This window comes from Myxocyprinus asiaticus, chromosome 28 (assembly GCF_019703515.2).
Source record: "Myxocyprinus asiaticus isolate MX2 ecotype Aquarium Trade chromosome 28, UBuf_Myxa_2, whole genome shotgun sequence".
In the NCBI taxonomy this organism is placed as follows: domain Eukaryota; kingdom Metazoa; phylum Chordata; class Actinopteri; order Cypriniformes; family Catostomidae; genus Myxocyprinus; species Myxocyprinus asiaticus.
In genome coordinates, this window is record NC_059371.1 from 37,508,305 (window position 1) to 37,652,483 (window position 144,179).

The 144,179-nt window shown below is 39.9% G+C and overlaps 2 protein-coding genes across 2 annotated transcripts; both read right to left on the minus strand.

Moving 5' to 3' along the window:
* Positions 1-43,097: 43,097 nt before the first annotated feature.
* LOC127418766 (protein-glutamine gamma-glutamyltransferase 2-like) lies at positions 43,098-57,805 on the minus strand. Its single transcript, XM_051659567.1, has 13 exons — positions 57,691-57,805; positions 55,741-55,920; positions 54,807-55,034; positions 54,171-54,289; positions 52,487-52,615; positions 51,573-51,750; positions 49,918-50,047; positions 49,332-49,435; positions 49,006-49,248; positions 47,556-47,831; positions 46,637-46,797; positions 44,009-44,145; positions 43,098-43,254 (listed from the first exon to the last, which is right to left on the minus strand). The coding sequence occupies exons 1-13, from the start codon at positions 57,698-57,700 to the stop codon at positions 43,107-43,109; spliced, it is 2,043 nt and encodes a 680-aa protein (XP_051515527.1). The 5' UTR covers positions 57,701-57,805; the 3' UTR covers positions 43,098-43,106.
* A 5,018-nt stretch (positions 57,806-62,823) lies between these two features.
* Positions 62,824-101,466, minus strand: LOC127418730 (pleckstrin homology domain-containing family G member 4B-like). The gene is given in 23 exon segments (XM_051659470.1): positions 62,824-64,783; positions 67,022-67,198; positions 67,312-67,428; positions 67,584-67,761; positions 68,096-68,266; positions 69,244-69,468; positions 70,455-70,538; positions 70,644-70,893; positions 74,400-75,214; positions 77,214-77,405; positions 77,576-77,698; positions 77,852-77,990; positions 78,768-78,919; positions 79,082-79,180; positions 79,895-80,011; positions 80,194-80,280; positions 80,440-80,533; positions 80,935-81,058; positions 81,514-81,699; positions 83,839-84,914; positions 84,916-85,118; positions 86,270-86,467; positions 101,451-101,466. Coding segments are annotated over 23 exon segments (5,304 nt in total). The 5' UTR covers positions 101,454-101,466; the 3' UTR covers positions 62,824-64,289.
* Positions 101,467-144,179: the final 42,713 nt, after the last annotated feature.

The following is a 144,179-nucleotide window of genomic DNA, read 5'->3' on the forward strand; positions in this document are numbered from 1 at the left end:
CATGGACGGTTTGAGTTGAGCGATGGACACCAGTTGGTGCTGTCATGCACAGGGTTAATGTGCAGGCTTTTCTTTTTTCTGTTTGTTTGGTTCGGAGTTTGATTGTTGCACGTGGTCTTTATAATTTTATTTTTGACACACAATCTGTTTTTCTAATATGTCAAATGTTAATGAGTGGAGTGGGTTGGGGCACCCCATAAAAAGGAGGAAGGTTATTTATTTTCTTAAACTTAAGAAATATGATATAGTGTTTCTTCAAGAAGCGCATCTTTCCCTGCAGGAAGCTGAAACATTTTGGAAGATATGGGGTGGACATGTTTTCTTTAGTGCTGGCTCAAGTAAGAGCAGGGGAGTCATTACATGAATATGTAAGCATCTACAATTCAAATGTCTCAAAACAGATTAAAGATAAATTAGGAAGAGTCAAAATTGTTTAGCAGAAATTCAGGGGCAAAGGTTGATTTTGGCTAATATTTATGCACCTAACGCTGATGAACAGGGCTTTTTTATAGATCTTGAAGGGATGTTGCAAGCCGCTGGCACCCCTAATGATATAATATTGGGAGGAGACTTTAATATTTTCATGGACTCCCCTAGAGCAACACTGATGCTTCACAGGATGTGTAAAAATCTTGGTCTTATAGATATTTGAAGACTTTTGAACCCATCTGGTAGGGACTATACATTCTTTTCATCAGTCCATAAGATTTATTCTAGAATAGTTTTATATAAGTTCGTCATTTCACCTGTTGTTGATTGCTCAATTGAAAACATCTTAGTCTCAAATCACGCCCTGGTGAGTTTAGAGGTGTGCCACATACGGGGAAAAAGAAATCATATAGTTGCCGTTTTAATGTATCCCTTTTGCAAAATCCTGAATTCCAACAAATGTTAAAGGCTGAAATCAATGTTTATATGGAGACCAACTGGCCCTCAGTATCCTCTGTGGGCATGGCTTGAGAGGCACTTAAGGTGGTTCTTAGGGGTCGGATCATACAGTATGCCTCATTCACCAAAAAATCCAAAGCACGAGAACTCGTTGAGTTGGAAGGGAATATTAAAAGTGCCGAGGCAGAGCTGAAGCACCAAATGTCTTCTGATGGCCTCAGAGAATTGACCAAATTGAAATACAGATATAATACTATTTTGTAACGGAAGGCGGAGTTTTGGCTATTCAGGGCAAGACAGTCATATTTTGAGTCAGGGGACAAAGCAGGGAAGCTTTTGGCTAGATATATAAAGCAGAGAGTGTATTTTTATACCATTCCCTCAGTAAAATCTGCTTTTGGTAAAATATTTACCACGGCCATTGATATTAATAATGCTTTTAAAGAATTCTATCTTGATCTCTATAGTTCCATGTCTTCGTCTACTGCTGAAGATATTAGAAACTTTGTGGAACCATTAGAACTCCCTAAACTGATGACTGAGCAAAATAATTTTCTTGATTCTGAAATAACCTTGAAAGAGCTTGGCGAGGTAATTAAGGCCTTGCCTACAGGCAAGGCCCCGGGGCCAGACGGCTTTGCCGCAGAATTTTTTAGATCTTATGCTACAGAATTGGCTCCACTTTTGTTAGTTTATACGGAATCATTAAAGAATGGAAAGCTCCCACCAACCATGACACAAGCCTGGATCAGTTTGATTCTTAAAAAGGACAAAGATCCAAGTGAGTGTAAGAGTTATCGTCCAATTTCCCTGATCCAACTAAATGTAAATTCAGGCTAACCGATTAAGTTTGACATCTCCTATACATATAGATCAGGCGGGGGTTATTCGGGGCCGTAGCTCTTCTGATAACATTAGGTGTTTCATCAATATCATGTGGTCAGTGGCGAATGATCAGACTCCAGTCGCTGCCATTTCACGTGACGCCGAAAAGCCATTTGATATGGTAGAATTGAATTCTTTAAGATTTTGGAAATATATGGGTTTGGGAATACTTTTATTGGGTGGATTAAGTTACTTTATAGACACCCGGTAGCGGCAGTACAAATAAATGGATTAATTTCAGATTATTTTACTCTGGTTAAGGGCACCCGGCAGGGTTGCCCTCTTTCCCCATTATTGTTCTGTCTTGCCCTGGTACCATTAGCAGCCGCGATAAGAAAGGAAGATGATTTTCCAGGGGTGGTGGCGGGAGGTATGGTGCATAAGCTTTTGCTCTACGCAGAATATATTTTATTATTCGTCTCTGACCCCACTAGATCTATGCCTTGCCTCGACAGAATTATTAATTCCTTTAAGTTCTCAGGATACAGAGACAATTGGTCTAAATCCGAAGCTTTGGCTCTAACAGCGTACTGCCCAGTGACAGCTTTTCAGCCGGGCGTCTTCCAGTGGCCCAAACAGGGCATTAACTATTTGGGCATTTTATTCCCAGCAAATTTGTCTGATTTAGTTAGTTAATTTTGACCCCTTAATAAAAAAGGTTTGAGTGATGTTGGCAGGTGGGCTTAATTACATTTATCTATGATTGGGAAGGTTCATGTTATTAAAATGAATTGTATTCCAAAATTCAACTACCTGTTACAATCTCTCCCTGTAGATGTCCCCCTCACAGCATAGTCACAGCATTCACAGCATAGTGAAGTCCTTCATTTGGAATGGTAAGCGTCCCAGATTACATTTCAATAAGTTACATAAGCCGATTGACAAAGGTGGGCTAGGCCTACCCAAGATTTTGTTTTATTATTATGCATTCGGTCTCAGACATTTGGCTCATTGGTCACTTCCACCTGAGAGCCCCTCCCTGCTTTTGTATTGAACAGGAAATTCTTGCCCCTATTTCGACATTGCAAAGCCTATCAAACTAATTGGAGAAGTTATCTCAGTTCTCACATTTGCGCTCGGTATGGACAAAAGTGTCCAGAGTGTTTAATTTGGACATTTATTTAAATGTTGCCTTGAGCATATGGATGAACCCAAACTTATGAATTAAGTCCCCTTTCTGCTAGTCAGAGTGGATTGTAAGGGAGGTTAATACGCTCAGTGACCTATATGAGAGTGGAGTTTTGGTATCCTTTGAAAATTTGGTTAAACATTTTGGGATCCCCAAATCTAAGTTCTTTAGGTATTTACAGTTGCACCATCTGCTCTGTACTATTTTAGGGAGAAGCATACACTCCCCTAAAGCGGCAGATACTCTGGGAGTGGTGATTACTGCTTTTGGAAAAGGTCATGAGGCGTCAGTGTATTATTCCCTGCTAATTCAGAGTCTGGGGGACAGAGCTTTAACTTCTATCAAGAGATTATGGGAGAAAGATTTAAACTTGGTATTGGAGGAGGGAGTGTGGGCTAGGATTCTAAAAAAAATGTCAAGTCTGTAACTAGAGATGAAAGGGTGCGCCTTATGCAATTCAAGATTTCATATAGATTCTGTTGGACCCCTTCTAGATTGTATAGGCTTGGTCTTAAAGACACAACCACCTGCTGGCGATACCAATCAGACGATGGAGACACAACACATGTTTTTTTGGAATGTGTTAAGATCCAAAAATGTTGGTTGAAGGTTCAGAGTTTTTTGTATGAAAAACTGGGTACATCGGGGTTTTTTTGCCCCAGACTCTGTATTTTAGGCGATGGGGTGGTCATCAAAATAGGGGATAAACACATAAAAAATTGGGTTCTGACCAGTGTGATGACAAGCAGACAGATTGTTTTAAGGGGATGGAAGTCAACTGGAGCGCCCTCATTTTGGGAGTGGTGCACGGAGATGGGGAGGGTGGCTGCTTTTGAGGAGGTGTCATATAGAAGGCTGGGGATCTGGGATTCATTTGATGGGAAATGGGGCAGTTACTTGTATATTTGTATACATTTGTATATGAGTTTTTCAGGGACTCTCGGGGAGGGGCTGTGGAGAGAGAGGCGTAGTTTTAGATGTGTATGATTATATTCTTTTTATTATTATTATTACTTTTTTGTGTGTGTGTGTACTTAGGTGTGACCACGGGGATGTACAGTGGGGGTCGGGGGGGGGTTGGTGATTGGGGAGGGCTAATAGAGGGAGTTAAATGGTGATTCAATGTATATTTGTTTTGTTTTTCTTTGTCAACTATTTGAATCAATATAAAATGTTAGAGAGAAAAATAAACCATGACCTAGATAGTTTAACACAAATCTCATAAATTTGGTTTCATAAGATGGCTACGACAGTGATTGTCACGGACTTGTTGTTCCACACTATTTTGAGAGTTTGGACATGAACTTTATGACCACCTGCTGGTGGAATTTCCAAACTGCAAATGCAGGAACTGAGTTTAAACTTTGAGCTAATATGTGGTTTTGAAACATCTTAGCGCAATGACCTGTTTCTCAGGAATATAGCAAATTGTACATTGCGCCACTCTTCATTACCATACAATACGCCCACAGTTTGCACACATACACCCATAGATAGCACAAACACTCCCACCCATGCCCACTTGTGCTTTGCTCTGGCACAAAAATTGCACTTAGAATTAGTGCTCACAAAAATCGGATTGGACATTGCGCAAAGTTGTAACGCGTAGCACTGCGCTCCCAATTAGCCCCTGGTCACTAAAATATAGCACTTCTTTGAGGCCAAAAGTGTTGGAGTGATGAGTTTTCAAATAGACATAATTTAATATTTAAACCTCAAAAAGCAGAAATTATAACAGCCAAAAAAAAAAATTTTTTTTTTTTTTTTTTTTGGGTGGTGGTAAAGTCTAGTAGACAGTACTGAGTAACATTTCTATTAAAAGTAGGATGTTACATTATTCTGTTACTCCAAATAAAATAAATAATTATGTCCCATGGTTGCTTTGTATAAAAAAAATAATATTACTTTGCATTATTTTTTTATTCTGTCAGTTGGCTCTCTCTTTCCAGAATGGTAACACAGCTTGGCTTGCAGGTGTTTTTTTTTTTTTTTTTTTTTTACTATTTTAAATTCAACTAAATTTTTTAAAACAACTATACCCCTGTCTTTTTCTTCAGTTAATTTATCATAATGTTAGTATTTAAATGTTCAAATAGAAGACTTTGGCTCGTTATGTCACCATGTTTCACACTGACAGCAAGCGATCGGCACAACACAAAACTACAAATTACAGTATATTCAACAAAATCTACAATGCAAGCGTGCAATGTCACACGGGCAAAAATGTGGCAAGGCAGATTCAAACTCACATCACCCACATGAGCTCCATGGCTCAATGTGCCAGTGAATGTGCTAACGGTAACTACCAGTAAGTCTACCATTACAAATGTCCCTCGAGTTAATAGGTACTTGATCATTTGCAGAGCTCTTGCTTTGAGGTTAAAGAAATGAAAGCATATTCACATACCTGCGACAGTGAGGAGTCTTAATCCAGTTACAGGATGTGGAATTCGGCTGGTAGTAGTGATTAGGATACATATCACTACTTCTTCAGCAAGCTACCATAAAGCTGTGGCAAGACTGCACAGACCTTGCTCTTTTTTTTTCTTTTGTGATAAAAACAAAAACATTCAAAGGTTTTTGTTAAAAGATTTAGCATTAGAAGTATGTAGGGTTTCAAACCCATTTGCATGCCTGTTATAAGAATTTAAAGTTAGAACAACCTGAACCACAAAAAATTCTTGCTGGTCCTTGTCATTGCCATTTCACCTTCCTCATTTGTAAGATCTGATGCCTCAAGATAGCTTCAGGCACAACAGAATGACTTTTGATTTATGAATTTACTTTCAGCATGTTGTTGCTAAGCAATGAAGATGTCATGAGAGAAGATGAGATGAGAGATGAGAAAAGAGGAGATAGAGTCAAGATGATAGAAAATGAAATGAGACAAGAGTCAAAAAGAAAAGACATGGTGAGACAAGAGGAGAGGAGTATTAGATAGAAGAGCCGAGTTAAGGGGATCGTAGACAAGGTGATACTAAAGGAGATGAGAAGAGAAATATGAGAAGAGACAAGACAAAAGGGGAAGAGAGGAGAAATGGAGTCAATATGAAAGGAGCGGAGACAAAAGTAGATGAGATAATAGGAAACAAGGTGAGGCAAGAGAAAGATGAGACAATAGTAGAGGAGACAAGTTGAGGAGCATAGATGAGATGAGAGAAGACGAGACAAGAGATGAAAGTAGTCAAGATGAGAGGAGACGATATTAGAAGAGTTGATGAGTAGTGAAGAAACAAAGAGACAAGATGAGAGTAGCATTGAGACAAAAGGAGATGAGATAAGAGATGAGGTGAGAGAAGATGAGAAAAGTGTAAAGGAGACAGTAATAGAGAAGATTTGAGGAGTGTAGAAAATGAGATGAGAATAGAAATGAAACAAGAGGAGATGGTATAAGAAAATGGAAACATGGCTATTGACATAAAGTAAAGAATTTAACATATGCAATATATCAGTATATTGCAAAAACAATTTTGCACGAAGCAGTGTTTCTATCCCATGTGTTCAAGAGAATACAAGTCACTTCCGGGGAAATTGTAGCCACTGTGACTCCTTTATTACATTTAATAAAGTACTTCAATGATGGATAAAAGTACTTCAAATTCCAAACAGTGGTAGCTCATGTTATTTCACATGCAAGTTCATGACATTAAAAGGAAATTCCTTTAAAATGAATCGCCCCACATAACAGGCTTAATTGTGATTAAAATTGTAAACTGAATATAAAATAAAACATACACTTTCACATGTGGTTGTGTATAAATAGGCTATATAGTGGCACCCCACCGCCCAGTCCCAGATTCACACACACACACACAAAAAAACCTGCTCACCTTAATTATAACACGATGGATAAATGACTAAGTAGGTAAAAGATTGTAACAGGTTTTGTACAGAGATATTTTTAATGACTTTGTGTTGTCTCTTGGAGTTTTGAGCACAGAGGCATATCATTACGCCCACAGCATGAAGATAGGATCTTGTTGATTTATGAAGTGCCCTTGTTTTAAAATCTACCCCCGTGCTTCCAGTTATGACATTCCCTGAAAACTTTGAAATACTCAAACATTGGCAACTCTATAACCTTTAAGTCCACTTCGCTAGCTAATTACACTGTGACATCAACACATCTATTTAAAACACTTGACCGGAAGTTCAAAGACAAATTTTTCAAAATGGCAGCGTACTAGTTTCTCTGGCACATAAGATATGCAAGACTAATAGCAGTAATAAACGCCCACTAGTGACTTCACAGTACAGAGACCAGCGACACCAAGGGATAAATTCACCGCATGTGTGAACGGGCAGCGATCCATCAAATTAATGTTTGTGCTGCTGTTAAAATAAAGACTAGTTAAAAAGAAAATTCTCTTTAAAAATAAAGGTTACAGTGAGGCACTTACAATGTAAGTGAATGTGGCCATTTTTTGGAGTTTAAACAGAAATGTGAAGCTTATAAGAGCACTTGTCATAAAAAATAAAAAAAAAAATAATAAAAAAAATCATTTAGTCATTTTAGGGTTTGTTGACATTACATCATCATGGTAACAAAGTTGTAAAATTGGCCATAACTTTACACAAGGTTAAGTGATTTTTAATCAAACTAAAATCAGGTTTACACATATCCTTAATGTCCTGTATCTGTACTTTTGAAATAGTGAGTATTTTAACGTTAAAAAATTGCCCCCCTCCCATTTAACTTCCATTGTAAATGCCTCGATGGAACCAAGATTTTTGCTTTTTTAAAGGGACAAGTCAAAATAAATTGTGGTAATCAATTATAGCACAAATGCTGTAGATTGAGCTTAACTTGTAGTGAACCTGGAATATTCCCAAGTAAATTTATAGAGATTTTATAAGGACAAGATGTTTCGATCAAGAAAAACTCTACGTGCATTCCATTTGTAAGTGACATCCCTATGCCCTATTTCCTTCTAAGACTTCACCATGTGAGAGCTAAGGTTCAGAATTGCCATTAAAGTCAGTTTTTATTTAGATAAGTGTTGAAACAACCCTGTGGCTTGGATACCACAGTTGTACTCCCTTCAAAATTGAGCAGAGTTTTAAATGAATTCGACTGAATGGTTCAATGACTCACTCAGTCACTTGTCGCCATCTGCTGTCGCCAAAGAGACCTCTACATAAATACCGGCATTTTAAAAAGGTTTCACAAGCATTTTATTTTTTAAAAGTGAAAATCATAAACACTTTAGATGCACAGGCTGTATTTGTATGTCTATAATATACACACAGCCTGTGCTTTGAGTTTCAAAGTTTTGGTCAGCACTTGCATTGTATGGACCTACAGAGCTGAAATGCAAAAAAAAAAAAAAAAAAAACCTTTGCGTTTAGCAGAAGAAAGTCACATCTAGGATGGCATGAGGGCGAGAAAATGCAAATTTTCATTTTTGGGTGAACTATACCTTCAAATGGTCTAGTGCTTACAAAAACAGTTTTAAAAGGATACTCTTGAGAAATGGTGTCCAAATGCATCTTCAATCATACAGTTAAGCGGAAATCTATTGTGTATTTAAACAAGTCAAAATATTTTTTCCTTTCAAAAAATGGGGCCAGGCTTGTGGGTTAAGCCCTTAGTAACAAGACTAGAAACCAACACCTTAGACTTATGGTAACCCTGCTTGAAAACAAAGGTGCTTTTCCAGTCAAGAGGCCAAAAAGAGCAGTTACACTTATTTTAATATAGCACAGAGGCATAACGTCTGAGTGACCAATGGAAAAGAGATTGAATACACGCAAGAACCATTATTCCATCTTTAATGAGTACATTTTTACATACTAGAAAGGTGACAAACATGTTCTTAAAGTTTTTTGATGTCACAAGTGGGCAAGCCCAGCCACTGGCCATTTGGTCCATATTTGGCCTTTGTTGAGCCAGTCATAAAATCGCCATTTACGCAGCTAAAGGTCACAAACTCACTGATTTCGTACGGTGGTGTCCCACTTGTCATCACTGCATTTTCCACCTTAGGTTCAGGACAGATCACTGATAGAAAAACCAGAGAATCAGTTACACATTAAAGCACTTCACACAGCTTTTTCCATACTTTAACAGTTCTTCCATTCAGAGGTCATGTAAAAATGCTAACTTTAGTTTTAGCATTTAAAATTTAGGAACTCATGCAAGCCAGTTATTTGCCATCTTATGACTTTAAGACAAATAGGTTTCTGTTACAGCATAATTTTTTGTAAAGCTGCTTTGAAACAGTGTTGTGAAAAGCACTATACAAATATAGAAACGTCACTTTTTCAGAACACTGCATTTTAAAGAATTTTGTAAAAATCCAAATAACTTTGCAGATCTTTATTGTATTGTAAAGGGTTTAAACATTGTTTTCCATGCTTGTTCAATGAACATGCACCTGTGAATTGCAAGTGCCTTGGTGTAAGAGTGGGGTAACATCTCACAAAAAGAACTGGCATATCTGGTGCCGTCCATGAGGAGATGCACTGCAGTACTTCATGCAGCTGGTGGCCACACCAGATACTGACTGTTACTTTTGATTTGGATTGCAATTACCAAAACACAGCAAGAACCTAGTTGAACAATGTTGGCATGGTATCTACACTAAAGAAAAGTTTAATTTGAGGCACTTTGTAGCAAGTAAAACCACATTCGCACACAATGGTCTTCACAGTTACATCCGTGAAATCATTAGTATTGTACCTTGTTTTAAGAGATTGTGTTGATTTTAGCATAAAATAGGGGACAACTCACCCTCACGTGTCAGGCTCGTCCCACTCCAGCCATTATCCTGACACACACGAAGACTGCTACCTTTCAAAATATATCTGCACAAGAAAATGTCAATTAACTAAATGCATAGAAACTACAGAAAATGTATTATTGGCCTAGTTAAGAGAAGTTAGAAAAACCTGGAACAAAAACACTTCAAAAAGATGTTCATTTGAAAATAAAAATGATTAAAGTAAATGTTCATCTGCATATTAATTTGGAGGGGTGGTCCGGAGTTCAGATACAGTGAAAAGTGAAAACTGGTCTAGGATCAGCTACCTTAGTAAACTCGGCTCACTCAGACACTGCAATTTCAAAACAAAAATGCGAATCCATGTACAAGACAGAAATGTAAAATAAGGTTTACCATACCCTTCATTACACACAGCAATGGCAGATTCACCCAAGTATAGTCCTAGTTGGGAATATTGTCCGTTCTGTATGGGGCTCAGTGGACTGCACTTTTTCTCTAGGAGATATGGATATGAAAAGTATTTTAAAATGAGGAGAAAGACAGACCCCTCGCATTTCATGTTCAAGGTGTCCAGCATACCTCTGAGTGGTTTGAAGGGGCTGACTGCACGCCACCGGTGAAGGGGTGACAGAGACGGAAACGCTATTCAAAATTATGAAAATTCTTTCCCTCCTTTTATTTAACACATGTCCATAAAAATGCATTCAAATACATATACAACTTCAGGAATGCAGACCATAAATCTTCTCACCGTTCCAGTTTGACTGTGTAAGAGCTCAGTGGAAGCCAATCAAAACTGCTCATTATCATACTGTAGCTCGGTCACTGCACCCCCTTTCACAGGAGATTTTGAATGGTCCTGGAATTAATTTGTATTAGCAGAGTGACAATATGACCAATCAAATGCATCACTTTCACCTTGCTGTTAAGGTGCAGATTGCTGACGCTTAAAACCCAAGGAGAAGGGGTTATATTTCCCAGCTACAGGCAGAGCAAGCAGTCTTAAGTCCGTGGATGATTTACAGGGAAGAATCTGAAGTGATGTTTTCTTCAAACAAAGGATAAATTCACAACTTTCCTGCACAAATCGTAATTCATTGCCATGTCAAAGAAATGCTGCCATGTCAATGGCCTCCATTAAGTGCAGCTTCCAAAAAACAAGCTAAGGTAAGGTTAGGATTGGGGTTAGAATACACCCTACAATAAATGAGTCAGTCATCTCATTCATGAACAGTCTGCTGACTGGCTGAAAGAGGAGCTGCATGCCATTCGTTCAGTTAATCAATCTCGTTCAACAAAAAGAACCTAAGGATTGAAGGGGTACACCGTTTATGCACTGCACCCCACTGATCTTCACAGTCCCCCCCGTCAACTGAGCCAGGCAGGGGACCACAAATACCCTCACAGGTAGGAAGACCAGGCATCCAGTAACCACCTCCGCAGGTGAGTTTCTGGTCCATTCAGTTTGTATCCACTAGAGCAGATAAACAACCACTTTAGAGGATGCCTGACCATTGGAGATGGAAATGGCTGGGCATTTCACTGAGGAACCAAAAAATAAAAAAATAAATATAAAATTACTTCACATTCAAGCTTTGAAAGTCCACACATGCTGCATTCATCCTGGTTTTCTTTTACCATAATCACTGCAGACTTGATATCTGGGCCCAGTTTCTGATCATTCAATACCCATTAACGTGTATATACACTGTATGGGCGGGCAGACAGTGACATGTTAATGTATCTTGTCATTTTAATCATGGTTAAAATTGATACAGGTTAATTTGCAACGTCCCAATTAAATTTAACTGCAAGAATCTAGTTAAAAACCTTGAAACTCGTTTCCGCATGGTGCTTGGCAGCAAGTATTGAAGACCGAACGTGAACGGTCATTCCAAGTGAAATTGGGGCTGCACACAAACTTGAAAATATGGAGAAATTCCATCTTCAAGACTAATCCTCACAAAAAAAATATGTAGCACTTGAATAACTCAGGGTTATTGAAGACAAATGGTAAAACATGCAGACAGAAATCATATAGAATGGTACAACATCCTACAAATGTGAAAATGTTCCAGTAGTGAGTGCAACATTTTAGCCGTGGTTCATTTAAAGGGAGAATCGAGAGATTCAACATATCGCACCATGCTTTTGTTTAATAACCATCAGTGTAGTAAACTTTTAAGTTGTCAAGCAATGCTCTACATGAGCATGAGTGGAGTACAAACTCAAAGCATTTCCACAAAAAAAAACCCAACATGGCAGAGGATAGAATGAAATGGCTACTGCAAAATATTCAAGGACCATGCTTGGATGGCTAATTATAATGCCATTATCTTCAGCAAGCTGACTAACACTACAGCTGAGGAATAGTTAATCAACTATAGATTTACCGTTCATCTCTGCTTGCGAAAAATAAAACTCCAAGCCATTGTTACTAGTTATAAAGAGAACTTTTCAACTTAGTAAAGGCAGCTGGGGTAAATCCTTTGAACGATTTAAGTCAGATGCTGATCAGTGGCGTAAGAATGTAGTCCAGTGCACAAGCGCTTTTTGTGACAGTCCTTACATATTTTCCCTCTTTTACTTGTTCAATGAACTCTTGCATGAAAGAAATTTCACACTAGCAATCTTGCTGTATGTCCCCATTTCAGTCCTATGTCGGGTGCTGGATCACAGATGTGCCGTGTAGGGACATACAGCACTATTGCTCATGATATTGCTTTAACATTAGCCAACATTTAAATTAGAAGCCTTATTTGTGTGTGTTCCAATTCTGTCAGTTGGGAGACCACAATATAACAATTACTGTACTTAATTCTTTAGCTGGTCGAGAGTAGGACAAGGTATCACACAGGACATGTTGATGCAGTGCAGATGGCAGTCTGAACTTGTGAATGTATTCACTATGCTCACAAAAGTTAAGGTTTTCGTAATTCAAGAACAAAGTGACATTTGAGTTTGCAGGTTAGTGGATGAAACAACTGCAAAAACAGAACGATAAGGGTGATGTTTCAAAAACACATGTAACAATTTGTAAGCTATATGAAAAGAATATATATATATATACACACACACACACACACACACACACACACACACACACACACACACTTAACAATATACAGAATCATCTAGTGATGACAGTAAATAATCTATATCCATCAATAACGATTTGTTGAATTTAAATGGAAAACTATGCAAGTTGCGCTCTGTGGTGCTGCAGAGTTGAGCAGTTAACCAGACATAAAATTTCTCAATGCTGACCCGTTGTTTACAAACACACCAGTGGAGCCCTTTGTCTGGGCAGCCCGGCTAAGAAAAAAAAATAAAGGAAAAGGGGAAACAGAGCTGGCATTCTCATCAGTGTAAGACGTCATGCAAATCGACCCCTGCTACCCAGTATTCTACTGGCAAATGAGCTGAGAGCACGGATCTCTTTCCAACGAGACGAGGGACTGCTGCATTATCTGCCTTATGGAAACTTGGATGTCTGCGGAGATTCCAGATTCAGCCATTGAACCCGCGGGGTTCTCCTTGCACCAAGCGGACAGAGCGAAAGACCTCTCAGGTAAAAGCAGAGGTTGTGGTGTATGTTTTATGATCAACAAATCCTGGTGTGATCAGAGGAACGTGCATTCTATCAAGTCTTTCTGCTCTCCTGATCTGGAATTGCTTCCATGTCGACCATTCTGGCTACCGAGGGAATTCACAGCGGTCATTATCACTACTGTGTACATCCCGCCACAAGCCGACACAGACCAGGCACTCAAGGAACTGCATGGGATTATAAGCAAGCAGGAAACCGCGCAACCCGAGGCCGCGTTCATTGTGACCGGGGACTTTAATAAAGCCAGTTTCAAATCAGTCGCTCCAAAATACCACCAACACATTAGTTTCAACACACGAGGGGACCGGGTTTTGGACCATTGCTACTCTCCCTCCCAGGATGGCTACAAATCCCTCCCCCACCCACCATTTGGCAAATCGGACCACTCTTCCATTCTGCTTCTGCCCGCTTACAGGCAGAAACTGAAACAGGAAGCACCCATCCTCAGAATGATCCAGTGCTGGTCAGACCAATCAGACTCTACGCTACAAGACTGTTTTGATCACACGGACTGGGAGATGTTCCGGTCCGCCTCTGATGACGACAGCTTTACGCTGATAGCATAACGAGTTTCATCTGAAAGTGCATAGAGGACGTCGTTCCGACTAGAATACGGATCTACCCGAACCAGAAACCTTGGATTAATAGCGATGTTCGCGTGGCACTTGATGCGCGGACCTCCGCTTTTAATTCCGGGAATGCGGAGGAGCATAAACAAGCCAGTTATGCCCTCCGAAAAACTCATCAGAACAGTAAAACGTCAGTACAAGAACAAGACTGAAGGACCGTTCAACACCAACTCTAGAAGCATGTGGCAGGGAATTAATATCACAGACTTTAAAGGGAATAAAAACTCAGTGAACACCGCTGCCTCTCTCCCAGATGCGCTAAATACATTTTATGCTCGTTTCGAGGGAAATAACACCGCCCTCGCGGAGAGAGCGCTCGCGGCCGAAGCTACAGAGGTTAGTTCACTCTCAGTCTCTGTAGCGGATGAAACCTAATCCTTCCGACAGTTGAATATCCGCAAAGCCGCAGGTCCAGACGGCATTCTGGGCCGCGTCAGAGCGTGCGCGAACCAACTGGCTGGTATTTTTAACGGACATTTTCAACCTTTCCCTCTCTTTGTCTGTAGTCCCCACATGCTTTAAAACATCCACCTTTGTGCCTGTTCCAAAGCAATCCAAAATCACTTGCTTAAATGTCTGGCGTCCTGTTGCTCTGACCATCATCAGCAAATGCTCCGAGACTAATCAGAGATTACATCTGCTCTGTGCTGCCTCCATCACTAGACCCATTGCAGTTTGCTTACCGCAACAATCGCTCCACTGATGATGCCATTGCATCTACATTACACACTGCTCTCTCCCTCCTGAAAAAAAAAAAAAAAAAAAAAACTTATGTGAGAATGCGGTTTGTAGACTACAGCTCAGCATTCAACACCATAGTGCCCTCCAAGCTTGATGAGAAACTCCGGGCTCTGGGCTTAAACGGCTCGCTCTGCAGCTGGATACTGGACTTCCTGTTAAGCAGACGCCAGGTGGTTAGAATAGGCAGCAACATCTCATCACTGACCCTCAGCACTGGAGCCTCGCAGGGCTGTGTTCTCAGCCCACTCCTGTATTCCCTGTACACATGACTGTGTGGTAACACACAGCTCCAATGCCATCATTAAGTTTGCGGATGATACGACGGTGGTAGGTCTGATCACTGACAATGATGAAACAGCCTACAGAGAGATGGTGCACACTCTGACACACTGGTGTCAGGAGCACAACCTCTCCCTCAACGTCAGTAAGACAAAGGAGCTTGTGGTGGACTTCAGGAGATGAGAAAGAACAGTCCCATCACCATCAATGGAGCACCAGTGGAGAGAGAGTCAGCAGCTTCAAGTTCCTGTGTGTCCACATCACCGAGGAACTCACATGGTCCATCCACACTGAAGCCGTTGTGAAAGCTCATCAGCGCCTCTTCTTCCCGAGACGGCTGAGGAAGTTTGGAATGAACCGCCACATCCTCACACGGTTCTACACCTGCTCTGTAGAGAGCATCCTGACTGGCTGCATCTCCGTCTGGTACGGCAATAGTACCGCCCACAACCGCAAAGCACTGCAAAGGGTGGTGCGAACTGATAATCGTAGAATTGGTTAAACAATCCTACCAACAAACTCAGTGACATCCCTACTTGGGACTGGGAGATATTACTCAAACTATGACCTTTAGCCTCTGCTAAAATATTAAATACATCTTAATGCATTAGCTCTGAAATAAGTGATCTCATCCCACCCAGCATCCTTACTCACAGAACTTTCTCCCCGTCTCAGAAGAATTTGTGGTCACCTACCTTGCTCACAGGTGGGAAGACCAGGCATCCAGGAACCATTTGCTCCACAGGTGACTCTCTCTGGTCCTTTCAGTTTGAATCCAGTAGAGTGATCTGAACCACCATGTTAAACACAACCACATTAGAGGATGCCTGATCATTGGCGATGGAAATGGCTGGACATTCCACTGAGGAAAAAGACAGAGATATATATATTTCACACACTCTATCTCCTTTGTCCACACCAAAAAGGTTTACCACAATTTAAAAAAACAATTTCACTAAACACATGATACATTTAGCACAAGTCTATTAAAATGCAAAGATTAATTCTCCATTTACCACTGTGCATAAAGCACCACCAAAAATCAAACCATCTCAAAAGATAGTCTTTCATAGATTTGCAAAAAAGGATGAATCAAGTCTTACCCTTGATCTTACAAGCCTTGAGAAAAGTTACATCATTATCTGAATAGTGCTCCATTTTGTTCCTTCTAAGGTTTATAGCCATGTCCAAAATAGTTAATCAGTGGACATTCCTTTTGGTTCTGTACATAGACCACGAATGATTCTGCATTAAGACATCATTAAATGACTTAAACATTCAAACACTGAAAATTTGGCATTGCATAAATGCATGAAACACGGTCTCCCTTTGTATACAAAAAGGACAATCTTGTGACCCGTGGATTTAAAATGGAGGCATTAACTGCTACTATGCCATGCAGGATTCTCCACTGTAGATCCCTAAACTTTTTGGTTAACAGTGGTTTGTATATAGCTCTCCACTCTGGCCGAACATCTTGGTTTAATCCCAAGACACTACACCAGGGTGAGTCAACCTGCAGATCCAACTTTTCTTTCTTCAGCACCTTTACACAATATCTATGGCAAACTGATGTATTCACCAAATTCAGATTAATAAGGTCATGTCACTATACTCCAAGAAAGCACTGGAAACATCTCCAAAATTAGGGATTAAAGCTTTGGAAGTGGATCAGCCACATTAGGGATTGTTCTCCCATCACTATACTCTCAATTTTATGTTCCATCGCTGCGAGGGCTGATCTCCAGCGATCCACCAATTGACCCGTCACACACATAGATCGCAGTCCTGTGTGTTGCCATGTCAGCAGCATAGGAGAAATCTTATCCAAACAACTCAGCCATGTGGCGTAGTGTTACTCAAGATTTACATATCTGGTGAGTGCAGGAGTAACTCCACTAGTAATGTCCAGCTGCACCACATTAATCAGAGGCTCCCCCAACTGGTGGATGATCAATGATGCTGCCAGGTTGTTAATAAGGTGCCCCTATAAAAGACAGTTGTAACACCAACTATTTCCAATACTCAAATGTGCACTTATGCCAGCAGAGCACCGCCACCTGGCTCCCTTCCTGCGGTTCGCGTTCGAGGGTCAGGCGTATCAGTACTAAGTCCTCCCTTTCGGCCTGTCCCATCTCCTCACGTCTTTACAAATATCGCAGAGGCTGCCCTTGCCCCGTTAAGGGAGGTGGGCATTCTCAACCATCTCGACGACTGGCTAATCTTAGCTCACTCTCGAGACGTGTTATGCGCACACAGGAACCTGGTGCTCTCACACCTCAGCCGACTAAGGCTTTGGGTCAACTGGGAAAAGAGCAAGATCAGAGCGGTTCAGAGCATCTCTTTTCTCAGTTTGGAGTTGGACTCAGTCTCCTTGATGGCGCACCTTACGAACGAGCGCGCCCAGTCAGTGCTGGCCTGTTTGAAGGCGTTCAAACAGAAAACAGCGTTTCCACTGAAACTTTTTCAGAGGCTCCTGGGGCATATGACATCCTCGGCGGTGGCCACCCCTCTCGGGTTGATGCATATGAGGCCACTTCAGCACTGGTTCCAGACTCGAGTCCCGAGATGGGCATGGTGCCACGGGACACACCGCGTGGCCATTACGTCAGTCTGTCACATTATGTCGGTCTTCTCAGCACTTGGACCGACCTCTCGTTTCTACAAGCAGGTGTTCCCCTAGAACTGGTCTCCAGGCACGTCGTGGTCATGACAGACACCTCCAAAACGGGCTGGGGTGCTGTTTGCAATGGGCACGCAGCCGCCGGCTTCTGGACAGGTCCGCGACTGCGTTGGCACATCAACTGCCTTGAGTTACTGGCAATTCTGCCTGCCCTGCCGAGGTTCCGGCCGTTGATCCAGGGCAAGCACGTGCTAGTTCGGATGGACAGCACAGCAGCGGTAGCATATGTCAACCGCCAAGGCAGTCTGCGCTCTTGCTGTATGTCACAACTCGCCCGCCATCTCCTCCTCCGGAGTCGGCAGCACCTCAAGTCGCTGCGAGCCACTCACATCCCAGGCAACCTCAACACTACAGCAGACGCGCTGTCATGGCAGGTTTCCCTCAGGGGAGAGTGGAGACTCCACCCTCAGGTGGTCCAGCTGATTGAGTCAATTCGGTCAGGCACAGGTGGACCTGTTCGCCTCCCAAGAGTCCTCCCACTGCCCACTCTGGTACGCCCTGACTGAGGCACCCCTCGGCATAAATGCGGTGGCACACAGCTGGCCCCCTGGCATTCATAAGTATGCGTTTCCCCCAGTGAGCCTGCTTGCACAGACCCTGTGCAAAGTCAGGGAGGACGAGGAGCAGGTCATCCTGGTAGCACCCTACTGGCCCACCCAGACATGGTTCTCGGACCTCACGCTCCTCGCGACAGCTCCCCCCTAGCGAATTCCCCCGAGGAAGGACCTTCTTTCTCAGGGACGGGGCTCCCTCTGGCACCCACGCCCAGACCTCTGGAATCTCCATGTCTGGTCCCTGGACAGGACATGGAAGACCTAAGTGGTAGACACGATCACTCAGGCTAGGGTCCCCTCCACAAGGCACCTGTATGCCTTTAAGTGGCGTCTATTCCCTAAGTGGTGTTCTTCTCGACACGAAGACCCCCAGAGATGCGCAGTCGGATCAGTGCTTTCCTTCCTGCAGGAGAGGCTGGAAGGGAGGCTGTCCCCTTCCACCTTGAAGGTGTACGTTGCTGCCATAGCAGCACACCACGACGCAGTTGACGGTAAGTCCTTAGGGAAGCACGACCTGATCATCAGGTTCCTAAGAGGCACCAGGAGGCTGAATCCCTCCAGACCGCGCCTCGTTCCCTCATGGGATCTCTCCATAGTTCTTCAGGGTCTACAGAGAGCCCCCTTTGAGCCTTTGCAGTCAGCCGAGCTTAAGGCACTCTCCTTGAAGACTGCCCTCCTGACTGCGCTCACTTCCATCAAGAGGGTAGGTGACCTGCAAGCGTTCTCTGTCAGCGAAACGTGCCTGGAGTTCGGTCCGGGCTATTCTCACGTGATCCTGAGACCCCGACCGGGCTATGTGCCCAAGGTTCCCACCACCCTTTTTAGGGACCAGGTGGTGAACCTGCAAGCGCTGACCCGGGAGGAGGCAGACCAAGCCCTGTCGTTGCTGTGTCCGGTGTGCGCTTTAAGCATCTATTTGGATCACACACATAACTTTAGAGTCTCTGAGCAGCTCTTTGTCTGCTTTGGTGCACAGCGGAAAGTAAGTGCTGTCTCCAAGCAGAGGATCGCCCACTGGCTCGTTGACGCCATAACCATGGCATATCTCGCCCAAAACATGCCGCCCCCAGTAGGGCTATGAGCCCATTCTACCCGTGGTGTAGTGGCTTCTTGGGCCTTGGCCAGAGTTGCCTCTCTAACAGACATTTGCAGAGCAGCGGGCTGGGCAACACCCAACACCTGTGCAAGGTTATACAACCTCCGGGTGGAACCGGTTTTGTCCCAGGTAGTGGCATGCAACAAGCGGATAAGCCCGGGATAGCCGGCCGGGTGTATCGCTTGCACATGGCGCCTTCCACCTCCCTTTGAGCTGAAGATGTGCACCGTTAATTCCCAGTAGGTGTTCAAAAAATTGTGTTCCCTGGTTGACTTCCTCCGAGCCCTGTGGCAGTCGAGTTTTCGGAGAGACTCACTGCCGGCCCAGTACACGCGCTAACTAAGAGCCCTGTTCTGGGGTAGGTGCTCCACATGTGGTGGTTCCCTGTAAGGCTAAACCCCATGCGATCTATATCTTCCGCTAGTTCGTTTCCCTGCTGGCAAACTGCGTCTTCCTTGGGCAGAGCCCCTCTGCCCCAGTCTCTATGTTGTAGTAACTCCTCCCCATTGGGCAGGATCTACCTTGAAGGCTCCCCACATGGTTGGAAAGACCATGTGACGTATTTTTCCACTTAAATATCCCCCCCTCTCTTGGGGCGAGGTGTGGTCACAAAAAGAGGCCACGACTGGGTTAAGCCTGTCTCTATCTTTGGGTAGTCGACTTGTCCCCAAAAAGGGCTGTTCGACACGCATAACTGTGTCGGGGGAGGTTACGTGTCAACCTGGTGTGCTGGCTATGAGACACACAGCAAGTCTGCCCACCACACACCGCCAGTTCACGTAACACCGTTCAGCCTTGTGGCGTTTTGTATAGGGACCCCTATTGTCACTACATCGACACCAACGTCGAGTGAGTGACAGATAGGGAACGTCATGGTTACTGGTGTAACCTCCGTTCCCCGATGGAGGGAACAAGACATTGGTCCCTCCTGCCACAACGCTGAACTACCCGCTGAAATGGCCGGACCTTATATCGGCTCCTCAGCGTAAAACCTGAATGAGTGGTTGCATACCAGCTCCTTTTATACCCGTATGTCCGGGGGAGTGGCATGCAAATACCACTCGCCAATTTTCATTGGCCTTTTATCAAAGACCAGAGGTGTCTCGGGCTCACAAGAGTGACCCCTAGTGTCACTACATCGACACAACATCTCATTCCCTCCATCAGGGAACCGAGGTTACACCAGTAACCATGACGTTTTGTTTGGGTAGACCCTTAAAAGAAAGGGTCATCCTATGTCTGCTCCCCCACATATTCACTTTTATACAATTCAGCATAAAATTTGGTTACCTGTTGGCCAATGTCAGTTGGCTGGCCGCAGTGCTCCTGACTCCATTCGTAAAAGCATGAATAAATCTTTGCCCATTTTTTGATCAAAGCTTTAAAAAAAAAAAAAAAAAAAAAAAAAAAAAGACAGACCTTGAGCATCCATTCGACACATTTTGAACACGAGAGCAGATCTACGCACCTTGTACTTTATAAAGCAGATCAGCCAAAACAACCTTTTCTTTGATCATGATTTCCTGTTGTATCCACAATTCTGGAGCCCTTGGCTTGACAAAGGCTTCACTGACAGCACATTGGACCAGACTGTGGTCCTACAACCCAACAGGACTAATCAAAAGATTCAAAAAAGCACTAAGGTGGTGCTTGAAAAAGTAAAAACAGTCAAGCCTTGCCAAGGAGATGTCCCTTTAATTCACCCATGTATACGGTCTTTGGTTCCGATGTAGATTTCTCCAAATGTCACAACTCGTGTCTAAATCAGCTCTAGACGACGCTTCCGAGAGGCAGCATGTGGCTCAATATGATTCCTATCGATTCGATCCACAGCACAATTAAAATCCCCACCAAAATTAAAGATTCATTGCTACATCTGTTTACAGTATTCAAAATAATAATAAAAAATAAAAAAAACTCTAAAGCTAGAGTTGATGCGTACATACAAATAAATACAAACACTTAATTTTCTAAATGCATTCACTTTTAAAAGCCTACCTTTAACAACTTATATTTCATAGGATCTTGGGATAAAGTCCTAGAGAAGAGACACACCTGCACTAACCAAAGTGTTATGGCTTAGTATATAGCCCACCCATCCCATTCCCTCAGCAGTCTTACAATCACTGGGATTTTCTTGCACAAAGAAAACATCAATATGCTTTTGATTCGCTAGTTCATAGAATTCAGCACATTTCTTAATTTCTCTGGCCCCATTTAAATGTAGCAATTTTAAAGTTGTCCATAAAAAGATGAAGAGACCAGAAAATGAACGGAAAGTATAATTTAGTCCATCTCACTTTCATCTTCATGTCATCATTCGTCAACCAGTAGATTTCCTGTTCATTAAAACCTACTTTGCCCATTCTTTGGCAAATTGACAGGGGTCAGAAGAGTAATCCTCCACCCGTACCCCTTTCATGAATTTAGTGGATTGGAGGCATAATCTGATTTAATTGAGAATACAAAGTTTACGTTTTCTTTTTGTGAACACTCAGACATACTTGAGTCCGAGGAATCACCTTCAATGGCAAAAACAAATTTGCTTTTCATGCGTTTCTATAACAATTGCTTGTTTCTTAGTTCTATGGTTGCTGCGTTTTTCTTTTAGCTTGTGGAACTTTTGAAGAAGGTATCTTCCATTTCACTACCGTTTTTCTCACTAGAAACCTGCATGTTGCCATTCTGCTCCGTAAATATGGAGGATTCAATTAAATCACTGGACACTGAAAAGTTAGACAGCCATGGTAGGTTCTGCCACTGATGGCCCCACAGTTTCGGTTTCTGCAAACTCAGATGCAACCGGTTCTTTTATTACAGTTTCAGAGCACTGAGTTGAGTCTGTTGCAGAGATTTTTGTTCAAGGGTTTCCATCAGTCTTCCTCGAAGAACTTATGTCAGAAGTCTGAAGGTATATGTGGCCACCTACCTTGCCCACAGGTGGGAAGCCCAGGCATCCAGGAACCATTTGCTCCACAGGTGACTCTCTCTGGTCCTTTCAGTTTGAATCCAGTAGAGCAAATTATCTGAACCACAGTGTTAAACACAACCACATTAGAGGATGCCTGACCATCAGCAATGGAAATTGTTGGACATTCCACTGGGGAGAGAGAGACACACAGACAAAAAGACAGAAGTTTGGTTTTGATAATGTAAAATTAAAAACGCCAGCCAGCCAGCCACACACACATACACACCTTCCATTTAAGAAAGGTTAGTTTGAAGAAACTCATCTTTCCCCGCAGGAAGCTGAAAAACTTGGGAAGATATGGGGTGGACATGTTTTCTTTAGTGCTGGCTCGAGTAAGAGCAGGGGAGTCATTACACTGATAAGTAAACATCTACAATTTAAATGTCTCAAACAGATTAAAGATAAATTAGGAAGTTTTTACGGTTTTAGAAGAAATTCAGGGGCAAAAGTTGATTTCACACCCTGGAGAGGCATTTGTGGTCACCTACCTTGCCCACAAGTGGGAAAACCAGGCATCCAGGAACCATTTGCTCCACAGGTGACTCTCTCTGGTCCTTTCAGTTTGAATCCAGTACAGCAAGCGATTTGAACCACCATGTTAAACATAACCACATTAGAGGATGCCTGACCATTGGCAATGGAAATGGCTGGACATTTCACTGAGAAACAAGTCAAATACATAAAAGCATGTGAACATTCAGAATTACTCCATTTGTTACATGCTTAACTGACAGTTTTTACACCAGGATCCCAAAGTTTACTTGCAGCTATGCTTCTGCCATGCAGAGCAGTATAACGACGGTGTTACACAACCATTGGTGGGGCTGCCTGGACACTAGGAAGTTAATGGATGGAAATTTCACTGAAGAGCAAGAGCGACTATTACCAAAGATTAAAATGTTTGTCTCATGAAAAATTTGTATATGCGGGGTGGTGTTTTTGTATGCCTGCATGGATTAAACGGGGGGGGGGGGGGGACAAAAAAAAAACATTTACATACTGAATGAAAATATGCAGAAGGCCACTAAGGTCTACTTCAAATGCAATGAAACTTTCAAATGTAAATGGAGCAAAATCAAGTCATCAACCAGCTTAAGCACGTTCACATTTTAAATGCCTTTTTAAAAACCTTTTAGGACCGATACATCACATGACCCAGTACCACACAGTTTTCCTTTACGTGACAATGTAGCCATTTTTGCTTGCCCCAATAAAACATGAACTTCCTTTCGACTGCTTAGGCCCATAAATGAAACACATAGGTGAAAGCCTCCCCCAGGGTCTGGCAGCGCTCCTCTATTTTTTTGAAACAACGGTAGTAGTCTAGCACAATTTAAAAATAAATGAAACAGTTTCCTGTATCCCACAGAAAGGACATCCCTCCCCCACCTGCAAATCAAGGTTTGTAGACATTATACCATGCCCAATGGGGGGTTTGCACAAGGTCTTCCAGCTACCTTTGGGGGAAGTGCCTAATCCAAACACCTCCTGCAATTTGGACTCCTTTTCATTCACAAGCACATGGTGTAGGATCTTCACACAGAATGTGGCCACATTTTTATGCCAAAATCTCAATTTTATAATTTTAACAAATGCATTTTAAGACTAAATAACTATACTTTTGAAAGGTGGCAGAAATACAAAAAAAAAAGCCACATCTATACATTAAATACTTGGTGGTATCGTCTCATTCGTTATTATAACTTTAAAACACTCATGCATATCGTAAACTACATATTGTATAAAACAACCAGTCAAGCAATTCGATCAAGATTCAGGTACATCTTACTGTGGATTCATTAGCAGTGTTGCAGCATTATGTATGAGTGTGTCCAGCATTCTTCCTCACTGAAGAAATTTCGCTGTCAGAAATCTGAAGGTTTTGTGGTCACCTACCTGGCTCACAGGTGGGAACATTTGGTGTCCAGGAGCCATCTTCTCCACAGCGGAGTTGCGGTGCTCCATTCAGTTTGAATCCAGGAGAGCAGGTGATCTGAACAGTGTCAAACACAACAGCTGGTGGGAGTACCTGACCATTGGTGATGACAATGACTGGACATTTCACCACTGAAAGGGAGAGAAAGACACAGAAAAAGAGAAAGGCTTAACTTCACATTCAAACTTTCAGAGTTGCAGTGCTTTTGAGAGCACATCAAGTACACACGGACGTGTTATATATTTTTATTTATCAACATGCCAATTTTGTGGGACAGTAGGGTATTTACATAACATTTTTCTTAAAGAGCTCCCACTCACTGTGGTGAAGCTGCAAGGCAACTTTATTCATGCAAATTATTTCAAACAATTGCGATAGAAGCCTCCAATGCATCAAAAAGACACTTGGCGTTGGTCAAAAAGACTTCCAAAACGGCTTTTAAAAAAAGTCTTTAAACTCAGCGCTAAATTACCACACAACCCTGTTGTATGCGTGTGTTACATTATAATACGACCAGTAATTATCACGAGTGGAACACACTTTGAATTCTGACAGGTAAAAATTAAAATATTAGCGCCTCAAAAGGCTCACGTCCCCATATAAAATGGTTCGCCCGCAACCAAACAGGGCTTAAAACATTTAAGCACAAGAAATGAAACAAAACATTTAGGATATTGGAAATTGACAATTCAGAGGTCTTCAAAATACTGTCACACTGCTCTAGTCTGTCGGCCATCAGAGAACGGTGCAAGTTAAGGAAACTTCATTTTTGAAAATCTCAATAAAATGTAATCAATTTTTAATTGGGGAGTTGAGCTACTTCCATGTTCAAATTATAAAGGCTCTTTTGGATCACAAAATATCAAAAGGAATAATCTGACTGCTTATGACAATATATTTTATGCTTGTGAATAAGTACATATTTTTTTTTTTCTCCCAATTTGGAATGCCCAATTCCCAATGTGCTTTAAGTCCTTGTGGTAGCGTAATGATTTGCCTCAGTCTGGGTGGCAGAGGACGAATCCCAGTTGCCTCCGCGTCTGAGACAGTCAACCCACGCATCTTATCATGTGGCTTGTTGAGCGCGTTGCCATGGAGACATTGAGTGTGGAGGCTTCACGCCATCCACCGCAGCAACCACGCCCAACTCACCACGCACCCCACAGAGAACGAACCACATTATAATGACACCACGAGGAGGTTACCCCATGTGACTCTACCCTCCCTAGCAACCGGACCAACTGGGTTGCTTAGGAGACCTGGCTGGAGTCACTCAGCACACCCTGGTATTCAAACTAGCGAACTCCAGGGGTGGTAGCCAGCGTATTTTACCACTGAGCTACCCAGGCCCCCGAATAAGTGCAGTTTTAATTTAATTGTGATTTCAGGCTGGTGATGCCAGGCCGATGTCTCCTTAAAATAATCAGTACTCATTTCCTTTGACGCAGGAGCGATTATTGGGCCTGCTGATTTTAGCATGATGCAAGGATAAACTCACCTCGCATATCGGGTTTATCCCACTCCAGTCTTCATCCTGACACACACAGACACGGTTACCTCTCAAAATATATCTGGAGAGAAGAAAAATACAAAAAGAATGCATAAAAACAGAATATTTTAAGGAAACATTGGTCTGCTTTGAAAAACCATTTAATACAGAAACACCTGGAACCAACATTAAAAGGTACATTTAGGCCCAGGTAAAAGCTTATTCTGGCCACAAGTAATTTAGAGAATCAAATATTCATCTGTGTCATAAATTAAGAAACACTCCTGCGATTAGTAATAAAAGGCAGAGGCTATGCGCACTAAGAGCGATAGATACTATTTGCACCCCAGAGCAAATGGTGGCAAATGGGCCTGCTTTTTTCACCCCTAGTTAAATACAAACATAGTATAGGGGCATCACTACAGTGCATTTGTGCTGATTTAGAGTCCCACAGAAACCCTACACCAATCCTTACCCCTAAACCTGACCCTAACCTTCCCTTGCAAAAAAATAACCATGGTCTTACTACAGTAACAATAGTATCATGGTATTTTGTACAGGAGGAAAAATGAACTTTTATTACATTTCTTTATAAGTAGAATTGGAGTACAGAAACAGGATGGAGAAAGTTGGAATCGAACCTGGGTCTGTCCGCACAAAACAACACATCCATACAGTCATTACACAAAACACCTTTGCAACAACATTTGAGGGAGCAGTTTGTGTGGCAGGTGCAATTTACAGCTACTGCAAATTAGTCACTCCGTAAATAAGACTGGTCTAGGAACTGCCTTTGTCAAGATCACTCTTAAAATACAGTGAGAGAAAAAGAATGTGCAAGTCTAAATGCAAATTCAAAATGCAGGTTTACCATACCCTGTATTACAATCAACAGTGGCTTTATCACCATAGGATTGTCCCTCATGGGTGCATCGTCCATTTGGTATGTTGTTCAACAGCTTGCACTTTCTCTGAGAGAACAGACATAATTTGTTATAAATTGCAGTTTGAACAGTCGGTTGTAGAAAATGTTCCATGCCATGTGAACTTCAATATATGATGTGATTTGATACAAAGACAGGTCTTACTTTGACACTTCATTTCCACATGTGTCCAGTGTCCTTTCTGACAGCACGATGTTGGACTGCCACCCATGTACACATGACCAGGAGCACATTTATATTCCACATTCTGCCCGTCGTCAAATACTGATGTGGAAAAATATTTGTCCTCCAGCTGCATGCCCGGATAATTTTCTGGCTTAACGCACTGTTTAGGTGTAAGCCGACATCTTGCAGAAACTGTCAAATGGATAAAGAGTTTCAAAGCACAGCTCAACACTGAAATTACTTAGAGGTCCATAAAATGAAAGGACTGAATTGAAACTCCTAATTTAATCCAATTGCCTTATACAGCATTTGTATAACTGAACTTTAACCCTAAACCTTCCAGATATAGCTCCTGGGACAAGTGTTTGGCTTGATTTATTTTACAGCACTTTCAAATTTGTAATCTGTGACCAAATCCACAAGGTTACGAACACCATTACTAACCAACAAAGTGTGCAGACAACAATATCAATATAGCCTTCCAAATATAAGCCATCTTCACAAAGCTGTAAAAGCTCCAGTCTGGTCAAAAACAAGCCCAGAGTCACTACACACCTCCTATAAGTATTATATAGTACACTATGATATCATCTAAACCTGTATCTCCAATCAATTAATTTTCCAATCATGATAAAGCTAAACACTCTGCGCATGCGCAATGAAGTTTATTTCGCTCTGTGGCGGTTGAAAGAGGCGGGAACAAAAGAGCGTACATTTCCTACATGCCTACGTTTATCAAAAGAGGTCATTAAAGTGATGCCAATTTTTTTTAAAGAAATTGTTAAATTACACAGTAATTTGATTAAAAACTGTGGAGACTGTGAATCTGAATCAAAGCAAACGATTATTACAGTCACTTGAAAAGAGAAACTTTTTTTTTTTTTTTTTTTTTTTTTTAAATAGCGATTACACATCTAATAACAATAGGGTAAGTGAACAGAGCTGTTTATAAGGTCTCATAACAAACTCATTTTGATGCTGTGAACTGTTTATTAACGATCGTTTTTAATATTACTTGAATAATACATAAATTAATTAACGTTCATTTATTTGCTTTAATTTACCTTGGAGCAAATGTAGGTGAAGGCTGACACAGTTTAATCTAAAACATGCTCTTCTCCAGATTTATTTAAAGATTATTTTAAAAAAATGAAAGAAAGAAAAAGACTGCGGGTGTCCTCTCTGGGTAACTCTGTCACTATTACAAATGACCCAGCAACGTTTTTATTTATTTATTTTATATATATATATATATATATATATATATATATATATATATATATATATATATATATATATATACATCTCCTGTATATATATATATATATATATAATTAGGCACTTGCAACACATTACTTCCGTGGATATTCCGTTTCATAGCAACCAAAGCGTCTCAGCTGAAAAAACGCGGCTACTACAAAGCGCTCTCAAGCGGGCATTTTCAGAAGAGCGCCTGGCATTTTCACCTGGCAAAAAATGCTTTGGCGGACACACGGCCTAAGGCGGGGCTTAGCTAAGGGTCTCTTAAGCGCAACCAGAAACATAGCAGAAATGGGCCACTTCTATTTAAATGAATGGGAGAAAACCAAGGAGCACCGCGCCCAACGGTCAACGGATTTAGAAAGGAACTCCCGCCTTACAGGTAAAAGAGCCAATCACCTTTTAGATACAGACATCGCCTGTCAATCAACTCGAGAACGTGCATGCGCATTAGCTATACAAGCTGGGAAAATTGCGTTTTTTAGCGTACTATGAGGTAAAGAAGCACAATTTATTATGTTTTTATTTTTTATTTTTTTACTGCTGATTTAAAATATGCTTTTTTTTTTTTCATGTTCACAACTGTGTTTATTAGAAGTCCTATAATATAACAGATTATAGAAGTCCTATAATATAACATAGAACATATTGGAACCTGTGACTTTTGCCCCAAATACAGAAGATTAGATAACATCTTGACTTGAATGCCCTCTAAATGTTCTACCCTTCCCAGAATGAAATTTGTGTGGAATTTCTTAGCAGAGCTAAGAAACCTGTCATACTGTTAGGCAGTCAGGCAACCTTACCCCCAACACCTGTGGACGATATCAAGTAATTTTCAGCTTTTCTTCCTTGTCTTATTGTGTAGCAGACTCTTTAGATAGTTAATGGAGCAATTCATGGATCACCCCTTCTGAGGTTTGAACCCATGGGTTCAACGTTTTGGTCACCAGTCCTGATCCCTAAATTAAACAAGTAATATTGGATTTAAACCCTGACATGAATACATGCTGTACCAGTCAAAAGGTTTACATGCCTACTCATTCTTTATTATTACTATTACATTTTTTTGTAATTAAATTTTTTTTATTGATTAAAAAACAAAACACAACAGAGAAAAACACAACACATACACACCGAATCAACATTTAACATTTAACCCCCACTAATATCCCTCCCCAATCACCAACCCCACCCTAACCCCCAACGAACACCCCTGTGGTCACAAAAAATAATACACACACACACACACACACACACAAAAAAAAAAAACTAAATTAAATACACAATAAATATCCATAATTAAACTAGACCTTTCTCTCCCCATCCCTTCCCCAAGAGTCCCCCAAAACTGATAAATAATTACCCCATTTTCTGACAAACAAGTCCCCAAACCCCAGCCTTCTACTTGCCACCTCCTCGAAAGCTGCCACCCTTCCCATCTCCACACACCACTCCAGAAATGATAGCGCTCCGTCCGACTTCCAACCCCTTAAAATAATTTGTCTGCCAATCATAATACTGGTCAGAACCTGATTTTTTATATGTTTGTCCCCCAAATTTATGACCGCCCCATCGCTCAAAATACAAAGTATGGGGCAAAGTAAAATTTGAGTGCCCAAAATATCACACAAACAACTCTGAACCTTCAACCAAAAATCTTGGATCTTAACACCCCCAAAAGACATGGGTTGTGTCGCCAACTTCTGATTGGCATCGCCAGCAGTTGGGTGTGTCTTTAAGACCAAACCTATACAATCTAGAGGTGGTCCAATAAAATCTATGTAAAAATCTTGAATTGCATAAGGCAAACCCTTTGCAGACTTGACATTTAATAATAAAATATCATTTGTGTAAAGCAAAAGCTTATGCGCCATTCCTCCCACCACCACCCCTGTTAAATCATCTTCCCTTCTTATCGTGGCTGCTAATGGTTCCAGGGCAAGACAGAACAATAATGGGGAAAGAGGGCAACTCTGCCGAGTGCCCCTATCCACAGTAAAATAATCCAAAATTTATCAATTTGTTTGTACCGCCGCTACCGGGTGTCTATAAAGTAACTTAATCCATCCAATAAAAGTATTCCCGAACCCGTATATTTCCAAAATCTTAAAAAGATAATTCCATTTTACCATATCAAATGCCTTTTCAGCATCAAGTGAGATGGCCGCGACCAGAGTCTGATCATTCGCCAATGATCACATAATACTGATGAAACACCTAATGTTATCAGAAGAGCTGCAGCCCCGAATAAACCCCACCTGATCTATATGTATAAGGGATGTCATAACTTTACTTAATCGGTGAGCCAGAATTTTTGACAATATTTTTACGTCTAGCTGGACCAGGGAAATTACACGGTAACTCTTACACTCGCTTGGATCTTTGTCCTTTTTAAGGATCAGACTGATCCGGGTTTGTGTCATGGATGGCAGAAGCTTTCCATTCTTTAATGATTCCGTATAAACTTCTAACAAAAGTGGAGCCAATTCTGTAGCATGAGATCTAAAAAAATCAGCAGCAAAACCATTTGGCCCCGGAGCCTTACCTGTAGGCAAGGCCTTAATTTCCTCGCCAAGCTCCTCCAAGTTTATCTCAGAATCAAGAGAATTTTTTTGCTCAGTTGTCAGTTTAGGGAGTTCTATTGGTTCCACGAAGTTCTTAATATCTTCATCAGTAGTCGAAGACGTGGAACCATAAAGATCAAGATAAATTTCTTTAAAAGCATTATTAATATCAATGGCCAAGGTAAATATTTCCTCACCAGCAGATTTCACTGAGGGAATGGTAGAAAAAGACTCGCTCTGCTTTATGTATCTAGCAAAAAGCTTCCCTGCTTTGTCTCCCGACTCAGAGTATGACTGTCTTGCCCTGAATAGCCAAAACTCCACCTTCCGTGACAAAATATTATTATATCTGTATTTCAATTGGGTAAATTCTTTGAGGCCATCAGTCGACATTCAGCGCTTTAGCTCTGCCTCAGCACTTTTAATATTCCCTTCCAACTCCACGAGTTGTCATGCTTTGGATTTTTTGGTGAATGATGCATATTGTATGATCCGGCCCCTAAGAACCGACTTAAGTGCCTCCCAAGCCACGCCCACAGAGGATACTGAGGACCAGTTGGTCTCCATATAAACATTAATTTCAGCTTTTAACATTTGTTGAAATTCAGGATTTTGCAAAAGGATACATTAAAGCACCAACTATATGATTTCTTTTTCTCCGTATGTGGCAACACCTCTAAACTCACCAGGGCTTGATCTGAGACTAAGATGTTTCCAACTGAGCAATCAACAACAGATGAAATGAGGGACTCAGATATAAAAAAATCTATTCTAGAATAAATCTTATGGACTGATGAAAAAAATGTATAGTCATATACAAAAATGTATATAATGTATAGTTCAAAAGTCGCTAAGTATCTGCAAGACCAAGATTTTTACACATCCTGTAAAGCGTCAATGTTGCTCTAGGGGGCTTACACACTTTTGCTTCACTATGATCAAGGATTGAGTCCATCAATAAATTAAAGTCTCCTCCCAAGATTATATCATGAGGGGTGCCAGCGGCTTCCAACATCCCTTCAAGATCTATAAAAAAGCTCTGGTCATCAGCGTTAAGTGCGTATATATTAGTCATAGTAATCAACCTTTGCCCCTGATTTTCTGCTAAAACAATAATGACTCTTTCTAATTTATCTTTAATCTGTTTAAGACATTTGAATTGTAGATGTTTACTTATCAATGTAATGACTCCCCTGCTCTTACTTGAGCTAGCACTAAAGAAAACATGTCCACCCCATATCTTCCCAAATTTTCCAGCTTCCTGCTGGGAAAGATGCGTTTCTTGAAGAAACACTTCGTATTTCTTGAAGGAACACATCGTATTTCGTCCGTTTAAGAAAATAAATAACCTTCCTTCTGTTTATATGGTGCCCCAACCCATTCATATTCCACATGGAGAGATAATTCACTCATATTAACATTTGACATATTAGAAAAAATAGATTATGTGTCAAAAACAATATTATAAAAAGACCACATTCCAACATTAGTCGAACAATCAAACCCCAAATTTCCCCCTGAACCAAACAAACAGAAAAAAGAAAAACGTGTGATAAATGAGTGCAACAAAAGACCCAATCACTCCAGTGCCCAATGTTTTTATGAAGGACAGTGCTTGCTGTGGGTATGTAAATTCTCTACGGCCATTCTTAGCATCTGTTCTCAGTTTGGCCAGTTCAGGAATTCCAACAATTCGGACGTTGTTTCATCAATTACGATTCTCCAAATCCTCCAGTTCTTCCCAAATGCGCTGCAAGTCTGTCTTGGTCGCTGGTGGGTTAGCAGCTAATTCCCTCTCCAATTACTCCAGATAATCGATCCGTTTCTTGACGTCCGACAATCTTGTAACCAACTCAGGGAATTTTGTCTCCATGGAAGTGATCGATTGACCTATTACAGCCAGATCCTCCAAGTCTGTGACGACCTTCGCCAGCATTGCAGACATGCTCGCCAGTTGCCGCTGAATTTCTCCCACTGCACCCTCCAAATTGAGTCCCTGGTCTGCGGCTCTGTCTGGGGTATCAGCTTGAGCACGTAAGTGTCTTTTAATATCTCCAGAGCCCGAAGATTTTGAATTCTTTGACATTTTGTCTTCATAAAACAGTTAAGAATCAGGGTGTATCGAATCTCACTGGTTTATGACATAAAAAAGTATTAAAAACTAGCAAAGTGTGCAGAGCTCACCGTTCCCATGTCCAACCCTCGTATGGCATCATGCAACTACTCTTAAAATATGCTTTTTGATCGTAATCTTGATCAACCATTTTTTAGATTTCAGTGTTCCCCCATTCAAGTAAATAGGCGCTGCACTTGCATGACTGGAAATAGTCTCCTGGGATCATTCCAAAGATGGCCAACAGTGTACTGACTTCGTAGAAAGACTTGGTCTCAAGTGACTGAATTTGAGGTCTAATATTGTTAACCATACACACACACACACACACACACAAATCAACTGGTCCTTCATTTATTTAAAAAAGAGCAAAACGGCAATTACAGAAAGGCATACAACTACAAAGGAAGTGAATGGGGCCAGTCAATAAACATTAAAATACACATCATTTCAAAAGTATAGCCACAGGATGTAAACATTACATGTATTACCATGATTTTAGTGTAATAAAATCACTTACTATCTGTATCATTGAAAAGTTATATCCAATATTACAACTTCATTGCCATAATGACCTTATAGGTCATAAGTGATTTAATAATTTAAAAAGTGATAAAATAATTTAAACAAGACATTTTATCAAACTAGAGTTATGTAAACATGTATAATGTTTACGTTTTGTGGCTATACTTTTGTGTATTTAAATGTTTATTGACTGGCCCCATTCACTTCCATTGAAAGTGCCTCAATGAAACTGCAATTTGTCAATAAATGTCAAAAATATTTTCTGTCTAATCCAGTGGTTCTCAGCATTTTTGACTCCAAGGCCCCCCACTGTCCAGGTCACAGTAATTCACCATTCTTTTCTGTGGACTCTTATTTTTATATGGTTTTTGTGTCATCCTTTGTTTCCCCTGGACTACACTTCCCATAATGCACTGCCCTAATCACTGCCGTCTGTTCCCGAACTTCCTCACCTGTCCTCCATTTCCTCATTTGCAGCTTTTGTATAAATATCCTCTAGTTTTGTCCATTCCTTGTCAGTTGTTGTATTGTTATGTTGTTTTGTTAAAGTGTTACATTGTAAGTGTTTGTTTCACTCCAGCGATTGTCATTAAAATATTTACTCCTGTGTCTCCTCTCTTCCTCTCCACTAACCCAGCGTTACAGAAGAACTGACCTACAAACAGACTGAGCACCCTTCACCTGAATCATGCAATTTACTTGTTTATTTATGGATTTATTCAAACAAGACCTTTCTCTCCCTGAATATACTGTCAAGTTCTGTCAACTCACCACTTCCACCTCTATCTCAGACACCTACCTCTGTGCCATTTATGGAATGGGCTTGAACATTCATCATCCCACAGCTCTTCCTCAAATGGAGAACCTTCCCTTTTCATAATACGTTTGAACCACCCTAGCCATACGTCATCTCTTGCTCTTGTCATCCCCCAAGACAAACCCTGTCTCCATGCCTTCCATGGCCCCTGTCACCAAGGTAACTCCACTCCTTACTTTTCCCCCTTACACTGTGAATTATGGTGGGAACCCTGGGCCACAACCCGCTCCTGCCACGGTTAACAAGCCAGTGCCCATGCCTGCCACGGTTAATGAGCCAGAACCAATGCCTGTAGACTTGACCATCCCAGAGCCAATGCCTGTAGACTCGACCATCCCAGAGCCAATGCCTGTAGCCTCGACTGTCCCTTGACCACACTCCCTGCTGGCCAGAAGAGGAGCAGAAGGAAAAGGACACCTCTCCAGTCACTGCCCATATTCATGACCACAGAGGTCGTTCCCCTGTCTCTGCCAGTGCTCACAACCATGGAGGTCATTCCCCAGTCTCTGCCAATATTCACGACCATGGAGGTCATTCCCCAGTCAATTCCTGTGCTCTCGACCGCAGAGGTTGATCCCCAGTCTCTGCCTGTACTCCCTACCACAAGAGTCACTTCCCAGTCATCCATGGCTCTTAGCCACAAGCCTTCCACAGACTCTTCCCTCGATCCTCCCAAGACTCCACCTTCCACGGCCTCGTTCCTCGAACCTTCCATGGCCTCGAGCCTTCCACGGCTCTGGCCTTCCCGGTTCTGCCTCCCATGGCTCCGCCTTCCTTGGCTCCACCTTCCAGTTCCCTGCTCTGTGGCTACCTCCTGACCCAGTCCCTGTCCTGCAGCCGCCTCCCAGGCCTCCTGACCCAATCCCTGGGGTAATGTCACAGTTATTCACTGTTCTGTTCTGTGGACTCTTATTTTTATATGGTTTTGTGTCACCCATTTTCCCCTGGACTACACTTCCCATAATGCACTGCCCTCATCACTGCATCTGTTCCAGTCTTCCTCACCTGTCCTCCATTTCCTCATTTGCAGCTTTTGTATAAATATCCTCTAGTTTTGTCCATTCCTTGTCAGTTCTTTTATTGTTATGTTGTGTTGTTAAAGTGTTATGTTGTAAGCATTTGTTCCACTCCAGCAATTGTCATTAAAAGATTTAAAGTATTTACTCCTGCGTCTCCTCCACTCCATGACTCAACGTTACAGCCCAAGACAATATTTGAAGGCCCCCTCGCGTGAAACTGTGTGTCTGATTAAAATAATTAATCATGGATAATTATTTTGTGGCATAAATAAAGAAACATTGTGGAGACAGTGTCTATTATTTAAAATAAAACAAGTCTCATTAAAAACTGAAATGCATAAATGTTTGCATGCGTAGTGCAGCATAATCTTTTATTTATTTAAAAAATATGCAGTAAAACATTTATTTAAAATAGTATTATTTTTATTATTAAATAGTATTTTTTTTGTCCACCAAATCAAAATCAGGTGACAAACAAAAACATAAAACAGAAAGAACCGCTTTAGAACCTTATGAATAAAATCATATAAAGACAAACTCATTATTTTGTCATATCATTAAATATCAGTATTTTGTCATATCATTAAATATCAGTATTTTGTCATTTTGTTTAAAAAGATGTATTTTGTTCAGGTCAAATGGAATAACCCTAAGAAAACTGATATTTGTGAATCAAAAATGCATATCTGTAAAAAAAAACAAAAAAACAATTTATGATAAAGTTGTGTACACTCTCATGTATTCAATGTGCAAAGAAAGTTTCACTCATTGATGGATATTATTTAATCAAATTGAATGTTATCATAAACTTTGGGATGTGTCAAGTTCAACTTCAAGTGGCGTTCTGTTGCTGAATGGAAGTTGAATGTAATGCAGAGTCCAAGGGAGATAATAACAACGAGTTTACAGTTAGAATTGTTCAGACATTGTATATAAGGCATAATACTTAATTATTAAATCCAAATTTATACAAAGAAATAAACAGCATATATTTATATCTTGGTAATTGGTGGCTCTTAAACACTGAACAAAACTAAATACCAAAACAGAAGCAATTTTTTTCCTGTTGAAGCTGTGCTCTTCATGGGGGTATTACCCCAACTACTTTAGATGGATGTATAGATGGATGGATGGATAGATTTTGTTCTTTTATTCTTTTGTTACTTACACTGATGAGCCAAAACATTATGAGTACCTGCCTAATATGCTGTTGGTCTTCTGCGTGCCACCAAAACAGCACCAACCCGCCGAGGCATGGACCCCTGAAGGTGTCCTGTGGTATCTGTCAGGTATCTGTTAGCAGCAGATCCTTCAAGTCCTGTAGGTTGCAAGGTCCAGTTATATATATTTTGTCGGAGAAGCAGATCTGTAATTAAATTTATTCATGCAGTTTATTTTCATTCAAGCGTTAGTTTGTGATCACATTAAATTTCAGCTGGTTTATTACAGCTAAAGTTACATATATATATATATATATATATATATATATATATATATATATATATATATATATATATATATATATACAGGGCTTGACATTAAGAATTGGTCATTAAAAAAAAAAAAAAAAAAATTTTTTTTTTCAATTGTGGTGTAAATCTAATTTTTCAGAAGCAATATTCTTATTCAGTCACTTGTTTTCCAGCAAGATGTGATACAGTCATGTCCAACTTACATTAAGAGCCCACAGAAGAGAGATTTAAATGAAATGCAAAGGCAGAATGTTAGCCCCACTCACCATTCACTTTCACTCAACTTTTTTCCATACAGTGAAAGTGAATGGTGACTGAGACTAACATTCTGCCTAACATTACCTTTTGTGGTACAAGGATGAAAGAATAAATGTCACATGTGTTTGTGATACATTAGGTGAGTAAGTTATGACAGTGTTTACATTTAATGGGTCAACTATCCCTTGAAGAGTCCAACAGTTATCTTTTTAAGAGTGCTGCCCTCCGCCCCCTCTAGAACTGTCCCTGCTTCTGATAGTTCTGTGTCTGTTGAAAGATAATCCAGTTCTTGGCTGTGTCTCGTTTGGAAGGCTGCATGCTAGGTAGGACGCGTCCTTTGAAGGTTGCAGTATACCGAGTGTCCTCATTTAAACAAGCCTCGTTTAAATGAGCTGGCCTTCGTAGGACAAACGGAAACGTAACGTAACATGGTTGCTATGACAGCACGCCACTCTTTAACAAGCGGGTCACTCTGGAAGCGAATGTATGAGGTACATTTTAGGAGAGTTATAATGATGTAAAGAGAAAAGAAAATAGATTTTACAGTTGTACTTTTAGTCTAATACTTTATTTTAATTATATATTAATATAATTATACATATTATATACTCTGCACCCATCTACTGAGGTACTTCAACTTGGGAATTAACATTATTTGCGTTTAAACATCATATTTACGGGCAAATTGGCGTCATTTTTTTAGGCATTTCCGTTGAAGCAAAGAATTTTGGGTTGTGAGTGCCCACGAAGGATACACCTCATGCATCCTCAGAATTCCCGTGAAAGAATGTTGGTCGCATTCGAAGACTGCATTCGAAGTGTCCTACTCGCTTTTCTGAAACGAGACAGCCTCGGGAGGACGCAGCCTTCCAAACGAGACACAGCCCTTGTCTCTCTTCTAGTTCATCAGATTTAGCAGGTTGTTCTGCAGGTGCAGGTGTCGGCAACCAACAGCAGGAGTTACCAAATTGGCATTTTTCAAAATCCCTTCCACGTGATTTAGAAAAATGTATGACAAAATAAGAAATATTTAAGATTCCACACAATTTCAGTGCTGAGTGACTCCAGCCAGGTCTCCTAAGCAACCCAGTTGGCCCGGTCGCTAGGGAGGGTAGAGTCACATGGGGTAACCTCCTCGTGATCGTTATAATGTGGTTCGTTCTCGGTGAGGCGTGTGGTGAGTTGAGCGTGGTTGCTGCGGTGGATGGCGTGAAGCCTCCACAAGCGCTATGTCTCCGTGGCAATGCGCTCAACAAGCCACGTGATTAGATGCGTGGGTTGACGATCTCAGATGCGGAGGCAACTGGGATTCGTCCTCCACCACCCGGACTGAGGCGAATCACTATGCGACCACGAGGACTTAAAAGCACATTGGAAATTGGGCATTCCAAATTGGGAGAAAAAGGGGAAAAATCCCCCCCCCAAAAAAAGATTCCACACAATTTCGTGATCACAAATCAAATAAGCAAATTTGTGACTAACTGTGTTAAAGGGACAGTTCACCCAAAAATGAAAATTCTCTCATCATTTACTCACCCTCATGCCATCCCAGATGTGTATGACTTTCTTTCTTCTGCAGAACACAAATGAAGATTTTTAGATGTCAAAAAGGGTGGGAACCCCGACTTTAGCTGTAATAAACCAGCTGAAATTTAATGTGATCACAAACTAAGGCTTGGATGAAAATAAACTGCATGAATAAATTTAATTACAGATCTGCTTCTCCGACAAAATATGGTAAAAATCAATTCTATATCAATGCATTAGGCTATTTCTAATTAACCAATCAGTGACTTGGAAACAATGGATAAATTAACTTTTACCTCTAATATTTTCCAGTTCTCTTTAGTCATTATTGCCGTGAACGAGGAAATGAACTGGGCTGCCCTTTCACTCACAGATCCAGTTTCAGATGAAAAGCGTGTATATGCACATATTCACGAGAGAGTGTGGAATTCTGCCATTGTGCAGGACAGATGACTCTTCCACTGGCCATGTGTTTGAGACCACTGATGTAGAGTGTGGCTTGAACACTAGATGGGGTTATTTGACAGTGGCTATTAATATAATGGGTCGCAGTTTATTTTGTTTTGGAAGACATTGATTAAACCACTGGAGTCATATGGATCACTTTTATGATGCCTTTGTGATATTTGGACCTTCAGAGTTCTGGCCACCATTCACTTGTATTGTGAGGAACTACAGAGCTGAAATATTCTTCTAAAAATCTTAATTTGTGTTCTTCAGAAGAAAAAAAGTCATACTTTTGCAAAGCGTTTGCACAGCCATTGAAAGCCTTTGCACAGTCATTGGCAAGGAAATAAACTCCTTTGACTCCATGTCAAAAAGGTTGCCGACCCCTGTGCAGGCCAGGTAGGTTTCTATACCCTTACAGGTTTTTCACAGAGTCATTATTGTGGAGGATCCAACTGGAAAGTGGACTATGATCACTATAAAGACAAAATAGTGCCTAAATGATTTGCATGTGAAGAGTAAGATTTGTGAAAGCGTATTGTAACTCAAATTGCAAGAGTAAAAAGAAATTACATGCACACAGAACATTTTGTAAAGGTGTAAATCAAGTTGCAAGTGAAAGAAAAAAATATTTGCAATATTTTAATGCTTTGCATAAGTGTAATTCAGGTGTTGTGAATATGTAACTTCATATTAACGCAAAGTACATTTGATCTGTATTCTTCTGATTTTTTTTAGCGCTTACACTTTTGGTACTGTTTTTGTGCCTAAAACATGGCCACAAACATTGCAAACCGGCAATCAGTATTATGCAAGCAAAGAAAGGGTGTCATGAACAGCAAAATGGATTGACTGCAGAAAATGAACTATTGCAATTTTGTAAATGACGTGTTTGTTGCGAAAATATTGTCCAGAAATAGTTTGATAAGCATTGTTCCAACTTCCCCTTTGTTGCGCTCACACTCTTGGCACGACTTTCTCACTCAAAAGAGTTTTGCAAGCATGAGGGGAAGGCGGGTCTGCTTGCTCCTTGTAACCAATAAAATGAGGTTTTCGTTGACCAGTTTACTCTGACCCGTTTAATAATGTTACAGACGGCTTCTTCTTCATATGCTCAAGTTAAGTCAAGTAAAATCCCTAACCCTAATGGCAATATTAGTTATTCATGTTTAGAACTATTAGTGGTTAAAATTAGTAAACTTAAGTGTTGTGTCAATGGTGAAACAAAATGATTTTGTATGAACTGTATGTTTTAGTGTTAAAGTCCTTGAAGTCATCCCGAATGGCTTATGAAGGTTTTAGTTATTGGTTAATTCATTTTCTATGTAGTTCATTTTTTATGTTATTATTATTATTATTATTATAATTATTTAGAGAGTGTTGTCCTTCCTTTGACCAAGTTGATATAGGTATCATTCAGTGAGGAGCATCGCAGTCCGGCTGGAAGCTTATGGCAGGTAATTTTGGTGAACTCCATCCTGAGCCCATGCTTCAGACAGAAGCTCATGAAGAATCCCATGTCTTTGAGTTTGCATCAAATCATCCTCTGTGAAGTCCATCTTAGTAGACTGAAGAGAAGTCTGGCTGGCACATGCTGCAGTTGGTCATCACTCAGCGACACAGTGGGAGTCGGACATCATGCAGAATCAGAGATGGATCTGGCAGGCTCTGGAAACCTCAAGATATAATCCCGAGGTTTAGACAGGGAAAGAATTAGAATAAAATTAGCGTAGATGCCATTCACTATAAAGCAGGGTTAGAGAATAAGAGAAGTGTTTCGATTCTGGCAGACCTAACTAATGCAGGCTCAGCATCGCTCCTCTGGCAGAATGGGATCTCTCCCCTCAAAACTTAAACATAGAAATAAAATGTAATTATATAAAAGTTCAACATCAATACACATTATTTTACTGTGTGTGTAAAGTTTAGCAGACACCATTTATTGATATAAATATGAATTTTAATCTGGTGTTTAAATGTTTCTTCTTGTTGCTGTTTGTTATTTTAATTATCTTTTTAATTAATTTTAAATATCATTGCCATGGCATTTGGATTGATTTTTTTATATGCTTTGAATTGGTTTAAGTGTGTGCAGAACAGCTTGAATGATCTCTCTCTCTCTCTCTCTCTCTCTCTCTCTCTCTCTCTCTCTGTGTGGTTTGCTTTGAGGCCTTCGTCGATCTGCTTGTACAAACTGTTGTAACCAATACATTGAAAATACATAATTTACATTGACAACATAAAATGGTTCAGGCAAATAAATTCTCAATAATAATATACACCCAATTTAAACAAAAATGTGACCATACATTTATGTGTGTCACAAATATCTGTTGGTGACAGATGGGCTGGTGGTGAGTATTTCTGTAACTGCTGATCTCCTGGGATTTTCACTCACAACAGTCTCTAGAATTTACTCCAAATGGTGCCAAAAACAAAAAACATCCAGTGAGCGGCAGTTCTGTGGACGGAAATGCCTTGTTGATGAGAGAGGTCAACAGAGAATGGCCAGACAGGTTCGAACTAACAAAGTCTACGGTAACTCAGATAACAGCTCTGATCAATTGTGGTGAGAAGAATAGCATCTCAGGTGGGGGACCTACACCATACTAGGCAGGTGCTTTTAATGTTGTGGCTGATCGGTGTATGTTTACCTGCCTTGTCACACAAAAGTTTGGGGTTATGCAAGTCAAGCTGCCCATTCATTTGCTTGTGATTGTCCATACTCGCATTTAGATTTAGCAGACACTTTTATGCAAAGTGCCAGTGCATTCAAGGTTAAAAATGTTTCCCTAGGAAACAAACACATGACGTTGGCAATTATGTAAGCAAAAGCAATAGATTTAAAAATATCTTATCCTCCACACTGATGAAAAACAATATGAAAGCCCACATGCTGATGAACAGTATCAGGTATTATTTTGAATTGCATCAGTTCTCTCAATTATGTACCTCATCTTATCAGGATGGACATTCAGTGAAGATCTTCTGTCTCTCCAGAGGAAGTGACACCTGCAATAAAATCAGTTACCTACTCCAAAAGGTGGCAGTGCATGAGCGTTCTTCTTAGATCTGTATGAAGACTAGAGTTTTAATATCTAATGAGTTATGTCAAATGTTCAGATACCTGAATAAAATTTTTTGGCATCTTGTGGGGTTGGGGCAAGACCCACTGTGGCATGGAGGGCATGGTTATGTGTCAGTCTGCAGGAGAGGGAGAGCGGAAAGGCTCGTCACCTGGGTTGTAATCACAGACGGAGGGAGACCTGATAAGGCATGCCAGAGCGTCAGAGTGAGAGAAGAGAGAGAAAAAGAAAACACTGCTTCACTGCCTCCTGGAAACGCCGTCATGAAGTCCTCTGCCAGCTGGATGGCCTCCTCCATCAACGCCGGGCGGTGGCACTGGACCCACTCGGACATTCCTCGGGGAAGCTGGGAGACAGACTGCTCCAGTACCACCAGATCTACGATGTACACTGCGCCGCAGGTTCCCTTGGACAGCAACCATTTCCGGCAGGCATCCTGGAGCTGTTGTGCAAAGGCGAACGGGCAGCCATGCCTTTGAAGTGATCTGAAGTGCTGGCGACTCTGCTCGGGGCTATGACCAACCCGTTGCTGGATGACTTTTCTCAGGTGTTGGTAATCAAGGAGGCTGGCACGGGGAGTTGTTGTGTAAGGGCACTAAGCAGGCTGCCCACTGGTCGGGAGGCCACCTCCATACTTCAACGGTTTTTTCGAATAGATCGAGGAAGGCCTCCAGATCATCGTTTGGCCCCATCTTCAGAGGGGGGGGTGTTGCAGCACCAGCCCCCTCTCTGACGATCAGGCTCTGGAACACCTACTGCTCTCACTCTCCTGCAGACAGACACATGACCACGCCCCCATGCCACACCCACCAATCACATACATTTGCTTATATACTGGTGCATCCAACCTTCATTTTAATTTCTATTCTAATTCCTTTAGACCAGTGGTTCTCAACCTTTTTGACTCCAAGGCCCCCCACTGTCCAAGACAATATTTGAAGGCTCCATTGTCGAAACTAGATGTGTCTGATTAAAATAATTAATTTTATATATAATGGATCATTTTTGATTCTAGAAGTTTCAGAAAGAGTCTGTTTATAATTTGTAGGCATACATCTTAAAGTATTTCTTAGCATTTTAATTAAGTTTAATTATTTTAATTATTTTAATATTTCTTATTTTAAATACATTTTAAGTCAACTTGAGGCCCCCTTGAAAGTGTGCTGAGGCCCCCTAGTGGGTCCCGGCCCCCTGGTTGAGAACCACTGCTCTAGACATTTAGTGTTGTATTCAAGTCATTATAATTTGAGAACAGAATAAGACATTGTAAGCATGAGGAAAATCAGCTCATTTATTCATAAATTATGAGATTCTCGTAGGCCTCAATGTTATGAAGTTTATCACTGGCAAAATCTATCAGTATTTTTCTTTGTCCTGGCATCTTCGGTGTAAACTCCACTTTAGCGGTAGCAAACTCCTTAGGGCCAACTCTTCCAACCCTGCAGACATAAAGCAAACTTTTATAGCCATGAGAATTTTACACTTTTTTTTTTTTTCTTTTTTTGCTGTAGTCAAAAAAATGTGACTTAAATAATAATGGTGTGCAAAGGTCCATATTTTTAAAATCTGACTGGATAAATGAATTCGATTTCAGAGCTTCGGTGGAGGAGCTTTTAAAAAAAAAAATTTTTATCCCCTTTTCTCCCCAATTTGGAATGCCCAATTCCCACTACTTAGTAATTCCTCGTGGTTACTCACCTCAATTTGGTTGGCAGAGGACAAGTCTCAGTTGCCTCTGCTTCTGAGACAGTCAATCTGTGCATCTTATCACATGGCTCGTTGTGCATTACACCACGGAGACTCCCAGCATGTGGAGGCTCATGGTACTCTCCGCGATCCATGCACAACTTGCCACGCACCCCATTGAGAGCGAGAACCACTAATTGTGACCACGAAGAGGTTGCCCCATGTGACTTTACCCTCCCCAGTAACCGGGCCAATTTGGTTGCTTAGGAGACCTGGCTGGAGTTACTCAGCACACCCTGGATTTGAACTCAGGGGTGGTAGTCAGGGTCAATACTCGCTGAGCTACCCACGCCACGGAGGAGATCATTTTAATTTAATGAGTAGCTAGAGCACTCCAAAACCAGTCTGTCTCTTAAATTAACCTTGTGAGTTGAAAATTAAACTATGTGTGTCCGCTGGCAGAGTAGGGGAATGTAGTTTCACACTTCGGGTGATCAGATGACTTACTTATGGGTGATTGGTTTGCCATCTGTGAGGTTGGCACCATGTATAGTAAACACACAGTTTTCAAGGGGCTCTGGTAGTGGGTTCTGCAGCGCCATATCTGCCACAAGGTTCCGGCCCACTTTCGGCATGCCCAGAATCTGCAGGGGGCACAGTTACACCTCATTAGCGCATACCTGCCGATTGTGAATGTTTTTTTTTTTAATGGGGGTGTGTGGAGTATTGTTTTGTGGGGTATTTTGGTAAAACTTTTTTTTTATTATTTGGGGGGGGTGGGGGGCGTATTTTTATGTTTTTACTTTTATTAGACGAGAAAGGCTCACCGTATGACAACTTGTATCAGTGTTACATTAACGATCTGGAACCACGCCATCTGACCAGCTTAAGGGACAAATTGCATCCCGTAGGCTATTGATTTGATTCGGGACGCATCAGTTCAGATTTAAAACAGGATGATCCCGTATTTTACAAGACAGGTGGCAATGCTACCTGGAGGTCTAATACATTCTCTTAAGCAAAGTGTGGATGCAGAAAATCTTGAGTTTATCGGGAGAAATTGTAAATCGGGAGTACAGAGGTCGGAGGAGTGGGAAAACGGGAAAAACCCAGTAAAATCAGGAGTGTTGGCAGGTATGCATTAGAGTTGCCAGTCAAGTAGAAATTCATTCAGATTAAATATGTACTGGCTGAGCTGAGGAATTTGCTATCTCACTGAAGACCCTCCTGATTCTAATAGGCTTTTAAGATCAGAACTGAATTGTTCTGAACATTTATAAAGACTTTTGGATGATTAAAGCTGACAGTCTTTGCTTTAACATTTGAGATAACTTAATAAATATCTAATTCTATGATAAATTATACATCATGACAAGGCCTTCCAAACAAACAGCAGGACAGATAGGGCTTTCTGGCTAGTTGCCAGGATGTTCTCAAGGCAGTTTTTATGGTACTCTGGATGGTTTCAAGGGTGTTGCGATGGAGCTGCTAGGGTGTTCTGGCTCAGTGGCATGTACAGAAGTGGGGAAGCAGGGGAGCAGTCCCTCTTATTCAAAAATCTAAAGAATCTGCCCTTCATCATGCAGAAAAAGGGGTGGGGGTTATTAATAATAATAAAATGATTTAAAAAATACTAAATTAAAATCTCTTAATAATCTCACAATAACAGAATAATGTGCCAATGTGAGATTTTTCTTGTAAATCGCGGAAGCATTAGGTAAAATTAGGTGGAGGTGCTTTTAAATGTGCGTGCTACAGCAGATCGGGGCGAATTCCAATCTCAAGTGATCATCACTATGCCAGACTCACTCCTAAGGGCAGAGCCTTTGGAGTAGGTACACAAAAAAACAAACAAAAAAAAAACATGGGATTATTGTGTGAATGTACCCTTCACTAACAGTCTTGTGGAAGGGACCTTAGAGAAAGGATCCATTTCCTTACTTTCATTTGAAACAACCTTTTTGAGTGGAGTCCCCTCCCACAGTGCCCTTCAAGGGGGCAAAAATTCACCCCCGGGATCATCGAAGTGGCGTTGCATCAGACGAGTAACAGGTCAGTTAAAAGTCAACTCTATGCATATTATTGCACTGTACGTTCAACAAAAATAGAATACTTTATCGATACCGCATTTATAACATTGCACACTTGCAGTGTAGACAGCTTTATTAAATAAATGGGAGTGGTCGCGTTGCTTTCAGTGTAGATAGTGTAGTAGAAATTCACTATGTCTTTTGTAGGATACTATCATAAACTGAAGAAAATGTCTGTTTTGGCCAACTGTGAAAAATTGTGGGGTCACCAGGGTAATACCATGGTTCTGAATAATTATTATATTTACTGTATATCTGATGATATTATCATGTCTAACTTGTTCTCTTGTGTTTCTTGCCAAATTTTTGCATACATTTTAATCAGAAGCTGTACTAAACAGAAACGTTGACATGGCAATAATTACGATTGAGTCCATTTGTTTTGTAGGAAATAATGTCATTTGTATTTGTCCGCATAAAATCCTCCATAGATTTTAAGGCTGTTCGATCTGTCTGTCCCACTGTTTACCGAAAGCTTCAGGTCAAGACGCAAACGTGGCTGCAGGAAGGAAAAGTTCCTTATTTACGTGCAATGCATAAACCCTTCTCCTCAGAGATGTGAAGGTGCATACTGCTGACCGCAAAACCCCAAGGTGAAAATAACACATATTTACTGTCGCTAATACAAATGAATTACAGAACCCTTCAAAATATCCTGTGAAGGGGGACGCAGAAACGTAAATCTACAGCAGTTACAATCTATAAGCAGTTTTTATTGTCAGTCACGGTCCGTTTACACTCCGTCTGGATCTTGATGTAAACGACAGTTATTTTAAGTTGTTTTTGAAGTTGTATATTACTGTGTTTTAATGCATTTATTTTTTAAATGCATATAAATGTTTTAATAAACAGGGGAAATAACATTTCAAATTTAAATAACTTTTCCACCTCCATTTATGTAACCCCTTCTCTGAAATGTTTAAAGGGGCTGACTGCATGCCACGGATGGATGGATGGATGGATGGATGAAAGATGGATGAATGGATGGGGCACATGTGGTCATAGGAGCTCTGTGTAACTGAATGAGAGATTAGATGTACAGTACATTAACGCTTATTTCAGGGCTGTCCAGTACGATGGTCTTTGTTGCTCTGTAGAACTCGCATGTCTCTACGTCGATGAGTAAAGCCACCAATTTGATCATTCTATCTTGAGTTATAGCTTTACTGTAATCTGCATACTCCAGTCGAAGAGTTACCTTACCACCTGAAAAATCCAAATGTAAAGAGACAGATATATGTTTCTGAAAGAAACTTGTTGAATACATATAAGCTTCAAGTAGAACTTAAAAGTTGAAGATGCAAAATGACCACACATTTTGAAAAAATCGGCAAGCATAACCAGTGTTGGGTGTAACACAATAAAAGTAACGCTTGTTACGTAATCAGATTACTTTTTCGAGTAACGAGTAAACTAAAGCAATATTTTTTATTTTAGACCATAATATCGTAGTTAATTTTTAAATAAAGTAATGCGTTGCTTTTGTACACCTCTACTTTCCCTGTAGTGTGAGAAATCAGAGGGAAAAGTGTGCAAACTTCGGGGAGAAGACGTAGTGCATGATGGGCATTGTATTTCTATAGAGTGTGAGGCTAGAGACTATTTAGCATAGAGAGATGAGTCACTTCTATTTAAATGAATGTGAGAAATTGGAACGCCCAACCAAGAAGCTCTAGCACTCAACAGTCAATGGATGTTGAAAGGAAGTCCCGCCTTGCAGATAAAAGTGCCAATCACCTTTTAGATACAAACATCGCCTGTAAATCAGCTATAGCAGAATAGCAGAAGAGAAAGTGGCTGTGAGAAAAAGTATTCAAAAACAATGCAAAGAAACGTAATGCTGTACTTACCGTTAAAATTAACTTTTTAATGAATTAAGTTACTTTTTTAAGGAGTAACGCAATATTCTAATGAGTTACTTTTAAAAGTTACGTTACCCAACACTGAGCATAACCCAGGCTTACCCTCAGTAGAGCCCAAATTAATTTCCGTAAACTCGCTCAATCCACAGGTTTCTCCAAGTTTGCCATTGTAGGATACAGCTTGGGCGTAGAACATGACCCGACAGGTCTTTGTGACTATGGTGTTATTTTTGAGTTCTGTGTATGTGTCAAAGTCAGAGCCGATCTGCATGTCTGGGGTCACCCTGATCTTGATGTGTAAACCAGGTTCCTCTTCTGCCTGGGTGAGTCTGTTGTGATGATTGGTTTTCTCATACACCTTTCTCTCCTCTTCAGAACCTGAAAAGAATGGAGTCTTTATTTGCCATTTGACTAGGACCAGCGGAATTTGTTAACATCACAATAGAGATGTATCATCTAAAGTTCAGTCTCCCAAGAGTAATAGAGTTCAGGCTGTACCAGAATAGCATCTCTACCAGTGATATTACCTTGGTCATTAAGCTTCACAATAAAGAAAATGCTAGTCCACCAACTAGTTCAGCACCAAACCAACATTAAAGGGACAGTTCACCCAAAAATGAAAATTCTCTCATCATTTACTCACCTTCATGCCATCCCAGATGTGTATGACTTTGTTTCTTCAGCAGAACACAAACAAAGATTTTTAGAAAAATATCTCAGCTCTGTAGGTCCATATAATGTAAGTGAATGGTGACCAGACCTTTGTAGCTCATTTCACAAAAAAAATAAAAAACCTAGGGTGTGGCTTATTTTCGGCTTATTAGCTGGTCATACCACACTGACATATCAGTATAACAGAACCATAAAAGCACAAACAGCTGTCACCATACTGTAAGGATGCACAACAGACTTACTAATAACAGCAATATGAATAGCAATTCAAACACCAACGCACCACTGGAATGCTTAGGCTATTTAAAATACTGCTATTTGCAATTTCTGCAGCCTGACTCCATTAAACGGATTTAATTTCCAAAAAAACTGTAAAAAACTACATTGCCCACACTCCAAGAAGTCACTGTTACAATGAAAACAGACCTTCTCAGTGATCTCCCTCTAGCATAAATCATTGATCAACTTTTTCTGCCGATGTTGTGTTCTGTGATGTTCTGTTCCATAAATAATGTTTTTAAATGAGCATCTTAATGAGGTGTATATTTCTCTGGTGTTGTCTACATGCCAGGGTATGGCAACTGCCATACTCTACCATATCCAAATGCCGCCTTCAGCACCTGCAGTTTTTGTCAGGGTCCACAATTTGATGAAATAATGCCACAAAGACAGCTGGATAATAGTCAGTTATAGCAGTGCAAACTTTGTGAAAGAGTGCATCACAGCCTCAAAGGGAGTGCTCCCTTATGACTCTTAAAATGACAAATGGGACATCCAATGTAAGCAAAGCAAATCCCACAAGAATGCGAGTCCACATGAAATGCGCCATCTGGGAAAAGGTTATCACGCTGCTTGAATGAAGTACCCAGAATTACCCTACCCTCTGGATACTTGTAGTTGTGTGTAATGTCTTCTATCTCATCTCTGCCCACTGCCTTGGTGCTGATGAGCTTCCCCACTGCCGTAGTTGATCCCCCCATCTTAAACACCCTTCCATCTCTCAATTTAATGTACTCCACCACGTCAGCGTTCACCTCAGCGAACAAGTACGGGACATCATATTTGAAAGTGAGCTCGCCCTCCTTAATGGCTCTCACAGGGGCAGGACCACAACAGAATGCACCTGACAGAGGAAGGGCAACAAAAATTATTTCTTCATTTACTGTATTGCTCATCTTCTATGAGACTTTTTGATCATTGGCTTACCATCACTTCTATGCTGGGGTGTGGGATCACTTGCCTGCCAACCCTCATACCCAAGCGCTAGGTCTGAGCGTGTCATCCAACTTTCCACCCATACATGGAAGTTCCTGAAAAAAGACAACAATTTGATGGAGCAGAAAGTCTTGTTAATCTGCAGTTTTACTAAAAAAGTTCAGTTCATTTTTTTCAGTCCAGTACTGCCTTGATAAATCAGCAGCTATATTTTACAGTTACATTTCCCATATCTGCATTATCAATTCTCTGTTATCTGGTGTCAAAAGAGAGTTATAAGGCATAGTGGCCTATGCAACCGTAAGTTATTAATTTTCAATGACTGTTGGAGATTTGAGGCAGCATGAAAGACTGTGACTGTTGGTGGTATGGAAAGTTGAGCAGAGATGAACTTTATGCAAATGAGCAGCAACACAATGCGACAACTACCGATGGCAGTGTAGACAGTGGAGGTCACGTGATCTACCAGTGAGTCGAGTAGAAACCGCTACTTGAAACAGTATTGCAACTAACAAGCTCCAGAAATTGAACTGCTGTCCATATGAACATCTCTGTAATTGTTGATCACGAAACATACCATATGGAGTCGTCAGAAATGTTCTCGTCAAATTCGTTGTAGAAACGTTCCCTTAATAGATCACCGTTGCTGTCATGTGCTGATCCAAAGTTAGTGACGACTCTGCATGGGATTCCCAAAGCTCTGGACACTGGGATACAAAACAAACACAAAACAGTTATATTCAAATCCAGATAATATGAGATAATCATAGGGACATCTCATAAGTTGGAACAATTAGAAATGGATCTTTAAATAGTAATGATTGTATCCCAAATACTGGGGGTTTTGAACATTTAAACTTCTAAAAGCCCCCTGCTACAGTTATTCTGATGTCCCTGAATAATCCAAAGGGTTTACTGACATGGTCAATAGAAATTCTATACATTCCTGTTTACGAAATACACTGATGAGCCAAAACATTATGATCACTCATAAGTGAAGCGAATAACATTGATCATCTCCTAACAAGGCCATATATCAAAGTCTGGGTAGATTAGATGGTAAGCAAACAATCAGTTCTTGTAGTAAACGTGTTGAATGCAGGAGAAATGGGCAGGTGTAAAGACCTGAGCGACTTTGACAAGGGCCAAATTGTTATGGTCAGACGACTGGGTCAGAGCATCTCTGAAATGGCAAGGCTTGTGGGGTGCTCCTGGTCAGCAGTAGTGAGTACCTACCAACAGCTGTCCGAGGAGGGACAAACCACAAACCAGCAACAGGGTGTTGGGCGCCCAAGGCTCATCGATACATGAGGGCAACAAAGGCTATCCCGTCTGGTCCGAACTGACAGAAGGTCTACTGTGGCATAAGTCACAGAAAATTTTAATGATGGTTACGGGAGGAATGTGTCACAAAACAGTGCATCGCACCCTGCTGCTTATGGGACAGCGTAGTCGTAGACCGGTGGACAATGAGCACGCGAGTGCCGGAACTCATGTGAACGGTCATGTATGTGTGCACCGTTTACCTGGGCAAGTGACAGCACCAGGATGCACTGTGGGAAGACGACAAGCTGGTGAAGGGAGTGTAATGCTCTGGGCAATGTTCTGCTGGGAAACCTTTGGTTCAGCCATTCATATGGACATGTGCCACCTACCTAAACATCATTGCAGACAAGGTACTCCCCTTCATGGCAATGGTATTCCCTGATGGCAGTGGCCTCTTTCAGCAGTATAATGTGACCTGCCACACTGAACATATTGTTCAGGAATTGTTTAATGGACTTGATGAAGAGTTCAAGGTGTTGCCCTGGTCTCCAAATTTCCCAGATCTCAATCCGATTGAGCATCTGTGGGATGTGCTGGACCAACAAGTCCGATTCATGGCGGCTCTATCTCACAACTTCCAGGACCTGAAGGATCTGCTGCTTGGTGCCAGATACCACAGGACACCTTCAGGGGTCTTGTAGAGTCCATACATCGGCAGTTTGGTGCTGTTTTGGCGGCACCCGGAGGACCAACAGCATATTAGGCAAGTCGTCATAATGTTTTGGCTTATCAGTGTATAAAAGCAGAACAACTTAGACAAATAAAATAAAACATGCATAAAAACTTCATCAGCAAACAGGTTCACCAGATTTCTGTAATCTACAATATAATGATGCAGCAGCTTGCTAAATGGTTGAATGATTGTAAATTGACTTGTGGTAATTAGCCCACAAGTTAATGAATCACCTGTGCAGGCGACAGCTGCGAACACCCAGCACTGTCCATAACGCACCCTCCTGCAACCTCCATGACTCCATTGTCGGAGGATGGTACAGCTGTCCTTCCAGGCGGTCGGCCTCATGGCATCTTCATACTCACCCGACCAGTTACCCACTAGAACACCTTTATCATCATTGCTGTTGATCTGCGCAATAAAAGACATCATGAATGAACAAACCAAGAAGCAAACGACCCTTACAAAAAAATTAGAGTTGCCATAAACTTGCTGCAAACTTGCCACAAATTCACCACTCATTAATTTCAACATACAAATGACATTTGTGGCAATCACTTCATTGTCGCTAAAGGTTTGCTGCAGGTTCACCACTACCGGTGAAGAGCTGCAAATTTCTGGCAAATTTGTTTTTGCTAAATTAGCTTGTGTGAATAACAAGCTAATTTGCATGTAAAAATAACGAGTGGAATATTTGCGGCGAGTTTGCGTCAACTTTAGATTTTTTGTAAGGGGACGGAGGGACACCTGATTGACTTCTGTTAAAAAAGTTGTTTTGTGTTGTTTTGTGAAGCACACTAATTTTTTTTAGATTGAATATCTACTGCACTTTTGATCTGCAACACTTTTGTTAGACTAATCAGCTGCTCATTTGCAGATTATTAGCCAAATGTATCTTGTTTAGTTTATATTATAGCATTAATCAATTAATTTGATCTTTGTTTATCAATGTTCTGATGTATTCTTTGGTCTGGGTTACAGCCCTGTGGTCTGGCACTGAAAGTGGCTTGACATATTCCTGATTGGTTTGGAAATGTCTGGAATGTGACATTGAAATGTGGCTCCTCCTGTCTCATTTACTTTACTGATATCACTGATATAAAGATTTTCTCACATTCTTACACATTTTATGAAGCGTTTTACTCACCATGGCACTAATCACTCTTGTCACATAAATTGGGTTTCTCCTCTCTGAACAATCCAGAGCTGCGTCACTTATATATTTGGGGTTTTCATCTAAAATCTTCAGACAGATGTCCAGTATGCCTGGCTCAAACTGTGAAGAAAGACGAAACAAGTTATATTTGATAAGACTACTGTGAATCTGTTTTATCCTTGTTTGGAGAAAGGAAATTGATTTAAACAGGGAACATCAACAAGTGCAAAGTAGGGATGGGCATTTCGATTAATTTTGTAGTCAAGTACTCTATCACAGGGGTTTTCAAACTGGGTTTTTTAATGAATAAAAGAGTAAATGTTTCACTCTGTTTTCTAAGGACTATAAATATATTTGAATTAAACTAAAATGTTCTTCTAAATGCAACATTAATAGCGGGTAAAAAAAAGATAAGTGGTCAACTTAATACAAATATTTTACAGATATTTATTTATTTATTTCAGATATTTTATATATTTACTGTATATATAAATATATTCTTTTTTTTAAGTTTTATATTTATTTTAGCATTATTTGAGCCACCGTCATGGGAGGTGGATGCGCTAATGAGGAGGCTAAAGGCTACAGCCTCTTGCGTCAGTTGTTAGTGTGCCTCTTGAGGCCAGGGGAATGAGGTTCACACATACTGCACAGCAATCACGTACCAGCTTGCTCCCGTTACACTCACCCCCCTAAACCTCACTCCCATCTGGGTCACGGCACCACTGTAACCAGTCCTGCTTGACCTGCTCTGAGCAGGATTCGAACAGGTGTCAGCCTGCATGGGAGGCGGGTGCGCTAATGAGGAGGCTAAAGGCCACAGCCTCTAGCGTCAGTTGCTAGTGCGCCCACCCCCCCACCCGTCCCTCTCTCTCTCTCTCTCTCTCTCTCTCTCTCTCTCTCTCTCTCTCTCTCTCTCTCTCTCTCTCTCTCTCTATATCTATATATATATATATATATATATTTAATTGGATTTATATGAACTGTAATTATTTATTACTAAATAATTATTTCAAATTATTTAACAATACCACGCTTATTATTTTTCTTAAGCGTATGAATAGGTCTTTATACAAGAAAATATATCACAGCTTTTCTCATTTTTGGAAGGGTGTCCCTTGCAAAGGGATAATCATATTTGGTGGTCCTTGGAATCAAAAGGTTTGAAAACCCCTGCTCTAACACATAAAAAACCCATAATCGATTATAGAAATTTAGAATTTAAGTTGATAAATTATAGCACAATGCATAAATAACATTTAGATTCAAATATGACCAAAATTAAGCGCATACATTTGATACAAAACACATTGAAACATACATTCCAAGTCTTCTGAAGCAATACAGTCACTTCCAATAATGAAAGAATTTTCTTTTTGGGTGAACTATTCCTTTAACAACGTCATGCATTCACAGCACCAACCAATGCATGGAGTTGTAACTTCAAGATATAGGTGAATGAAGCACTTTCATTGTTGCCCACTGCAAGCAAAGGCACAAAGAAAAATCAAATTGCAATATTCGAGTAGCGTTTTACTAGTCAAATATTTAAAGATGAACGAGTACTCGATTTTATCGATTACTCGTGCACATCCCTAGCGCAAATACCTTTTGGGGTATTCATGAATGCGTAATTATTGTAAAGGAATCATAAGGATGTTTTGAGGTTAAGTACCTGTCCAAAGGTCCATGGGAGTTCTGTGATGTGTTTGGGTATCCCGCGGTAAATCAGGCCGTCCTGCGAGAGGACGTATTCCTCCCTTTCAGCTTCACTAGCCAGGTACACAGAGTCCCCTAAAATAGCAAACACAGATTTTTCACACATTACATTTACATTTTATGAGTTCACTGGTTCATATAGTCCTGCAGCATATTAAGGTAAATGGATTTGGCATGCTGTCCTTAATGGAGAGACCCAAGAATGGGACTTGAGTTCTATGTTCCCCACCTGGACAATCTGACTAAAGCTAGGAATATAGAAACAATTTTGAAATAATAAATCCTATCAGCGTTACAAAATTTAAAAGTGGAAACTGGGATGCAGAGGGATTCTGGGAGAATTGTCACCAGAGTCAAGAAAGCAGCCACTTGTGTATCCTTGAGACATAATTAGCTGAACAAGTAGACTAGATGAACAAGCTCTTCCCAAACTTATGTTTGGAACTTTATTACATTTACATTCATTCATTATTCATTCACCTCACTGTATGTACTGATACCGATCTCTTGAGATACATATGCCTTGTGCATTCAATTGATTTCTTTATTAACATTACCTACAAAATAGCATCAACATACTAAGAGAACTTACTTTTGCACCAAGGGTTAAAGAGCAGGACAAAATCTCCTAGACCGACTCCAGCTCCCTGATCCAGGATCAGATTATAGACTCCAATAGGGGCGTTTGGGTGTGAGCACACGGTCAGAGAGACTGTACTCTCTGACATTAGTTCTGCAGTAGCACTCCAGCATGTTCTAGAGATGAATTTGCTGAGGCCGAATGTTGCTTTAGTTTGTGCATCCACTGAAGGTATTGGACCTTAAATCAAACAGAAAAAGACATGAATGGATAAACACAAGTCTCCTCTTAATATGACTTGCACGTTTTGAAGCCTTTACATCATGTTCTTAATTATATACTTGCAATATGACATGACTATCTGCTGCATTACTTTCATGCCTTTCAGCACTGTAAACTCTCTAAATGTAGGAGTAAACATCACTGTAATCGATTGTCCACAAAAATCTGCCCTGATTTATTAGTGTTGCTTCTTAAGGCAAGCTTCACTATTATTACTTTTGCTCATACTTAAGGTCAGTGATTTGAACAAACCCCTCATTTTAATATTAAACTATAGTGTGTAACTCGTCTTGCACCATTTGTACCCTGGTCAACTATGAAACTTCAAATCATGTAGCTTGTAGAGGAAAAATGTGCTTCTACTTTTTAAGTGATTGGACTTTCCTCTGGCGGAAGAGTAAACAGCAAAAAATATCCAATAAACTTGCTTTGAAGGATGTACCCAAACCATATCTAAAGACCAGAATATTGTAAATAGAGATATTCCCACGCCTTGGCTTGAGTACAACTGTAAGTTATAGTGGCAGCTGTTACATTATCTTGATGTGCTTTAGTTGAATTTAGCAGAAAAACTAGTCCCTGCTTTGTCAAACAGTGTTTGGTTCATTATTTTGTGTTTAAAGTTCTATTAAATGTCAGATTAAGACACAATTAAACAAGGAACCTGTTTTGGCGATAAAGTTGACTTTGGCCCCATTGTGGAAGTGAGCTATGGGTTGCAGATGTAGTGTGATGGTAAACGGCTGGCCTCTCCTCACGATCAGTCTGTCCAGGCTGTTCATCTGCGTGTGATGATCTGTGTTGTTCACCTCACATGCCAGATCGATGCATTCAATCGCCAGGGCTGTGAAGGGCAGTATCGAAAAGACGGCGCTAAATAAATGGCAAATTATGACTGATTTTGTGTTCTATAGACATGTGCTGCTTTCAAGTCATGTCAGAATGATTGTATTTATGAGATGAGCACCCATGAACATCAATGTCATAAATACCAGTGGAAAATTTGGCAGGATAGCTTTGTGTCAATTATAGAGGTTGTAATTGTGAATGATGACTGTACTTTTTGTACTTAGTTTGTGTACTGTAAAAAAATGACTAATTTAAGGCCAAAGTATACTTTGGTTTTCCACATGGAGTTAATTAACAGAGGTTCGGGAGGAGCATGTTAATTTTAATCTGACAAATCACAGTCAACGAGCAGGAGTATATAAGCCGCTGCTTACCTGCTTCCTGTGACAACTCTCCTGACATCCCACCTCTACCCCATCTCCACCTATTCTCTAGATTCATTATCTAAATAAGAAGGGGGGGGGGGTGGGGGGGGGGGGGGGGTAATCAGGACTGGAGTCGAGTCTCGAGCTCCGAGCCCTCCAGTATATGGACAGCAAGCCAAATACATTTACTGCTTCAACACAAGATTACATTAACATACGAACTACTGAAATGGCGGTACATCTTGTGCTCAGTACACATGACGCAAATTTTAGTCATCAGCACAGTACATGCGGACTGTCCATGTGTGGCCTAATTTTTCTAGAGGAATGGGCAGTCATTGTTCGTATGGGTTGAAAGTGTACTTTGAAAGGTAAAACAAAACAAAGTAATACCCTAGTCTTTAGCTAGCTTTAGGTGAGAGGATTGTATGACAAAACTACTGATAATGATTCTGTAGCAGCATGAGAATAATAGAATATACAGATAAAGCATAAATTACACACTAAATGTGATTTTGTAGCACTAGCACTAAAAAGCTTCCTTTGTCAGCCAGTGAAAAAAAGAAAGAGTTAAAGGAATATGAAATTGCCCAATGCAACCATTTTATTCAGACCAAAATCACTTTAACACATTACATTGAGTTTACAAATTCCGAACTCATACTTAGGAACTTCCCAGAAGGACAGCAACGTTCCTTCATAAACATTCACATCAGTCAATGCACTTTAATTTGAAGGATCAACAAAAGGTGTTCATTCAGGAACATGGTAAACTTGACTAAATCACTTTTGTGTGCAAAGCACTACTGACAGTGCGATTTACAGTAGTTCTGAACTAAGCATGATCTATTTTTGGAACATGACCCACAAATTCTTAACCAACATGTGAGGAAACAAAATAAATGGGCTTGCATGCTTTGCAATGGGCAAGAATGCCATGCACAGCTTGACACAAATGCAAAAGAATCATTAGACTTTAGCATGCTTAATGAAGCTATGAACACCACAGTCAAATGTGTTTGCACAAGGTCAGCTGTACTACATGGCATTAGAAAAGTAGAGGAAAGGTATTGAGGCTTAGACCCAAGACAAATATTTTTAAGGTACTCCTGCAATTATCCATTTGTTCACTAAGGCTCTGCACATATATTAAAGAAGCTGATTAATCTAGTGTTAGTAACGCATTCTACATTCCTCCGATAACAGGTGTGGATGGGTTGCATGCAGGATATGCCCTGATCACTTTAACCTACCCTACATTGAAACAATATGTATCTCAAGGCTTGACCATGCATTGGCCTTTCCCAAGAAAGCTCATGCTTTTTTCCCAATAAGTGACAAAAACACCCAAAAAAGTGGGCTGTATTTGTTTCACATGCTACGATCAAGTTAAACCTTACCTTCGTCCATCGTCGCAGGCGTTAATGCTTGGCCTGCAAGTGACAGTTTCACTCAGTGTTGGGTGACTTCAGCTGGTGTTAGGGTCACTGGAGGGATATTTCAGGCATGGTGTCCTTATGTTACTGTGGTGTCAGAGGACGTAGACTTTGAACCTCTGCCCTTATTTATGACAGTTCCTGTCTTCTACCAAAGACTAACTGCATTAAAACACATTACAGCGTGTCATGTTTCATGAGCCTATTTTGGACTGACAGTCTCTGGGGGTCAAAGAAGCTCATTAATTATGATCTATATAAATTTACCCTTGTATTCTTGTCTACCTACAACTGTAAAGCTGTTAATCGGAGAGTCATTTTCGTTAAATTGAGAGAGGACTTAGTTAAATGTAGCTCTGTCACACCAGTTAGAGTTTACCTTTTTTATTATTATTATTGTTTTTTAAAAGTGCTTACTTTGCTTTTCCAAGTAGGCATGGTTTCGTTTGTAGTAGTCGTGGTGTCTGTCTGTCTGTCTGTCTGTCTACAGTATCTGTCTGTCTGTCTGTATATAATCTATCTATCTATCTATCTATCTATCTATCTATCTATCTATCTATCTATCTGTCTGTCTGTCTGTCTGTCTGAAATGAAGATCTATCTATCTGTCTGTCTATCTATCTATCTATCTATCTATCTATCTATCTATCTATATATCTATCTATCTGATCTGTCTGAAATGAAGATCTATCTGTCTGTCTGTCTGTCTGTCTATGTCTGTCTGTCTGTCCTATCTGTCTGTCTATCTGTCTGTCTGTCTGAAATGAAGATCTATCTATGTCTGTCTGTCTACAGTATCTGTCTGTCTGTTTGTCTGAAATGAAGAGCTATCTGTCTGTGTCTGTCTGTCTGTCTGTCTGTCTGTCTGTCTGTCTACAGTACCTATCCATCCATACATCCATCCATCCATCTGATCTGTCTGAAATGATCTATCTATCTATCTATCTATCTATCTATCTATCTATCTATCTATCTATCTGTCTGTCTGTCTGCATGTCTGTCTGTCTGTCTATATGTCTGTCTACAGTACCTATCCATCCATCCATCCATCCATCCATCCATCTGTTCTGTCAGAAATGAAGATCTATCTGTCTGCCTGTTTATCTGTGTCTCTGTCTGTCTGTCTGTCTATCTATCTATCTATCTATCTATCTGTCTATCTATCTATCTATCTATCTAACTCTGTCTGTCTGTCTGTCTGTCTACAGTATCTATCTGTCTGTTTGTCTGAAATGAAGATCTATCTATCTATCTATCTATCTATCTATCTATCTATCTATCTATCTATCTGTCTGAAATGAAGATCTATCTATCTATCTATCTATCTATCTATCTATCTGTCTTGTCTGAAATGAAGATCTATCTATCTATCTATCTATCTATCTATCTATCTATCTATCTATCTATCTATCTATCTATCTATCGGATCTGTCTGTCTGTAAGTCCGTCCAACCGTCTATCTGTATGTCTGTCTGTCTACATGCAAATGTAGGACTGATACACACTAAACAAAGTTATTATTAGAATTTATTTGCCATAAATATTTTAAATAATAAAATACACTTTTTCACTCTCTCTCTCTCCAGTGAGGAACTGGCATCCAGTTCTATATTATAGTACTTTAACAATCAATTACTTTCACACATGCTATATAAAACCCACATATAGTTAAAATGTAATATTATTATAAAAATGATGTTTTCAAGCAGTTGCATTTATATTATGTATAGACATTTTGCATTAATTTTCCCGAACCCTACAAACTATTTGAAAACATTCCTGGTATTTTGCAGCTAGTTAAATGTACAAAAAAAAAATAATAAAAAAATAAAATACAGTGGTTGTACACAACAAAAAGAATAACTGAATTTGATGATCACACCAGATTTTTGGCTTTTAAATAATGTCACCTGGACATTATGCATTTTATGCAATTTGGTTTCAGATTACATAATCTGTATTAACAGTTTATTTTTCTCAGTTCAACTGTATCATCAAAGGTTCATCCTCAAGAAACACTTTCACAGGATCATGCAAAATAATCTAGCTGCAACAGATTTATTTTAATTTTTTTTTCGGTTCATTTTCCACCACTGCTAGCCACTGAACAGGAAACATCAATAAAGTTCCTCAAATTTGTCCTCTAAAATAGTGTACTGACTGGAAGTGAACATTTGGTCCACAGTCCATGTGGCACCCCTCAATAGTCATGTTGCCTTGATAGCTTTGTGGTCCAGACTGAATTCCGGGAACAAAACAACGTTTGTGTCCCTGTCACTGCACGTGAAACTTGCATCAAGCCTGACTAATATGTTTTTCCAAACAATGGGTGAGTAGTTCTCTCCAGTAATTTTGTTAATCCATCAAATCTAATATGTATTTTCAGCTGAGTTCAGCATGCTATGAGCAGTTTAACATTGGTATACACATATTTCCTTTTTCTTTCTTGAATTTCTTTTTCTTTGCAATAAAATCTGATATCTTGTCTGGGCAGGCCTGTTCAGGAGCAGTTGTATCCAGATGTTAAATATCTTGGGATTCCTGATGGCAGCTCTGGTTTGAAGATCACAGGACCTGATCTGACTTCAATGAACTGGTTCTGTGGATATGCAAGCTGGCCTGTGAAAATATTGCAGCATTAGTGTCATACATAAAATGCTTTATATTTTAGTCATTTTCTGCTTGCATATATCTTATGTTCCACTTACAGAAGGCATTAAAATCTGTGATATTGTAGTCTATTTTAACCAATACTTGGTTCTCTTTTGTAACTCACTTGAAGCAAAACTAAACTTCTGTCGATGCTTTTGATCGAATCGGCTCTTGAAACTGACACTGCTGTAAAACAGAAGACAAAATTAACATTTTAGAAAAAGTCTGATCAGTGGGTTTACAGTACTTCTCTAGAATTATTAATTATACTCATTAACTCCAAAAAAGATATAAAAAAATAAGTTTAGTTCCAAAACCCAGTGAGTTGCATTACTGTCTACATAGATTGCCAAATAAGGCAGCATGGATCTGATACACTTTACAGAGGTAGAATTTCTGTTAACACTTTTTAAAGCACAGCATAGATATATTTAACCATATTTAAATCCATTCTGCAGATGTTCTCTCAAAATCAGCGCTGAACATGTGAAATATTCAGTCTGGGCCTGATAATAACTAAAAAAAAAAAAAAACTTAATTTACATGGAACTATTTTTATCTATGTATTTCAGTACTGAATAAAACATATTTATACTCAACATTTTACTCGACTTCGTCTGTGATCTTAAATAAATATGTAACTGAGGAGGTGAGATTGCCTTATTCATCCAGGAGATATGTGATGCTGCCTTAGATTTTGGCCAAAATGAGGTACTGTATCTTCCAGATGCTTAGTTCCAGATGTTGGAGGTGGAAATATCCGAGTTGAAATTTCCCACTTCCTACCTCAACACATTCCAGTCAATCACATGTCAGGGTCACATGTACGCATGTCAAATGCATGTCTTATATACGCTGGCTATCGAGTGGCTATTTCATGAGCAAAATAGTTGAAAACATAGGCATTGATTGATACACAAACATTTCTCGTTTAATTTTTTTATTGTATATTGCATGTTCACTTAAAAAAAAAAACAAACTAGAGTTCTGGCAAATTAGCCGCAAAATTGCCACTCATTATTTACCCATGCAAATAAGCTTGTGATTCACCGCAAACGTTTGCCAGATTTCTTCACCGGTATTGGTGAACCTGTAGCAAACCTTTGGCAATGATGAACAATTTGCCGCAAATTTGCCGCAAGGCTCATTTCCACGTGAAAATAATCAATGGCGAATTTGCGGCAAGTTTGCGATTTTTGTAAGGGATATTTTGTTCAATGAAAATACTCAAGTTTGTTTTCACATTTCACAAAACCCAAATCCACATTATGCACATTGGCCGCCAGTATCTTGGAAGTGGCGTGAAATGATGCTTCTCGCTGAGGTCAGGGTTGATTGATCTACCCTCACTTCTCAAGTCGGATGTCTGACTTCGAGCAGCATTCCAGTCATTATTTTCAAGTAGGAAGAGGGAAAATTCTGAGTTCCGAGTTGTCTGGAACACAGCATTAGTCTTGAGTTGTAAGAACACCTACGATGCCTAAAAATACTGTGTAGGTAGGTAGCTCACTAGGTTTTGAAACAGAGCTGTTGATATAATGCCTTTACTGCTTAACCTTGAGAGGGCTGTGAGCATCAGTTTGTGGACTGAACCCTGGTGAGAGCTTTTTTCTGGAGAGAGCAGGTGAGCTGTACAGCAGAACATGAGCTGGAGATGTTTGATGCACTGCAAGAACTGAAGGTCTGGAGAGAACCAATGAAGATACAGATGCTCTCCTTCCTTTGGGGCAGTTATAGCTAAATAAAGCTGCATTCTCTGGAGACATCTCTGTAGTATCTGCTGTAAGAATGATGGAAAAAGAGATCAGAATTTATGAAAAAGAGAGAACAACTACAAGTAAAATAAACAAAACAAAAAGCTTTTATTAGAGTAGAAAGTTGCCATGATCTTAAACTCTCAGATGTACTTTGTAAGAAATGTTTAAAGACAATATGAAATCAAAATGGGATCAAAATTAACATTTTAACACACGTTTCTGATCTTATCCCTTTAACGTCCTCACTAAGAAAAAAACTATGGAATTTTTTTCTTTTTTTTTTTTCTTTTTGCATTTTTTATTTCCTTGGAGCAATAATAACAACAATCAATGTTTTCTTTTTTTTACAGACCCCACTGTTTTTTTAGTATAGGCCTCAACCAAACGCTCCAAGGTTAAAGTATCTATACCATTTTTTTTTTTTTAGAAAAAGTTAAATAAAATGCTTTTTGAAGAACTAAATCAGACTTGCTCATCTGTGTGGTGTTGCAACAGCATAAATGTTTTTTTGGGCATTAGATCCACTTTATTTCTGGTGGTATGCTACTAAGCATTGCTGGTTTGCATTCAAACACAACAAAACATTACATTACATTTTATTTTATTTTTTTCCTTTTCTCCCCAATTTGGCATGCCCAATTCCCAATTCACTCTAGGTCCTCATGGTGGTGTAGTGACTCGCCTCAATCCGGGTGGCGGAGGATGAATCTCAGTTGCCTCCGCATCTGAGACAGTCAATCCACGCATCTCATCATGTGGCTTGTTGAGCACGTTACCGCAGAGACCTAGCGCATGTGGAGGCTCACACTATTCTCCACGGTCTCCACGCACAACGCACCACGCACCCCACCAAGAGTGAGAACCACATTATAGCGACCACAAGGAGGTTAACCCAACATGACTCTACCCCCCTAGCAACCAGGCCAACTGGTTGCTCAGGAAGCCTGACTGGAGTCACTCAGCACGCCCTGGATTCGAACTTGTGACTCCAGGTGTGGTAGTCAGCGTCTTTACTTGCTGAGCTATCCAGGCCCCCAAACATTGCATTTCTGACATTCCATCTTGACACACACTTTGGACAGAGGTTGAACCGACCCTGCTTGTCACAGTAAAGTGGCAAATGTCTGCAGTTATCGTAACACACATCTGGTTGTGGTTGTGAGGGTCTTGGGTGTAGTGTTTTTCTGAGACGACATCTGTGGTGGAGAGGAGGATGATGGTCAGACAACTTTGGATGCTGGCTTGTTGACTTGCTTCAAACTGTGGTCGACTGCCAGGCGGAACCATTTGAGAGACATTGGTTTCCTCATTCAGTAGGCCACAGTCCCTCTTGTAGACCAGCAGGGAATTTGAGATGCACAGGTAAAGGATGTATGTGAACAGGGGAAAGTACCATCGCCTTGACTTGGCTGGGGTCTTGTACATGTGTACCAGCATGTCATGTTGTCAAACCATTTCAGTGCGTTCACCCTTTCAGCAGACCTGTAATCAAAAGCTCCATGTCCTTTCTTCATCAGCTCTTTGTCTGTCATCAAGGGAGCCGATGTGGTTTGATCAGACAGTGCCGATACACTTGACACCCAGGTTTGCATGCAGGTTCTGGACCAAGTTGAAACTAGTGAAGTAGCTGTCACAGAAGACAAATGAAAGCAGTGGCTGTGTTATGGTTTTGCATAACATTGTCACCAGTTTGGCCCCTAGAGGTAGCACTTGCTCCTGCTCACTTAGGGCAACATTAAAAAATGTGGATGTGCCTTGATAGAGCAGTAGGTCATGGATGATGCCAGATGAACTGGCCCAGCAGAACAATTTAAAGCCCCACTTTTATGGCTTGTTGGCAATATATTGGTGGAGAATGCCAGCCCTTCTGCCTTTATATGTCACCATGACCTCATCCACACTGTGGTTGTAAGTGGATGAGATCAGGAGACACTGCTCATGAAGCATCTCAAAAAGGGGGCGGATTTTGTCAAATCGGTCTGGACTGTCATTGCACTGCTGATTATCATTCAAATGAATGAACCAGCATAAAAGCTTGAATCGTTTCTTCGGCATGATCTCAGCTATCACATTGAAATGTGACTCGTGGTGCCAGTAGTTCTCCAAGGATAGGAAGCTGAAAACACCCATGAAGAGCAGTATTGCCAAGAAATCTTAAATCTCTTCAGGGCTAGTCTTGATTGGATCTCCCAACTCCTGTGCTGAGTACAGATTAGTATGTTGAGCAATATGTTCAATCGTCTTTTCAGTGAAGAGCGTTTTGAAGTACTGGAAGGGTGTCTTTACAACATTAGTAGGTTCAAATCTTGAATCAGGAACCTGGAATGCCTCATTATCTTCATACTTCCAGATTCTCTTAGTGCCTTTGTTTGAACCTGAGGGTGAACTAGGGTCAGGGGTGTCTTCTGGCTCTGCCAAGGAAACTGTTTTTAGGGTGTTTTTCCCTTTTCTTCTCTTATTACAGGGCGGTGGTTTAGAAGATGAGCTTGTTGAGGCAACCTCCTGCTCATCCATGGATTCAAAAGAAGTGTCCCCAGTCTCTTCTGCTTGTATGGACTGATAATCAGGATCCTCTATTTGGTAATCCTCATCACTCAGATCAGCATCAGAGTGTGTGGCCTTGCACCGTAAAATGTTTAAGTGTCCATCTATTGTTTGTAAAACAGAAAGAAAAATCAAAATTACAAACCGTGTACTGTTATAATGCTAGTAATATGTTAATATACCAGCATATATGAATTTCATAAAAAACATAAATGTATTATCTTAGCTTCACTACCTTTATCACTAAATGACAATTGAACCATTTGGTTGAGCATGTTTTTAGACAGTAAAAAAAAATCATACTTACAACATGTTTTCAGCATACCGTATATATAATGGAATAACATTAAATCTATCATATTAACAACAATGAATGATCCGATTTGTTTTTATTTATTTCGTAGCAAATAATCACATATTTTTATTTTATTATTTTTATTTTTATCCCCTTTTCTCCACAATTTGGAATGCCCAATTCCCACTATTTAGTAGGCTCTCGTGGTGGCACGGTTACTCACCTCAATCCGGGTGGTGGAGGACAAGTCTCAGTTGCCTCCACTTCTGAGACAGTTAATCCACCCATCTTATCACATGGCTCGTTGTGCATGACACCACGGAGACTCCCAGCATGTGGAGGCTCATGCTACTCTCTGCGATGCACGCACAACTTACCACGCGCCCCATTGAGAGCGAGTACCACTAATCGCGACCACGAGGAGGCTACCCCATGTGACTCTACCCTCCCTAGCAACTGGGCTAATTTGGTTGCTTAGGAGACCTGGCTGGAGTCACTCAGCACACCCTGGATTCAAACTCGTGACTCCAGGAGTGGTAGTCAGCATCAATACTCACTGAGCTACCCAGGATCCACAAATAGTCAACTTTAATTACATTAGCTTAGTTTCACTACCTTTACCATAAAATGACAAACAAACCGTTTGGTAGAGCATGTTTTTAGAAAATTATTTGACCCTTATTAGACTGTTTTTTTTTTTTATCAAGTTACATAATTCTGTTCAGTAAGACCTCTGAAACTATAATATGTCGAAAAAATATGCTTACCTTTGAAAATTCCGCCAAACCGAGTCCTCATGTCTGGAGTTGCTAACTTCCTGTAAGGAGGCGGACTGAAAAGGCACACTATTTAAAGACACAGCGACATCTAGTGGATTTTTTTTTTTTTTAGCATAACTTAACTAAGCTGAGTGGTAGAGATTGCTCAGTCAGGCTAAGTTAAGTTCAACACATTTTTCAATAAGATATAGTGACTCAAAATGTGCTCTACCAAACAGTTGAGCAGAACGTTAAAATTATTGTGTATGATTAATTGGTGCACATGCTTTCAAAGAAATTTTTTTTTTTGCCTTTGTAATCATTTACCAAAATATTTAGACTTGCCCTGGTCCTGCAATGACTTTCGTTTTCAGCTGATGTTGTGAATTAAGGCCGAAATATACACTACCGGTCAAAAGTTTTGAAAAACTTGACTGAAATGTTTCTCATGATCTCAAAAATCTTTTGATCTGAAGGCGTATGCTTAAATGTTTGAAATTAGTTTTGTAGACAAAAATATAATTGTGCCACCATATTAATTTATTTCATTATAAAACTAGAATTTAATTAAAAAAAAGATTAATTCACCTGAGAAGCAGCATATAATATATTTAGATTTGCTTTTAGAGAATAGATTTGAATATAAGTATATTTTGTCTTAACGTCACTCACAGAAGTATGAACAAGTGAAAAAATACACTTATATACAAAATGTACTTATAATCAAGATACATTCTCTGAAAGCAAATCTTAACATCTTATATGTTGCTTCTCAAGTAAATGTATCTTGTTTTAAGGATTTTTAGACCATTTTAAATGGAAAACAAGACAAAAACACTTGATAACAATAGGATTTTTTTTTGCAGTGAATTTCTTTACTGAATTAAACTTAATAAAAATGTTTTTTTTTTCACTTTAATTCAGTGAATGTCATTTAGATGTATTTTTAAAAGATGATTTTGTCCTCTTTATTCTTAGTAAGCATGTTTAATACAACCTTTTAAGTCGGGGCACAAGCTGAATAATCGGTTAAGAGCTAATGATTAATCTTTGCAATAGTCGAATAATTGTTAGAATAATCAATTATCAAAATAATTGTTAGTTGCAGCCCTAATAAAATCCCAACATTTTTCACGCTCTAATTTTTTGTTTGTTTTAGTTTTTTGCATTGAATGTGCAATTTCACACTAAATTAGTCTGAAAAGACAAATAAAATGGTTTGTGAATCATGGTTCATGGCAACTTTCACTTGTGGCAAACAGTAAAATGAACAGTTTTTGCTTCGATACCGTATTTTCCAAGGAAAGTGCTGGGTGACATGGAGCCCCGCCCAGACGAGGATGATGAGTGGCTGCCTGCGGTTGACGTACTGCTGCCAGAGCCAATCGAATCTGGCCTTGGCAATGACACGCCTCTTTGAAGGCCAGACACCAGGGGATTGGGCGTTTTCAGTAAACCTACATTTTCTGTGGATACATCAGGTTTATTCCATTTATTTTTGAATTAATGAAGAGGGGTTTTAACATAAAATTAAATACAAAAAAAAAAAAAAAAAATTGGTTAATTGGTTGATAAATACCTCTTACTGTGATATCACAATTCACGGTATGATCGTTTACGGCTGCATTACTGGACTGGATGTCAACAAAAGGTTTCCAGCCCATTCCCATAAACAGTCTCTCTTGTCTTCTCAACTCTAAAAACACAGTAGTGTAGATCTCAAGAACAATACAAGCACAGAAAAACTTGTATAATAAACCCTATCCACTTAAAGATGTTAGACGTTGTCTATAAATGTCCAGTTTAGACTCTTTTACTATATATTTTCTTGAGATTTACTCTCTCTCTGACCTCTGCTCTTCAGCGCTTGTTCCCACAGTATTAGCTCCAGGTCTCTAGTCCAGGCCTCCTTGACATCGCATGTCTCTGCCTGTAGGATGTAGGTGTCCTGAGATCGCCTCCTCCTAAACCAGATCTCAAAACACAGGCCGCTCTGACCGCAGGAGTGTGTCATTCCGATCTCACAAGTCTACAGACCAAATCAGAGGAATTTTAAATGATTCGTAAGTAAAGCTGTTGTTTATCTTACAGAAGACATAGGAAATTGGGCCAATTACAAATTACAATTACAAAAAACCCCAAAAACAATACAATTAGCAGTAACATTTTTAGACAGGTACCTTACTATAAAGGTAAAAAAAAAAAAAATGACCACTGGAAAATGTACAAAAACATTATTTTAACATTACCTATCACCTGCTTTTCGTCAGTGGTAACAGTACATCATAAATTGCATCAGGTAAATAGTTCTGATGTTTGTGAGTCCAGTGCATAACAAGAGTATTAAATTAATGTAGACATACCTTGATAGACAGTTTGTAAACATACACATCATCTCCGTGGTTGTTTTTTTTGGTCTTAGTGAAAAGGATGACATCTTGAAAGAGGAACACTCGCCGCAGCGACCGTTTCTTACGGAAAATTACGCAAAAGTCATCTTGACGTATAAGTTGGCCCTGCTCGTTCAGGTTTAACTGAAGAAACAAGACAAAAAAAAAAAAAAAAAAAAAAAAAAACTGTATAATTACAACCTACAAATTTTAGAAAAATTGTAAATACAATTTCACTTCTCAGAGGCTCTTAAAGGGATAGTTCACCCAAAAATTTAAATTCTCTCATCATTTATTCACACTCGTGCCATCCCAGATGTGTATGACTTTCTTTCTTCTGCAGAACATAAATGAAAAATTTTAGAAGAATTTCTCAGCTCTGTAGGTCCATAAAATGCAAGTGAACGGTTGCCAAAATTTTTAAGCTCCAAAAAGCACATAAGTCAGCATATAAGTAATCCATAGGACTCTTGTGGTTAAATCCATGTCTTCAAAAGTGATATGATAGGTGTGAGTGAGAAACAGATCAATATTTCAGTCCTTTTTTACTATAAATTATCCTCCTTGCTCAGTCAATCTCCACTTTAACTTTCACTTTCACAGTCTTCTTTTTGTGTTTTTGCTGATTCACATTCTTCATGCGTATCGCCCCCTACTGGGCAGGGAGAAGAATTTCTAGTAAAAAAAAAGATTTAAATATTGATCTGTTTCTCATCATATCACTTCTGAAGATATGGATTAAAACACTGGAGTCATATGGATTACTTTTATGACACCTTTATGTGCTTTCTGGAGCATCAGCATTTTGGCACCCATTCTCTTGCATTGTATAGACTTACAGAGCTGAAATGTTATGTCAAAAAATCATAATTTGTGTTCTGCAGAAGAAAAAAGTCATACACATCTGGGATGGCATGAGGGTGAATAAATAATGAGAGATTTTCATTTTTGGGTGAACTATCCCTTTAAGTGTAAATTATGTATTACTTTTTGACAAAATTTTGCTGTTTCATTGGCCTGCACATTTAACAGCCATAATTAATACTTTTTTAACTGTTAATGCACAATAAATTATGTTAAAACCCAAGACTGGACAGATCAAAGGAATCATCACTACTAACATCACAGCCAAGGATGGCATCCATGGTGAGCAGATCGTTCCCGTGTCGTAGTTGAAATCTGACGATCTCTAAAGCGGCCTGGATTTCTTCTCGATCTCCACTCTGATCTGGCACACAGTCCTCCAGAATCTCCTGTAGCAGCAGACTGTATTTACTGATCCTCTGGATGGGCTTCAACAGGTAGGAGGACAAATCCATACTGTCACCCAACTCCATCTGCTTACGCTTAGCAGGAGAGAAAGATATTTAAATGTATTCATTTAACAGACAATTTTAACCAAAATGACTATAATTCGAATAATAACAAATAAAACAAATGAGAATAATACAAGAGAGAACATAATACAAGTAGCTCTACCAAACCAAATTTAGTAAAAACAATATTCATGGTGCAGAGATTCTGCAAGAGGGTATGTATTAGGGATGTCCCGATACCATTTTTTTAGTACGAGTACTGATAATTCCTTTTCGTTTTTTGCCAATATGATACCTGAATAAACAGTTTAATTCATTTTTATCATCAAAATCGTGTCTAAATAAATGAAATCATTAAAACTGTAATCAAATGAAAATAAAACAATTCATTTAAATAAAATATTGTATTAATATTTTATCAAATGAAGTGCTTTTATACAGAGCCTCATAGCACATTCCAAAATACAAAATTGGAGTTATTTTTGTCAAATAAAGTGCTGCATAACTGAGCATCACAAATCTGAGATATTGCTTAGATATAATACAATTACTATTTATTTATTGTTATTATTAGTAGTAGTAGTATTACAGTAGTGATATATTTCTGTCATACTTTTTTCTATATAAGTTGAACCTTGTTTTGGTGGAAGCTTTTATTTTGAAGTGTTTCTGTGTAGTTTTGACGGAAGTTTCTCACTTCTGGAAAAGCAGGTCGCTACTTGACCCAGTGTGAATAGTAAACCGCAAAAGGCTGCTATTTAATCACACTAGGACATAAGAATTTTATTTTGTGCACTGAATGTTTATGTTATGATATTCGCATGTCAAATTGCATCGGTTTTTGGTATTGGAGCATTTTACAAGTGCGGTATTGGACCCAATCGGGACATCCCCACTATGTTTAATTATTTTTACATTTTGTGGCCTTTTAATCGCTTAGAGATGAGGACAGGTTCAGGAAAAGATGAAAGCCGGACTTAAACCTATGTCGCCCACTTAAACCGAGGGCTCCTTACTTTGAAGTATTTATGATGTTGGATGAGGGCATCTGACTGGGGTTTGTTCTTGCTGTAAAGAGCGTAGAGTCCAAAATTCTCTCTCTGTTTTAACACATATTTTTATTAAAAGGTTAAAATGATATTCTGAGGAAGTTTTAAGTGAAAGTGGCATAATGAAAAGAAATAAAATAAAAATAATTTTCTTACGTGTTTTAGGAAACAACGCCCGACTCTCAGCGGCTCTGCCCGACACGTCTCCAGTTCCTGCTGAAAGTGTTGCCCATGAAAGTCATATAGTTTCTCCAGGTTACCGAAGATCCGCCCACGCTGACCGCGCAGATCCTGTGGCACATCAGGTCTGGCTAGCAGGGGGAAGTAGTGAGTCAGGATGTAGGCCAGAGAGCGCACATACTCCACCTCCGTCATCAAGAGCTCCTCCATGATACGATGAAGCTTCCTGCCAGCAAATAAATTTGTAACATTTTAAAAATACATTAAAAACATTGAGCCAAAGTCACTACTCAATATTCCATAGTACCATGCAGAGGTGGGTAGTAATGTGCTACATTTACTCCATTACATTTACTTGCGTAACATTCTGGGAAAAAAAAAAATTACTTTAGAGTAGGTTTAAAAGTGGGTACTTTTTACTCAAACTCAAGTAAATTTCTAATGAAAAAAATGTACTTTTACTTCGTTATAATGGCATTGCTGTTGTTACATTACTGGGTTTAATTTGAATTAATGCGTAATTTATTGAGAGATTATTGAATGGGACTTTTAAGACAGCTGAGGTTCAGCTGCGCATGCTGTCACAGACTGTCACTCAAGCCGAGTCATTCACAAGTGAAACACTTTCTTCGCTCTACACAGTGAAAAATGAATAGTTTTGCCATGCAATGCCTTCATTTAACACCAAGTCAAATGGATATTTCAAGACTAAAATTGGAGCTTCAATTTAAGGCAGCACTCTGAGGTAAGTCATGGCTCTAATGATAACACAGGCTTTTGGTGATGGTAATTTTCAGGGTGATTCTGTAAATATGGACTCTTGTGACATCAGGTTTTACATTTTTAAATCTGCAGCAATATATCAGTGCGCTTTTTCCCAAGTCCCGCATGTCATGAGCAGTATTTATGCATTTACCCCGTGCCCTTGCGGGGTACTGGAAACTATCGCAACTACTTTGGGCTGATTAACTGTAAACATCCACGTTAAGTGTAAATGCCTTTTGCTCTGCCGTTCGCATGATTGATAAACAGGAGCATGAACAGACAGCATTTCTGCGCGTACACAGTGAGGTGCACATGTGCTAGATGTGAGGGTGTGAGGCGATTATATTATAAAGAGAATGTTGCAAGACCGGGGTTGGTGTCCTACGCTGGCTGCGTACTCTGCGTTTAGGGAGCAGCGGTACTCTGTACAGAACTAATGATCTAAATTCTTTCGACATTGAAAACAGTAACTACACTGAACTAACAACTAAAAGCTATGAAATAGCAAAAGTAGGCATTAATAAAACATGATATTGCTTTGGTTTATACTTCAGCATTATATATAACGTCCCTGTGGACATTGTTCACATTTTCTCCATAATAGTTACTAGAAAGGTTTCCAAACCTCTCTTCTTATTGACAAATTCAAGAGCTCTTAAAGGGATAGTTCACCCAAAAATGAAAATTCTCTCATCATTTACTTACCCTCATACCAGATGTGTATGACTTTCCTTCATCTGCTGAACACAAATGAAGATTTTTAGAAGAATATCTCATCTCTTTTGATCCATATAATTCAAGTGAATGGGTGCCAACATTTTAAAGCTGGAAAAAAAAATAAAAAAAATAAATCAGCATAAAAGTAATCCATAAGACTCCAGTGGTTAAATCCATATCTTCAGAAGCGATGTGATAGGTGTGGATGAGAAACATATCACTTTTCTTCTTGTGTTTTTGGTGATTCACATTCGTCTCTGCATATCGCAGGGAGAAGAACTTCTAGCCAAAAATGACTTAAATATTTATCTGTTTCTCACCCACACCTATCATATCACTTCTGAAAATATTGATTTAGTTACTGGAGTCATATGGATTACTTTTATGATTCTTTTATGTGCTTTTTGGAGCATCACAATTTTGGCACCCATTCACTTGCATTGTACTGACCAACAGAGCTGAAATATTCTTCTAAAAATCATAATTTGTGTTCTGCAGTCATATCTGGGATGGCATGAGAGTGAGTAAATTATGAGAAAATTTTCATTTTTGGGTGAACTACCCCTTTAAAATGATAACTCAGCCACAATTTAATATTCCGTCATCATTTCCCTACCCTCATGTTGTTCCAAACCCGTGTGACCCTTTGTATTCTGTGGAACACAAAATATGTTAGACAGAATGTTAGGGACTGACAGTCTTGGTCACCATTCACTTTCAAAAAATATATATATAACAAAAACACATTCACTGAAAGTAAATGGTGACCAAGGCTAACATTCTGTCTAAAATCTCCTTATTGTGTTGCATGGAAGAAAGAAAGTTATACAGGTTTGGAACAACATGATGATGACTGATGACAGAATTTCCATTAATAATAATAATAAAAATAATAATTCTGTAATACATGTTAAATGTGTATTATGTAATGGAATATAGGGGAGTTAACGTCCATTATGTCATTTGTGAAAGTAATGAGTAACTTACTACTTGAGTACTCCTTTTAATTGGATACTTTCTTACTCTTATTCAAGTAATTATTTATGTTAGCACTTTAACTTCTACTTGAGTAATTTTTTTTTAAGTAATTGTACTTTTACTTGAGTACAGTTTTTTGCTACTCTACCTACCACTAGTACCATGGTAATACTATAATTTATTTGGACATTACCTTGAGTACAACACAAATGTATTCTATATTAGAATACCACGTAATTACCATGGTATAGGAATATGATATTGAGAATCATAAAATACCATGATGCTATTATCAGCTGTTACCATCACTACCATGGCGGCTGTGGCTCAGGTGGTAGAGCGGGTTGGCCACTAATTGCAGGGTTGGCAGTTTGATTCCTGGCCCACATGACTCCACATGCCGAAGTGACCTTGGGCAAGACACTGAACCCCAAGTTTCTCCCAATGGCAGGCTAGCGCCTTGCATGGCAGCTCTGCCGTCATTGGTGTGTGAGTGTGTGCGTGAATGGGTGAATGAGTCACAGTGTAAAGCGCTTTGGAACCACTAAGGTTAAAAAAAAAGCGCTATATTAGTGCAGACCATTTACCATGGTAGTGCCACAATATTTTGTAAAAGGGGCAGAAATACCTTCATGAGTCAATTCTGACATTTCTAAAATATACTGGAAGTTTTTAGAATCCTATATTTCCTTGTTGATATTGTAGCTTTACCTTTCTGACATCAGTGAGAGCTTTTGGACAGAGAAAGGAATAGCAAATGATTTAAAAAAAAAAAAAAATTTCTTAATTTCCATGAAAATGAAGTTGCAAATGAAGTGCATTCCCAGTATATATAAAGACAACATGAAATGGTATTCGCAAAAAATTGAACTACCATAATGTGATGTATTTCTGAGTGACACAATATTAAGTATCAAATAATGCAGGGCAGGACTTTTTTTTACATTTAACATTTTACACATTTGGCAGATGCTTTCATCCAAAGTGACTTACAGTACATTCTATGCATATATTGTATCAATGTGTGTGATCCCTGGGAATCTAGCCCATGATCTAGGCGTTGCTAGTGCCATACTGTACCATTTAAGCTACAGGTACTTGATTTTGTCCATCAGGATTTGACTGGATCATGAAAAGAAAGCTATTACATCAGCAGAAAAGAACATTTGTTCTTTTGATGAGAGACATTTATTAAGAAAGTAAACAGGTCAATTGTGATTTCATGTTATCTTAAAGCATCCAAAATGTCAAAAAGAAAACAATATAACTCACATGGTTCTGCTTGGGCTCCCTGGGGTGGAGGCAGCTTTTTCTCCATCAGTTCTCCAACTGTCTCCAAACAGAGTGACATCTCTTGCACCCTCTTTCTCACCGCGGGGCGTCTCAGAGCAAAAGCTGCCATTTCGAGAGTTCTGGTACCGCTGGACAGCCTGCTGCTGGTTCTGGGAGAAGGCTGGTTCCATGATCTCATGTTCAGAACCAGACCCTACAATGGGTTTCTGGTCATGGGCTTCTTTTCTAACAACATTTTTACCTTTTTGGGTGCATTCTGTCTTAGTTTCTTTTGCCTTTTGTGAATTTTTGGAGGTTTTCCGGCTTTTGTTGTCTGACCTGAAGTTGAAGCAGCTCACAGTACCGTGGATACTATCTCTCGCTCGACTTGCCCTGCACTCCGACCGCTCAGACGCAAACACTGGTAGGTCCTGCTCATGTTGTACAGGTTCTTCTATTGACAATCCACTAACAGGCTCTGTCCCCTCACCTGGAGTCATCTCCTGCCAATCAGAGTGGTGTTGACCAGGTGTGACTGTGAGGGAAACCTGTAGAGCTTCTTCTAGGAGCATCAGTCTCTCCTCCAGATGTTGTCTGACCTCCTGATAGTGGAGCCAGGCGGTGTTCCACACCTGTAGCGCTCTTGAGCTAGACAGAGAACATGCCTGTACTCTCATATCCTGGAAGTGCTCTGGTGAAAACTCATCTAACCTCTGCAGGTACGCCTGGAGCTGCAGCCATCTCTCTTGATCCAGGGAGCAACAAAACTGCTCCTGTTCCAAAAACTGTCTGCAGTCACTGGCCACAGCTGAAGCCTAAAAACAAGTGTTGATTTGTTTGATACTTGATTAGATGAGAAATATTGTTACAGTAAATTTGTCATAATACTGTATAGAGTGCAATATTGGGTTCCAGAAGTAAAACTCCCATTCATTTTTTTTCTTCATAGACAAATACATTTTTAATAATAAATTACAAACTTTTAATGACAGACGTACCATGAGTTTCGAGGTTGTTATTTGATGGTATCTGCTTCTGTTTAAGCCATCAGTCCACGTTATTTCCATTTCCAAGTTTTAAAACATTTTGTTTAATAGCAGAATTTCTGGTGAACACTACCCATGATCCTGATGGGAAACGCTCCACCAAACAGAGTTGTGGTCAACAAAGTGCACCAAAAGAGCTCTGCAGCGACTGCCCATTGCCATGATGCACTGTGAATGATGCAATTGAGCTACTTATATATTTGTATATATCTAAATATTTTGTTTCTATACTTATAATCAACAAATTGGTAGTTCGGTAGTTTTCGGTAGTTTTATATTTTTCCATCGTTTTTAATTTGACTACGTAATTCGCGGTGCTTCGTGGGATTTTAGTCAATTTCCTTTATTAAAGATGGAACAGTAAATACACAGGGTGTTTCTTAATTGTAAGAATGCAGAGAACGGACTTGTGTTCTTATAAAAACCAGTCTTGCCAAGCTACCTTGGAAGAACGAACTCAGAAGGACAGGATGACAAAGAACGCATCTATTGCGAGCTTTGAGATGTGCTGTGATCTTCCTGTTGTGCAATTAACCTTCACAGCACATTTGAATCCAGTAAGAGAACTACTGGCATTATTACACCAGTGACAGCATTAATATCATCACACCAGTGAGGTTTTGCAGGACTAGTGACACGTTAAAAGAATAAAGTCTGTAAATACTCGTTTTCTCCATATTTATTACTGTATTAAAATGATGCCCAAAAAAACAGCAAATGTTGATGATGTATAACGACTGTCACGAGCCATCAGACTTTCACAAGCTTACAGCGGGAAACTCTTGAGGAAAAACAAAACGATAAATGTCCTTGCCCACAAGTCACCATCCAGTGTACAGTATCCTCGATTTCAAGGACACGTCTGGGTAATTTCCTGCGTTCTCTGCACTTGCTTTCATGAGGATTGAAATCGAACTTCGACAGTGGATGATGACATAGAACGAGTCCACGAGAAGGTAAGAATACAAAAGAACGCACATTGAGAAACAGCCACAGTCTTGTACCTTCATCTTTATGTCTGATTTTCAAATACTTTTTTGCTTCAAAACAAAGTTTGTAATGGTGCAACCTTGAAGCTGGATGGTTTGGTTCATGGCTTAGAACTCTTTGATGAAGGATTTCATAAAAATCTCTATGGAAGAAATGAATGGGAAAATATTTCTGGAACCAAGAAGGCTGAAAAAGTGGAGTCTATTGCAGTCTGTTGCAGTCTATTGGTACTGAACTGCTAATAGGATGTGAAGCAAGAATGCTGAAAAGTAAGGTAGTATTGTCTTTGTTGAATCACTTCCTGAAATTACTGCAGGAAATACATGGCGACTATTTAAAAAATACATCAATCCACTAGGTGGCAACATCTTCTCATTTGCAGTGTCCAGTTCCAGTTAGCATGAAACTAAATTATGCTACATTGTTGTCACGTGACCATGACCTCATTATGTTGTATGTTTATTAATTCAGCAAGTGGCATCATGTTATCATCTTCAAAAAAGAGGTTATTTTGCATTTTGATACAAATTCTTGGTAAAAATAACAATCATGTCTCAACTTATGGCAATCCAGTCACATATTAATCATGACAAAAATGAAAAAAGAATGAAAAATGATCACTTCCGGCATCATCAACACTTTCAAAGGCAAAAGGCCTAGTAGAGCACATTACATTGATACACTATTCCTTTTTGTACACTATATAGTATAGTACAGTATAGTGCTCTTTTGAACACATCCACTGTCCAAAAAACAATCAAAAACCTTTAAGACATACCCTTTCACAAAAGTGGCAGATATACACCATAGTCCCGAGCTCATCACAGCACCATTCTGCTCGCGACAGGAAGTCGGTCAGACTGGATTTAAAGTTGGACACCATGCTGTAGAACACTTCTGTCTCAGGATAGTTTGGCCCCTGCACACTCTCTGCATCCGACACCAACATCATCGCCTGGTTCTTTCGCTCCTAATATTTACACAAATACACGTTACAAGAACATCACTAAGGAATGATAGGAGAGATCATGTGTAATCTTTTTGAAGATAACGTGTGCAGCATTGCACCATAAAGTCCTATCTGACTCTACAATTATCATTTGACAGTGGGACGTGCTGTCGCTCAGTGTTCAGGTTTACGTTTGCTTCTGCAAGGAAAGCTTTGAAGCTCTGCAGTGTTTGCTGGATTCGTTCACTGGTGTCGTCCACAGATTCAGCCTGCTGAAGCTGCTTCTCTCCTTCTGTGTCAAACCATTCTTTAATCTACAGAGAGACCGACAGCAAGACTTGTTTGTTAATTCTCGCTTGTAAACTAGTCAAACTGCAGTGATGAACATTTGTTGTATTCTTTGACATTTTTGTTGATTCTTTGGCCACTCAAGTGTTTGGTGCATACAGGAAGATCTGTAGTTGTACCTTGGTGAATCTGGACTCCATTTCTCTGAGCTGTAACAGGAAGTTCAGGTGTTGCAGGGACATGTTGGACTTCCTAGCCAGCACATGTACCTGCTCCTCAAGTGCATTATACATATCAGTCACTGTATCTATCACCTCACTGAGGGGAAAACACAGATGATACTGCTTTAAGATATGTCAGATGAGATACCTCATAACATTTGACTGCAAGGTGTAAATGCAATCCAGCTAAAGAATATCCATAAACTATCCTGATATGAAACACATGCTAATGCCAAAACATGGAGGACACAGGGTTTGTTCATGTGTATTATTTGGTGAACTCTTATATTGACAGCGTAATACATGCTAGCCAACTAGCTTACAATAATGGAACTTTGGTCAAATACGAGTTATTTTCTCAGTGTAAAAATGTACAGTAAGCATCAAATAGTTACAGATATAGGTGAATGTAATGGCAAGCGATAATATGGTAGTTGCATTTAGAAAAATTAATAAAGCCAGAATTCACTATTAAAACTACACTCTTGTCCGCCATGTTTAATGTTTACATCTTCTCCCAACTCGGAAACTGGGTTATCAAAATTATCTCTGAGTTTTCCAGTTGTAATTACAACTTGAGGGGGAACTTCAGAGTAGGAAACTCGTATTTATGATAATTCCGATAGCACGTAAAGGCAGCATAATTCTCTTAGGTTGGCTTTATTCATTGCACATAAAGGTAAATTTAAAAAAAATAATAATTAAATGTCACTTTTTTGTTATGGCATATACTTCACAACATTTTATTTTAAAGTGATATTTAAAAAAAAATATTTGATTAAATTGCTTGGTAGATCATTAACTAAAATCTGAAGGTCTGTTCAGTGTGTATAGTAAGAGGTGGAGTGTGTGTTTGGTGTGTGTGTATTGTTACCGGCTCTGCTCACAATGCGGTGACCTCACATCAGTTTCCCTCCTCAGCCTAGCCAGCATGGTTCCGCCTTCTCTTTGCAAGGCAACCAGTCGGGTGTCTTCCTGCACATCCTTCATCAGGGCTCTCTGTTCTATAATGCACTGCTGGACATCCTGATTAACAAACACAAGAAGTGATTACGATTTCTGAAATGTCATTATTCACAACTTTAATTAAGGGCTGTACCTTTTTTATTCTCTTTTGAGAATAATATGGTGGTAGGTCCAATCTGGGAGAATTTTATTTAGGAGCAGATACAAATGTTTAACAATTACCTGCACTGTTTCGATTTTATGAACACCTTCCAGTTTCTTTATAGCTCCTGACAGCAGGGCTGAGGCGTCTTGCAGGTCTGATACAAACGGATAGAGTTTCTGTAAAGCAAAAGATGTTTAATATTGCATGTTCAAACAGATATGCAGGTATTAGAGCAGTGGTTCTCAACTGGTGGGTCGCAACCCAAAAATGGTGGCAGGTCTGTTCTGAAAGGGTCACATATAGCAGAAAAAAAAAAAAATGCATTTCAATGTTTGATTTGAAGAACTATTTTTAAACTGTGTTGGGTTGCCACTTGATGTCCAATGTAATATCTGGGTCCTGAAGCAAAACTAGTTATAGAAATTTGAAAGTAAAACAGATAATTCTTTTTCAACCAATGATTGGTTTAGTAATCAACAAGAATAATTTAGGAAAATATGCACGAGAAAATTGAGGCCAGATTGGTTAAAAACGTTGAATGCACGATCTTATGCTGATTGTGCTCATGTAAGGTCATGTAAATGGCTTAAACGGTTTTCCTATATTGTGGAAACGTCATAAATTATGTAAGGAATAAAACGATCGATACAGTTCTTTTCCTGATTTCGCATTGCATGTAAACAGCTTTACAGCCATTCTTACGTGCTTAAGTGTTGTGCGCATAACTAATTACATATTGATGTCAAAAGCAGAGAATAACCCAAGGATTTCAAATCTCATTTAAACAGTTTTCTTGCATTCCCAAATTTCAAATACGCTGATTTTTGGCAGATATCAGCATATAAGTATGTATGTAAATGCACTAATTTAAATTTTACACAATAATGTACCTGATGGATTTGTAGCCAGTCAGCATGATCGTAAGGCAATGACCCCTGTAGGGCTGCAGTCAGTTGACTGGCGTCCACTATTTTATAAAGAGCCTTGAATGAGGTCACGATTTCCATCTATTAAGGGTTGAAGACACAGTCTGTTAGAAACGGTTTAATAGCTAGAAAATAAAACATTGCAAAGTGGTACTTTGGTAAGTTGGTAAAATAAAGAAGGTAACATGCACTTTTTTATGAAGAAATCTATTGAAGCCAGGTATAAGTGTGTACATAATTAGATCAAGAAAAAATCTACTGACCGTTACGCCGGGCCTTTTCTCATGAATGTGGCTGCTGTCCTTATTAACCAGCAGCAGAACCCAATGCACAGCGTGAGGAGTGAGTTCCTGTAAAAACGACTTGAGATTCTCATACACACTTTAACTCAAAAACACTTCAGTTTATTGTGGAAAAACTTTAGTAAAGATGTGAAAATTGTTTCATTGTTTAGTATGGTTCTTCTTTAGTATTAATTGGGAATCTGGAAGGAGTGTGGTCATACTCACCTGCACCATCAGGAGAGCTTTGCTGAACTCCGGGTGAACTGGCTTCTTCCGTGCAACAAACACAACCGTCATCCCAAGGTCTTTCATCTCTTTTCTAGTAATCATACAGTTAACATTAGATTTACATGTTAAGCACAGGGTTTTATCCAAAGTGACTTCTTTCAAGGTGTACGTTTTATCAGATTGTGTTTTGCTTTGGGAATCACACCCAAGACCTTTGGTGTTGCTAGAGCCATGCTCTAATAAGTTGTATTGCAATAATACAGTATATATATAGAAAGGTGGCTACTGAATAATTTATAGATATTAAATTAGATGTCCACAAAATTGGACATTTATTTTACACAACATTTACTCAAAAAATATTTGAAAGCTTTATATGTGATTGCTGTATATTATCCATTAATAAGGATGTTGAATAATAGCCAGAATATGAGTGTCTCATTAGTGAATATCACCATGTGATTGTAAACGTATGCAGGTGAGATGTTGTACCTAGTGATGGTGTGGAGATACAGAAGTAGTTTGCAGAGCTCCTGGCTGGAAATAAGAGCTGAACCCCAGACCTGATGATCTCCATAAATCTCCAGAACTGCCCTGCCTGACCGATCCTGACCACCTGGAGTAGACAGATCAGGTTATTGCTGTCCAGGTTCATCCATTTTCATTTGTCTTGTGGAGATGAATTTGAGTTTGGATTGCATTTCCAAAAGAAACCACAACCTGGGTTTAATTATGTGATTCTTGAATTTTACAGTTTCAACTATAGTTGGCTACAGGTACTTTTCATGTTATGGCCTGCATATGATGAAGTGCTTTTAAATGTAACTGTCTAAATTGAAAATGGATGTTCATATAATAATTTGCCACACCACCAGGGATAGTGAAATTAAGCAAATTTTCACACAGTGTCACAATTGGACAACACCATTCATTTGATATGATCTGAAAAAATTTCTGTAAAAATATATTTTATTAAAATACATGATTTCAAAATCGGCAAAATAACTGGGGCTTTACATTGCTTTAGCATATAGCTGTTGTCATTAGGGATGTTGGGTTTTGTGTATTTACCTGTAAGACACAGCAGTCCTGAGTGTAGGAGGCCATTTGCTGTAAGTGAAGGAGGTGTAGAAGATCTGGATGGCGGCCTCTCTTTGTCAGTCTGTGTGTTTAAGTTAGCTTTGGCTGAGGTGTCTGAAAGATTTATTTGGGGTCCAGTAACCGTAGGGGGTAGAGTTTTTGTGTCCTGAGGGCCATCTTCAAAGGAATAATACAGTCAACACACATTAAACATACTGTGACGAGGAGGAGGGTGGGGCCGGGCGTCCATCCTAACGGCCCAGCCCGGCCCCGCCCTGCTCCTCGTCACACATACATTTAAACATGATCAAAGAGATCTTTTGCACACATCTTTGACATTCTAATAAGATTATCACAAGGACTTTGAAATAGCATGTCTATAAATAACATATTAAATATATTTGATCTAAAATTGATCTGTCTTTCCATTTAAATAAATAGTTCACCCATAAATGATCATTCTGTCATCATTTACTCACCGTCGTGTTGTTCCAAATCCGTATGACTTTCTGTCTTACCCCTATGATAGCAAAAACCACAAAATGTGCTGAACGCAATTTGCACAGTGCAATTCAGCTTTTGCGTTTTGTGTTTCTGAGCACAATGTAGCAGATGTTGCAGCAGACTAAGGTTGTATGGTATACCGGTGCTACAGTAGTATCGCAATACTAAAGCTTAAAAATACTGGCGGTGCCACAGTATTTTTAAATGGTAATTCCTTTAAAACAGTAGTACAGTATGTTATGTATTATGTGCGGTAGTAAATATTATTTTTGCTAAAACCTTCATTTGATTCAGACCTATGTCTGCAATAACATTAAAATTTTTGTCTTTTCGAGTGGCGTCCCCTTCACGCAGTGCCCTTTAAGAGAGCAAAATGCTGTTTAGAATTTGCCCCATTTATGGTATTGTTTATTTTTCAATGTGTGGTTTTCCCATGCTTCAAACACACACGTCTGAATCCCAGCATGTTACCTTGGTGGTTGTGTCTCCTAATGGATAATATTAATTTAAATAAAACTTTAGAGAGTGAGAAGCTTTTTAAAAATAAAGAAAAATTCACGTAATGAGATTTGGAATTATTTTGGGTTTTACCTGATGAGACCGGGAAAACCTGTCTGCCGTGAATTTCTACAAAGATTTCAAGCCAAAGGAGGAAACAGCAGCAACCTTATTAAACACCTTTGGAGTTCGGACAGTGCCATTTAATTTAACCTAAATGCTTTATCTTAACATTTACAGATTTACCATTTCTCTGAAAAATCAAACGTTGCACTTGTTTATTTTTTTCCAATTACAAATGCATGGTGGCGGTAACTTCGCACTTATGATCAGGGCTGCATTTCCCAAAAGCATTGTAAGCCTAAGTAGATCGTAGAAACCTTTGTAAGCTTGCAATGCTTTTGGGAAATGCAGCCCAGATCGGTTTGATCACGTCCCTGAGGCCTGCGATCAAACCGGTGTGTGTGTAATCTGCATTTGTGCTGCTGTTTACCAGGATAGAGGGGCTGAAGCAGCTGTAATAAATAAACAGCTGCTCAAAACAGTCTTTTCAACATTACAACCTCTTTATTTTTATGTTACCAACATTCAAAAAGTCATAGAAATAACGGAATAAAAGTTTAAAGCCGTTGCAGTTTGAACTGGTTGTTTTGATGCAATGATGTTTTTTTATTATTAGTAGTAGTAGTAGTCCATTTGAGCCTTCTCTCAGTTCATCCATCAGTTATTTTCACCACTTCCAGAGCAACAAGTGGAATGGCTAGTTTCTAAGAAAAACTGTGACAAACTATGTTAAGAATGAACACATGTGTGGTATCGTGATACTACTTGGTATTGTGATACTTTAGCTGGTATAGTATCATAAGATATGATTATGGTATCGTGACAACCCTACAGCAGACCACTGTGATCTGAACTGAACAGCATCAATCAACTTTGATCCACACACCTAAATCATCTCTTTACATGAAAGTATGCTTTACACCACACATCTGGATATATACCAGATTACAACATTCTTTTCTTACTTATTACTACTGCCATGATTGACAGAAAATGTACCCAAAGATTTTAAAATTCAGTTTACCGCTTGCTTTCCTATAGAAGATAGTTTTGTTTTTGTTTTGTTTTTTGCCGTGTTGAAAGTTTTTTCGTTCCTTGAAAGTTAGGAAATTATACGTTTTTGGAACAGCGTGTGAGAAAATGGTGTAAGAATTTTTATTTTTGAGTGAAATATCCCTTGAAGTTTTCCTTATCCTTTATTAGTTTAGCATGTTGCAAAACCATTGGCCCAAATGACAGCATATTTCAAACCTTGATTCTGTAGTCTTCTTCTGTTAATCTTTGGAGATACAAGTCCAAATGCTGTGGTCTTCTTCCCTGGCACCACATGAAGCCTTGGAATCATTTCTATGTAGCTGTTTCTGTCCACCTCGGTTGTTTGTCCTTGGACAACAATGTGACATTTTTCAGAGGTCCCAACCACAGGTGGAGTAAAATTGAGTATTCCTTTACCACTATCAATCCTGTCCTGAGAAATGTTCTGAGTCCATTCCCTACACCCTTCATTCAAGCAGTTACCAAGGCTGTTGCTCTGCTGACCATTTTTCAAGGAATCGCAACAAGCTGGAGTTTCCAGAGCAGGTCTATGAAGGGTTCTAGAATCAACAAGACTTTCAAAGGGAAGCTCAAGTCTTTCTTTGGGGTAAATGAGTTTCTCCTGTGCCTCCATGTAGGACTTCCTGTACTGACACTCTTGGACTTTGGTCCCTTGTCTGTGTTTCCTCTGCATGCATGGTGTACAGGGTTCCTCTGCAAACCTAACGGTACGTACACAAGCTGTATGGTCCCTGGTGGCTCCATTAGAACTTGAGGAACCTGCTCGGTTTGACTTTAGTAGAGGAGTATGAGGTTGCACCCATGTCCTTGAGTATCCTTGGGTTTCTTTTGGGAGGTCCATTGGGTCATCTAAATTGCCTACAAAACTGCTCTTACTTCTGCTGTCCCACGTGTTTGGGGAAACCCAACCCACCGGTCGCATGTCAGCCCGATCCATCTCACTGTGTCTAGAACTACTGCTGCTGTCTACCAAACGTAAGGACACAGCTATACCATCCCTTGCAGGACAAATCCGTGTCTCAACTGAGAAAGTCGAAGGGGTTGTGGTTGCACCCTGCTGGTGGGACAAACTTGACGAATCTTCTTGGTTTGAAGGTGCAGAAGAGGCCATACTCTGGTGCTTCTCTTCAAATTCAGGGGTGGCCACCTTGTCCCAGGGCACCTTGACTATACCCTGCTCAGTTTTGAGGATGCAACGAGTGAGAGATGTTCCATGTCGTCCCGTATTGAGCTCCTTGAGCCAGTTCTTGCTGAAGATACTGGGATATTTGTGTCTCCTCTAGTTCACGTTCCTCTTCATCAAGAAGGCTCTGGACCACAATGCGGATGGCCTGGTTCCCAAAAGGCACAACCTGCAGGTAGAAATCTCCTGGTCTGAGCAGCAGAGGGTTAATAGTAGTGAGCTGGATCACAATCCGATTGTGTAAACACAAAGGCCAGCCAGCACAACGGAACACCTTCTCGGAGTACGGAGCCTGTTCAGTACATACAAAGGATCTACTTAAACACAAGTTTAGATATTTAGATGATGGATTTTCAAACAAAGGAAGTCAGCAACATTTTCCAGTTTAATGTTCTATCTATATTGTTCTACTCTAAGTATTAGTGTAATGTGTGCATTTTCAACATGATCACACAGGTAAAATTTTAAATGTTGCTTCTGAAATTTCATGTACCCTGAAATCAACATGATTCTGCCGTAATACTGACAAGTGCCATCCCCCATCAGAATTTTTTTCATCAATTCAACCATAATTCCCTTTCCCTCTAGTGCTACTGATAGAGCGTTGTGCTAGCAACCTCCGAAACATGGATTCTGGTCCCATGGGAACCAGGAAGTAATCGCGTTCACATAAACAATGGTGAGCGTGATTCTGAGGTTGCATATTCGCTTTAAATTTTAATTTATTACTCAGGTGACGGTTAGGTTCTGGGTTGGGGTTTCGGTTAGGTGGTATCGTTAATAAAATTTGCATTCCTATTGACTGCATTGCATCATTTACAACTAAAAATACAACTCCCTTTTTGCGCCCCTCTGTGGACATTTCCCCTGAAACAGGAGCTGCACATACATTCAACAAAACTTCCAGCTTTGGCCACTGGGGGCAGTGATTCGAGTTCAGAAGAACTTTCAACTTACTGTTGCCAAATTCATAGTGAGATAAGTCTGGAATTTTACAGCATTGATATACAAACTGCAAACAATTTTCTTACTTTTTTTTTGTCTTTATCTTTTATCTTTTTTTTCTGTTAAACAAGATACATTTGTGACATGCTCAATGAAAGATATAAGTCTTGTTTTTAGATAAATCTAACATTTTATCAATATATATATATAAACCAATGGGTTGGAAATGAACATTTGAGATGTATTATTAAAAATTGATTCTATATCTTTACAAAATCGCTCTTAATTCTGAATCAATTTTTTTTTTTTTTTATAAAAGTACGCCAATGAAAACTAGTTTTGAAACTTTGGCACCAGACCTCATGTCATTTTTCACATCTCTTTTGCTTTGATTACTTATCCAATAGATTTGGTCTGATCCACAATGACTTTTGTCTCAAACTGTATGTTATTATTACTGCAGCTGTTTATTTTTTATTTTTTCCCCCCAATACTTACACAGGCCGCCTGCTGCACACTCTCCAGAAGATGTCTGGCAGGGATGAGGAAGTCGGTCAAACACCGGAGGGCGTCTCCTTGGTAATGTCCATCAATGACCTGGAAGAGCTGGCTGAGGACAGTTGGGGCCGTGACCTCAAACGGCGGGTAGAGGACACACAAACAGCTCTGGATGGACGCGTCCAATGGGTCTAGGTTCTGATAAAAACATATACAGTAGAAGTCAGAAGTTTATATTCACCTTAGCCAAATACATTTAACCTCAGTTTTTCACAATTCCTGACATTTAATTGTAGAAAAGAATTCCCTGTCATAGGTTAGTTAGGATCACTACTTTATTTTAAGAATGTGAAATGTCAGAATAATGGTGGAGAGAATTATTTATTTCAGCTTTTATTTCTTTATCACATTCCCAGTGGGTCAGAAGTTTACATACACTTTGTTAGTATTTGGTAGCACTGCCTTTAAATTGTTTAACTTGGGTCAAACGTTTTGGGTAGCCTTCCACAAGCTTCTCACAATAAGTTGCTGGAATTGTGGCCCATTCCTCCAGACACAACTGGTGTAATTGAGTCAGGTTTGTAGGCCTCCTTGCTCACAAATGCTTTTTCAGTTCTGCCCACAAATTTTCTATCAGATTGAGGTAAGGGCTTTGTGATGGACACTCCAATACCTTGACTTTGTTGTCCTTAAGCCATTTTGCCACAACTCTGGAGGTATGCTTGGGGTCATTGTCCATTTGGAAGACCCATATGCAACTGAGCTTTAACTTCCTGACTGATGTCTTGAGATGTTGCTTCAATATATCCACATCATTTTCCTTTCTCATGATGCCATCTATTTTGTGAAGTGCACCAGTCCCTCCTCAAGCATAGCACCCCCACAACATGATGCTGCTACCCCCATGCTTCACGGTTGGGATGGTGTTCTTTGGCTTGCAAGCCTCACCCTTTTTCCTCCAAACATAACTATGGTCATTATGGCCAAACAGTTACATTTTTGTTTCATCAGACCAGAGAACATTTTTTCAAAAAGTACGATCTTTGTCCCCATGTGCACTTGCAAACAGTAGTCTGGCTTTTTTATGGTGATTTTGGAGCAGTGGCTTCTTCCTTGCTGAGTAGCCTTTCAGGTTATTTCGATATAGGATTCATTTACTGTGGATATAGATACTTGTCTACCTGTTTCCTCCAGCAACTTCACAAGGTCCTTTACTGTTGTTCTGGGATTGATTTGCACTTTTTGCACCAAAATACATTCATCTCTAGGAGACAAAATGTGTCTCCTTCCTGAGCGGTATTACGGCTGCTTAGTCCCATGGTGTTTATACTTGCATACTATTATTTGTGCAGATGAATGTGGTACCTTCAGGCATTTGGAAATTACTCCCAAGGATGAACCAGGCTTGTGGAGGTCAAAAAAAAAAAATTTCTGAGGTCTTGGCTGATTTATTTTGATTTTCCCATGATGTCAAGCAAAGAGGCACTGAGTTTGAAGGTAGGCCAATTCAGAAGCTAATTGGCTAATTACCTAAAGGCTTGACATAATTTTCTGGAATTTTCCAAGCTGCTTAAAGGCACAGTTAACTTAGTGTATGTAAACTTCTGACCCACTGGAATTGTGATATAGTCAATTAAAAGTGAAACAATCTGTCTGTAAACAATTGTTGGAAAAATGATTTGTGTCATGCACAAAGTAGATGTCCTAAATGACTTGCCAAAACTATAGTTTGCTAATATGAAATTTGTGGAGTGGTTAAAAAAGGAGTTTTAATGACTTTAACTTAAGTGTATGTAAACTTCTGATTTCAACTGTATACAGTATTATACATATTTATAATCACATTTATATTCTATAAAAAATATACATAATTTATGTGTATACTGAGCCTATTTTTAGTTTAATTCTCATTTAATTCTGAATGATCTGAGAGAGTTTAGCTCTTTAAAGAAAATACTATAGGAGATGAGAATAGCATGGTAACTTTTCATTCCTACTAATTAACAAACAGATATTTAGAAAGTAGGTCTTCATGTCATATTTATAATAAAGAATCAATAACATGAATATGTATGATTTGTTTTTCCATCAACATGGCTGCCAATATGAATAATGAAGAATAAAATCCAACACTTGAACCTGCATCATATATGTCATCGTGTGCTGTGCCTATCGACAATTTCAGAGTCAACTTAAGACGTTCTTCAGAAGTCAGGATAAAATTCAGTGGGGAATACCAGCCTAACATGTTCAAGGAATAAGAATGATGAATAAATTAATATTTTTCCCTTAAGTCATCTCAGTGCACGCTTGTTTTGAGTTGATCCACGGTGCATACAGATGCCACAACTTCAAAGGTGCATGTTGATACAACTTGAAGGGAATCGTTTTTAATGCAACCAAAATGTCATAAAAACGGTTTGTTTCATGAATCAAACTATTTGTTTATTATTAAACAAAAATGTAGAATAGTTTTAGAAAGACATTTTCTCTGCATACACAATCAATGTAGAACGTTGCTTGCAGCAGTTGATCCAGAGTCTTTTCTCATCCCATTCTTCTAGTTACGGGGAGCTGTATCACGGAGCAGTTCGGCTGCAAAAGTCCGTGAATTGAGCGAGTATTTCACCCTGTGTATCATTTAAAGATTTTTTAATGCAGTGTGTATTAACACATGAATCAACCACGTTTCACTGAACCGAATGTTGACCTCATATTACTTTAAAACACGAAATGTGCATGCACGTTAGCGAGTTGATTGACAGGCGATGTCTGTATCTAAAAGGTTATTGGCTCTCTGAAGGTGGGACTTCCTTTCTACATCCATTGACTGTTGGGTGCTAGAGCTTCTTGGTTGGGCATTCCAATTTCTCACATTAATTTAAATAGAATCGTCTCTGCCAAAGAGTCTCTGGTCTCACACTCTATAGAACTACAATGCCTATCATGCACTATGTCTCCTCCCCGAAGTTTGCACACTTTTACTCCTAATTTCTTGCAATACAGGGACAGTAGAGGTGTACAAAAGCAACGCGTTACTTTATTTAAAAAGTAACTCAGATATAATGGTCTAAAATAAAAAATATTGCGTTACTTTAGTCGTTACTTGAAAAAGTAATCTGATTACGTAACGCACGTTACCGCCAACTCTGCTAATTAATAATAACTAGAGAAAGATTGGCCAGTTTGACCACTATTTTTTTTACTGATATTTACAATTTTCTACTTAATCAGTCATCAGTATTATTAAAAATTGTGTCTTATAAAGCTACATGGTGGTTCTCTAAAGAATAACAATAAACAACACCACTACACCACTCTGCGTTCAAAAGGAAGCCAATGTGTTTACAGTATTGGCTGATCATTAGGGGTTTTTCAATGGCTGATGTGAAAACCGATATCTAGAGGGAAGGATGACCGATGGCCAATACAAATGCCATTACGAAACGTACACTTATTTAAAACAATGTTTACTTAAATTTGCTTAAGCTTGAAAAAGAAACCTTGTAAACAGAAATTGTTTACTAGTAATTCACAAATCTCTTGGAAGTTTATTGATTTTGGAACTGACACAAGGGTAAGTTAACACTTCTGTTAATCAGCCAATTGAACACGGTTGTCGGCCGATGTGATAAATCGCAAAATGGCCAAATATCGGCTGATAAACTGGCCTGGACGATTTATTGGTCTATCACTAGGTCACAGGCAAATGGACTCAATATTTGAATGTGTTCGAAGAAATTTATTTTACGTAACAGCCATTCATGCCATCTCAGATGTGATACATTCGTGAGACATGTTAAAGAAATGCTTAAAGCACAGCATTATTAACTAAATTATTTATTAATATTAAAATGTATAATTTGTATGTGTTTATTGTAGTATCATAATGATTATTTAGTTAGCAGTGAGTCAACAAAAGCATAAATAAAATAAATCAAAACTCTGTTCTGCATACCGGTTATAGGACACTTAAACGTAAAAATAATTGGCAATGTAATGTAAAAGTAATGCATCGGACATAATGGTAGTAAAAAAAAAATAAATTAAAAAAAAAATGTTGGTCGATCTCTTATAATAACACACCGGCAATACAATCTAGGCACCAAATCCAGTTTAGCAAAACAAAGCCCTCCTTTTAACATTCTTTAACATATCACATGCAGACAGACAGACAGACAGGTGTCCGCTGGTCGTGCCTGGCACAGTTTGTCGTCGTTTGGAGGGAAGTTTTCAAGATCATATTCACAGAGTCCTCTGACCCTCAAACCCAAATCCTTTTTATAGTCTCTGGTTTTAGCTAGTCTGCTGTTTCAGCAGTGAGGGTCTGTGGGGTTAATGGACATTCCGGTAGGTGTCAAGAGGGGTCAAGAATGCACACACACATATACACATTTAATCATATAAGTATACACACAGCATAGGGGAGTACATTAATGGACAAGGGCCCTAAGATGGTTGAAATACCACAAAATCCAGACTGAAATGTATCTTTGTGACCTTTCAGACAAAATATACAAAAAGTAGCCCTTAAAGGAGCAGATCACCCAAGAGTTAAATTCTGTTATCCTTTACTCACCTTTATGTTAGCACGCAACACGCAAGCCACAGCGAATAAGCTTCTCTCATGCACTCATGGAATGTGCAATGTCAAGAGTTACACAGAAAAAAATTACTTAAATTTCAAATGCCTTTAGAAGATTTGAAATATATGCATGAGTCGCTCTTATTATACTTTTTCGTCCTTTTTTGAAGCTTTAAAGCAGAATCACCATCCACTGTCATTATATTGATAAAAAGGACAGGGATATTTACAGTCTAATCTCATGAAAATTATGCGACTGTGGCAACATTTTTGCAAAACAAATTACATGCTTCATTGCACATTTGGCTGCAGTTTTCCAGTGAAATGTCCAGTGAGGGGCGCCAAAAGCGAGTGAAATTGTGTCGTACTCAGACGAGGTTTTTAAGGTAAGTAAGATGAAGGTTTTAATGAGTAAAACGTAACTCCCTAACCTAAAACTTAAACCTAAACCTAACCAATAGTGTCCTAAAAGCAAATGCGACATGAAGAGCACATCTCTGAAGCAACCACGTTATTTTGTGATGCTTCTATGACACTTTTGCCTCATGTATCAATTAGCGTGCTTGTCTGGACTCAAGCCTTGATCTTCCAAGTCCGAAGTCCAACACTCTATCAGGTGAGCTACCACACAAGACAATCACATTGGAATGAATGTGTAAATATAGGTAGGTCTGTAATACAAGCCTTGAAATAAGTTTAGAAAAGTATCGAAATTATAACATACAGTACACTCAAAAAATAACTCTTTGGCTGACCTTAATTCAGTCAAGAATAGTGGTTCCACTTGTTTAAAACGAGTTTTCTTAAATCAAATAAAAAATACCATTGAATCTTAAATATTTCAAGTTAAGGGAATATAATTGAATTGAGGAAACCCAACTAAATTAAATATGATAAAATAAAGTAAACAACTAGCTAGTACAATGAATGCTAGCATGCTAATTGCATGCTAATAGAAAATGCTACACTATAATTAGCAAAGCAATTGCTTAGTGAGTAAAGCAATATACTTGTCTCAAAACAACAAAACATTAAACACTACAAGTCTCCCCCTTAAAGGAATGCTCCGGGTTCAATACAAGTTAAGCTCAATCGACAGCATTTGTGGTATAATGTTGATTACCACAAAATATAATCTCCACTCGTGCCTCCTTTTCTTCAAAAAAAGCAAAAATTGAGGTTACATTGAGACACTTACAATGGAAGTGAATGGGGACCAATTTTTGAATGTTAAAATACTCACTGTTTCAAAAGTATAGCCACGAGACATCAACAGTATGCATGTAAACATGATTTAAGAGTGATAAAATCACTTACTAACCTTTTCTGTGTAAAGTTATAGCCATATTTACAATATGTGTATACATCATGATGGCGCCGCGGATGGCCGCCTCGGTGCGGAGCACTTCTATTGTTTTGTTATTTCTGTTTGTTTGTCCTGTGTTTAGTAGTCTTTTTTCAGTCAGGTTTACCAGAGACGAACTGCTGAACATTCAACAGCATACACCAGTCAATCTTTTCCCGGATTTTGAATATTCGGACGTTTTGTTTGATATTTTAGTTGGAGGCGCGGCTGTGTTGTTGAGTGCTATGAGACGCAGGCGAGGGAGACGAGCCGGTGTGCTGGTCAAACTCCGTCGGCGGGGCTTTTGAACAACGCTGCCGAGCATTCATCTAGCGAATCTCCGCTCTCTCCCTAACAAAACGGATGAACAACATCTCCTCACCCACACAAACAAGGACTTTTCAAACTCTGCTGCCTTGTGCTTCACAGAAACCTGGCTGAGTAAAGCCATTCCGGACAGCACGTTACATCTGCTGGGCTTCCAGCTGTTCAGAGCGGATCGCATCACGGAGTTAACGGGTAAAACGAGAGGCGGAGGAACATGCTTTTACATCAGTGAAAGTTGGTGTACAGATGTAACAACGTTAAAGAAGATGCGCTGTTCTAATTTGGAAGCGCTCTTTCTAAACTGTAAGCCTTTCTACTCACCGCGGGAGTTTTCCTTGTTTATTTTGGTGAGTGTGTATATTGCTCATGGATACTGTTACATCATATATCAGTTTTTGTGAGGATATGTGCATTCCTACTAAGACTTATTTAACATTTAACAACGACAAACCATGGTTTACAGCGGAACTCAGGCAGCTTCATCAGGCCAAAGAGGATGCTTACAGAGTTGGGGATATAGTCTTGTACAATCAGGCCAGGAACACACTGAATAAGAGAATCAGAGTGGCTGAAAGAAGATACTATGTGAAGCTGAAAAACAAGTTTTCAGCTATCGACCCTGCATCAGTGTGGAGTGGCATGAAACAACTTACGAATAACAGGACTGGACCCTTTCTAGATCCCCTTCAATTTGCTTATCGAGCAAACAGGTCTGTGGATGATGCAGTCAACATGGGATTGCATCATATCCTGCAACATCTGGACAGACCAGGGACACATGCAAGGATCCTTTTTGTGGACTTCAGTTCAGCTTTCAACACCATCATCCCAGCTATACTCCAGAATAAATTACACCAACTCTCTGTTCCCATGTCTACCTGTCAGTGGATTACCAGCTTTCGGACAGACAGGCAGCAGCTTGTGAGACAGGGGAAACTCACTTCCAGCACCTGTACAATCAGCACTGGTGCCCCCCAGGGATGTGTGCTCTCCCCACTACTCTTCTCCCTCTACACCAATGACTGCATCGCCAAGGACCCCTCTGTCAAGCTCCTGAAGTTTGCAGATGACATCACTGTCATCGGCCTCATCCAAGATAACGATGAGTCTGCATACAGAAGGGAGGTTAAACAGCTGGCTGTCTGGTGCAGTCAAAACAACCCTGAGCTGAACACGCTCGAAACGGTGGAGATGATTGTGGACTTTAGGAGGATCACCCCAACACTGACCCCCCTCACCATTCTAAACAGCACTGTGGCAGCAGTGGAGTCATTCAGGTTCCTGGGCACTACCATCTCACAGGACCTGAAGTGGGAGACCCACATTGACTCCATTGTGAAAAAGGCCCAGCAGAGGTTGTACTTCCTTCGCCAGCTGAGGAAATTCAACCTGCCACAGGCGCTGCTGATACAGTTCTACTCAGCAGTCATTGAGTCTGTCCTCTGCACTTCAATAACTGTCTGGTTTGGTTCAGCTATGAAATCAGACATCAGAAGACTACAAAGGACAGTTCAGACTGCTGAGAGGATTATTGGTTGCCCCCTGCCCTCCCCCCCCCCACACCTTCAAGAACTATACACTTCCAGAGTGAGGAAAAAGGCTGGAAAAATCACTCTGGACCCCCTCACCCTGCCCACTACCTTTTTGAACTGTTGCCTTCTGGCCGACGCTTCAGAGCTCTGAGCACCAGAACCGTCAGGAACAGGAACAGTTTTTTCCCTCAGGCTATCCATCTCATGAACAGTTAAATTGCCCCATTGAGCAATAACTATGTGCAGTACACAGTTTAGTCATTCTTATATTTATCCAACACATCCAACCTCTTCTGCCATTTCATTCTTCTGAAAAAAAACAAAAAACACTTGCATTGTACAGAACAGATTTGTATTTACACTGTACATAACAGATTGTATTAGATTTGCACTACCCATGTGTATGTGTGTATGTATGTATGTGTGTGTCTGAACGTATGTGTACAATTATTTTTTATTTTTTATTATTATCTATGTCTTGCTGCTGTTTTTGTGTTGTTTTTGTATTGTTGTACACTGGAAGCTCCTGTCACCAAGACAAATTCCTTGTATGTGTAAGCATACTTGGCAATAAAGCTCATTCTGATTCTGAAAGCTCATTCTGATGATGTAATGTCAACAAACCCTAAAATGACTGTAAAAATGACCATTTAAACAACTTTACAGTTCAAATAATACATGAGTTTTAACAGAATAATTAATGTTAGTGCTTTTATAAAATTATAAGCTTCACATTTCTGTTTAAACCCTCCAAAAATTGTCCCCATTCACTTCCATTGTCCCCATTCACTTCCATTGTAAGTGCCTCACTGTAACCTTGAATTTATTATTATTATTTATTTTTTTATTATTATTTTTAAAGAATAGGAGGGACGAGGTGAAATTAATTGTTGTGGTAATCAATATTTTGCTACAAATGCTGTCAATTGAGCTTAACTTGTATTGAACCCGGAACACTCCTTTAACATTTATCTTTCACAAAGACGCATTATATAAAAAATAATGGTAACATTTTCTCTCACTATCGAGTCCTATGCAAAGCATGATGAAAATTAGATATCCCCTGCCCAGTTTCAGTTCACCAATCAAAAAATATTAATGTTGTCCACATTCAAAAATAGATTAAGTAAAAAGCATTGGAACAACTGAGTTAATTTAAGTTCACTTGGTTACATGATTTATTTGTGTAGTATGAACGTGTTAAACGTATGAAAGTATTCATTAAAACTGACGATGGTGAAAGTAAATTTTTTAGAGCAGTGTGTGAGTGATAGAGCAAAACACAAGTGTTAATAAAGTTATAATCAGCCATTGTACTTGTGATTTGTGCAAAAGTGAATAAAATGCACAGTTGTTGTAGCGTCTAGTGTTCATTTCACCAGGAAACTGCAGCAAAACGTCAAACACGGCAGGTAAAACTCAGTTTGCAAAAATGTAATTATAGTACGAGGCTAGGATGGATATTTAAAATGTTCTCCTTTTTTGTTCTGAAAGAAAGGGTTTGGAAATCATATGGGTTTGGAATAAAGGCGAGTAAATGATTTACTCTAATTCAGATGCAGAAAACTTCTTAGAGTGGACGTGTCTCTTTTTTGACACTGGATCCTGTCTTCCCCTTCACCCTGTATATTTCTGACAGCTCCACATTTATATCCTATGAGAAGCCGATGGCCTGTTTGAGCACTTGCTGAAATATACGCTCAGCGATCTCTGGGTCTCCTCTGACCCCAACAGCCATCCATCAAATCACATGATTGCTGCTGTTTTGTGTGAGTGTGTGTACACTTACAGGAGAGAAACTGGACACAAGAAATTCAGGTTTGTTTATGGTGGGGATTTTCCATTTACCTCTATTGTTTTTTATACTGCGTTAATGGAATTTTCTATCCCCTAACCATAAACCTATTAATTAGTATTTAGTAAATAATTTACAAAAGCATGTTCATGTGTCTGTAAGAGTGCATCATGACAAATGAACATAAACTCTTCAAACATGAGACATACTGCAATTCTAATAACTGTATTATTTGGCAGAAGCAGCTAAGCACGTTTCCTGTGCACCTTCAGAGGAAATCACTCTGTTTCCTTAAATTATTACTGTAAAGCATAACACAATGGCCTAATGGATGTGTCCAGAATTAAATTATTTTTAGTGAAAGACAGAAGCACAAAAAGTTAAATTCATTCATCTTTTCCAAGATAAAATGGACAAAATGTGCCCTCAGAAGCATTTGAGATTGGATTTTTTCATGCATGTAACAGGAGTTCTAGTACAATTCATTTACAAATGGTGCATTACATCCTTAAAAGGACAGTTTGCCCGAAAATGAAAATTCTGTCATTTACTCACCCTCATGCTATCCCAAATTGCTTTCTTCTGCAGAACACAAGCAAAGATTTTTTGAAATATATCTCAGTTTTTTGGTGCATACAATGCAAGTGAATGGTGGCCAGAACTTTAAAGCTGCAAAAAGCACATGAAGGCAGCATAAAATTAATCCATAAGACTCCAGTGGTTTAATCCATGTCCTTAGAAGCAATATGACAGGTATGGTTGAGAAACAGATACATTTTTAAGTCCTTTTTTAATTATGAACCTCCACTTTCCACCAGTCCTCTTATGTGCATTCACGGCTGGACTGAGGTCTTCTTCCATAGTTTTTTAGCTATTTGCATTCTTCGTGCATATCACCACCTATTGGGCAGGGAGGAGAAAGAAAAAAGGAGGGATATAGCCAAGGAAAAGAATAAATAAATCCTATTTGCACAACAGCGCGGTAGCTGGCGATATGCACGAAGATTGTGAATTTGCAAAAAAAACAGAAGAAGAAGAGCATAGGAGGGCTGTTTGAAAGTAGATTTATAGTAAAAAAATAAATTAAAAAAAGACTTCAATTTTGATCTGTTTCTAACCCACGCTTATCATATCGCTTCTGAAGATATAGATTTAACCACTGGAGTCATATGGATTACTTTGATGCTGCCTTTATGTTCTTTTTTGGAGCTTCAAAGTTCTGGTACCCATTCACTTGCATTGTATGTACCTAAAGAGCTAAAATATTCAAGCACAGGCCACACTCACAATAATCCGTTGTTTGAAAACATCTTGGTTACTAACGTAACCTGTGTTCCCTGATGGAGGGAACGAGACATTGTGTCGATGTAGTGACACTAGAGGTTCGATCTTGATAGCCCCCATCACCTTTGCTTAAAACAGAAAAGGCCAATGAAAATTGGCGAGTGGAATTTGCATGCAAATCTCCGCCCCGGACATAGGGGTATAAAAGGAGATGGCGTGCATCACTCATTCAGATTTATGCTGAGGAGCCGATAGAGAGTCCCGGCCATGTCAGCAGCCGGTTCAGCGCCACGGCAGGAGGGACACAAAGTCTAGTTCCCTCCATCAGGGAACAGAGGTTACATCAGTAACCAAGACATTCCCTGTCTGTCACTCACTCAACGTTGTGTCGATGTAGTGACATTAGGGGTTCCTATAGGAAACGCTGCAGGCACTGAACCATTTCACAAGGCACGGAAGAGTGGACACAGGCAAGCTGCTGCATGCCTCGCAGTGAGCGCTCAACCATGTCGTGACCTTCCAGCGAGTTAGGTAAGGTGTCTCCCTAGTCCCGTTAAGGGGGGAGAAGGCACTTACACAAGTAGGATACCAGCGATGCCTTTCTTAATTTGCTGTTAAGCAGTCTCCCGCTGAGCACTTTCTAGAATAGCGCTGGGAAGTGCTCTTCCCTCTCCAGGAAGGAAAGCACTATGGAGACCACATCCTGCCAGAGGGAGGTTAACATGTGGAGCATACCTCACATGGACTTACCAATGGGGAAGTACACATATGGAATGATACCACAGGAGGACCCTGTGAAAACTCTGATGAGGGGAAACACAGGTGAAACACCAAGGGGGAAACCGAACAGTGGAAACTCATCGTACGGGATTACCAAAGGGGAATCACCATGCATGGAGCACTGAGCCCAAGCACACGGGCTCACCTGAAAAGGGGAATACCATGAGTACTGGGCCTGGTGGCATTACTCCTCTGCCGAGTTCGTCACCGGACAGTGCTAAAGAATTAAAGAGGTGTCCGGAGTTCACCGCTACGGGGAACTGTTGTGGACAAAAAGCGCACATTATCACCTTTAAAAAAGGTGAAAGGCGCAATGCAAGCGGTACACCCAGCCGGCCGCAGTCTACCTACTGTTATCGTGTAACACTCAGGTCGAAACCGGGTCTATGCATAGGTTATAAAACCTTGCAAAGGTATTGGGCATAGCCCAATCCGCAGCTCTGCATATGTCTGCTAGAGAGGCCCCCCTTGCCAGTGCCCAGGAGGATGCAACACCTCTAGTGGAGTGCACCCGGACCCCCAAGGGGCACAGCAAGTCCTGAGACTGGTATGCAAGAGAAATGGCATCCACAATCCAATGGGCCAACCTCTGCTTGGAGACAGCTTTCCCCTTCTGCTGTCCTCCAAAACAGACAAAGAGCTGCTCCGAGTGTCTAAAGCTCTGCGTGCGGTCCAGATAGATGCGCAGGGTGCAAACTGGACACAGCAACGACAAGGCCGGGTCTTCCTCCTCTGAAGGGAGTGCTTGCAGGTTCATCACCTGGTCCCGAAAAGGAGTGGTGGGAACTTTAGGCACGTAACCGGGCCGGGGTCTCAAGATCACGTGAGAGTGTGCCGGCCCGAACTCCAGGCATTTGCTGAACAGAGAGTGCCTGCAGGTCCCCCACCCTCTTGATGGAAGTGAGCGCCACCAGGAGGGCCATCTTCAGAGACAGAGTGCTGAGCTCGGCCTGCTCCAGGGGCTCAAACGGGGCTCTCAGTAGGGAAGGTAGGACCACAGAGAGCTCCCAAGAGGGGATCAGGCGTGGTCTAGGAGGATTCAATCTCCTCGTGCCTTTGAGGAACCTGTTGATCAGGTCGCGCTGTCGTGAGGGACTGCCGTCCAGTGTATCGTAGTGAGCTGCTATGGCAGCCATGTACACTTTCAGGGTAGAGGGAGACAGCTGTCTTTCCAGCCCTTCCTTAAGAAAAAACAAGACAGACCCGACAGCGCATCTCTGAGGGTCTTCCCCATGGGAAGAATACAAGTTAGCGAAAAGACGCCACTTCAAGGCATACAGCCGCCCCGTAGAAGGGACGACTGGACTTACCGTGCCTGGGCAGGATGGTTCGCGGCAAGGCAGAGCAGGCTTCCCACCTGGAAGACAGCCCAGGGGGGACGTGCTGCTCCGCAAGCCCGCAACGGTGGCCGGTGACTGGGGCAGGCGAGCGGCCCCAGAGACCAGCACATTTACCTGTTCGCCGGCTATCTCTCGACGGAGAACGAGGGAACGGGAAGTACTCACGTTCGCCTGATTGACCGGAAAGACTTCCAGCGCCTGGCCGTTGCGAGTGCACTGGCCCAGGGAATGAGGAAACTGCTCTTTTATTGACCATGTGGGTGCCGAGCCCAGAGGGCTCTCGGCAATGTCATACTCACCACATGCTGGCCCAGGGGCGATGGTGGGGCTGGAGAGATGTCCCGGGCCAGACCAGTCAGGAGCGGTCGTCTCATCCCTGGGCGGGCCATGTCAGGACTGCCTTGAAGCCTGTCTGGGGTTCTTGGGGGCCGACTGATGGGCAGGTGGAGCTGATTTCCTGCGGGAGAATCTTTTTCTCTGAGGCCGGCCTGCGGGCTCCGATGGTACAGGAGCTGGGGCCGACACCGCAGGGGAATGGCTCTGGCGAGAAGCAGACGGGGTGCCCTAGACACTCAAGGCGGATTTCATGGGTATCCGGAGGGGAGAGATAACGGCCACATCCAGTAGTGCAAACGCGGAAGGACATCTTTAAAAAAAACACCAAGCGTTTGCGTGAGCTCTTTTCGAAGGAAATATACTCTTTCTAATATACTCTTTTAGCACCTGCAGACTCAGGCTGCCGAAGCGCCCAGGGGAAACACAGCACTCAACCGTGTGAGGGTGACCGCTGATATGCGGTGTAAGAATCCAGCAGCATAGCAAAGAGTGAGAGGACGAACACATGCATTCGGCTCCGAGGAAAAAATCTGAATGCGTGATGCACGCCATCTCCTTTTATACCCATATGTCCGGGGCGGAGTGTGGCATGCAAATTCCACTCGCCAATTTTCAGTGGCCTTTTCTATTTTAAGCAAAGGTGATTGGGGCTCTCAAGATCGAACCCTAGTGACCCTACATCGACACAACATCGAGTGAGTGACAGGCAGGGAACTCAGTTTTCAGTTTCCTAATGTCTTAGCTTTCCGAAGTATGCACTTTTCAGTGGAGGAAAATGCTGATCTAATGTGGATGAGAGAAATGTAGCAAAATTAGAGAAAACCTATTAGTGTGGACACGGCCTTAAGCTTTAAATATTGAAATTATGAGATTTCGCTTTTTCCGTAAGAGGTAAATGCCATCTCATTAAATTAAATCTTAAATTAAATTGAACAATTTTGAGGCAATCTTGATACACTTTGTGACCAGAAAAAAAGCTACTTTTCCTTAAGGTGTGCCTTTAGCACCCCTAATAAGATACAACTCTTTTCGGACAAACTTTGCCTTGCAGACTATAAAATGGGCACAACAAAATCCAGTGTACTATCATTTCAAAAGAGGACACCTGCAAAGTCTTGGCAGTAAAGCAACCTAGAGACAACCCTTACCCCTGCAAAGCAATCTTTAAAAATGTCTGTAGCATTGCCTTATAAAGTCTTATGCACTATAGTAAGATCAGTCAAGAATCCCCCCCCCCCCAATGTTCAAGCCAAATCTACACCCTTGCACGCACCACACACTGAAGCTAATGTCTGCATGAGAGTTTGTGCATTACTTTTTCTGGAACAGTCAGTCAACAAAAAATATTCAGAAGATGCACAGCAAACATACAGCAAACACGTACAGAGCACATAAGGAACATGGAGTATGACTTAGAGGAATGTCATACACGCGATATGATTCACGGCTGAGTCGTGATTAAACACACGCTACTGTCCTCAGATCAGGTTTCAGATCAAGAAATAACAAAGTTTCATACTTGCTATAAAGTAATTCTGTACAAATGAACATGTATAAATGGTGTTGTGTCTAAGAAAGCTATATATGTTTGTATAAAATATCTGATTGTATATGATAGATTATGAGATTATATCTTTTGTTTTGTAAAGAATTTTGTAGGAAGACACAACTCATTCTTAAGCATTAAAGCATAAACCTGTTGATCAATAGGTTTTTAAGATAATAAGTAACTTAAATTCTGTCCAAAGTGTGTCCAAACTCCTAACTGCTAGTGCGCAATCTCATTTCATTATTATTCTCATGGTAAATAAAGCAGGTGCAGAGGTACGGATACAGATCAACAGAAGTTTACGATACCATTTTGACCAGTGGACAACAGTTCTCCAGTTAAACTTCAATGTCACAATTTCTGAACTCCATTGCAAAGAAAAATCTCTCTGTAAATTAGTTATTTTGTGAAGCTGATCTAAGTAATCCATCCATTCTGTCCATGTCCATAACATGCGATTATAAACTAAACAGAACAGCAGAAGACTATTGTTCCTCTCTCTCTCTCTCTCTCTCTCTCTCTCTCTTTACACAGAAAAGGTTAGTGACTTTATCACACTAAAATCATGATAAAGGAATATTCTAGGTTCAAAACAAGTTACACTCAGCTGACAGCATTTGTGGCATAATGCTGAATACCACAAAAATGTATTTTGACTCATCCCTCCTTTTCCTTAAAAATCAAGGTTACACTGAGGCACTTACAATGGAAGTCAATGGGGCCAATCGGTAAACATTAAAATACTCACTGTTTCAAAAGTATAGCCACATGACGTAAACAATATGCATGTAAACATGAGTTTAGAATGATAAAATCACTTACTAACCTTTCCTGTGTAGTTATAGCCCATTTTACAACTTCATTACCATGACGATTTTATGTCAACAAACCCTAAAATCCTTTAAACAACTTTACACCTCAAATAATACATGAGTTTTAACAGAAGAATGAATGCAAGTGTTTTATAAAATAATAAGATACACATTTCTGCTTTTAAACCCTCTAAAAATTGGCCCCATTCACTTCCATTGTAAGTGCCTCACTGTAACCTCAATCTTTACTTTTTTTAAAGAAATGGAAGGATGAATCGAAATTAATTTTTAGGGTAATCAACATTATGCCACAAATGCTGCCAATTGAGCTTAACTTGAATTGAACCCAGAACATTCCTTTTACATGCATATTGTTTATGTCTTGTGGCTATACTTTTGAAACAGTGAGTATTTTAACATTTACTGACTGGCCCCCATTTACTTCCATTGTAAGTGCCTCACTGTAACCCAGATTTTTTTTTTTTTTTTTTTAAGAAAAGGATGGAGGAGTCGAAATAAATTTTTATTGTAATCAAAATTATGTCACAAATGTTGTCGATTGAGCTTAACTTGTATTGAACCCGGAAGATTCCTTTTAAATGTCCCTGCATTGTGACAAATTAATTTTTAAAAGTACACATTCATCATTGTAGTCTCTTAATTAAAATGGGGTCTAGAACACTTAAATTAGTATTATGTGTAGTTTATACTATGTGAATGTCTGCAATACCAACCCTTATGAAATTCTGTGACACAAGTCAATTCTTAGAACCTCATAAACTCTCTGGAAACCAACCAAACTGTTTACAATTGCAGACCAACAAATGTCCGATCCATCTGATAAGAGCTGACCAGAGACATCTACTTACACTTAACCACATGAGATGACTGCAGATATTGTCCCCTGTGACATCACAGCATTATATAACTCACAATTAAACAGCGAAGAAGAGATATTTTAGGAGGTTCAGACCATAACAATTAATCACTAAAAGGCATGCAAACACAAATCAACAATTGAACAAATATAAACAACCATTAAAACCACACACACAATAAAAATATGAATGGTAGTAAGCTAGAGAGAGAGAACGATGGTCTTTGACTTTAGCTGTAGACATTCAGCTCGTAATTTCTGTACGTGCTGAGTGAGAAATTGCTGTCCTCCAGAGAGCCATTAGATAAATTGCAGTCAAAGATAGCAGCCATTAAACCAGCCCTGCCCACTACATGTGAGAGAGGGATGTGTGTGTATTAAACGATATAACGAATAGTTCACCCACAAATGAAAATTTTCTCATCATTTACTCACCCTCATGCCATCCCAAATGTATGACTTTCTTTCTTCTGCTGAACATAAATGAAGATACCAAAATTTGGAGCTTCAAAATGCACATAAAGGCAGCATAAATGTAATCCATACGACTCCAGTGGATAAATCCATATCTTCAGAAGTGATATGATGAATATTTAATTCCTTTTTTCACTATAAGTCTCCACTTTCACTTTCACATTCTTGTTCTTTTGTTTTTGGCTATTTTCATTCTTCGTGCATATTGCCACCTACTGGGCAGAGTGGAGAATTTATAGTAAAAAAGTATTGACTTAAATATTGATTCATCCATACCTATCAATCGCAAATACAGTAGATTTAACCACTGGAGTCTTATGGCTTACATTTATGCTGCCTTTATGTGCATTTTGAAGCTTCAAAATTTTGCTATCCATTCACTTGCATTGTGTGGACCTACTGAGCTCAGATAGAAAGAAAGTCATACACATCTGGGATGGCATGAGAGTGAGTAAATGAAGAGAATTCTCATTTTTGGGTGAACTATTCCTTAAAAGTAGTTATACTACATTTAAGCTACTGTTTAAAAAAAGTAGTAAGCTACACAACATATATACCTGTATATATATATATATATATATATATATATATATATATATATATATATATATATATACACTATATTGCCAAAAGTATTCGCTCATCTGCCTTTAGACGCATATGAACTTAAGTGACATCCCATTCTTAATCCATAGGGTTTAATATGACGTCGGCCCACCCTTTGCAGCTATAACAGCTTCAACTCTTATGGGAAGGCTTTCCACAAGGTTTAGGAGTGTGTTTATGGGAATTTTTGACCATTCTTCCAGAAGCGCATTTGTGAGGTCAGACACTGATGTTGGACGAGAAGGCCTGGCTCGCAGTCTTCGCTCTAATTCATCCCAAAGGTGCTCTATCGGGTTGAGGTCAGGACTCTGTGCAGGCCAGTCAAGTTCTTCCACACCAAACTCGCTCATCCATGTCTTTATGGACCTTGCTTTGTGCACTGGTGCGCAGTCATGTTGGAACAGGAAGGGGCCATCCCCAAACTGTTCCCACAAAGTTGGGAGCATGGAATTGTCCAAAATCTCTTGGTATGCTGAAGCATTCAGAGTTCCTTTCACTGGAACTAAGGGGCCAAGCCCAGCTCCTGAAAAACAACCCCACACCATAATCCCCCTCCACCAAACTTCACAGTTGGCACAATGCAGTCAGACAAGTACCGTTCTCCTGGCAACTGCCAAACCCAGACTCATCCATCAGATTGCCAGATGAAGAAGCGTGATTCATCACTCCAGAGAACGCGTCTCCACTGCTCTAGAGTCCAGTGGCAGCGTGGTTTACACCACTGCATCCGACGCTTTGCATTGCACTTGGTGATGTATGGCTTGGATGCAGCTGCTCGGCCATGGAAACCCGTTCCATGAAGCTCTCTACGCACTGTTCTTGAGCTAATCTGAAGGCCACATGAACTTTGGAGGTCTGTAGCGATTGACTCTGCAGAAAGTTGGCGACCTCTGCGCACTATGCGCCTCAGCATCCGCTGACCCCGCTCTGTCATTTCACGTGGCCTACCACTTCGTGGCTGAGTTGCTGTCATTCCCAATCGCTTCCACTTTGTTATAATACCACTGACAGTTGACTGTGGAATATTTAGTAGCGAGGAAATTTCACGACTGGACTTGTTGCACAGGTGGCATCCTATCACAGTACCATGCTGGAATTCACTGAGCTCCTGAGAGCGGCCCATTCTTTCACAAATGTTTGTAGAAGCAGTCTGCATGCCTAGGTGCTTCATTTTATACACCTGTGGCCATGGAAGTGATTGGAACACCTGAATTCAGTTATTTGGATGGGTGAGCGAATACTTTTGGCAATATAGTGTATATATATATATATATATATATATATATATATATACAGGTGCATCTCAATAAATTAGAATGTCGTGGAAAAGTTCATTTATTTCAGTAATTCAACTCAAATTGTGAAACTCGTGTATTAAATAAATTCATTGCACACAGACTGAAGTAGTTTAAGTCTTTGGTTCTTTTAATTGTGATGATTTTGGCTCACATTTAACAAAAACCCACCAATTCACTATCTCAAAAAATTAGAATACATCATAAGACCAATAAAAAATTTTTACTAACATTTTTAGTGAATTGTTGGCCTTCTGGAAAGTATGTTCATTTACTGTATATGTACTCAATACTTGGTAGGGGCTCCTTTTGCTTTAATTACTGCCTCAATTCGGCGTGGCATGGAGGTGATCAGTTTGTGGCACTGCTGAGGTGGTATGGAAGCCCAGGTTTCTTTGACAGTGGCCTTCAGCTCATCTGCATTTTTTGGTCTCTTGTTTCTCATTTTCCTCTTGACAATACCCCATAGATTCTCTATGGGGTTCAGGTCTGGTGAGTTTGCTGGCCAGTCAAGCACACCAACACCATGGTCATTTAACCAACTTTTGGTGCTTTTGGCAGTGTGGGCAGGTGCCAAATCCTGCTGGAAAATGAAACCAGCATCTTTAAAAAGCTGGTCAGCAGAAGGAAGCATGAAGTGCTCCGAAATTTCTTGGTAAACGGGTGCAGTGACTTTTGTTTTCAAAAAACACAATGGACCAACACCAGCAGATGACATTGCACCCCAAATCATCACAGACTGTGGAAACTTAACACTGGACTTCAAGCAACTTGGGCTATGAGCTTCTCCACCCTTCCTCCAGACTCTAGGACCTTGGTTTCCAAATGAAATACAAAACTTGCTCTCATCTGAAAAGAGGATTTTGGAACACTGGGCAACAGTCCAGTTCTTCTTCTCCTTAGCCCAGGTAAGACGCCTCTGACGTTGTCTGTGGTTCAGGAGTGGCTTAACAAGAGGAATACGACAACAGTAGCCAAATTCCTCGACATGTCTGTGTGTGGTGGCTCTTGATGCCTTGACCCCAGCCTCAGTCCATTCCTTGTGAAGTTCACCCAAATTCTTGAATCGATTTTGCTTGACAATCATAAGGCTGCGGTTCTCTCGGTTGGTTGTGCATCTTTTTCTTCCACACTTTTTCCTTCCACTCAACTTTCTGTTAACATGCTTGGATACAGCAGTGAACAGCCAGCTTCTTTGGCAATGAATGTTTGTGGCTTAAACTCCTTGTGAAGGGTGTCAATGATTGTCTTCTGGACAACTGTCAGATCAGCAGTCTTCCCCATGATTGCAGGTGTTTTGAGTTGATTAGCTGATTGGCATGTCACCATATTCTAATTTTTTGAGATAGTGAATTGCTGGGGTTTTGTTAAATGTGAGCCAAAATCATCACAATTAAAAGAACCAAAGACTTAAACTACTTCAGTCTGTGTGCATTTAATTTATTTAATACACGAGTTTCACAATTTGAGTTGAATTACTGAAATAAATGAACTTTTCCACGACATTCTAATTTATTGAGATGCACCTGTATATATATATACACACACACAGGAGCTTCAGTTAATGTTCACATCAATGGGGGAAAAAAATTGATCTCAGTGATTTAGACCATGGCATGATTGTTGGTGCCAGTTGGGCTGGTTTGAGTATTTCTGTAACTGCTGATCTCCTGGGATTTTCAGACACAACAGTCTCTAGTGTAAAGAGAATGGTGCGAAAAACAAAAAATATCCAGCGAGTGGCAGTTCTTTGGGCGAAAATGCCTTGTTGGTGAGAGAGGTCAATGGAGAATGGCCAGACTGGTTTGAGCTGACAAAAAGGCTACGGTATCTCGGATAACCGCTCTGTACAATTGTAGTGAGCAGAAAAGCATCTCAGAATGCACAACATATCAAACATTGAGGCGGATGGGCTACAACAGCAGAAGACCATGTTGGGTTCCACTTCTGTCAGCAAAGAACAGAAAATCGAGGCTGCAGTGGGACTACCATCTGTGTACTTCAGCACAAATCCAGCTCCCTATCTGTCACTCACTCGACGTTGTGTCGATGTAGTGACACTAGGGGTCACTCTTGGGAGCCCCAAACACCTCTGCTTTTTGAAAAAAGGCCAATGGGAATTGGCGAGTGGAATTTGCATGTCACCGGACATACGGGTATAAAAGGAGCTGGTATGCAACCACTCATTCAGATTTTCTCTTCGGAGCCGAGCGGTTGCATTCAGTGCACTGAATTCAATTCAAACTCAGTTCTCTTTACCGTTCACCTAAAGCTGCTGGATTTACGGCGCATTTCGGCAGCTTCTCCCCCTCTGCACCCATGGAGTGCAGAGAATGCCCCTGGGTGCTTTGGCAGAGCAAAAGAGTATATTCTAAAAGAGTATATTTTCTTTCTAAAAGAGCGGCACACACGGAAACGTCTTTTTAAAGATGTCTTTCCGTTTGTGTGTTATTCCTGGTTGCAGTCGTTATCTCTCCGCTTCTGATGGTCACGATCGCTGTCTTACGTGTCTGGGCGCTGCCCACGCGGAGACATCATTTGTGGATTGGTCTTTTCCTCATTGCGAGAACATGACGATGGCAATGTTACGGTCGCGACTTGCATTTGTAAGAAAGCAAGCCACTCCAGCGGCTCCCTGCCCTGGTCCTTCTACCTACAGGTATGAGGCCATGCCGGTTAGCACTGGGGGCGATTTGGGGACCTCAATGATAGCACCTCCGTCGGGTAAACCCCCACGGACCTCCCATTCCCCAGCATGCTCGCTTGCCCCGGTCAGGCTCTCGGATGAGACCACTGGCTCGTCTTATGGCGAGTTCGACCTCTTATTCGGAGCCCGGGAAGATGATGAGTTATCGAGCGCAGCATCGGAGAGCGGGCTCGTCCACTCTGACGTGGATGCCTCGGCTGGGCTCCCTCCTTCGGGTGTGGTTGCCCAGTCTCAGGCCGATGCGGAGATGACGGACATGCTTTCCCGGGCAGCCGCGAGCGTCAGGCTAGAGTGGAACCATCAACTCTCCCCTGAACCCTCATGGCTCGATGATTGGTTCCTGGGCCCAGAGCGCCGCTCACGGCCGTGCCCCACCCCGGTCCCTTTCTTCCCGGAAGTGCATGAGGAGCTGACAAGATCGTGGGGGGCACCTTTTACTGCCCGATCCCGATCTTTCAGCTCCACCGCTCTCACTACCCTCGATGGTGGGGCGGCCAAGGGGTATTCGGTGATCCCCCAGGTGGATAAGGCGCTCGCGGTGCACTTGTGCCCGCAGAGCGCCGCCACCTGGCGCGGGCGCCTGAAGCTCCCATCCAGGGCCTGTAGGTTATGTCGTCCCTGACGGCTAAGGCCTATGGTGCAGCTGGACAAGCCGCCTCTGCCCTGCACGCCATGGCTCTCCTGCAAGTTCACCAAGCCAAGGCACTAAAAGAGCTGCACGAGGGTAGTTCTGACCTGGGATTGATACAGGAACTGTGCTCGGCGACCGACCTCACTCTCCGGGCGACAAAGGTCACGGCACGGTCTCTCGGGCAGGCAATGTCCACCCTGGTGGTCCAGGAGCGCCACCTTTGGCTTAACCTGGTCGAGATGAGAGAGGCCGACAAGGCACGGTTCCTTGACGCCCCCATCTCCCAGGTTGGCCTATTCAGCGACACCGTCGAGGACTTTGCCCAGCAGTTCTCGGCAGTGAAGCAGCAGATGGAGGCCATTCAACACATCCTGCCCCGGCACGGCTCAAGACCCCGCACCCCGTCTGCTCGTCGCCAAGGGCGTCCTCCTGCAGAAACAGCACCGGCTCCACCGCAGCCTGCCCCTGCAGCCCAGCCCATGGAGCCCACCGCAGGAAGCAGACGCCACCCGTCTCAGAGCCGGCCACCAAGAACCCTAGGAAGGCTTCGAAGCACCCCTGAGACGGGCGTCCCAGGGACGAGGAGATCCGCTTCTACGGAGCTGGTAGACAGACCACTCCATCCCCCGGTGGAGGGCCAGGAGGAGGATCTTTTGTTTCATTTTTAGCTGCATGCCCAAGAGGCTGTGGTAACCAAAACTTCAACAAAAGAGTGGTTTCCTTGTTCTCTGAGTCACATGTCAGATGCATACGGCTGTCGTCACAACCGCCATCTACCGTCCCATTTCGGCAGGTATCGGACCCCCCGCCCCTGCATGCCCAGCTGTGGCACAAACATGCCCACACCAGGTTGGCTCCGACGGACTGCGGGGACGATGTTCCTCCTACCCACTCTTCAACCAATCTTTTGGTGGGTATCAGGAGCCAGGTAAGTGCTTCGATGTCCCTGGACTCAGCACGGCCATGGGGCTCGAGCCCCCGCGATGTGGCACATCAGGCTCTGCCCCACAACGAGTCCCCTGATCCAGTCCACGTAACACAGTTCAGCTAGTTGTGGCGTTTTGTATAGGGACCCCTAGTGTCACTACATCGACACAACGTAGAGTGAGTGACAGATAGGGGACATCCTGGTTACTTTCGTAACCTCCGTTCCCTGATGGAGGGAATAAGATGTTGTGTCCCTCTTGCCACAACGCTGAACTTCCCACTGAAATGGCCGGGACCTTGTCTCGGCTCCTCAGCACAAAACCTGAATGAGTGGTTGCATACCAGCTCCTTTTATACCCGTATGTCCGGGGGAGTGGCATGCAAATTCCACTCGCCAATTCCCATTGGCCTTTTTTCAAAAAGCAGAGGTGTTCGGGGCTCCCAAGAGTGACCCCTAGTGTCACTACATCGACACAATGTCTTGTTCCCTCCATCAGGGAATGGCCAGGCGATGTCAGACCAGGCGATGTTTTTCCAACTGTCTACTGTCCAATTTTGGTGAGCCTGTGCCCACTGCAGCCTCAGTTTCCTGTTCTAAGCTGACAGTAGTGGTATCCAGAGGGGTCTTCTGCTGCTGTAGTCCATCCGCCTCAATGTTCGATATGTTGTATGTTCAGAAATGCTTTTCTGCATAGAACTGTTGTAACGTGTGTTTATTTGGGTTACTTTCACCTTCCTGTCAGCTTGGACCAGTCTGGCCATTCTCCTCTGACCTCTGTCATTAACAAGCCATTTTCACCCATAGAACTGGATTTTTGTTTTGTTTTTCGCACCATTCTCTTTACACTAGAGACTGTTGAGCATGAAAATTACAGGAGATCAACAGTTACAGAAATACTCAAACCAGCCTGTCTGGCACCAACAATCATGCCATGATCCAGATCACTGAGATCAAATTTTTTTCCCCATTCTGATGGTTGATGTGAACATTAACTGAAGCTCCTGACCCGTATCTGCAAGATTTTATACATTAGACTACTACACTGCTGCCACGTAATTGGCTGATTAGATAATCGCATGAATAAGTAGATGTACAGGTGTACCTAATAAAGTAGCCGGTGAGCGTATATATTGGATGATATTAATTTAGTAAAGTTCTGATTGCAGAATTCAATAATATAACCTGATAGTTATGTTTAATTAGTGACATTCCTTGACACAAATTAACCATGGTTTTACACCATAATTTAACCATGGTATTTGTAGTAAAACCATAGTAACCACAAAATTAACCATGGTTACAGTATTACTATAGTGAAACCATGGTTTTTGTAAAGGTTAAACAAGTACTGTGACAACAATGAATTTAACAAAAATTTATACTCAATATACAGTACACTGATAAACTAGAAAACACCTTATTTTATATAATTGAGTTGAAATATAGTGATAAACAGCAGCAATTAATTAAATATTTTGCTTAAAAAAAAACAAGGCAAAGTCCATTTGAGGTGGTGTGGTGCTCAGGTGAATCAGTGAATCATTTATGTGAGCTTGTTCATTAACATAAACCATCTGAAAGAATCATGTTTGATTACATCCCCGGCTCCATTGTGGAATTTGCAATACAATGTGTCAAATGTAGAGTTTTGTCATGCTACTGAAAAAAGTCACAACTTTTAGTTAACTCCTTCCCAACACTGCATGAAAACTACGGCACTGGTTTAATAGCAGGCTGCACTGTGGCAACTCATGGCATGTACCAACTTCTGATATATCAAATATATATATATATATATATTATTATTATTATTATTATTATTATTATTTTTTAGCCAAGAATTCAAGGTTTGTGGCTATGCTGAAATTGAATTATTAAAATAAAACCTACCCTGAGAAATACTGTATTTACTGGAGTAAAAAGTGTGACAACAAGACCCGGTCTTCCCTAATATATATTTTTGATTGATTGAACTTGTCACTGCATAATTTCCATAATTAAACTACTATTATTCTAAAATGTGGATAATAGTAATAATAAAAATGAGCAGGTGTGTTGACCTTGTATGTATGAATATATCTTCAAGGCTTGAATCTAAAAGGAAAATATGTCATAAAAAAATAAAACAAATATATATATAAATATATGTATACTGTCATTTTTTTCCAATGTGTTACACTCTCGGTTCCATCACTTCAGACAAGAGAAGTTCTGTTAAAGGTCTGTAACTTATGTAAGAAACATTCATGAAAGAATTTTGATGGTTAACTTGTCGACTGCAGCACAACCCAGTTCTCTGCCCTTTGACTCTTCAACACTACAACAGTACATTTAAAACTAGTCACTATTACCACACGTCTAAAAACATCTAAAAAATCACGACCTTAGCAGAGAAAACACAGACTGATGTGCTTTGCCCCTGGTACTGAAACACTCATTCGCCGTCTCGCTCGCTCTTCAGCAAACACAATCACAGGTACCTGCGGGGAGGCAGGAAATGCCACAGCACATTTCTACAACCCGATCCACGGGTCAGAGCGGATGAGAGCGCGAGTTCTGCGGTCAGAGGCGGCTAATTGCGGCAGTTTGTCAGAGCTGACACGACTGTCCTTGGCCTAATGATGCATTCTTATTATGTAACAATGTAAACTGAAAGTGATTTGACAACAGCGCTAAAGTTAGAGACACTGTAACCAGGGAGTCCAAATGTATCATCTGTTAGAGTAAGAATGAGTTGAAAGTCAACCATTACTGCGATAAAGCTTCATAGTTCATTCCCATTTGACATTCAGTGCCATCAGCGATTATCTAAAGAGGGAATGCCATGAACAAGAGGATTTCTTTCTTGCTCCTTTTGAAAAGTTTTGTAGACATCCTCAAACATTCACAATGCAAATTAAGCTGCTAAAAGCATTCAGATTGAAATGGTTGTGATGTCACCCACAAGTGAGCATAATTCGTTATTCCTGATTAGTTTCGCATGCAAAGACTTTAGCCAACCACAACAGAGGATATTTAAATGTGGAAGTCTTAAAGGTCCAATAGCACAAACAGCCTGTTCAATTCTAAAAGCCAAAATGTACTTTGGTTTTCCACGTGCCGCAACGTCTCACGTGCAGTGCGGGTACATTTCGTCATCAGTAAAGTACGGGTAGTGTGTCCACATGCAGCCTAGTTTTTCCAAACATGCGAACAGTCCGCATATTTGCATGATGTCAGTGCATGTCAAAGTGAGTGTAATGTTCTCCCAAACAGATGTTCTATCGAGATTTAATTCAATAAAACCAACATCCCCACCTTAAACCTTAAACCTAAACGTTAGTGTCATAAAAAGCAAATGTGAGATGAAAAACAATTTCTGAAGCAACCGCATCATTTTGTGGTGCTTCTATACACTTTCGCTCACGTGTCGACTCGCGTGCTCTTCAGGACTCGTACCCTGGTCCTTTGTATCGCATATTTAGCACTTTGTCAGTTGAGCTACCGTGCAATTTGATCACACTTGAACAAGCTTGTTAAAGTAGTTGGTTATGCAATGCAAATGTTAAAATGAGTCATGCGCTATAGTAAAAGTGTTTATATGTCATAAGATAGCATTGTGTGAGGAACAAGGCAAAAAGTAAGTGTTTAAGCCGTTTTACTCGTGATTTGAGTGAAAGGGGATAAAGGACATTGTTGTTTTAGCGCATCTAGTGTTCATTCCACCAGGAAATTGCCGTGTTACGTACAACAGGCCACATAAGAATCATTTTGCAAAAATATAGTTATTGTAACGTGATTCTTTGACCAGGTTGTGAATGCCACTGGGGGAGAAATATGACAGTCATCGAAGACAGTAAAAAGGCGACTTAACAAACCAATCAAATTTAACAACGTCCTCTCTCACACAGTCTCCTCTCTTGATTTCATTCTAGCAAGGAAAAAGTTACTTTTTACATTTTTAATACTTAAGTATAATGTGAATACTTTTTTATTTTCACTCAACTATGTTTTTGGCTAGATACGTGGACTAAAATTTTCACTCAGTATCCATACTTTCACTTAAGTATAATTTCTGAGTACTTTTTACACCCCTGACCGCAAGCACATACGTATGCATTTGACGCATGTGCTTTACGACTCATTTGTGATACACTTTAGTACAGACAGCCCCAGGCTCAAAGACGCGGACTGAAAAATTAGGCTGTACGCAGACAGTAGGCACTTAATTTGCGTCACTCACACTGTGCGCAAGACGTACTGGTGCGTGACTGTTCTAAAAAAAAAAAAGGATTACAAAGCAGTCGTAGTGCACATGCGCCGAATGTGTCCGTATGGCTCATGGTCAAAAGAGTATACTTTGAAACATGAGATGTAACAGCGCAGAAAAACGTAGTATACCATAATCTGTGACATGAATTTTTTATTTTATTTTAATATGTTCCTTAAGGTTCACTTCTAATATTAGTAAGGTTTTTTTAATTTTTTATTTTTACACGAAAACAGTCATATATTTGTAAAACATGATCATTTTCCACCCTTATTCTAACCCTCTGTCAGAAATGCTGTGTTCAGGTGCTGATTCTCCTTTAAGACTTGACAGTAAACACCCACTGTTCTGATTGGCTCTCTGCTCTTGACTGACCTGCTTTCTCTTGCCATCTCACTGCACATCGCTGCTGCATGGGGCTACAGAAGTGATGAGGTAAAGTAGGCGTTGATTTGTTGTCGTGGAGGCGGTTAGCTGCAAATGTCTACCACAGTGTGGAGGAAGTACAGAATGAGTCATTTTGGCAGCTTGGTTTTAACAAATACTCTTTTTGCAGTGAGGAGGAAGTTTTGAGTTTTGAAACTTAGTATGATTTTATAGTACAATGACCTCTTATATGTCAAAAGATCAAGGAAAATTTGATTCCCCATGTCATGACCCCTTTAAGGGTCTGAAAGAAGGTGGAAAATGGTTAGGAAAATTGACAACTGTTTTTGGTGCAAAACACCTTGACTATTATTATGTATGAACTCCTTTTGATGGTTCTTGACAGATGCAGACTAGTACCAGACTAGTTTGGTCTTAATCAGAAGATGTTGGTCAGGCAGTTGCTGTGTAAGTGGATCCAGCAAGTGTAGCGTAATGTTTACACCAGAGTGTTTGGAGGATAAACAGTCTGAATGGCCAGCGACGAGCTAATCAGAACTGTGACTGTAATTCCTGCCTGTTGATGAGTGCAGACCTGTGAAATCATAATCCACTGGGATGGAAATATTCCATGCAGTAATGCAGCACATGGCATGGCAGGAATGTAAAAGTTATGCATTTGCCTTCTGCTGTTCGGCAATTTATTTGCGCGCTTTAAATATAACCTCCAGAGAGACGTGTGCTATTTTGAATCATGGTGAACAGTCTAGTACACATCTTACAAACACTACTTGAGCTGTTTAGCACAACACATTTTTACTTAATGCCCTCATGTGATCTTCTGTAAAACATCCAAACTTGTTTGTGTAGTGTTCCAACACACTCTCACTGCGAAATCGTCAGGATTCATACGGCTTTCACTACACCCAATGATGTCGCTGGACATCGTTTCCATCTAATATGCGACAATTACTTGCTTCTGTCACACACAACAGCTTCATATCATGTTCACACACTCTACTGATTGGTTAGGTTTAGATAAGGGGTTTGGGTAAGGGCTTAATATTAATAAGCATGTCCTTAATGCCTCGTGTGTGGAACTCACGCTTACTTCCGCATTAAACATCCAGGAATTTGCACGTGATGAAGTCGTACGAGTTTATGCGAACAACATCGTGCAAGACCATACGAAATAGCCAACTCGTAAATGATGGATGACTTTTCATGAGATCGGGTTGAGTGTTCTTATACAGATTTTCTCACACCATTGGAAAATGTTCATTGTAAAGTGTATAGTTCTGGCTCTAAAATCTATGCACACACTTTTGATTAAATTCATTTAAATTCTGTACTGATGCACCAAGTTGCTTGGCTAATTAAATATATTAATTGCCGGTTACATAGACCTTATTAACAACAGAGTCATCTTTGATTTTTAATGGAAATGAAAAGGAGGCTGTGAGGGATAGACTTAATATTTCTTCAATAGCACACAGGGTAGGCTATAAAAGTTAGGCTATAAAGCTCCTAGGTCCCATCTGATTTTCCACAACTTATGTTGCATTAAGTTTTTGTTTACTGAATGTTCTTGGAAAGATATTATTTCAATGTTTTGCCTGCGGAACGATCCAAAAATACTTTAAACGACAGTACAAGCCATTGAAGAGACTGTAAGTCTGTCCCTCACTGCCTCATTGTCATTCCCTCTAAAAATCAAAGATGGCGCTAGCGTGAATAAGTCTGTAAATAGTGTTCCTGTAGCTCAGGTTAGCATGGTGCTAACAATACCAAAGTCACAGGTTTGATTCCCAGGGAACACACATACTGATAAAATGTAAACTGTAAGTTGCTTTAGATAAAACATAACACTTTAAAAAAATAAAATAAAAAAATAAGTTGAATGAATACTTCTTTATACAGCTCAGTTTTATAAGGGAAACTTAGCTGTAGCAAAGTTGTCTTTACACTATGAAAACACACTAATTTAAATGCAGTCATTTTATAATGTTTATAAGTGGTTAGGTTTAGGAATGGGGTTGTGTTAGGGGATCTAAAATATCAATTTAATAGTAAAATGTAACTAAAATAATGAATTTCTTGGAAAAATAAAACATATTGTGGCTAAACACGCATGATGACAGAATCTTCCGACCTGAGGTAAGAATGAAATGACAAGGATTAAAAGACAAAAAGAAAAACAACAAGAAGAAAAAAAGTCTGCATCTGGGCCGACTTATGAGTATGTTGCAGCTAAATACACGAAGTGTGCACCAAATTCTTTCTGGTATTTTCTTGTCTAAATCTTATGCATTTCTAGGGGGAAATCATCCCCTTTTCACACACTGACATCATCTGTTCCCATGTCATTCACAATTTGTCTTAGATTTGCTCCTAACACTCAAGTTTTGCTGTCCTTTACCTCTAGAACTTTATGAAGATATTATCATGAAACTTTATCTTCCAGATCTGTCTGTTTGAGAGCAAATGTTTAGAATTCCTTTCCTTGAGAGCTCCACCAAAGGAAATGTTTTACTTCAGTCTTTGAAATAACAGCAGCTGTTGCAGTAAATTGCAGCTTAATCGAGTATGTGCAGAACTTGACAAAAATATGAAATTATAAAAGGTTTTTAAAAATATTGTGAACATTTTCAGTCCACTGCATGTCGTGCCTAACAATGTCCTTTATCTATGACTATATATTCACAATTTGGCACAATCGCAAGTGCTTACTTTAAACATTTAGACAGTTCTAATTTCATGATGTCAGAACATTTTGACTCATCTTCCTCATGTCATGTCTCAATCCTATGATCCTCTCTGCTAGTGTCCATGACCCCAGACAGTGCTGAAGATTTGGAGACTGACGGGCACTACAGCTGCATACACAACAACAAACAGATTTACAGCGGAGCCGCATTCACAGATCCTGACTATACATCTGACTGCTGAACACAGCACTTAAACAGTAGACATAAAGACAACAACAGCTGAAGAGTGACAGTAATTCATCAGAGACAGACAGAGAAAGAAAGACTGTCCAAGTCCGGCATTCATTCTAGAAAGTTCGAGTATCATCTAGAGTTCTGAGTTTCCCAATTGTAAATACGACTTTGCTTGGTCATACATGTGTTTGGAACTCGTCATTTCGATATTTTCGACTCTACTTCAAGGCCGCATAAGACTATCACAGACTACATTCTATCTTCTAAGGCTAAGTCATTCTTGCAGTTTCGATAAAAACGTATGTCTGTTAGCAGGCGTGAGTGTAGTTGGTGGTGTTGCACGAGTGTGTCTTCTGTTGACTGGAGGTGTGCATGTTCCAGGGCATTTTCTTAGGGTTTGTTAGGTCATAGGTATAATTTTGAGGGGCAAAGCCCACCTTAGCACCCCCTAGACCTGGCCCTGTTTGTTAGCTAGCTAGATAAGTTACCTTAGTGACCATTTTGAATCAGCAGATTTCTGAACAATGATACATCACAGAAAACAAAATGTGTACGTTTGCAAGGCAAAAAAACAACAACACTTATACAATGTTTGTAAGATTGAAATGAAAGAAAGAAAGAAAGAAACAGAAAACAAAGAAAGAGACAGACACAGACAGAAAAAAAAAAAGCAAAAGTCAATGTTTCAGTGTGGCACTTACTATGGAAGTGAATGGGGCCAAATTCTGGAGGGTTTAAAGGCAGAAATATGGATCTTACAATTTTATAAAAGCACTTATGACCTGTTAAGTCATTTAAATCGTCACTTTTACAGTCGTTTTAGGATTTATGTCGTTACATCATCAAGGCAACGAAGTTGTAAAATTGTACATAGACTCACTGATCACTTTATTAGGAACACCTGTACACCTACTTATTCATACGATTATCTAATCATCCAATCATATGGCAGCAGTGCAATGCATAAAATCATGTAGATACGGGTCAGGAGCTTCAGTTAATGTTCACATCAACCATCAGAATGGGGAAAAAATGTGATCTCAGTGATTTGGACAGTGGCATGATTGTTGTTGCCAGATGGGCTGGTTTGAGTATTTCTGTAACTGCTGATCTCCTGGGATTTTCACACACAACAGTCTCTAGAGTTTACTCAGAATGGTGGCAAAAAAAAAAAAAAAAAACGGCAATTCTGCGGATGGAAACGTCTTGTTGGTGAGAGAGGTCAACGGAGAATGACCAGACTGGTTTGATCTTACAGAAAGGCTACAGTAACTCAGATAACCCCTCTGTACAATTGTATTGCGCATAATAGCATTTCAGAATGCACAACACGTCGAACCTTGAGGCGGATGGCCTACAACAGTAGAAGACCACGTCGGGCACTTCATTAAGACCATAGTGTTCCTAATAAAGTGCTCAATGAGTGTAACTGTACACAGAAAAGATGTGTTTTATCACACTAAAATCCTGTTAACATGCATATTGTTTACATTTTGTGGTTATACTTTTGAGACAGTGAGTATTATAATGTTTATGTGAAGTGCACAAGAGACTCAACTCACAATTGATTTCAAAGAGTTAGCATGTTCCTAACCCAATGACGTGATACTCTAGACATCTTTAATCTGCTGAATGTTGCCCAGTAACTGATCATGGTCAAGTTGTTCTTAGTCCACATGATATGCACAATACAGATGGTTTATTAAATTAAAGAACTACTGATGTTTGTTTTCAAAGAAAGTTTCAAGAAACCACAAGGATCATATCGACCAGTTTGAGAACAGAATGAAACTCTATAAAAATATTGAAATTGTAGCTCTCTCTGTTGGGACAAATGTTCATTAAAGAAAAGCCAGATCAACCCTCAAACCACCCACTTCAGCAGAATATTTGAACACAGAGTGTGGATAACAGAATTACACTGGTAGGATCATAAGGAATAATGTATGAATTCTTTAAAAATCCAAAACCAGCAACACAAAATATGTTCACCATCTGTGAACTCTTCTGTACAAATCTTACAGTTGTTCTCCTTTGACATGAGGCTAAAAAAATCGGTTTTGTTTTCTTTATGGAATCTTTATTTGTATAGCTGCCTCTTGTATCGGTTGCACTAGTCACACACAAATTTGCACCTGAGAAAACGACAGGTTAAATTCGGAATCACAATGTCAATGTCCGCACTACATAACATGCACTGTATACTAAATGTTTATTGATGCATTTTTTTCACATACTATTTATAAAAAATAGTAGGCATTCAGTACTGTGCAGAATGCAGTAGGCTATTATTCTGTTCTGAACATAACCACAGCACGAAGGAATACAAGAAAGGACCTTGCTGACAAGAAAAGGGTAAAGGCAGCAAACTCCAGAAAAGAGTAATCAATTGCCATTATCCCAGACAGAAGCACTGTCTCTGGGAAAGTGATGAGGCTCTGAAGACACATCAGTGTGTAATGTACCTTCACTGTGTCATAAACAAACAAGATGCTTCACACACACACAAACTGCATTTTCTCACTTTACTGACCACAGCAAACTTATTTTCTCAGTAATGACGCCGCAAACTCACAATCAAGAATCACTGGTGTGTTGAGGGTCAGCAGTTAAACATTTCTATCTGCTCTTTGACAAGAGCAATTCCTGTTAGTAAAGCTTAAATCTGGGGTAATCTTTAAAGGGATAGTTCACCAAACAAATGAAAATTCGGTCATCATTTACTCACCCTCTTGTTGTTCCACTCCTGTATGACTTGCTTCTGTGGAACACAAAAGGAGATGTTGAATAATAGTCGCCATTTACTTCCATTGTATTAAAAACAGATGCAGTGAAAGTGAATGATGACTGAGGCTTTCACTTTTCCTGACATCTGCTTTTGTGTTTTAATGAAGAAAGTTTCCATTTCCAAGTTCTGTGATTGTACGATGAGACAGATCTTTTGAATCCACAGCGCAAAACATACAGCGCTACAAGTGTAGTTTGATTCCTGAATGAATGACTCTTATGAGCCAGATATTTTGAATCCACAGTGCAAAAAGTACAGAGCTACAAGTGTAGTTTGATTCCTGAACGAATGACTCTTATGAGCCGCATCTTTTGAATCCAAATCGCAAAACATACAGTGCTATGAATGTAGGTTGACTCCTGAACGAATTACTCTTATGAGCAGGATCTTTTGAATTTACACCCTGAAACACACTGCGAAACTAGTGTAGCCCGATTCTTCCTCAACAAATGAATCTTATGAACTGGTTCTTTAGAATCCACATTGTGCAACAAATAGATATACGAGTATACAGTAGTCTGAATCCTGAACAAATTACTCTTATGAGCCGGTTCTTTTGAATCCACAGCATGCAAGAAACAGCGCTATGAGTGTATTCTGATTCCCAGAAGAATGACTCTTTTGAGTCAGTCTTTTCGAATCTGTAGCATGCAACAAACAGCATGACCAGAGTAGACAGATTCCTGAACAAATGACTCTTATGAGCTGGTTCTTTTGAATCCACAGTGCACATCAAACATCACTGTAAGTGTAGTCTGATTCCCGAACAAATGACCCTAATAAGCCAATCCTTTTGAATCCACAATACTTAACATACTGTATCAGCACTACCAGTGTAATCTGATTCCCAAACTAATGCTTCTTATGAGCAGGTTCTTTCAAATCCACAGCTTGCATCAAACATCGCTACGAGTGTAGTCCAAAAATCACACAAGTCAGCATTAAAGTACTGCAGATGACTCCAGTGGTTAAATCAAAGTCTCCAGAAGCGATATGATAGGTGTGGGTGAGAAACAGATCAATATTTAAGTCCTTTTTTACTATAAATTCTCATCCCTGATCAGTCAGGCTCCACTTTAACTTTCACATTCACATTCTTCTTCTAGTATTTTTGGTGATTCACATTCTTTATGCATATCGCCCCCTACTGGGCAGGAAGAAATTTGACTTAAATATGTATCTGTTTCTCACCCACACCTATCATATTGTTTCAGAAGATATGGATTTAACCACTGGATTCATATGGATTACTTTTATGCTGCCTTTATATGATTTTTGGAGCTTAAAATTTTTGCCACCCATTCACTTGCATTGTACGGACCTACAGAGCTGAAATATTCTTTTAAATATCTTAATTTGTGTTTTGCAGAATAAAGAAAGTCATGCACATCTGGGATGGCATGAGGGTGAGAAAAATGATGAGAGAATTTTCATTTTTTGGTGAACTATTCCTTTAAGAACCTTTTTAAGTTCCACAAAGAATGAACTTACTATTTAGTTCTTGAGAAAACCGTCAGAGCTTTGAGCACCAGAACCGTCAGGCACAGGAACAGTTTTTTCCCTCAGGCTATCCATCTCATGAACAGTTAAATTGCCCCATTGAGCAATAACTATGTGCAATACACAGTTTAGTCTTTCTTATATTTATCCAACACAACCAACCTCTTCTGCCATATCATTCCTCTGGAAAACAAAAACAAAAAAACATTTGCGCTGTACATAACAGATTTGTATTTACACTGTACATAACAGATTGTATTAGATTTGCACTACCCATGTGTGTGTGTGTATGTATGTATGTGTGTGTCTGTACGCATGTGTATAATTAGTTTTTGTTTTCTATTTTTTATTATTATCTATGTCTTGCTGCTGTTTTTGTATTGTTTTTGTATTGTTGTACACTGGAAGCTCCTGTCACCAAGACAAATTCCTTGTATGTGTAAGCATACTTGGCAATAAAGCTCATTCTGATTCTGATTCTATGTATTGGTGCTTTAAACATCCCCGAAACCAAAACACTGATTTGAAGAACATATAATTCAACTCCAAAAATGGTTCTTGATATAAATAGGGTACTTTGCTGCTAAAAATGAGGGCTCAACCAAATGCATATCTTTTTTAGATACTAAAATACCACACCTATGTCAGTAAGAATGTTTTTTTTAAAACATTTACTGTACAGTGCTGTGAAAAAGTATTTGCCCCATCCTGATTTCTTCTGTTTTTGTGTATATATCATACTAAATTGTTTCAAAAGTTCTAACAAAATCTAACAGAAAACAAAGGCAATCTGAGTAAACACAAAATACAGTTTTTAAATGATAATGTTATTTATTGAAGCAAAAAAGTTATCCAATACCAACCGGGCCTGTGTGGAAAAAGTATTTGCCCCCCTTAGTTACTAAATCCCCAAATCTATGAAACCGCATTCATAATGGGGTTTAGCTGACCAGACACACCCAGGCCTGATTACTGCCAGCCCTGTTCTTGCTTTTTTTTATTAGTATTATTGGGGGGTTATCTCCCCACCATCCCCCTGGAATCTATGCCCCTGGGTAATTCCCTGTCATACACGTTTTAAAGTGCTCATAATGTGAAGTTAAGTTGATGTTTCTGGCCACCTGCGCTGCTCATGTCACAGCACGGCTATTTTTGATGCTTCACTCCAGGACACTTTTACTGCCCCGTTACTGTCAGTACCTCCTATAGCTCAAAATCACTGTGGCAAATATTTGTGTGGACAAACATTATATGTAAGATCTCATCACAGATTAATATATCATTTTCCGCTCTGACACAAAGCTGGCAAACTGTGTCAGGACACACTGTCAATATCCACTCTGGATATTTTTACTCATTTAGACTACAATGTATAGCTGTATAATAAATGTTTCTATGATCATTACCAAACTATACAAAACGATTTGACACTTTACAGTAACTTTAGTTTATAGCATTAACAGACATAATTAGAATATAAAATGCTTTAGAGATCAGTTAATATACATAGTTGGGCATGTCATGACACTTTTATTGTTATTAATTCAGATTTGATTCAGTATTGATCATAGTGATTCAAAATGTGCATATTTGAAAGTACATGAACTACTGATCTGTTTGGCATTCTAAAATGTTCATTAAACGAAACATTGAAAGCTATTATAATGCGTTACAGATTCGAAGTTCTATTTACGAACATTACGCGCAAATAAAAAGGGGGTTCTTTAGTTAAAGGCAAGAAAGAAAGAAAGAAAGAAAGAAAGAAAGAAAGAAAGAAAGAAAGAAAGAAAGAAAGATATATGGTACAACCCAAAATAGGGACATTCTGTCAAATGTAAGGTTTCAGCACTCTTGGGAAAATAGGGGTGAAGTAATTAAAGAGACACGCTAAAATATCCATCTTACTAAATCTAGATATATTGTTTTAAACCTAGAATGAGAAGACCTATTTTAAATTAATTACGATGATCACTAAGTAATATTAGCATATAATATAAATGTTCCTTTGCGCGTCTTACCTGTAATGCGCTTTGGAGACTCCTGATTCACTCGGTTCTCCGGCTGCGCGTCTTCATCTCGAGTGGGCAAGTCACGCCAGCAGACAGTCAGATAGTGTGAGAATGTGAAGCAAAGCGCCCGACTCTCTAAACTCCTAATCAATAATGATCCGGGTGACAGGACCTGTTGTTCGGCTCCAAATCTGTGACAATCACCGCGGTGCCAAAGCGGCTCTAAACCCACCCGAGCACGAACGGGGAGCGGAAATACCACCCCTGTTTCCTCAAAATAACTCCGCTGGGAATTCTGCTGTGTCTTCAGGAAAAACTTTTGAGGGTAGTGTCTTTACAGAACACACGAAAAGGACTGCAAACTTGTGAAATTTGTCACCTAGTTAAGCAGTCATTTTAAACACAGGCTATTCAATATGGGTCTCTACGACAGAAGCAGAAACATTTATTACACATCATTTTGTGACCTACTTATTTATTAAAATTATTTACAGTATATTAGGCTATAATATTTTAAAATAAAAAATAGGTAAAAAGTTTTCATTTAATATTATTGACCTATTGTTGAAATCTAAATTAAAATATATTGTACTATTTAATGCTAAAATAAAATATAATTACAAGATTATAATATTTACTATATATTATGGATATAGTTTTAATTGATTTTATATATATATATATATATATATATATATTTATTAATTTAATTTGTATTTTTCAAATATGTATAATTAATAATTCTAGCAAATAAAACATGTATATATATATATATATATATATATATATATATATATATATATATACATATACAGTATATACATATATATTATATATATATATATATATGTATATACATATATATATATATATATATATATATATATATATATATTGTCTATACAGTATATATGTATATATATATATATATATATATATGTATATATATATATATATATATATATATATATATATATATTGTCTATAGAGTATATATATATATATATATATATATATATATATATATATATATATATATATATACATGTATACTGTATAGACAATATATATATATATATATAAATATATATATAGTCTATACAGTATATATATATATATATATATATATATATGTATATTATCTATACAGTATATATGTATATATATATATATATATATATATATATATATATATATATATATATATATATAAACATTAAAAATATTCTATTAGTGCCTATTAGATAAATAAATGATCAAATATATATTTATAAATATCATATACATTAAAAATATTAGGCCCTAATTTAAATTATAGATAAATTATCCAAATTTACAAAGACATTTTTAAAATATTTATATAATAAGCATATATGACAAATATTATGGCCTATTATAAATAAATTATCCTTATTTACAAAACTATTAAAATATTTGTACATTTATATGTATACATTTAAATATATTATATAAGGGTCTATTATAAATTATAAATGAATGCCCATTTTTTTCAAATCAATATTTGTATTTATATAAAAATAATTTATGATAAATAAATATGAGATGTTCACAGTAAAAATATTATATTAAGGCCCATATCTAAATTATAAATACATTATCAATTTTTACAATAAAATTTTATAATGTATGTAATAGTGAAAACTTGTGATTTATAAATATTATTTATATAATAATTATATTATTATGTATAGGACAGTTATTATAATTATTTTACACAGATAGCCTATTAATAGTTAAATTATACTTATTATAATTAATGTGTGGTGAATATTTGTCAGCTGTGATGGTAGAGATGTTTGAAGATTCCACCATGTTAACATTAATAGATCAAGTGCAGTCTGCGTCCGTGGAAATTATTAAACATCCAGAACATCCGGTGACTTTTTTTTTTCTCCATACAATAAATTGGATTAAAAAATCGAACCCAAATTTCCTTGCTAGTTTATTTGTAGGCTAATTTTGCCAGAGGAAACTGACCCAAATATTAACAGAATTCCACAGGACACTTACAATTCAGAGATAAATGTAGCTGTGGAATGCCCTGGAGTCAACAGTACAAGCAAACATCTCTCATATGTCTGTTTTGTTTGTGTATAATGTAATTATGACTAACAAGCTCTTCCATCAGTGCTAATGATAATAATAGCTTATGGATAATTCAAGAACTTCTCATGGGAAAATGCCCAGCAAAGTAAGCTATTTAGATATGTTTAGTTCCATCACAAACTAAATATTCTCTTTTATTTATTTTTTGACAATTATTAGTCTCCCATGTCTGGTTTAGGGTTCACACAAAGTAGCATTTGACGTCAGTGGGCCCAAAGTTTTTGGACACTCAAACCACATTCAAAAATGTCTTAATGTAAGTGCATTAAACAGAATATCAAACCAAGTTCCAACTTCAAATGTGTCTTAGCAGACAAAGTAGATGTAGTTCATCATGAACTGCATTTGACAACCAGAAAATACCCCAAAACCTTCTGTATTTATTTTGAGCTGTATATCTAATGTTTTATCCTGTGCTTTTGCTGTTTCTTTAAATAAATGCAACTTGCTTGATATTTTGTTTATGTAATGCAATGACATTCATACATGTTTAAGTGTAACCTCAGTCTCTAACTTTTTGGGGCCACTGTAAATAAATGAATAAAGAGTTTGATTTAATAGTATAGTACAGTATAGTAATTATATGCAAAAAAAAATAAAATACAAAAATAAATAAATAAATTAACTTGAACAGAATAAATGAGATCAAGTTTAAAATGAGCATTTGTATGATCATTATAAAACATTTAGTTCATTTGTAATGTTTTTTCTCCCGATGCAACACATTAAATATTCCAGCAGGTGTCACTATGATTTCATCACATTTAATCTAACCTTTAAAGCTGCAGCATTGTGATTAATATTCATCATCTTTTCATAGTGGTAAATCTATCGGTGATGTGATTGGTCGATGAGCTCTCCCCTTAATGCTGATTAGTGGACAGCGTTCATTAAACAAATCTCTATTCGTAAACATTACTGCTTCATACTTCACAACTGAACACAACAGACCTGCCTGTTTGTGGCTTATAATTCTTAACACTACACCATTGTCAGTGGTTTTTCAGGTTACTGTTACAAACCGTGAACAGGGCTTCCAAGTGTGGGTGTTATTAATATATATTTTCTTAATCTTTAGTCATACAAGTAAAAAATTAAGAGCTGGTTTCCCTTGCAATGTGCATGTTTTCATGGTACAGTGATATTACATGTGATTACCACTGAACCAAACAATTAACATATTCATGCACCATGGTATGTACATGGTATTTCAAGATACTTTCAAGAAAAATAGCTTAAACAATATAAAATCAGCATACATTTTCAGATGAATATATGTTGGAAATAAAACTCCACAAGTTTATTAACCAATCACTGATCACCAGTTTGCAGTGTCTGCTCAGTTTCACTGCATTTTAAAAGCATACATGGACATTTACACTGGTGGCCAAAAGTTTGGAATAATGTACAGATTTAGCTGTTTCAGAAGGAAATTGGTACTTTAATTCACCAATGTGGTATTCAACTGATCACAAAGTATAGTCAGGACATTATTGATGTAAAAAAACAGCACCATCACTATTTGAAAAAAGTCATTTTTGATCAAATCTAGACAGGCCCCATTTCCAGCAGCCATCACTCCAACACCTTATCCTTGAGTAATCATGCTGAATTGATCATTTGGTACTAGAAAATGACCTGCCATTATATCAAACACAGTTGGAAGCTATTTGGTTTGTTAAATGAAGCTTAACATTGTCTTTGTGTTTGTTTTTGAGTTGTCACAGTATGCAATAGACTGGCATGTCTTAAGGTCAATATTAGGTCAAAAATTGCAAAAAAGAAACAGCTTTCTCTAGAAACTCATCAGTCAATCATTGTTTTGAGGAATGAAGGCTATACAATTCTTGAAATTGCCAAAAAACTGAAGATTTCATACAAAGGTGTACACTACAGTCTTCAAAGACAAAGGACAACTGGCTCTAACAAGGACAGAAAGAGATGTGGAAGTCCAGATGTACAACTAAACAAGAGGATAAATACATCAGAGTCTCTAGTTTGAGAAATAGACACCTCACATGTCCTCAGCTGACAGCTTCATTGAATTCTACCCGCTCAACACCAGTTTCATGTACAACAGGAAAGAGAAGACTCAGGGGTGCAGGCCTTATGGGAAGAATTGCAAAGAAAAAGACACTTTTGAAACAGAAAAACAAAAAGAAAAGGTTAGAGTGGGCAAAGAAACACAGACATTGGACAACAGATAATTGGAAAAGAGTGTTATGGATCTTAACCCCATTGAGCTTTTGTGGGATCAGCTAGACTGTAAGGTGCATGAGAAGTGCCCGACAAGACAGTCACATCTATGGCAAGTGCTACAGGAAGCGTGGGGTGAAATGTCACCTGAGTATCTGGACAAACTGACAGCTAGAATGCCAAGGATCTGCAAAGCTGTCATTGCTGCACGTGGAGGATTTTTTGATGAGAACTCTTTAAAGTACTTTTTTTCAAATTGTAATAGTAATTTTTCACGTTATTAATGTTCTGACTATATATTGTGCTCAGTTGAATGCCACTTTGGTGAATAAATGTACCAATTTCTTTCCATAAGAGCAAAATCTGTACATTATTCCAAACTGTTGGCCGCCAGTGTATATCTAGTTTAATCCTTTATCTATTCTCAAAACTCTGGGAGACAAACCATCATAAACTCTGTTCTTTATCGACAACACACCTCAGTTTGTTTTATCTTTATCTCCCTTTTAATCTATCAGTGCTCCTTTGGTTGTAACTGGAACCGTATGAATCATCAAGATTCTTGTTAGGTCTTCTCCTGATAATCTTCTCCGTTAGGTCAGTAGATCTAGAAATACATGCAGGTAATTAAATCACGACAGCACTGATAAGAAATCGTAACTATACAGCAGTCATATATTTAGACCCGTTCATCTGGGACGAAGAGTAGTTTAGGGTCAATGGAACTGTCTTTTGTTAATTAAAGGGTGTATCAACTATATAAGTGTTGTTTACTAAGGCAGGAATTTATTATTCTTGTTCATGCTTGGGGGTGAAACATACAATAGGCAAGTATGTACATGTACACGTAAATGCCTCTAGCTAGCTCAATTTCAGGTGTCATTGCATTCCGTAATGTGTCTGAACGTACAAGATGCATTCTCGCCATTGCCGAAAGGGGCACTATATTAGGCGTTGGCATCAGCGTTTTCTCTTTCAGGCAAAGCACTGACATGGGTGACCAACCAACAGTTTGAAGAGATTCTTGCTGAGCAAATTAGTCAACTTAGTCTCGATTTTTGCACACTGAGTTTTACGTGCCACGTTCTACGTTTTGCTTCTGTTTCCTGGTGAAATGAACACTAGTGGTGCTACAACAACTGTGTGTTTTACTCACTTTTACCCAAATCACGGCTACAATGGCTGATTATTACTTTAAAAGTACTTATTTTTCACTTGAAATACTCACACCCTGCTATGTTATCTGGGAGTTTCGCCAAACATTATTACATACCTCGGGTCTTTAGCAACCTGGCACGTATGTTTATCACAAATGGATCCACAAAATGCCCAGATAGTGTTACATTTTCAAAACATTTTCAAGACAATTAGAAAATAACAGAACAGAATATATTCTGATATATTTTTGATGTTTTATTTTTCATATATCAAAGAGATCATGCAACAGTTATGAAACAGCATTCATTACTTAAACTCTGAAATTTCATGAGATGCAATTGGCTGTCAAGCACATATTGATCTACACATAACACATAATCTACGTACACATAAGCTACACAATACTTATGTTTTCTCAGGCACTTTTTAAGTCTAAATAGATGCACAGTTTACATAATTTCAGTCATAGACCCACATGGCAATAGTTCATACTGTTCATGTTTTATGTTTTACACTTGCTATAGTTTACTTTCACGTGGCTTCTTCTTCAAATAGCAATATCAGATGTAAATGAAGTCAATCAACAAAATACCAGAGGCACCTTGAGTAAGAAATAGCATGTATAATATGTATGAGTAAACACATATGGAATACTGATAATTTACTATTGTCACACAGAAAATCTACGTGATTGAGTAATCATTTGTATGAATATAGTACTCATTTGTCTTGCAATAAACAAAACAAATATTATCCTATGATAGTAAAGTAATATACTGTAGATGAGGATGTGCTGATTCTTTGGCATTCAATCAATTGGCAATGATTGTTGCCTCTTTGGAGCTACTCTGGATCTGGCAACGACAAATGTGAGTTGGATCTCACCTTAGTGTTCAGTGCGGAGGTATGCCACGGACCTATAGAATGCCTCTGATGCATCACAGAAGATATGGAGTTCTCACCTTGCTGCTGGTGTGCCAGTGTAGCAGATACATAGCACCTTGGTATGGTTATCAGAGGTAAATGCTCCAGTTCAGCTTCCCAGGTTTGCCAGGCACTAAGGAGTCCAGAATGAAGGAGTTGGTCATCCCATTCTTGTTCCTTCACCCACAGTTGTTGCACTAAGACCTTGGCCCGGGCAGGCTAGGACCTGATATATAATCCTCATTGTCACTTCCAGGTAGGCTAATTGTGATATCGGTACCAGCTTAATCCAAGGGTCATTTTCTGAGAGTCTGTTATAGTGCAGGAGCTCTACAGTTCAGTGCTCTCTGCCCTGGCCTCTTCGGGGAGGTGGCTCACACTGAAGCCTTGTTGCTTGCCCACTGTCGAATCTCAAACCCGCCTGAGCTCAGCAGGGACCTTAAACTGTCAATTAGCTTATGCGCTTCAACTGAAGAAGTGGCACACTGTAAGCAGTTATTGTCATAGAAGCAACGTTCTACTGACTGACATACTTTGTCACCTTGCTGACAGTGAGTAAAGACATGTCGCTGTACAGGAAATGTTGCACAGCATGGGATACCACTAGTATACATCCGGTGGTTCCCCAGTCTTTAGGTCCCACCATATGAACCTCAGGAGGGATCTGTTTTTAGTGAGGACCTGGTGGAACATCCCCTTTATGTCTCCAATGATAGCTACTTGATGCTCTCTGAACTGGATCAATACCCCCAGGACTGAGGGACCCAATGTGGGTCCAGGTAACAGGAGCTTGTTGAGATTCTCACCCTATTTGTGTCTGTTTGTGTAGTACATCCTACAGTAAACCAAGTTTACTTTCATAAACTGTGGTGTGAACATTCATAGTGCCACATTACAATTAGTAAAGGCAGTGCGTTCATATGTGGTCCAAAATATACTCTAGAACTCCCCATAAATCCATGCTAAGCCTCGACAGAAAAAGTGGCAAGCTGTCTTACTTCAAAACTGGATGTATTCCATCTTGTTGGACTTTAGACAAAGAAGTTTGTGACTCCTCTGATCAAATGTGTTTGTATTTGGTGTTTATTCTGAAAGGTGGAATTATCCAAAGGTGAAATTCCCTGAAAATGATATTTCTATGCTATTTGTGTGTTCATATTGTATTTAGCACAGCACGGCATGTGTCTGGCAGCTCTCTGACTCCCATCTGTGTGTGATCTGAAGGCTGGATTATATTACTGATGGTGTTCACGCATGTGGTCGCTGGCACACGCCATGAGCTACCATGTGAGCCAAGTCCACTGGGAAACTGTTTTAGTTCCAGTATGTGGGTATGTGGCTGGATTCGCTCCACACCGAGAGCTGATGGTAACTGGATGTAATTGATTTCAGTGGATGTGTTCATCATGTCAATTATACACTATCAAGATATCTAAACATCTAAAAAGACAAGATACTGGAGACTGTACTTTTAAGAGTAGGTTTAATAGTGGGTCCTTTTAAGCAAATTTCTAATGAAACTTTTCTACTTTTACTTCATTACAATGGGCAACGTTCCTTTCGTTACTTTACTGGTTTTATTTAAATCAATATTAATAAATGTCTAATTTATTGAGAGATTTTTAATGGGACTTTTACGACAGTGGCACTTTTGACACTGAAAATACTGTAACTGAACTAGGTAGCCATTAAAGATGCTGTAAGTGATTTTAGTATTCTGAAGTTTTCACGTGACTGAGCCGCTGAATTAGCCACACCCCCTCATTCCAAAACCCCACCCTCCAAAGATAATTTTGAGACCAAAACCAAGCAAAAGAGCAGCACTGTTTGTTCTGGTGGCTGTGAAATTCAACAGTGGCACAATAGCGCCCTCAACTGGCAAACATTATGAATCACCTCAATGATCCACTTCAAATACAACACTATGAGAACGAGCAAAATGACTGACAGGTGAAAAGCGTCAATGTCCACGATCCGCAGACACATTTTTGTTTGCTGTTTACAAAGTCTACAGCTGTCACAGAGACTGGTGAGATACAGGACACTTATTTCATTGACATCTTCAAGGGAGTAGGAACATTTTTTGGCATATTTTTCCATGAAAAAAATCACTTGCAGCACATTTATTAAAAGAATGATCTTAATTCTTTCTATTCAGCATTATGTATGATTGGGCCTTTGGAATATTGTTCACATTTTTCATCATAATATTTACCAGAAACTGGGTTCCAAACTTCTCTTCTAATTGTCCAAATCTGACAAGCGAACTTAAAGTGATAGTTCAGCCATTAATTCATGTTCTGTCATCCTTTCTCATGTTGTTCCAAATCTGTGTGACTTTCTGTATTTTGTAGAACCCAAAAGATGTTAGACAGATTGTTAGAGACTGACAGTCTTAGTCACCTTTCATAATATGGAGGAAAAAACATGCAGTGAAAGTAAATGTTAACTATAAGGCTAAAGGCCCAGATATACTTTGTTTTTGCAAGTTCTGGATCAGCTAGTGCCCGGCCGACCGCGTTGCCTTTCTGAGTATACTTTTCTGATCGTGAATGAATAGGAACGCGTTCAATGCATGCACACTACAACTGCTTTGTTTCACTTTTAGTACTGTCAATGGCCAGTGTATGCGCTGACGATGCGCACAGCCAAGGGCCGCGTGCGTGAGTAAAGAAAATCTAGGCAGCGCCTGGTCAAACCGCGCGGCTGTGCTGATGACCCACTGTTTACAAACAGGCCAGCAGAGCCTTTGTCTGGGCAGCCCGGCCGCGGAAACGCAAAAGGAAAAGGGGAAACAGAGCCGGCGTTCTCATCAGAGTAAGACGTCGCGCAAATCGACCCCCGCTACCCAGTATTCTACTGGCAAATGTTCAGTCTCTGGACAACAAGCTCTGTGTGCTGAGAGCATGGATCTCTTTCCAACGAGAGACGAGGGACTGCTGCATTATCTGCCTTACAGAAACTTGGATGTCTGCGGAGATTCCAGACTCAGCCACTGAACACACGGGGTTCTCCGTGCACTGAGCGGACAGAGCGAAAGACCTCTCAGGTAAAAGCAGAGGTGGTGTATGTTTTATGATCAACAAATCCTGGTGTGATCAGAGGAACGTACATTCTATCAAGTCTTTCTGCTCTCCTGATCTGAAATCTCTCATGCTTCTGTGTCGACCATTCTGGCTACCGAGGGAATTCACAGTGGTCATTATCACTGCTGTGTACATCCCGCCACAAGCCGCCACAGACCGGGCAGTCAAGGAACTGTACTGGATTATAAGCAAGCAGGAAACCGCGAACCCTGAGGCCGTGTTCATTATGACCGGGGACTTTAACAAAGCCAATCTCAAATCAGTCACACCAAAATACCACCAACACATCAGTTTTAACACACAAGGGGTCCGGGTTTTGGACCATTGCTACTCTCCCTTCCGGGATGGCTACAAATCCCTCCCCCACCCACCATTTGGCAAATCGGACCACTCTTCCATTCTGCTTCTGCCCGCTTATAGGCAGAAACTGAAACAGGAAGCACCTACCCTCAGAACTATAGAGAGTTGGTCGGACCAATCAGACTCTACGCTACAAGACTGATTTGATCACACGGACTGGGAGATGTTCCAGTCCGCCTCTTATGACGACATCAAGCTTTACGCTGATAGCGTAACGTGTTTCATCAGAAAGTGCGTAGAGGATGTTGTTCCGACCAAAACAATACGGATCTACCCGAACCAGAAACCTTGGATTAATAGTGACGTTCGCACGGCACTTGATGCACGGACCTCCGCTTTTAATTCCAGGAATGCGGAGGAGCATAAACAAGCCAGTTATGCCAGATATATATCAGAACAGCAAAACGTCAGTACAGGAAGAAGATTGAAGGACAGTTCAACACCACCAACTCTAGAAGCATGTGGCAGGGAATTAACATCATCACGGACTTTAAAGGGAATAAAAACTCCACCGTGAACACCGCTGCCTCTCTCCCGGATGAGCTAAATAAATTTTTATGCTCGTTTCGAGGGAAGTAACACCGCCCTCGCAGAGAGAGCTCTCACGGCCGAAGCTACAGAGGTTAGTTCACTCTCCGTCTCTGTAGCAGATGTAACCTGATCCTTCCAACGGGTGAATATCCGTAAAGCCGCGGGTCCAGACGGCATTCCGGGCCGCGTCATCAGAGTGTGTGCGAACCAACTGGCTGGTGTTTTTATGGACATTTTCAACCTTTCCCTCTCTTTGTCTGTCATCCCCACATGCTTTAAAACGTCCACCATTGTGCCACAATACACACTGCTCTCTCCCACCTGGAAAAAAAGAACATTTATGTGAGAATGCTATTTGTAGACTACAGCTCAGCATTCAACACAATAGTGCCCTCCAAGCTTTATGTGAAACTCCGGGCTCTGGGCTTAAACAGCTTGCTGTGGAGCTGGATCCTGGACTTCCTGTCAAGCAGATGCCAGGTGGTTAGAATGGGCAGCAACATCTCCTCATCTCTGACTCTCAACACTGGAGCCCTGCAGGGCTGTGTTCTCAGCCCACTCCTGTATTCTCTGTACACACATGACTGACAAAGCTCCAATGCCATCATTACGTTTGCTGATGATACGACAGTGGTAGGTCTGATCACTGACAATGATGAAACAGCCTACAGAGAGGAGGTGCACACTCGAACACACTGACTGGCTGGCTGCATCTCCGCCTGGTACAGCAATAGCACCGCCCACAACCGCAAAGCCCTGCAAAGGATGGTGCGAACTGCCAGACACATAATCGGATATGTTCCCTCCCTCCAGGACATATATACCAGGCGGTGTGTGAAAAAAGCTTGGAGGATCATCAGAGACTCCAGCCACCCGAGCCATGGAGTGTTCTCACTGCTACCATCAGGCAGGTGGTATCGCAGCATCAGGACTCACACCAGTTGACTTCATGACAGCTTCATCCCCCAAGCAATCAGACTTTTGAACTCTTGATCTCTCAATATCAAAATACATCAGCACTGCACTTTATTAATCTTATTATCTCACACCGGACTGTCATAAATTATATTCTCTCTTAACAACACACTGGCAACTTACTATTAACCGACAGCCTGAATGTCAGTACAGTACAATACAACCTACTGTATATTTTATATATACTATTTTTTTTTTATTGTTTTATGTGTATTCTATATTGTGTGTATTGTATACTGTACATTGTATGTTATTATTTGTATATTGTGTTGTGTGTAATTATGTGTATATTAGATATGTAAATTGGGTTGTGTAAATCTGATGTTTATTGTAAATTGGTATATGTCTCATCACTGTCACGACTACTATGTTGCTCGGAACTGCACCCAAGAATTTCACACGCTATTGTACATGTGTATATGGTTGTGTGAAAATAAAAGTGATTTGATTTGATTTGACGCAATTTGCATCATACATACTGTGCGCGGTGTGGTTTGGAACAATATGAGGGTGAACGATAAAAGAATTTCCAATAATAATTATTATTATTATTTCTTTTACTTGGTAATTATCCTTCACCAGTATATATATATAATGATATATATATATATATATATATATATATATATATATATATATATATATATATATATATATATATATATATATAGTATAGACAATTTAGATTTGTGGATGGTGTGCACACCAGATACGTGACCCAGGGAACAAGGAAACCGCTCTTGCTGAACTCTTGAGTTCACTTGCAGCCACTTGGGCATGCAGCGCAATTAAATGCAAAGGTAACAAAAAGATGGAGAGGTCTGCTTACCAGCTCCAGAGCAGCGGGTTTCGTCGTCCCTGGGTCGCCCATCTCAAGGGCGCTTTGAAGCATTTCACGGGTTCTGGGCGGCCGCGAGACGGGTGGTGTCTGCTTCCTGTGGTGGGCTCCACGCCAGGGCCGGGGCGAAGGGTCGGGCTGCGGTGGAGCCGGTGCAGTCACCATAGGGGGATGCCCTTGGCGACGAGCAGATGGGGTGTGGGATCTTGAGCCACGCCGGGGCAGGATATGCAGGATAGACTCCGTCTACTGCTCCACCGTCGAGAACTGCTGGGCAAAGTCCTTGACGGTGTCGCCGAATAGGCCAGCCTGGGAGATGGGGGCATCAAGGAATTGTATCCTGTAGGCCTCACCCATCTCGACCAGGTTGAGCCAAAGGTGGTGCTCCTGGACCACTAATGTGGACATCATCCGCCCGAGAGACCGCGCCATGACCTCTGTCGCTCGGAGAGCGAGGTCGGTCACCGAGCGTAGTTCCAGCATCAATCCCAGGGTGGAACTACCCTCGTGCAGTTCCTTTAGCACCTTGGCGGACTTGCAGGAGAGCCATGGCGTGCAGGGCAGAGGCGGCTTGTCCAGCGGCACCGTAGGCCTTGGCCGTCAGAGACGACATAAACCTACAGGCCTTGGACAGGGGCTTTGGGCACCCTCGACAGGTGGTGGCGCTCTGCGGGCATAGGTGCACCGCGAGCGTCTTTATCCACCGGGGGATTGCCGAATAGCCCTTGGCCGCCCCACCGTCGAGGGTAGTGAGGACGGTGAAGCTGAAAAGATCGGGACCGGGCACTAAAAAAGTCCCTCCCATGTCAGCTCTTCATGCACTTCCGGGAAGAAAGGAACGGGGGCGAGGTGTGGCTTTGAGTGGCGCCGCGAGCCCAGGAACCAATCATCGAGCCACGAGGGTTCAGGGAAGAGCGGAGGGTTCCTCTAGCCGACACTAGCGGCTGCCCGGGAAAGCATGTCGTCATCTCCGCGTCAGCCTGTGACTGGGCAATTGTCCCCGAAGGGAGGAGCCCAGCTGAGGCTTCCGCGTCCGACTGGACGAGCCCGCTCTCCGATGCTGCGCTCGAGAGCTCATCACTTTCGCTAGCTCCGAATAAGAGGTCGAACTCGCCATGAGACGAGCCGGCGGACTCATCCGGAAGCCCAATCGGGGCAGACGAGCGTGCTGGGGAATGGGAGGACCGCAGGGGGATACCTGGCGGAGGCGGTCCCATTGGGGTCCCCAAATCGCCCCCAGTGCTAGCCGCTCTGGCCTCATACCGTGGGTAAAAGGACCAAGGCAGGGAGACTCTGGGGTGGCTTGCTTTCTTATGAAGGCGAGCCGCGATAGCATTGTTGCCATGGACATGTCCTCGCAATGAGTACATGACCATCCACAAACGCTGTCTGCACGTGAGCAGTGCCCAGACACGAAAGACAGTGATCGTGACTGTCAGAAGGCGAGAGATAACGAGCGCAACCAGGTATAACACACAAAGGAAAGGCATCTTTAAAAAGACGCGTCTTTAAAAAGACGTTCCGTGTGTGCCACTCTTTTAGAGAAATATACTCTTTTATTTCTGCCGAAGCACCCAGGGGCATTCTCTGCAGTGCACCAATGCAGAAGGGGGAGAAGCCTCTGAAATGCGCCGTCAGATGAACAGTCGTGGGAATTCAGCTCAATGAGCATGACCGTTCGGCTCCGAAGAGAAAATCTGAATGAGTGGTTGCATACCAGCTCCTTTTATACCCGTATGTCCGGGGGAGTGGCATGCAAATACCACTCGGCAATTTTAATTGGCCTTTTATCAAAGACCAGAGGTGTCTCGGGCTCCAAAGAGTGACCCCTAGTGTCACTACATCGACACAACGTCGAGTGAGTGACAGATAGGGAACTAAATGCTTTTCATTTCGGTTCATTCTGAGCAAAAACAATATTTTTTCATTCCGGTTCAGAAGTTCCACAGCCTCCTTTCCAAAAGGTTTCAGGTTAGAACAAAGTAAAAGAATGGCTAATAACCTGATCTGGAAAAACAAGCCCAAAATAAGCCACTTGCCTTCCCAAAATAAGCAAAAATAAGCCATTACATTTTTTCCTGTGTGGTGGATTTTTCAGCATAGAAATCATAACAAGCATACAGTTAATTAACAGTTAGATATAATTTTAATTACAGTTTTGCTTCTCAGTCAAAACCCGGCAGCATTAAATCTGTTTTAATGCATCATATCTAACAATAATTCAGTGAAGACTTGGAAACAACTGAGAAATGTACTTTTAGTGCTTTTCTACTTTTTACTAATAATATTTTCCTTGTATCTGGATTAGCTGTGCATGTATATGTAGTAATTATACATAGTTGTTAAAAAGGTCTTTATTCAGAGAATGTGACATCCACAACAGGCAATTAGGCAAAGAAATGTGTGATGTAGCAGTTTTCTTCAGGATTAAAGCACATGTTTCATTTTTCAGGGAACAATGAGTGGTGTAGTTCCAAGCAGTGGCATAGCCACGGGTGTGCCATGGTGTGCAACTGCCACCTAAAATGTAAGCTTGCATCCTAAATTAAATGGCTTTTTTTATGCTTTACTCTTTACATCATGAGGTTTTTTTTGCTATGAACCAAACCTCCCTGTACTCCATAAATACAAAGAATGTTCAAAAAAGGCTTTGAATCTTCTTACAATTGTGCATTCTTCTGTACAACACGATGCATTACTGATTTATTTATTTTCCACAATTAAGTTTTTAAACCAATTAATGTAACTAAAACCTGGTGTATTTTTTATATTTTTTTTTTCTAGACAGGCCCCATTTCCAGCAGCCATCACTCCAACACCTTATCCTTGAGTAATCATGCTAAATTGCTAATTTGGTACTAGAAAATCACTTGCCATTATATCAAACACATCTGGAAGCTATTTGGTTCGTTAAATGAAGCTTAACATTGTCTTTGTTTTTGTTTTTGAGTTGCCACAGTATGCAATAGACTGGCATGTCTTAAGATTATTAGGTCAAAAATGGCAAAAAAGAAGCTTTCTCTAGAAACTCATCAGTCAATCATTGTTTTGAGGAATGACGGCAATACAGCGCTTGAAATTGCCAAAAAACTGAAGATTTCATACAAAGGTTTACACTACAGTCTTCAAAGACAAAGGACAACTGGCTCTAACAAGGACAGAAAGAGATGTGGAAGGCCAGATGTACAACTAAACAAGAAGATAAGTACATCAGAGTCTCTAGTTTGAGAAATAGACACCTCACATGTCCTCAGCTGACAGCTTCATTGAATTCTACCCGCTCAACACCAGTTTCATGTACAACAGGAAAGAGAAGACTCAGGGGTGCAGGCCTTATGGGAAGAATTGCAAAGAAAAAGACACTTTTGAAACAGAAAAACAAAAAGAAAAGGTTAGAGTGGGCAAAGAAACATACTTTTAAAAGATGCAGGTACAGTTCACTTTATCATGAAGCCAGCATTCAGTTTCCTAGGTAAATAGCACTGATGGATAAATGGGTCATAATGTATTACATTTACCTACACAGGGCAGATATTCTCCAGTCACTACTACTTCAGATCAGACCACACATACTCCGGCTTCTCCTACAGGTCTATATCATTTAATTCCAGCCCATTAGAGTCACACTCTTAATAATGAAGCAATGGGCCAGTTTGCTTAGATTAAAATCTTCCCTCTCAATAGGGTCATCATAACAACAGCAGTCTGCCTCTACAGCCAAATGCAATATGTCTCTCCATCTCTCTCTTATTCTCTCTCTCTCTCTCTTGCTGCTTGAATAATGTTCGCTTTTCTAGCACTTCATCTTCCTTTCTAATTCATTCATTTACTCAGCCTTATGCCATTTGCACTGAATGCCATTATTATTATTATTATTATTATATTTATAAAAGCCTCATTATATTACATAACGGTTGTGTCATACAATGTGTTCCTCAATAATATGTCAGAATTTTTTTTTTCTTTTTCTAAAAATGGTACTCAGAGAGCATTGATGCTAAAGTCATTAGCTGGTTTCTGTTGAAAGGGGGTGGGCTGTATTTGCTATTTTCTTTCAGAACCCAAAACTAGACATTTTACATAGTTACATTTTTTTACACCCTTACCACAATGGTAGGGTGTTGCGGTGATTCCCGGGGCGTCACTATATGGTTGCTAAGAGGTTCTGAGTGTTTTTTAGCAAGAGACTATTTAGCAGAGACGGGCCACTTCTATCAAAATGAATGGGAGAAATTGGAACGCTCTACCAAGGTCAGCGGATGTAGAAAGGAAGTCCCGCCTTACAGGTAAAAGAGCCAATCACCTTTTAGATACAGACATCAACTGTCAATCAACTCAAGAACGCTCAAGCACATTAGCTATACAAGCCGGAATTGTTTTTTTTTTTAGCATTATGAGGTAAAAAAGCACAAATTATGATTCCAGTTTTATCAGATTTTACTGCTGATTTAAAATATGTTCTTTGATCATAATATTGACCAATCGTTTTTGAGATTTCTGTGTTTTCCAATTTAAGTACTGTAGATAAGAGTTGCACTGTCATGACTGGAAATAGCCTCCCGAGAACATTCCAAAGATGGCCGACAGTGGACTGACTTACTAGAAAGACTTTGTTTTAGCACATTGCAGTGTAATTGCTAGGGTGTTCTGGCTGGTTGCTGTGTGGTTGCTAAGGAGATTTCACTATGTTTACGCCTCTCATACACACTTGAATGATTTTCCTCCATCGAAAACTTAGCGTTTCGTAAACGCTCTCCATTACTGCCTACTTTGGAAAATTATGATTTCGTTTGAAAATGCACTGAAAATGTTCATGCCTCTCATCCACAGTAAAACAGCATTTTCCTCCAATGTAGATGGAGCTTTTTGAAAACACTCTCCACTACCGCATTTTAGCACTCACACTGAGGCTTCACTCCATAGAGCTCAATGAATTGGGCAATGCTTATGCGAGTCGTGCGGAAGCATTTTAACAGCCTAACATTTTGTGTTCCACTGAAGACAGAAAGTCTTATGGGCTTAAAACGACATGAAGGTGATTAAATGAGGGCATGAGTTTCCATTTTTGGGTGAACTATCCCTTCAAACATCCTGAAATAGAGCAATTGTAACACTCACAGTGGGCACCCAAACAAAACGAATAGCCTTGGAGTCGCATATGATGTCAGCACATTTCCATGGCCGTGATTGGCTGAGCTCAGCATGAGAGGGCGGGTTGACACTGGGTGCCATGAGGTCTTCTGACCCCTTGTACTTATTTAAACCGAAAAAGCCTGCACAAATAAACTGTCCCCACAGAGAGGAGTAATTGGTGTAGTATCTCCCATTGCTCGTATGAGATAATGTCTGCTCTCTAATGCCAGCGCTCCGCAGGACGGCCCATGTCCACGAGCCAGTGAGCCAAAGCGACACACATTCTCGACTGCACTGCTCAAATGTTAATGACTTTCAGTTTCAAAGTAATTAGAAAGATAGATATTCCATTTTTGGGTAGGCAAATATTCACTGTATTTGTCAAGGTGGTTTTGAAAAAGAAACATGGATCTTTTGTAGAATTTGGTGAATTTGTGTTAATTAAATTCCAATGCTGTAAATTAAGTGTTGGAATAAATTTGATCTTTTTTTTATTTTTATTTACATTATCACTCACTACCCCTAACACAAATTGGGCTCAGACCATGACTTACTTCCTCACACAGAGTATAATAAACTTAAGAAAATGTAAAAAAAAAAAAAAAAAAAAAAAAGGAAGTGGTTTATTTTATTTCTTTTAAATTAGGTTTCACGACTGTGTTCCTACTTTTTGTCATCACTGTCAGAACATTAACAAATCGAGCAATATCAAAGTCAGCCTTCATTCTTAAGGCCCTCTTTTCATAATTTACAGAATATTTATTTATTCTTAGTTTATTATTATTATTATTATTATTTTACAATTTTAAGTAATTGTTCTCAGTGGTGCCTGCAGCTGTCCGGCCGTACGCACTGAGCACTCTGACTGACCTGAGAATCATTTACTCTCAGTCTCAGAATATTTAATCAATAATGAAGTGTATCTCGTATTTCTGTTGGCTGTTTAAACCATAAACAATGCCCAATTTGCGAATGAATAATTATTTTGAGTCAGTTCTTTTCAGTGAATTGGCCAAACTGGCTTGCAATTGACTTGATTCAGTACAATTCGTTTGGAGCGCTCTCTCCCTGAATAATTTGGAGTGGTTTCTTCTCACACAGTAAAACAGTCAAGGGCGTATCCAGGAATATCTTTAGGGTGGGCCTCAATAAAAATGGATGGGCCAAATTTTCGCCCCAATTCTTAAAATTTTTTTTACCAAATTTTCCTTAACAACAGAAAGGCAGCGCATTCAAACAGTTCTTTCACACTTTCAGCAATCAGAATTCATTAAAACTATTTGAAGTAAAAAAAAAATAAATAAAAGAAAATGTAATTGACCCTTGCTAAGCCCCGCCTTAAAAGCGTTTCTGACCAATCCTGTCTTAGGAACTGTTGCCCTGCCGCCATATCTCTGACAAGAGTTTGCCTTTTTACAATGAAAGCCTACGGGAGTAATGTGTGTTTAAATCATTTTAAGTGGGATTTTACGATTACAAAAAAAACTTTGTTGCTAGGTCACTTGCAATAGTGATACAAGGTACCTAGAGAGGATACACGCAGTGTTTGTTCTTTTTTTTTTAAAATATATTGAAATAAATATTGAGAAAAGCATGCTATGGATTAAAGTGTGTCATTCCTCGTTCCCAAATGAGCATGTATAACATCAGTGATGACACCTACATTTCCTCCAAGGTAAATTAAAGCTAACAACTTAACATTAATTCATTTATTGATTCAGGTCTTAGTACAGGTGATGGTAAAAAAAGAGTTCACAGCATCAAAGTGAGTGTGTTATGAGACGTTATAAGCAGTTCTTTTCACTTACACTAATGTTATGTGGTTTGTAATCGCTATCAAGTGACACTTTTCTCTTTTTATGTGACTGTGATGATCAATTGCTTCAATTCTGATTCACAGTCTGCACAGTTCTTAATCAAATTACTGTGTAATTTAGCAATTTCTTTTACTAAAAATGTCAGATAAGTATGCTTTACAATGTCACTCTTCATCCCAGCCCACGTAATAATATTATCCATTCCATTTATGAGAATATTTTGCCCCAAACCGTGCCGTTAACTGCAATCTCCCATCCATTCCTATGGCGAGGTCTACAGAGCTTGTTAGAGTGAGCGACCATAAACAAGGGGGGCGGAGCTTAGCAAAGGGTCAATATTCAAAGGCCCACCTTTGGCTACGCCACTGAAAACAGTATAACTGGATAAAGTGGAAATTTACCTACAATCAACTGAAACAAAAGTCTGTCTTTTTGAGAGGTAACTTTGAGAAACTTCAGCTAGTGTTGTATCATGTGAACAAGGGGCTGTTCAAACTGAACGTGTTTTTGCATCCGCTCGCGCTGTTTTTCAATCGTTTTCCATGTAAACATTCGCTAGATTGATGACTTTTGACAACTACGTAACATTTCACAATTTTTTTGCATCTCTCATGGGACCGCTACATTTTTAGATGGCGTGTAAAATTAAAAAGAACTTCTTCAAATGATAAAAATGCATCTCGAGACAGCTGCATTCTGCTCTATTCATTTTTGTGCATTTTACCTTTTTTAGAGCGAGAACGTGTTTGTGCTGAACGGTTACTGGAAGAAATGCTCCGATCAGAATCTAGGAGTTGCCATCTCCTAAATACAGTAATTCCAACATGACCTGACCATTAACCTGATCTCATGAAATTTATGCAACGGTCAGTTTCAAGGTGAAATGTCCACTGAGTGACGCTAAAAGTAATTTAAATGTTCTCCCAAAAAGATGACGTTTTTAAGGTTAATTCCCTTTCAAGTTTTAAATCAACAAAACCTACCTCCCTACCCTAAACCTCAAACCTAAACCTAACCAATAGTGTCAGGAAAGCAAACGTGAGATAAAAAACAGATGAGGCTTTCAAGGTAAATTCTTAAATCTTTTGAGTTTTATTCAAACAAAACCCTAAACCTAGGCACTATCATTATAAAGCAAATATGAGATGAAAAAAATGTCAGTTTGTGGTATTTCTATGACACTTTGGGCTCACATGAAAGTGCAACGTTCTATCAGTTTAGGTACCGTGCAATTTCAAAACACTTGAACAAACTTGTAAATGTAGTTAGTTATATAATCGAAACGTTAATATGTAGCGCCTTGCAAGACATGTGCTATAGTAAAAGTGTTTAGATTAAGGATGTGATTAATCGATTAATCGAGTACTCGTTCGGTTTTAAATATTCAACTAGTAAAACTACTACTCGAATATTGCAATTTGATTTTCCTTCATGCTTTTGCCCGCTGTGGACAACAATGAAACTGCTTCTCTCACATAAATCTTGCCATTACAAGTCAATGCATTAGTTGGTGCAGTGGATTTATTTATGAATTTTTATTATTTAATGTGATAATATCGCTTCGGAAGACTTTGAATGTACGTTTCTATGTGTGCGTGCTTTTTGTCTTTTTTGAATATAGATATTTTTGTTTATGCATAGTGCTCATTTTTTCAAAAGAAAAACAGGTTCAAAGGTTGAAGGTTGAACTCAAATTCTAAATTTCAAG

Excerpts from the sequence above, each read along its gene's own strand:
- LOC127418766 (XM_051659567.1), bottom strand. Across the intron at positions 54,290-54,806 it reads CTTTAACCCTTGGTGCAAAA|GGGACTCTGTGTACCTGGCT; the intron begins GTAAGTTCTCTT and ends TTGCTATTTTAG. Across the intron at positions 44,146-46,636 it reads GCCCTGAAATAAGCGTTAAT|ATTCTGGGCATGCCGAAAGT; the intron begins GTACTGTACATC and ends TGCCCCCTGCAG.